The sequence below is a fragment of the Chenopodium album genome, chromosome 16 (assembly GCF_948465745.1).
Source record: "Chenopodium album chromosome 16, dcCheAlbu1.1, whole genome shotgun sequence".
Taxonomy (NCBI): domain Eukaryota; kingdom Viridiplantae; phylum Streptophyta; class Magnoliopsida; order Caryophyllales; family Amaranthaceae; genus Chenopodium; species Chenopodium album.
The window spans coordinates 50427884-50571606 of NC_137849.1; the positions used below are offsets into that span (position 1 = coordinate 50427884).

The window sequence follows — 143723 nt, forward strand, 5'->3', positions numbered from 1 at the left end:
TAACTGGTTGTTAAAAACTCCATACTAATGTTAGTATTTAGGTTTATATGATAATTTATAGATGGAAAAGAATGGGGTGAGTCATTATTGTTTAATCTATCATTAAAATGGAGTTTAATAGTTTCATATGCACTCAAATCAATTGAAATGTATTGTAAATAAATTAATTAAAATGTGTAAATTGCAAACAAAAGAATTAATTATGACTATATTTTATTATTTTTATATTCTCTCTCCTCCAATTCTCTCCACAATTTTTGTTTTTTATAATTTTTTATTCTTCCACTTTCCCCACTACCTCCATATATAATTACTTTCTCCAATATTTAAAAACGGAGGAAGTACATTCTTATTTCTAGTATTTATTCCTTACATAATAATAAATAAAAAAAGTAGAAATATAATTTAAGGACGGAAGGAGTACCATATTAAGAACTTGAAAATTGTTACTTTTCTGTTTTTTTACAAAAAAAAAAAAAAAAAAAAAAAAAAAAAAAAAAAAAAAAATCCTAATTAATTGATTTTGTTACAATCAGGTTGCTCTTTTTGGATGCATATTTAATGGCAAGGCCTTTAGGGAATTGGTCAGCCCTGCAGTTAGTAAGCTTAATTACATTCCCCTCCCCACTTCATAAATAAATATCTAAGGTGATGTTGTTCGAATTCAATTACTCGTGTTTGACATGGGTATATGTACTTAGACCATCATCACTCATGGTATAAAAATTTATACCATCCCTCTCTCTTGACTACTTTTTCACTTTTCCACATCATTTATACCACAATACAATATATTTTCTCTAAAAATCATCCCACCCATCTATAATCAATACTAAAATAAAAATCATTGACATCATCTTTTTCTAAAATTGTACACATGTCACCTTCTCCTTATATTTTTTCCCGGCTAAATTTTTTTTATTTTTCTCTTCCAATTTTCTTTATTTATTTTATTTTTATTTATTTTTAAAAAGCTAAATATTGACTATAAAATACTTTTATCTTAAGTTACATATAGTTAATCTTAAGGAAAATAAATATTAACCCTGTATATATGTGATTACTCCGTCTAATTACAAATTCCACTGAATTTTGTTGTAAACATGAATTTTTTTTTTTTCATTATACAAAGTACTATTTTAAATTTTGTAGTTTGGTGCTAATTAATACAAAGGTTTTACATATTTTGAGTGATAATATGACTTGAAAATGCATGTATACAATTATAAATTCTTTTTATTATATCCGTGCATCGCACGAGAGCAAATCAAGTGGTATAAAAAAAGTTTACCACCACACTTTCTCTCTCCTATTTTTATTAATAATACACTTAATTTAATTATGATTATATTTCATTTTATTATTGGAAATAACTAATTGATGTTTGTAAAGTTAATTAAATAAAATAAGCAATTTAGGTAGTAAAAAGCGAATTCGAAAAAAAATATAAAACTATATCAATATAGGTGTCTATGTGTAGGTCTTGAAAAATTATGAACAATAGTAATTTTTTTTAATAATTTTTTACTTTATAATTTTTTCTTAAAATACAATTGAAAAAAAAAAAAAGATACATGATAACCAGGCCATATAGCGTCACCTGGTTGGTTCATGTTTCACGGGGACCAAAGCAAATATTTACCATGAGATAGTATATAGCATCACTAAACATGGGCACGGGCCGTGCCCGTGCCGCCGCGGGCCGTGCCTGGCCGTGCCGGGGTGGTGCCCGTGCCGTGCCGTGCCGGCTCCGCGGCGTGCCGTGCCGTGCCGTGCCTGGAATTGGCACACCCCAGCCCACGGCACGGCACGGCCCACGTGCCTAGCGGGCCGTGCCGTGCCGGGCCGCGGGCCAAACCGTGCCTACCTTAATTTTTTTTTTTTTTTTTTTAAAAAAAAAAAATAAATGTTAAAAAAAAACCGAATTAAAAACAAAAAAGCATATAATAAAAAAAAAATACTAGTGCGATAATCCGAAAACACAAAAAATTGAAGAATAACTTATTTTATTATATGACGGTAGCCGACTAGCCGGTACGAATATACGATAATTCAATAATACAAAATTACAAAATAAGTAATGATAATTAAAAATCGTACAATAGTGTATGAATATTGAATAACTTCATTTATTATACGGAATACGAAGTTCGATAATACAAAAAGAATACAATAGTGTATAATGTAAATATGTAATCATGTAATTATTATTGGTCGTCTTCGTCTTCGTCTTCGCCTTCGTCTTCATCTTCGTCTTCGTCTCCTAGAGGTTCAAGTTCATCCGCCAATTGAGTGGATTGAGAACTAAAAGAAGTCGACGTTCCTTCATCGTCGTCGTTTTGTGCATAAGTACGATCTTGAGAACGAGTTTCGGCATCCAACCAATCCTTGAAGCAAACACACATTTCAAGTGTTTCGGGTTTTAGTCTTGTTCTTCTATCGTCTAGAACTCTTCCCGACGCACTAAAAGCTCTTTCGAAAGCAACGGAGGAGACTTGGATAGCAAAAATATCACGAGCCATTGCCGACAAAATTGGATGTTTCACGGCTTGTGATTTCCACCAATCGAGGATGTCGAGGCCAAACTTCTCTTCATCGTCCATGCCTTTCATGAAGTCGTAACTTAAGTACATTTGCAACTCCGAAACATCGCTTTGAGTTCTCCTAGATGATGATGATTCTGTACCTGAATACTTAGACATCAAGTTAGCAGCTTGTGCAAATAAACCTTTGGTCCGTTTACTTACATTTTTGGATGTTTGAGAAGGGGCAAATCGAGACACGGTTCCATATTTACTTTCATAAACATTATATAAATTAAAAAACTCATCTGTCACCTTATTCTTAAAAGTTTCAACATCATCTTCAAAATTCATGTTACTATAATAAATATCAATTAATAAAAAGGTGCCATCATATTTTTGTCTAGGATCTAAAATGGAAGCAAAAATATAAATCATAGGAATATCGGTGTAATATTTACGCCATTTATCCTCCATGGATGGAAGATATCCACGATAAACATGTTCTGATCGGTGTTCCGCAAAAAGTTGTGCAAGTAAACATGCATTGCTAAGAAAAGAATGAGCACAAGGATTATATACAGAAGAAAAACAATGTGTCATACCATATAGTAATCGTAAAAACTGCATATATTTTTCACAATTAGCCCAATCATCTTCAAGTAAAGCATTTTGTGGATATTTCATATTATAAAAAAGTGTTAAATGAACCTTGTACTCGATTGCCCGACTCAACATTTCATAAGTGGAGTTCCACCTAGTTGGACAATCCGGTGCTATTTTTATGGTTTTAATCCGTTGTTGCCTGCAAAAACCTTTCCATTCTTGATATCTCATGTTAGAGCTATTAATAGTGCAAATAGCACTCCGTATTTTGTGATAAAATGGACCAATTGCTTGTGTTCCATCCTTCACACACAAGTTAAGAACATGACAAATGCATCTAACATGAAGTGCATCTCCATCTAATATAACATCGTTCAATTGGGATTTGACCAAATTCGCACTATATGTCATAGAAGTTGCATTATCGAAAGTCATAGACATGATTTTATCCCTAAGACTATATGCATCAATGGCTTCCATTAAATGATGTGAAATGTTAAGACCGGTATGAGGGTATTCAAGCATTTTGAAATGAATGATGCGTTTTTGTAACATCCACTCATTATCTAACCAATGACAAGTAACACATAAATAGTGAAGTCCGTACCCACCATCCCATGCATCGGCGGTTAAAGAAACTCTACTAGGAAGATTAGCTAATTTATTTACTAATCTCAATTTGTACTCTAGATAAGTCTTCATGGCAGCAGATCGAACGGTTTTTCGGGAGATTTTTTTGTGTTTTGGTTGTAGTGCTCGGTTAATATAGTTGTTGAAGGCATCATTTTCGGCGAAAAGAAAAGGTTGTTCTGCATGTACAATCATTCTCCCAAGTTCATCCCTATCTCTCTCGTAATTGTAAATGAAACCTTGTGGATGGAATTGAGAAATTTTAGGTTGGGTTGGATCACTAGATGGTCCACCACATTTTTTTGTATGTCTACTAAGGTGTCCCGTCCCTCCCTTGGTATCGGCCGAGAAAATTTTACCACAAGTCCGACACTTGCATTTTTTTCCATCTTTACTTAATTGATAATGTGCCCAAACTTCACTCTTTCTTTTGGTTTGAGCAAAATCCTCTTCGGTACACCACTCTAATATGTTAGGATTTTGGGTGTTGGGCATGTGAGTGGATGGTTCACTCGACCCGGAAGCTTGTGTTTGGCTACCTTGGGAAGGAGGAGAAGGAGGAGGAGGAAAAGGAAATTCATATTGTTGATATTGGGTTTGTTGAAATTGGGTCCAAGGAGCCATATCATCCATTTGTTCTTGCCCTCCCATGTTTTGGGGATGAAAGAAAGGGGTGGAAGTGTTTGGAAAGGGCATGTTAGAAGAGGGAAAGGGCATGTTAGGGGGGGCATAGACATTGAAGTGTTTGGGTTTGGTGATTCTCTACGTGTTGACTTGGCTTTTCTAGAGGAGGAGGAAACGTTCGGGTTTGATGCCATGATTAATTAATAATAATAACACAACTAACAATAACAAAGTAACAATTAACAACAATGAGATCAATGAGAATTAATTAGTAAGTAGTTTTTATATAAATTAAATTTTCAAAAATAATTATAATAATAGTAGATTATCTAAATCAATGAGATCCCAGGTAGGAGAGGTTAGGAGCGACGTTGTCCAGAGCCCAAATCCCGCCTTAGACAGATTTCAACAATCCAAATAACCCATAATTAAAATAGAAAGTAGTTTTTATATAATTAAGTAGTTCCAAGTATACAATAATAATAATAATAATAATAATAATAATAATAATAACAATAACAATAACAATAACAATAACAATAACAATAACAAATTAAAAAAAAGTTGAGTTAGATCTTACAATGACGCTTCAATGCTTTCCCAAATTTATAATTTCTCGAATTTATAATTTCCCGAAATTTTAATTTCCCGAATGTAAATATAACAATTTTTTTTTTTTTTTTTTTTGGTAGTAGACTAATAATATTAAAAATGTAAAATTTATAAGAGAGTAGGAATTTTTTTTTTCTTTTTCACAAAAGAGAGGAAGATTGTATGATTTGTAGGAATTTGAGAATTGAGAATTTGGGAGTAAGAAAATTAGAGAATAAGAGAGAAGAGATGAGTTGATGAATTGTGAAAATTTTGGAGGAAAATATGAGGTATTTATAGGGGATTTGGGTGGGAAATTGGGTAGAAATTGGAGGAAAATATGGCCGTTTATAGCTGTTGGAAAACGGCCATAAACGGCCATATTTCCAACGGCTAGTAAAAGGCACGGGCCGTGCCGTGCCGTGCCGGGCCGTGCCTGGCTTCGTGCCGGGCCGTGCCACGTGTCGTGCCGGCGGGTCGTGCCGGCCGCCGTGCCACGGGCCGTGCCCGTGCCAGAGCTGGAACTTTTGTTCACGGGCACGGCCCACGGCCCACAGGCGTGCCACCGTGCCGTGCCGGGCCGTGCCGGGCCCGTGCCGCCCGCGTGCCGGCACGGCCCGTGCCCACCTTTAACCATCACTATGTAATAGGTAGTGGGGTATAAGTTTGAGGAGAGAAAAGAAAGAAATGAGTTAGTGGGGACTATTAATTAGTAAAAAGTAGAAAGAATAATATTAAACAAAAGAGAGAATTACTATAACATGAAATGTTTCATTTATTTAAACACGACCTTGAATTATGACATAAAAGATCCCAAAGATGACATAAAAGATCCCAACAAAGTTAGACCTTGAAGTATGGGTGTGGAATGCTAAGAGTGTGATGCAGATTAAGACAAACAGAACCACAACCTCGGCGTATAAGTACATGCACATTGATTTCTGTGCTACAACAACAGAAACTAGTTACCTTTATAAATTAAATGACAATTCAGTAAACAACAAATAATTGAATATGAATAAAATTCAGGTGATTCTCTTCGGATCAATTCTTACCCTACTGAAGCTGTCACCATAGTACGAGTATACAACGTAGTAGAAAATGTAGAGAGCAATTCCAACACAATTAACTGGAGTAAGAAGAATGGTGTGCGGATTCGAGTGCACGAACGGCATTGAGTATAGCACCCACATTGAACAACTGATTAATCCAGCCACAATAGGGTGAAACTTATATTCCTTATCATCTTTTTGTAAATATATCCTCCAAATTGTAGGCCTGTTAGTTAATTACATACCTATATCTTAATCAATATCACACTATATGTATGAAGTACAAAGTATTATATTACCGAGTGACAAATTGTATACAAAAATTATAAATTAGATTGATCATGACTTTTAACTATGTAATTAGCACGTACTAGCATTTAAATGGGTGAAATCATACACATCCAAAGACATCTTAGAAAATACAAGCAAAACCAAATTAATCTATATAAAGACATTCATAATTATTCAATATAGTTTTAAGCCGGTACAATTTAATTAATTTACTAATTATCACAATTAAAGTACTAATTACATATGAAAGACAGAGAGAAAGTATAATAAAATATAAATAAAAACATACGCAAGAGAGCAAAACATGAAAAAGGATGTAACATTGCCTGCAAAAGTAATCAATGAATCATTATTAGTTATCACTAGCACTAATTAATTGTGTGAAATAACAACATTAGTTATTAGCACTAATTACTCTGTAATAAGAAGAAAGCACACAAAAGTGTGATTAAGCAACTTATAATTGCACTCTAGTACTCCATATTAATAGATGCATATTAAAACATCCTTCGCCAATTTTTCTGCCGTTTTACTGACAGATACCTAAGCTCCACCATATTTATTTTAATTTAAATTTTTTACTTAATCATTATCAAAAAGTAACTAAAATTAATATAATTACACTTTTTTAAATCAATATTTATTAGCAATGACTCAATTTTAGCATAGCTTATCAAGTTTGTTGACCCTAAAGTTTTGATGATGACTCAACTCATGAGTAATCTAACTTGTTTACAAGTTGGTATGGCTTAAGGTTTCATGAGAAAGCTAGGATTGATGATCTAGAATAGGAAGTAGCAGATTGCAAGTCAGAGGCAAGAATGAAGAATATATTAAAAAAAATCAGAGCTGAGTAACTTTGGAGAAACTAGATGGTTCAAAGTCGGAGAAGATTCTATAAGCATACCAATAATTCCAAGAATTGTAGGAAGATCAAGATTCATCATCATCGTTGCTTAGCTTCAAGAAGCAAAGGAAAGTGAATTTTGAGAGAGAAATTAAAGAGCAGTGGTAGATCTGGAAGATTGTTCGACTAGAATTATTGGTATGATCAGAAAGTGGAATAAGAGTTCCCGCCTTCTCAGATTCTCTCCTCCTTTGCCTAACTCAAAACTATTAAAAAAAACTACAACTGGCTGTAGCCTGTAACTTTTGGTTACCTATAGGACGTAACAACTGACTATGATTATAGGCCCAGATAGATATACTAGGTTAAAATAGCATTATTATCTCTATCCTTTTAAAAACCAGAAGTTGTGTTACTTACTACTTCGTATTTCAATTTTACAGTGTAGTGACGATTATACCCTTGCTTCCTTTTTTTCGTTAATTTTTTTTCCTTGTTAATTGACTTTGGTCTTCAACTTCAGTTGCTTTTTCCCCTTTTACTGCTCCACCGTTTAATTCCGCCTTTTGGTTTCTCTCTCCTTTGAACCAATCTTTCTCACTCCATCTCTCCTTTTTCTTTCTTTCTGCCATATGCTTTCTCCATTGAAGGAACTTCTAAGCTATTCCCTCCATTGAAGCAGCTTGCGAGGTATGTCATAATTTGATTTTTTTTTACTGATCATAACCTACCTCTTTATCGTGAGCTATCTATTTTAAAAGATTAATGCTTATCTAATTATATTTAATTTGGTCAGTTGATGTAAAGATGCTATATTGAATTTGATAGTTGGGTGAAATTGGTATTTAGTAGGATCAATTCATTTGTTTTAATTGCAGAACAAAAAGGTTACAAATTTTTGCCAAAATCTGTAATATTTCGAATGGTTATAGAGTTATTGTTAATATGTAATGATTTGGGAAGTTCATATAATATGAAAGATGAAGGATAAGAGTATAGATATTGGTTTTTTTGGACTATAGTATTGGAAATTGATCAATGGGATTAATTTATTTCATCTCATATTCGATGAAATCTCTTATAATCAAACCACATTTGTAAATTTCTGATTTCTCCACTGCAGACACATACACTACACAGTTTGTGAGAAGGAATGTTGAATTTTGCTTCAACATGAAAGACCTCATCACCAAGCATAGAGATTTCAATTCTGAATAGCAAAAAGTTTTACCAGATCGCTGCCATCTGTTGTATTCATCTGCGGTTCTAAGAACAGTGGCAAAAACACTTTCTCTCGTTACCTCCTTAATACTTTTCTTCCCAGGTTAGATTGCTCTTTTATATTATTTTTGGCAAATATATTCATGTGAGCAGTCATAAGTTTCACTTTTACCTCTTGAAATTATATGGCATTTTTTGGTAAGTTGAAGATTTTCTATTTTATTTTGTGATTGTTCTGCTTAATTGCTGGTTTTGCTCCAGAGTATTATTTGTGTACTGTGTCAACTTGAATACTCCCTCCGTGTTTTTTTAAGTGTTACTGTTTGATCGACACATAGTTTTAGGCAATTTAATTGACTTAAATAAAATAAGAGGTAAGTGGGTAGTTGGAGTAATAAAAAATTGTAAAAGAAAGATAGTGGGGTTAATAGTTTATTGAAAAGTAATGAATGTGAGAGGAAAGATATAATAAAAAAAGTAGTAGTGGGTTTGGGTGGGGACCATGAGAGGAGAGTGATATAATATTTTAATGTAGCTTTTTGCCAAAAAAGGAAGTGTAACACTTAAAAAAACACGGAGGGAGTACTTTGTTCGTAAAGTTGGAATTTTTTTTTTTAAAAAAAGGAAATTGCTAATCGGTTGCTGCTGGCGGAAAAAGTGGACTGAGTCCCCTACTTTTGACAATTGAAACTTGAGTCCCCTGGTTTATAAGACACCAAAACTTTAGTCCCCTCCTTTGTGCTTTACTCCTATATTACATTATCAATTAATTGATGTTAGTAAAGTGTTCAAGCTATACCCTAGAATTTAGACTCAATCAAATTGAGATCTTTGAAGTGATGATGTCTTAATTTTGATTCTTTGAAAATGAAACTTACTAGGAATTTGTTTAAATTATTCTGATTTGACGTGGCGAAGAGATTTAGTTTAATTTCATATTAAGTACTGTTTAATCTATTGATTCTAAACTATTTATAGTATAAATGGTCACTACGTACTAATTTAAAGAGCATCCATCAAATTCTTGAAGGAATGGTGCTACTACCATACATGGAGGGCTACACTGATGTTCATGCTATGTCAGATTATGACTAAAACTCATCTAAGCAATTACCCTGGTTAGGATTCAAGGCTGTGTTTTTATCCTTCAGTTGGGTGATCATCTGAATGAACCTCTAAACAATTGTCATATATATAGCACCAAATGCCGGATACACTTTTCCTCATGAAATCTCGCTATACACTATCTTCTCGTGTTTCCTTGTGTATTTTTCCCCTTTTTGATTGTTTGAACTTTGCAATGATTAACTTGTTAGTAAGTGGTCACCCTCTCTGTTGATAATATGGCACATATAAACAAACAAGAAGAAAAGAATACAAGGGCATTGGGGGGTCTATAAATATGTGTAAAGTTATTAGATGTAAGAATACAAGGGCATATTTATAGTTTACTTTTGAAAAATGCTATGTTATACGAAGTATGATTAATTTGAAATTCATCTGTTTTATATGGTAGATTATGTTGATATTGAAATTATAGCTATTGAATTTTATATAGTTCATATGATAGCTCCAATTTCTGATATTAGCAGACAAGATAATTTTAGGTTATTTCTAAAGTGAGGTTTTTGTTGGGTTTATTTGGGGTTTTTGCTTTGAATGTCCTCTAATCATGTATTCATATTAGTGGTTATTGATAGCTTGGTAATTAGCATTATAAACAGATGAATTCTTTATTAAAAAACAATCTTCTATAGTCAACATTAGTGACACAAACAAGTACTTACTGGAAAAAATCCTCCATCACGTCCATAACGATTAAAACCAGAGCTGCCCCTGAATCCATGCTCTCCTACCAGAGGGTGCCCTGGCTTTTCACCTCCAAAGGATTCGCCAAAGGGTAGATGACGTGGAAAATTCCCTGCCAAAGGGGGTTCTCCCATCCGTGAATGACCCCCGGGGAGTCCAAAAGAAGTCCCTTCTCCCATATGCATATTTCGAGGACCCATATGTTCTCTTCGTAAATGATTAGGCAACATATCTGGATTACGTGGGCCACCAGCCAAATGATCACTTAGCTCACCTCTTTGTACATGATTTGGTGGAATCGGAAACCTGTTCTCGTGCATTGATTTCCCAAATGGTTCAGCAGGAAAATTGTAGGGTCTGGAACCTTCAAAACGTCGTGATTCATTTCCCACATCATCCCCAAAGGCTCCAAATGTACGAGAAGGAAAACCTGGAAAGTCCCTACCTGAACTTCTAGGCGGAAAACCATCCATTTGGGGCCGTCCAAATCCAGGACCAGGAGCTGGTCCAGGAAAATCAGGACGATGCCCCCCTCTCCCCATGTCATCATCAGGAAACCCTGCAGCTCTGCTCCTTTCACCAGCATCATTAAGATGAAATGGAGGCAGAAATATTGAAGGACTAGAACCAACACCAGAATCCCTTTTCAGTCCAGAATCATGATTGAGTCCATGTGGCGCCTTGTCAAAGGGCCTCGGCATTCCATCTCCACCAAACATATGAGAACCATGATCAAGTGGTCTAGATGACGGCAAATGAGTACCATATTTAGATGAAGGCCCAGCTTCAAAATGAGAAGGTCTAGGGAATTTCCTCGAATCGTCTTCAAAGTCCCTGTGAGGAAAGGGTTTCAAATGCTCCTCAGGAAACATCTTACCCCTTTCATCCCTCATACCATGCTCCACAGGAAATTTCATACCTCCAGGCTGGATCCCAGGATGAGCAGGCCCATAAGGAGCTCGATCCATGGACCCATGAGGGAGGGAATCTGGCTTTCTACCATCAAAATAGCCAGGCCTGTGAGCCTGAAACTTTTCATTTACCATCATATATGGAGGACGCTGCTCAGCATTTGCACGTTCTCTACCCCCTACACCAACAAAAGGTTCCCCTGGAAGATTATGAGGTTGTCCAGCTTGGTAAGGTGGCATATTACCTTGATGATAACCCATATTACCAGGTCTAACAAAGGTCCTGATGAGGAAGGGCCCAGATTTCCTCCGGATGCAATTTCATGAGGGTTAAGACCATGAGGATGCTTAGGAATAGATGTCTGGGGAATATCAGCTGCATTGAAAGGCGGTCTAGGGGGAGCTTGTCCAGGTCCTTGAGGCCTTAATTGACCAGGTTGAGAACCCAACTCAGGCTGCTGAGAGATTGAAAGTTGAGGTGTTGACTGAGGCATAGACGCAGCACCAGGTCTGTGTTGGGCAGAAGGCCCATACTGCATTGACTGCATTTGATTTCTTCCCTGGTCAACTGCAGGAAATGAATTAGTGCCATGAACTTGCGAGTTTAAATGTGAATGAGGTATATTGGAGACAGCAGCAGCTGCATCTCCTGCACTTTTGGCTGCATGCTTTAAGTCTTGTACTTCAGCCTTCTTTCGGGCATCTTTATGGCCTTATGTGTATCAGAACCAATATTAGTTGTGTTATTACCATTTGCGAATTCTGATGCATCCTCTGAATCATCTCCCTTCATCCTTTGTTTATTATCACTTCCTAATAAATTGGACCCTGTAGCAGCTAACTTACTTCAATTCTCCTTCCCATTATCATCCAGGGCATTTTCTGATTTTAATTTATTTTCAATCACCTGAACCCCTGCGCCAGACTCCTTGTTAGGATCATTTTGATCACGAGGCTTCTCACCCCCCGTTGCTTTTGGAAATTGTTGAGGATGACCAGCCTTATGTTACTCTGCAGTAGATAGCTGACTGTCTGTTCTCATAGGGTAAGCCTGATTAAGCTGTGGAGGCCTAACCTGACCAGTACCAGCAGCCTGGAGATGTGGTTGTGATCCAGCTCCTTGTGCGGTCACTGGTCTAGCTGCATAGTTTTGAGCAATATTAGGCTGAGCAATATACCCTGGTGCATAATTTTGCTGAGAATGTTGTAGCATTTAATAAGTTGGAATGGTTATTTACAAGGGCTAATTCTGGGGTTTATGTCCTCTAATAATTTGGAATTGATTTCCCTAATATGTTTTTGTGATATCGTTTTTTATTTTTATTGCTGTTAGCATAAGTGGTTTTTACAACTGGTTATTTGATGCAATTTTTTCTCGTTTCTACGCGTCAGCTGAGGAAAGTTGTTTGGCTTTTTTCTGGACATTCTTCTATTTGCTATTGCTGTTGTATCTTTAGACAGGTAGTTCTTCTTTACATTGTTATTGTTATGTCTATAGCTGAGCCAAGTTGCTTTATATTTTGCTTATTTTTCTTAGTAGACCCCTTTTTATTGTTGAGTGAATCATGTGATGAGCTTTTGATAGATTTTGAAAACCTCTTGAAACCTTCGTTAGAATAGCTTTCCTATATTTATAGCAACTGGAGCCTTGCTTAGATTTAAAGCGAACCTCTTGTTGATTCCAATTTGTATCTGGCTTTCAGTTTCTCATATCTGTGTATATGAATACATGCCAATTTTAAAATTTATAAAATGTACATTATTGCATGTAGAAAGTTAGGTATCGAACTTCCCATCTACCTTTGTTTAAATTTACTCATTTCTTCTGTCTCCCAAGCATCTGCATCTGTGTTAAAGTTCCCACGCCTAGCTCTGTGTGCCAGTTTTGGTGGATCTATGAGCTCTATGTAAAGTGGTGGAACTGTGGGTGGAGGGGGGATATTGGATGGTGGATAGAGTCTTGATGCTGAACTTTCTTGCTTAGTGGTTTTAGCATTCTGCGTCTGTTCTTCATCATAACTTCATAAATTGGAATCCTTTTTACAGATGGACTTCTTCTGGTGTAGGGAATGGTTGGTTTCAATTTTTTTGGCATCTTCTAACTCTTCATCAAAAGCTGGGACTTTTCAATGTAATTGTAGGGCAACCCGCTATCTTCTTGCAGCTCATCAGCAAAGGTTTGTCTTTTCTTTGGCATAGTTGGAACTCTTTTTATTGATGGATAGTTTTCTCTGGTATTCTGGCTTCATGATCATCTAGCACGGTCATGAAAATGCTTCAACTAATTGTATATAATAACCATGCAAATCAGTTATATATGAGGTATCAAATTTGTGTCTTGAGCTTTTACCATTGTTTCTGTTCAACGCTTCATCAGGCTGTGCTGCTGCGGAAATTCTGTGCACAATTCCGCTTATGACTTATAGAAGAGGGAATTGTGGTCCTGCTTCTGGTGCTGTTTGATCCGAGTTGTTAGTATCAAGCAAAGTAATGGCAGATGCAGCTGCTACAACTGCTGCAGCATACTCTGTGTCCTCAGCTCACTATTTGTTACTCATTTGGTGTGAAAACTGTCTCCTGAGCCACTTTTGAGGTTTCCTCTCTGCATTTGTTAATAGATTTCATTTTTTAAAACTGCTGATTTTTCATTTTCCTTTACTCAACTGTTCTGCAGTTTGGAAAAGCATAAAACCTTACCTTTAAATGATGAAGTTCTTTGGTCCCTTGTGTTGCCAAGCTCTTCTCTCCCAATAAATTTCGACCTAACAACAGAGATTATTAGTCAAAATGCCTCTAGATAACAATTAGTCATAAAAACTCGAAAATATACACATTTACCCCTGAGGATAGAAATACTGTATTATTGGGAGTAAATGTAGAGGTAACTCACTTGATTGAGAAGATCTTCCATAAATGGATGATATTGTTCAAATATGTGATTTCAAAGAGATTATTTGTACGAGCATTATATGTTGTGAAATGCAGGGGACGGCAGGACACTTTATAATTAAAGATGGGTTACTTGGGAAAACTTGGAAGATGTTCTTAGGCAATACGACTCTTTAAGGTGAATGGTGTTGGGCAAGTAAAGATAAGAATATTCTTTGCTGCAAGAAGATAACCTTTATTCTTTGTTAGACCATCTTCTTACAAGAAATTACATTTCCTTTTATCTTGATGCATGCTCTTCTGTTGTTAAAACATATGAAGTATAAAAAGGACGGATTTAATTACTCCTATTTCTTTGACCCTGTTTTGTTCTGGCGATTATGATTTAAAAAATGCTCCGAAAGTATAAAAAAAGAAAGAAATATTCCGTAAGTAGTTAAGGGGTCTAATAAGTTTTGGCATTGAGCTAAATGCATTGAGGTAGAAAAAAATGATTTAGAGTTTCTGTAACTCTTTGTATCCAGATACTTCTTTCTGATAGTTACCTCCCCCTTTTTTTCTCATGAACAAAAAATGATAAAAAAAAAAACCTATAAATAACTCTTCTTAGTCTCGCTGGATTTGTAACTTCGTTGTTACTCTGAATCGTTGTTGCAGACATACAGGGAAGCGAAAGATGCGAAGAGTAGTGTTCGTACTATAGTGGGACAGCAAAGGGGATGGCGATCAGGTACTACTTAGAACTTGCCCACGTATATCTAACTATTTTTTTGAACTAATTTAAAGATAAATGACTCCTTACTATCGTTAGTTGTAAAAATTAAGTATATGACAAGTTTCATAATTTGCAGTGGGGAACTCGACTGCCTTGTGATTGACATGCCACCAGGTGACATTCAGCTAACTTTGTGTCAGGTTCTTGTTGCCTGTGCTTATTCTAGGTTTAAAGGAAAAAGTGGAGTAAAAATGGAAATATAGTTCTTTTCCCTTGCATTTGCTGATTTTTGTAGCATAATTTTGTCAGGTTGTTCCATTAACAGCAGCAATTATTGTTACACTCCTCAAAAGCTGGCATTTATTGATGTTGCTAAAGGAGTTCACATGTTCTCAAAGCTCAAGGTTTGAATCTTAAGTGCAGAAACCTATTGTACAGTTAATTAATAATTACCTTCTGCTTTTCTGTTTACAACCTGTGACGGGACTATATATGAATATATTTAACGTGAACAATTATATTTATTTACAGTCCTATCACAGCTACTTGCAAGAATGTTCTATCTTCTATCTTCTTCGGAATCAGTATTTAGTCTACTCTCAAAACTGAAAAGTGTGTTTTCAATTTTCCCTTTTCTTTCTAGCTTTAGGGTTTTAATTTTTGGGTTTTGATTTGAAGTAGTACAAAAGTAACGTGAATTAATAATAATAATTGCTACTGTAAATGGAAATTAAGTTGTGTAATTTCTATATATCTGGAGGTTGTGCTTTGGTACTTGCATTGTTATCTTTTCTTATTCAAGTTTGCTACTTATATGATTTTAGGGAACAAAATGTGGTTGTTATGCTCTAGGAATTCCAGTCTTGAGGGTGCTGTCAACAAGATAGTTGAATATGAGAATGATGCTGACATTGATCAGATGCCCATGGTACTCATGCTCTTATCAATACCCATTTTATTTCCTATTAAATGTTCTTTGTTCCAACTTTGTTATGTCCTTTCTCTCCTACTATGTGCATTTTTGGCTGAAAAACGTATAAACTCCATGCACCATTTAGGCAATGTTGCCAATGTTTTTTTTTTTGTTAATTTTTATCATAATTTTCGATTTGTGTCCTTGGTAATTACTTATCTCAAAATTACACTAGAAATGGTTGGGTGGAGCAGAAACCTCCTGTTCCCCTTACCCCTTAACAAACATGGGAATTTGAGAGTTGGGTATTAAACTTTTCAATCCCACCTTCACTCCCTATCAAACATATACCCCGTGATAGGTGTTGGTTGCATGGCTAAATATTTTCACTTTGTCCATTGGTCCATCTCTTAATGGTATTACTGATTGTCATTTTAGGCCTTGGGCTTTGTTCATCCTCAAAATTTACTGCTTATTTTAGTGCAGAGAGAGAGAGAGAGAGAGAGAGAGAGAGAAAGAGAAGCATTATTGAGGAGGTAGTGTGTTAGATAGAGAGAGAGAAAGAAACATTTAGGAGGTAGTGTGAAACTAGATTAGATGAGCAAGATAGAGAAAAACACGAGGATGTAGTGTGTTACATAAGCATGAGAGAGAGAGAGAGAGAAACATGATGAGTTTGTGTGAAACTAGATTAGATGTGTGTGTGTGTGTGTAAGAGAGAGAGAGAGAGATGGGGAGGCAGTGTGAAACTAGATTAGATGAGCAAGAGAGAGAGGGGGGTGGAAGGAAATGGAGTGAAAATTTTAAACAAAAGGTTGGAGTTAGAATTAGAAGTAAAAGAAGGAAATGAGAATGAGTAGAATCTAAATGATGCCTGTCGCACCTTGATGACCATTGTGTTATATCACCTTCCATAAGCTGAGTCCTTTTCTTGCTCTATGGTCTTTTTGCTGTACATAAAAGGATAGATTTGATGTGGTTATAATAGGTGTTTTATTATGGAAGATAGATATCATGTATATTCTTGTTGGCTTTCTTGTTATGCTCAATTCATCAATTGGATATTTGATGTATTGCAATCAAGAAAGGATACGTCAAATATTCTGGTGATCCTAGGAAAGCACAGGTGTTACAAAATAGCTGTTATACAATCATATATAACTGTATTCTGTTTAGGGGTATTATGTATATTAGACATTCATTGGTCAATGTTGTTAAGGAGTGTACTATGGGAAGTTAATTGTGTTGTATGCTTGCTTAGCTTTACTTGGAATTCATATGAATGTTATATCATGTGTCCTTGTAAGTCTTGTTAATATGTCAATCCTTTTTTGCTCCTTAAGCAGGGCGTTCAGTAGAGGGGTGTGTAGAATAGTGAATAAGCTTTGGGTATCAATTTTAAAAGTTGAACCATGAGTGCTTGCCTGTCTATACCCCTATACCCTTAACTATGGCTCTAATTAGATAATTAATGTTATTTGGTGATTATATTTATTTTATGAATAGTGTAGATTATTGCAGATTTGCAAGTGCTGAAAATGTCTCATTTGGGTAAAATTTTGCTTACCTATTCTGCATATGTTTTTTTTTTTTTTTTGTGTGTGTTTTTCAGGAATAATTGGCTATTTTCTGACCCAAAGACTTGTGTAAATCACCTACTAATACCATAATATGAGTAGTTGAGTACTCTTCTATCTTGTGATTTTGAGAGGCGACTCAAATTTCCATCTTAATTGGATGACCGTTTTGTATGAGGATTTTTGGCGATGTCTATTTGGTTTATCAATGCTACAGAACATTTGAGAAAAATGTGTATCCAATTGCTTTCAATTATTTATACTATTTATTTGCTACTTAGAAAATATACTTAACCTGTTTAATTGTCGTTAACGAATGTATTGAACCAGCCCATAATATCATTTATCTTGATGATGTCCGCTGCATTTTGTAATATTGCACTGTGTATGGCTGAATACAGTCAATGCCACTCTTGGTAGATGAATTTTGTTCTTGCCTTTCATTATTACATGTAGATCTGATATCTTGTTTGAGTTTTAATGCTTGATACTCTTAAAAATCTTGAAAAATTAAGAAGAAAATGGTCTATAATTATTCTGTAGAAAACTGGACACTTTTAATTTTTTTTTTTTTTTTTTTTTACACTATTATTTATAATGCTGGTTTATTTCAAAATTCCCTTTACAGTTTATATGAATACCACTTTATCAAACTTTAATACTTGTAGTTCATTTGGCTAGATATATTCATATTATACTTTGAAATTTCCTTTTGTATTTTCTCCATGCTTTAGCTAATTACAAAACGCACCTTATTTTTTTTTCACAATAGCAATAATTTTTAACAATAACTATAGCAATTACTATTACACATTTGCTTATACTACAAATTATCAACACTCGGTTCTACTTTATTGGCTTATCGCGCGCATAAAGAATTTAACATCAATTCTTAAACTAAACCAAAAACCCAACCTAAGCAAATAAATCGAATTAGTAACACATCTATTATAAATTAAAATTAACTACACTCCATTCGTGTTTATTGGGCTATCACGCACGCGATGGCTCAACTAGTTAGGAAAAATTGACAAAAAAATTTTAACTTTCGCCGGTTCGTTCAAAATAATCTCACTTTTGAATTATTTTTATATAATCCGAACTTTGGAGTGTATTCGCTCAAAATGGTACCAAGTGACCGATAACCTATTAAAGAGGTAAATGTATTTTATTTATTTTTTTTTTAGTTTAAGTGACTCATGTCACCACGTGAATGGCTGAAAATTAAAAAAAAAAAAAAAAAAAAAAAAAAAAAAGAAGAACACCCAACCCCATCCTACCACAAACCCACCAGTCCACCACCACCAAAGTTCGGCACACTGGCGTCCCTCCTCCCACCGGCCTAACCTAGACCCCTCCCCAACTGCCGGCTCCACCTTTTCCCGACAACCTTTCCCGACACCCTTTCCTCCAAAACCGGCGCCAACGTGAGGGAATAGGTCACCATGACCCAGCCACCTAACCCGCTCCCATTCCCCGGAATTCACCCATAATTCCTATTTCAACCCCCGAAAATTCAAAAACCACCTTTCTCCCCAAACCGTTTCTTCCGCCAAATCAGACGGTAGATCGATGCCGGTAATTTATAAATGGCCTAGATTAAACACTCCATAAAAACACAAGGAGAACAACATGATACAACTACCCATCTTGCCGTTGTTCCTATGGCGACTTATCCGACGGTTGATAACGACTTTTTCCAAGTTGGGGAAAAGGAAGGGGTGGTTTTCGGGCGTGGGGGCGATTTTGATGGCTGGGTAGTGGTGAGGGAAGGATTCTGGTGGTTTGGGGTGGGGATGCCGGAGAGTTGAAGGATTGCCGGCAAGCCTGGGATCTCCACCACCAGGCTTGCCAGCAGCCCTTCAACTCTACTAACATGATAAATATCATCCAATACTAAATGAAAACTACTCCTCCCACGCTCTTGTGATGAAATTGCGTTAACAACACCAAGGCAATCGCTCTCCACCACCACTCTTGTGAACCCCGCTTCCACTGCAGCTTTTATCCCCAAGAAAACAGCCTTAGCCTCAGCTACATTCGGCATCCAATGATCCTCTGTCATCCTCACAACAGCAAATAAAGGCTTCCCTCTACTGTCTCGGACAACAGCAAATAAAGGCTTCCCTCTACTGTCTCGGACAACAGCACAGGACCCCAACCCCTCGCAAGTGTCCCCATCCACATTGAGTTCTACCCATCCCTCCCTTGGTGGCTTCCAACGTTGCTTAACACCCCGCTCAATACTCGCAAGTATTTCTTCCTTCCCCTTGACATCGCGCAACTGCTTGACTATATACTCCATAGAGCTAGAGTTTCGGATTGCAATGTTCATCATTAAAAATCCACTTGTTTCTTGCGGTCCAAATAGCCTAGCTCACCGTCATCAACAAGGCATGCTCGCTCCTAGGAAGTCTCTCAAAGAAAGCTGAAGCTAAGTCATCAAAGCTTCCATAACTACCCTGCACTTCATCCCTTATACCACTCTCATCCCACAACAATCGAGCTATTATGCAATCCCTCAAGTTGTGGAGTTCAGTCTCCTCCGCTACACTCCACACAACGAACAAGTACTCACCCTTCCTAGCAACCTCTTACTATAGCCCATCATGGTTGGAAAAATCTCTTTACACGCTCTCCAAAAAAATAATTTCACTCTAGAGAGAGTTTGATCATGCCATACCTTGTTCCAAAAACCCGCAGCAAAGTTCGATGGAGAAGCATCATCCGCCCAGCTATCACCAAATATGGCTCTATACCCAGACCGAACCGAATATTCGCCCCTCTTCACGAGGTCCCAACACAAGGTATCATCAAGTAACCGATTGCTCAAAAGAAGGCAACATTGGGCAATGGATTCAAGAGGTATAAGAGCATCCACAATGGCTAGCTACATGTAAAGTTAGCTTTGGGTTGTCACATCATTAATCCCTAAACTATAAAATTTAAGCTACAACCTCTACAATGGTAAGCTACATCATTTTGTAATAAATAAATAAATAAATAATAATAATAATAATAAACAAATACATAAAAAATTATTAAACAAATCAATATATGTGTGTTGGGTGGAGTGAAGCTATGTAGTTTGGCCTAACTACAAGAGGCTATAGCTTTACAATGGTTAGTATATAGCTAGCAATTATTTAGAAATTGTCAACGGGTCTTTATGGACAACCATTAAAGCACTTTATCATGTAATATTGCTATATCATTTTTTTTTTTTATTTTTTTTTTTTTTTTGAAACCTAATATTGCTATATTATTGAAGGCGATAAATCTACCTTTAAAATGAGCAAACGCAATCCATTCTCATTGGCTTCTTTTAATTCTCAATAGAAAAAAAAAAAAGAGGCATTTGGAGACTTACATAATAATGAGTTAATTTTGTGTGCCCTTCTTGTGAGAAGCTAATGAGTTAATTTTGTGTGCCCTTCTTGTGAGAAGCTTGACTTGCATACGGGAGCTCAATTAAGCAATTTTACCCATTTTGTGGGAAGTTGATCACTTGATCATAGAAAGTGCTATGTATCTATTAAGCAAATTTTACTTTCGGAGTAGTTTACATGTCACCCAAACAAGCAGTCATGTTGGAGCATCATAACATGAATGAAAGACTCCAATCTCAAGGGTAAAATAATTCTATTGGATCCTGTCAAAAAAGGAAAAAAAAAAAAATTAAAACTAATGGATGGGTTAAAGATTACAGTAGAAAACTAGTGAATCCAAAGACAAAATTGTCAGTTTTATTACATTAATAGTGCTTAAAATTTCTTTTAAATCTATGGGAACCAAGTTTAATGAAGTGCTCCTCTTCATAAATCTCCAAATAATGCAACAAGCTCTTTCAAAATTATGCATCAGTGAGAGAATGACAAGGAGAGGCCACTGTAAGACATAATAGGGTGACAAATTTCATCTATTTCATTCCAGTATAGCTAAAATTACAGTGAAAAAATTGCATCTTCTGAGACAAAAATTACATAATCTCACAAAGCTTAGCTTCGCCATATCTACCCTAAAAACCTCTCTCACAATTCTAGATGAAGCAATTTTCTCGTATTTGGGACCTATGGGATTCATCAAATGAACAGAAATCCCCTTTGACAGCATTAGAGTCGGCACAATACAAACATGTTTCTGAGACATACTGCATAAATTAGTCGCATTTGATGTTTTTGTAGATCCTTCGTACAAAAAGGTTGGAGCCCAGGAATCCTACAGCCCCTGATATAAAATATAGTAAAAAAAAAATATTAATTTCACAAGAAAATAGCATAACACCTCAAATTCAAGCTAGAAGCATTACAGTGGAATTTAATGACCATCAATCTCAGAGACCCTGCCCTGCCGTGGCAGGAACCTTTATAGAAGCATAAAATGTGATAAATGAGAATAACAATGTATGATTATCAAACAAAACTCGTGTATTTCACAAGTAGAATCCCACGATACATGAGGATCTCCAGGAATTGAGCAAGGATTAATCAACAGAGAAGTCTTTTTAAAGATGCTTACCACAAAGAATTCCTAGCCCAAGGCAGAACATCAAAGTGTAACCAAAATAAAAGCTGATCTGGAAGAAACCCGTCATCTTGGTCTTCACATGATAGTAATAAACTGCATATAGGTAGACATATATGGCAGTAGACGCAGCAGAAAAGAATGAAGTCCATTGCCAGTGGTAGTTTTCAGCATTCAACAAGAAATAAGTTCCCACAATCGTCACACAGACAGTCACAATGACGAGAATCAGAAATACAAGGAGCATGAAACCATAAACATAGTACACCTGCAAGTGTAAAACAACATAAATAAATAAAAAAACAAAGTAAAATAAAAAGAAGCATGATCAGCTGGACAAAAGTACAGGAGCAATTATCAAGACAAATAACTATTGAAAAGAATGGAGCACCTTGTAATTCCAAAAGGATGTGAAAACAAAATACATCTCAATGAAGATGCTCCCAAACGGAAGCAATCCCCCCATAAGAGATATCACTGAAGGAGTCAGATACCATTTCTTCTCAGGGATAGGTCGAGGAATAGTCTTAACCCGACATGGATTGTTTGGAGATCCACTCCAGTTTCTTCCAACAACGGTGCCAAGGAGTGCAAGGGGGAAGGAGATGAAAGCCCAAATAACAAAAACTACAACCATAGTTCCGAAGGGAATAGCAGCCAGAGAACCATAGAATATAGCAATAGTGTTCAAGATGAACCCAATCCCAAAGCACAAAAATGGGAATAGGGAAGCTGTCAAAATCATCGTCTTGATCCAACTTTTGCCTGAAAATTCAGAGAGTACATTCCATCATCATTTTATTAAAACAATTAGCATTAAAAACTGAAAATGATAGGTAGGTTGATAGTTTATTAAGTTACAAGAGAATTATCACTTACCACCATTACGAGAGTACATTCCACCACTCACATACCCTGATATAAATGATGTCAAGGCATAACAAACAATGAATGTTGTGACAATGGCTCCCCTCCTGAAACAAAGATAATAGTACTGATTTTAGAAAGTAATGTGACTAGATGTAGTGATATAAAAGTCTTGTACACAATAACAGAGTACAAATGTCAACACTTCTGATGTAAAAGAAATAGAAGAGTAAGTCATTCAAATTATTAATCTAGTGGTGCAGAACAGATGACATAGAGATCCTTGCAATTATATAATTCAAGCTAAGATGACTCGGATTATCAAGTATCTCATACATACCCTATATACAGCATTCCAATAATTGCCAAATTGATGACAAGGAGAACCAGAGTTGCCAGCTGGGCGCCATTACCAACAACAGCTGAAAGCAGAGCTAAGTTGCGAGGAGAACGGAAAACGTCTCCATGAACAAGTTTCCAACCAGACTCTTCACTAACATCCCTTTCCTGATCATAAAAATCCAACTTCAGCTAATATATATAATATAGTGCAGCAAATGATAGAATGAACAAGAAAAGAGTCTCACCAAGGTTTCCAAGTCATCATCCTCCCTAGCATACTTCGCATAATCATTTCTAAGAGTACGCATCAATATCATAGATACCAACCCAGTCAAGAAGATAACCATCATGAACGAATTGAAAATGGAGAACCAATGGATCTGCCAAAAAATTAAGTAGATAAGACCACTATCCTTAATATGAACACAAGATTACAAGATACTTCTTTTAAACCGAAGAGAGCATCTAACTAGTTGCAAAAGGTATTAAAAAATTAAACATTTAGAACCTCAACCACATGCCACATGAAACTAAGAAAAAATCCCAAAACAACAAAGGCAGGACTTTCAATTCAGCAAGCTAATAGTAAAAACTAAAAAGCATAATCAAACTTCAGTTAGATTAGGTGTGCAAACCTGGTGCTCAAAGAAGGGATAATCCAGGTATACATCAAAACGCTTGGCAAAGGTAACATTTGTAGGAATCCATTTGACAGTGTATGTCATGTCATAGACCTTCCCCTCTTCCACTGGCTTGGCACCGTCCTGAGTGAGATTAACATGAATGATCTACAAAATAGGCATAGCATATTCATAAGTTATTTATAAATGGTAAAATAAAGTCTAAACAGGAAAGTCGTAAAGATGAGATACAAAGGGTAAGTAGAGTCACCTGATTGCCATTATATTTAATGACGAAGTTTTTGTTTGTATACAGAACATGTTTAGCATTCTCAGTGTTTTTATCAAAATGCAATTCTCCCACAAAACCTGTGCCGCAGTAATAAAAGTTAGAGAAATGAAACAAGAATTAAATTTTACATTAATACTGAGTAGGCAGGGAAGAGCAAGTGCATACCCCATAGTGGTAAATCATCTGAAGTTTGTTGAGCAGACAGGATGGTTAGATGGAAAACAAAAAATCAGTCAAGTAATCAAAAGCCACAATTGGTGCATCAATGAGAAACAAGGGAAACATATTTAAAACATAAGCTGCTCCAATGTTGCTTGACATCTGAGTGTCACTAGTAAATGAAAGAAAGTGAGGACTGAGGAGATTTCAAGGGTATAATAAATATATCACATACCGATAAAGAATTCAAACCAGTAAGAATTTTCAATAGCATCTTTGAACTGTTTGGCCTTGGTAGGATCAAGCTCAAGTTCACATATGGTTGTCTTGTCAGTACTTTCTGCCAAATCAAAATAGAAAAACATCATTAAGTAATATCTGAATTCACACCCAAATTCTAGTGTACATTTCACAGAATTCACACAGCCATAGAAAAATGAACAGAACAGCCAATAGCAGACATAATATCTGAATAGGGAACCAGGACTTACTTCCAAACTTGAAATCAATTTGGCTATCAATAAGTTCATTTCCACCGAGAACCTCACCCAAGCCACCCCACCTGTGGCCAGAATACCCAGATGGACGGCAAAATGGAAGGCTGAAGTAGTTATAAGTTTCTTGAGGATTGTTATATGGACCAACTTTGTTCACCCAAAGAGTTACATGTTCACCTGCTTCATACTATATGAATTCAAAATAAGAAACAAAAAAAATGAGTTTTAACTTCAAGGAATCCATCAAGAAAGTAACAGACACCTGCACGCTTACAAGCTGATAAAAACAATGTACGTCATTCACACAACCACATTAATCTCTAGTTCTCTACCATAAATTAAAAATAAAAAAAAATATGAGTAAAAAAAATAAATAAACACTAAAAACCTTGATTGGAGAGGAAGGAAGGGGATGCATCAGTCAGATGAGGATAATAAAGCCGCAGATGGGGAAGGGAGTGTCAAAAAGGAAAGATTTTAAAATCAGAGTCCATTGTGGACAAAGTAAGAAAGATGCCAATGATTTATTTCCAGCAATAGTTTCAGAATCAACCAGTTTACCTAAGAGTCCTAGACTGAGACACTTACAAGAACAACTAGCGCAAATAAGTAGTGCCTCTACTAAACCTTCCAAAATAATGGAAACAGCTAGACACAAAAATTTCAGGCTGAATGGTTTCGTCAAATGAAACCATCAATTAAAATTGGCTACGGTACATCACTGCTAGTTGCCAGGCTCGTATCCTCTAACAACCTCAAGCGTGATAGGGTACATCACTGCTAATTGCCAGGCTCATATCCTCTAACAACCTCAAGCATATCCAATTAGCGATGAAACTATGGTAACTTCTCCAAACCAAACCCGTCCTATTGCCCCAGATTTACTTCAAATTCAAAACATCACAAGCCGGGGTTTACGGCCACAGCAATGACTCGAGATCATCTAACCTATGCTTAATTATGAGATTGTACACCTAAACTGCTCCACAATGCCGAGAACTGTACTAATACTGATACATTGTTGAAATAACAGCCAAAAATTCATAGGATCATGGTAACAAAAATTGAAAGCATCGTAAATTACTAATGAAATCCACTTATTTTGACTCCAGCGGTCCAGCATTGCCTTCTTTTGCTTCAATTATCCCCATATTAACAAGCCTCCAATTAATCTCCTCAATTTCCCACAAAATTGCCGAGAAATTTATACATCGGGAAATGCAAACTAATTTGTTCCCGATTTAATTATAATAATGGGCATCACAAATTTCACATTAATTAATTAAATCAATCCAAAAAACCCCACGATCACAAAATTCAGCTCATTTTTCCCAACCAAATTAATATCAACAAGATCTAAATCAACAGCACAAAAATCAAACAAAAGATCAAATCAAACCCATAATGCGAAACAATGCAACATTAAAGATGAAATAATTAAAACCCAGAAACCCAAGTACCTTGTGATCGGACTCGGATGCAAAAACGGGTGAAGAAGAGAATAAAACAACGGTGAGGATGAGGAGGGAGATAGATCCGACGGTGGAGGAGGGCATGATTGCAGGGGAGAGAGAATGTGACCTCAGCTAACGGTCGGATCTGCTAAAAGACGAGTTGATTTGTGGAGAAGAACAACAACCAACTTTGGAGAAAAAAATTTGATGAATTAATTTTTTTTTATTTTTTGAGAAAATTAATATACATGGTAGGATTACGCAGTAATAGTATCATAGTTTGGGTGTATAATTGTGGATCAGTATTGGGTTGATCTTTGATTAAATCTGGAAAAATATTAAAGGGCTCTATGTTGCTAAATGCTAATTTATGGTGGAGAGGTGCTAAGTACCGAAGTACGTCGAACTTTGGAATTTTAAAAAAATAAATAAATAAAAATATACGGAGTATAATTTAAGGAAATAGTGTTTTTTGGGCTTCTATGTAATGGTAAGAAATATAGCCCAGCCCAATGCAATGGCCTATATCACAAAGACCTTCCAATCATTCAAAGTCACAATGAGAGATTTCCTGGCTATAGTCTACTAGAACAAACGACAAATTAAAGGTTATTTTTTAAGGGGTTAAAGTTACCATTAAAATAGTTGAAGTTACCCTTAGATTGACTGTTTTACAATTAAATTAACATACATCCGTCTTACACAAGATTTATTGATAAATGAAAAGTCTCGGATTTGGACTTTGGGTAAACACTATTGTATACTTGAATTTGGATAGCCTTTATCAAATATATTATAAACTTATACCTCCAAATTAGTAGAACTAAACAATGTATTCATTTGTACTTAGATTTTCATATAATATATGCACAGTTTTAAGTAATTACAATACAATTTAAGCTCCACATAATTTATTTGAAATCATTTTATCAAAACTTTTTTGAAAAGAGATTCAATTAGTTGAGAAATGAAATGTTTACAACTTTTTTCATAAGAAAAAAAAGAGTTGTGCCCAATCAATCAACTTGGTTGCTATTTTATGTCAATCTTGTTTTGCCAACTCAGTTTAACGAAGTTGTAGTATACAGGTATTTAAAACACCTGTATAACACCGCTTTCTTATAACCTTTACAGCGTGAGCATAGAGCTAACATCGTTTATTTGGAGTGATATTGTTTTGTCAATTATATATCGTAAACAAAATACCAAAGTGATCAACTTGAAAATGAAGTGAGAATGTAGAAGAACTCAAACAATAGAGTGATTGAATTCGATGTAATAACCTGATAGGTTGATATCGACAAATTATAATACCAGTTTGAGGGGACCTTAGCTTAAATCAAATTGGGGAAAATTCGGAAGAACCCTAAGGGTCGTAATTGAAATTGAACTAAGAGTATGGAAGGGGTCAACTAATGGAAAGGCATATTCTCTGTAATTTCAACAATTTTAGATACAAGTTTGAAGGTAGCTGAAATTAAATTGGGAAAAAGTTTGAAGAAACCAATTGGATGTAATTGAAAATGAACTGAGAATATAGAAGAACTCTCACAGTGGGGAACTGTATTTTAGAAAATATTTAGAAATTGTTTTAAAAAAAAAGATAATACCCAATTTTGATAATACGATTTTGAGCAGAGCTGAATTGAAATTTGGTAAAACAATGAAGAACTCTAAGAAATTACATAAATGATTAATGATACGTTGATAGAGCATGTTAACGGAGCAACTAACCGTAACAATAAATGGTAATGAGACGTCAACGATTAATTGCGTGGACATGGCCAGCGTAGGCCAATTAGCATGTCATAACAATGAGTCAATGAAAGTACAAAACTGACTCCGACCAAAGTAGGTAAAATTCCAGCAAAACCTAGCAATAAAAAAGATTAACATGAATTTGACGAATAAAATCTTAATCATATTGAATAGGAAAAATTTTGGAATATTACATTGATCATCTCTAACAAATTATAAAAGAGAATAACTTGTTACATCTAAACAAACAACCACTAATGCATGCGGAATATACATCTTTCATAACTCTACCCATTAAACTCTTAAAAAAGAAGTGGGCCACAAGTAGTATCAAACACCGAATAAACCCAATTAACCCATACTAAAATCTCAATCCTAATCCAGGTCAGATACCCAAACCCATAATACTGTAAGAATTAACAATCCAACTCGAACATGAAGGTAGAGAAAGAGAAAGAGAAAGAGAAAGAGAAAGAGAGTGGTACTCATGCCAACCCACATGCTCCCCTTTACACATAATAAAATGACGAAAATTCATACACCATGTGCATGTGCATCCTTCCGCCGCTTCCAAATCTTAATTTTTTTTTGAAACCTCCCAAATCTTAATTATTTATTCCTTCCACTCCGTATTTCTTTTCCTTCTTCTACCAGAAAAGTCATCCCAGAAAACAAAACCAAATTTTTAAAAAAAAATGAAGAAGAAATTCCCGATTATCAAATAATGACACTGAAAACTCTTCCGGTAATCTTCCAACCACCACAACAACAACAACGATCTTCATCATCTTCGATATTATCCCCATTTTCATGGATTTTTCTCAACTGTCGTCGCCGATTCATCTTCCTTACCATTTGTTCACCACTTTTACTTCCTCTTCTCTGCCTATCGTTTCCCGTCATTTGTCTCTGTCAACTGTATTTCTGTCTCTGCCGCCGTCTTCGCCGCCGGCGCCGGAGAGATGACGCCGGATTACGGCGGTGTGAGGAAGGAAGAGGAGGAGAGAGAGTGGAAGTAAACGAAGATGATGAGGAGAGAGAATTAGGGTGGATGTTGTTGCAGAGGTATTTGGAAGATCAATTAGGGCTTGTTGGATCTGTGATTTCTGTTTATGATTGTGGCGATGATGATGATGATATTGATCATCATCAACACATTCCTGATGATACCAGAACACCTTTTCTGAATTAATTTGAAGTTTTTTTTTTTTTTTAGGATTTAATTGGGACTTAATTTTGTGTAAATTTAACTCTTTTTTTTAAAAAAAAAATAATAATTTTTGACATTGGTATACTGTAATAGGAAGGTAGAATTTCATTTTTTGCTTGATTTGGAATGGGTAAAGAAGACTGATAATTGTGCAGTAAATTTGGACTCTTTTAATTTTATTGCTATGTTGTAAATTTGTAAATTGTAATTGGTCAAATGTATTGCATGTCTATTATGATTATTTAATTTTAAAGAATGTGCTCTGCATTAGAGCACTTACAACGGGTGACTCAGTCAAAGCATTCATATTGGTGAATTAGCTCACAATTTCACTCGCTAAATTTTAATTTTTCCACCTTATACTCCACTAACTTCAATCATTATTATGAGTCACACATATATTATTTTCACAATGTACATTACAATTAAAATAATTGTTTTATTAAAATTTTGGGCAAAAAATTAAATGAAAATGCAAAAATTGCTACTTCTCATCTTCTTGTTTGTCACTGAACTCGTGTGTCGAGGCGGTTAGTGACTTGGAAGAAGAAAGGGTCTCACCCCATAAATCACTTTTTACAATGGTAAACTACCTCAAAATAATAGCGAGATTATTATGGAGAGGGTCTTGAGTCACTCATTGTGAACAGTGGCGGAGCCATGTTGGAATATAGGGGTCCCCCAATTTATTTATTTATTGTTTTTAAAAAAAAATTGATTTACTCTAATTTAAACTGATGCAATAAATGAGAATAAATACATTACATATACAACTCACATCGCAAAGTTACACTATGGTCTAGTGGTTGGTGGGCCTTGAATAAGGCTTGCTTCTCTACTACTGAGTAGCTCTCAAGGTTCTATTCTATATCCATGCTTTTTTTTTTGGAATTTTTTTATAGTGATTATTAACGTGTTACGAGTATTCAACTATTTGTAATGAATACACATCTCGGTATTTTTTTTTTATCTCTTCAATGATTGTGCCTACATTCTATATTTTTAAAATTGTTTGGAACTAAGTTTTATATATTATTTTTACAAAATACATTGTAATAATTTATTAGTAAAAAAAAGTTGTGTTTTTTTTTCCGAATGTAACCCAAATCCCTTTGTATATATAATCAATTTGTCTAATGCTTATTACTTTGATAAATCGTATTTATTGATTATTAGGGATTACATAATAACTTAAAATTGGGGTTTTTCGATAACAATTGATTTTTTCGGCTGATTATTTTCTTAATATGCAATGGAACTTTTAACAACTCTTCTTTTACTGTAGAAGAATAATAGTCATGTCTCATATGCAATTTCAAATATATACTCGTATTAAAAGTTTTGTCAAAAAATCTGAAATTTGTCCCCCCGACTTACAAATACTGGCTCCGCCACTGATTGTGAGTGCTCTTAAGACCCATAGGCGCGTTCTGCGCTAGCTTTGGTTTGACCACTACTTAATAAAAGACATTAGTGTGTTGGTAATGTAGTTGTTGGGGTAGCTTTTAGTGGTGGCGCCGTTGAGGTAATTTTATTAAAAGTTATAAATATTAGTTTTTGAAGTTAGAGGTATTTGTTAAAGTATCGCTTGAATTTTAATCTATAATTTTTAATAAAATAATATTGATTTTTATATAAAACAACTATTCAACTGCTACTTTACCAAACACTAATACTTAAATTATCTGTTGACAGCTAATAACTACCTACACAGCTAACAACTATATTTTGCTAAACACGCCCCCTCTCCACAATAGTATCTCTCGGTGTCTCCTATTTTGAGGTAGCTTACCATTGTGAATGGTGATTCATGAGGTGAGGCTCCTCCCCGATAATTTGGCATAAAATATATCGTTCATTTAAAATCGGAATTTTGCTTATGATATGTCATTGTAAAGTTTATTTCAAGAGTTCTTCAATCAAATCGGATTTGAATCAAAGTTAAGAACCACGAAAATCAAATTTGTTTGGTTTTTGACCGCGGTCACGAAGAGAGAAAATTGGGTTTTGGTTTGTGGATTTTGAGTTAGGAAAATGATTTGATTGGGTGTTTGGGATATGAATAGATTGGATTAGGTGAATTAAAATAAAGATGACTTAGGATTTCAAGCAATTCTTAATTTCGATGCGCAATGCGACTAATTGGTGATAAAAGGTCATTTATCCCCGAGTTTGGGTCGGGGAGACACAATTAGGTGTCTACAACTTCCGGCGACCCAACCCCCTAGTTTCCCTTGCTAATTTTGCTTGTGATTGCAGGTCCCAGATTGGCAAAAAGTGGAAGTTCGTTAATCGCCTTTTGTCCGACTCTCCAAGCTACCTAAGAAAGAAATTTATGTCTAATGTTAGTAGTTATAGCTGTAATTCTATGTCCATATCATAGAATCAGAACTATTTATCTACTTAAGCGTTTCAATAAGACAATAATATTAGTCGCCTAGTGTCATGAGTTTGTAAGGTTTTATTTTTTATTTATTTATTTTTTTTAATAGTGTAAGTGTCTCTTTTTAATAAAACTTGTTTCCCATTTGCCAAATTTTTTATAAAAAAATAAAATAAAATAAAAAAAATAATAATAAAAAAAGAGGTGATTTAAGAAGTGGAAAACTAAACGTCGCCCTCGAATATCTAACTAACGCCCGCAGAATGATGTAAAATTACATACTTATCCTTATAATAACAATTATAAAAAATAATTAATTTTACCTCAACTTAACACTTTTACCGTACACAAAAAATTTAACCGTTCTCTCTAGTGGTTAACGACCACCAACGATCTCTTTTTGTTCGTGCCTGCTACCTTTACATACACAGGCAAATTTTAGAGAATTGTTCTCTTCTTGTTTGCTATATTGTTCAATTCGTCGGTCAAAATTACAACGAAAATTACATTATAGAATTGGAATTATACCCAAGAATTAAGATTTATAATAACAATAACTACAACAATAATAGTGGGCACATAGGTCTCCAAAGGTTCAAGCTTTTTCCAGATTGACATACACTATCAAGGGGTGATACAAATCAACATTCAATCCCAGCTTATATATTTACAACACAATGAATTAATCTCAAACAACAACAGATTTTTAATGCTTAATATAATTCAATATCAAACATAATCATAATTAACGCCTAGTCATGATTAATTCGTATATCATGATACTACTAAGATTAACATCATAGATTAATCTCATGATTCACATCATAAATTAATTCGTTACTTTGTCCCTGATATTTCTGAGTCTACCCTTAATTTACATAATAGATTAATTCGTATATTATCATAGATCCCAGTAGACATTATATATATCAAACAACAGTAAAAACCATTTAATTAAAAATCAATTTCCAAAAAAAAAAAAAAGGGGGAACCGCCCATATTTTTCGAACCACCTAGGCTCAAACGCCCAGTTCGTTCGAAAAACCGTATGATTGTTCGAAATTTCTAGGCGTTTCGTCTCAACTGCCCAGAAATTTCGAACAACCATACGGTCGTTCGAACAAACTGGGCGTTTAAGCCTAGATTGGTCGAAATTTTTGGGCGTTTGAACCCGATTTCAGAAAATAAAAAAAAAATAAAATTCTTGTCTCAGGTGACCACCTTTCCTTTGTTCTTCCTCGTTATTTCCGCGGCTAACTGTGTAGATGGAGAAATCGGAGGTAAAAGGAGGTGGTGGTGGGTGGTTAAAAGAGGAGGTGGTGGTGATGGTAGTGGTGGGTGATAAAAGGACGTGGTAGTGGTGTGGAGAGAGAAATGTTTTTAGGAGAGAGAAGAGGGAGTGAGGGTTTTGGGGGGGGGTAAATTTTTTTTTTTTTTTTTTTTTATGTAAGGGTAAATTTGTTAAATGTATTTTACTTTGCGGGCGTTAATTATAGGTTCGAGGGCGATATTTAACAACCCTCGAAGAAAAAGGAGAAGATATGAGATAGGTCAATCCTACCCAGTACATGATTTTCTTTCTCTCTTCCTCCTCATCATCTTCCACTTCCAGAGACATCGAGGAAGAACATTGTCTCTGACTAAGGTAAACGACGACTACCTACCTTCAATTTTAACCCTATCTTAATGCATTCATAAATCAATCACCTTTAATTCCTCTGTTTTTTCTTCTATTTCATACTCTTGAAGATCAATTTCTCACCGTTGATTTTGGCTTGATCTTCTCTCCTCAGCCATGCCCTCCACCGTACGATCCACCTCCATCGTCGTCTTCCTTATCTTGTTCATATTCTCTCTCTTATCTTCACCATCTCTCGCTTCTGAGTCAGATCACAAGGTTGGTACTTCTTCACTGGCACTCCACTTTTCCTTAAAATTGAAATTAAATGATTTCTTGGCTGTGTAGTCATTTTGATTTGATTTTCTGACATGGGTTTTTGATCTTTTGTTTTGATATTTGATTGAGCTCTGATTGTTTGTCTTAAACTGGGTTTTAGCTATAGATCTCAGTTTAGTATGCTGATTTTGTGTTTGTTCTTGTTGATGTATATTGAAATTATGTTCAAGCGTAGGGTTTATGTTAATTTCACAAATAAAGTTGATTGCATTATTGTTTTGTTGAATTCATAGATGCCCATTTTGCTTAATTGGAAAATTGTTGAAACTTTGGTGTTTTTGGAATTGGGGTTAGGTTTCTATAGATAATAAGCTGCTGGGTTCTGGCATGGCATTTATATAGCTTCTTGAGTGATGGGGGATCAAAATGAGTGTTTTTATTTGTGTTTGGGATGAAGAATGAAGAAGCAGGCATTGAGTCCTGGTCACATACTCATAAGTCACAACACCACATCACGACTTTGTTGTAAAAATTGTTGAGCTTATCGTGAATTCGTGATGGTGATTTTAGTCCATCAATTTTCAGAATCCATCCACATTACCCTTGAAAGTAATTCCAAGACTGCAATCACGAATATTATGATGGTGACTGGTCTGCCTTTAATTGGTTTATGTTTGATTCTTTGAACCATGATGAAGATATTGTGTGAGATGGACAGTCTAAGAGTCAAATTACCTTCTAAAGGGTGAAAAATATGTTTTGGGGTGTTGGGACTTGGGAGTGTGTGTTTGAACTTCTTCACCTTTCTGTATTTACAGTGTGCTTGTAAACACTGAAATGGTTAACATCAGTGGAGGAAGTAGAGTGACTTATGGAAGCCAATTTCCTCCCTTCCTTATCATGAATTCATGATTATAACTTGGATAATGATCAACACGAAATAAATCATTAAGACAGCTTAATCATCTTTGAATTTACACTGTGATCTTTTGTACACAGTTAAAAGTAGCAGAAATCATTGAACGTGTCTGATACTGTGGTCATGTTCAAAACTTAAAACCAAAGGGGATGAAATTAAACACCATGAACTTTTTTGTTTGTTAGGGTCAGATCTTCTATGCCTTCCTCAGGTTTTTTTTTCTTCATGTTGTGTCTTCATGTCTTTTCTCTGTGCTTTGTTTTCTGTATCTCATGAGAAATTGATGTGCTTATTTAAAAAATTGTAGTATGAGCCAGATGAGAAGGTAATCCTGTGGGTGAACAAAGTTGGTCCATACAACAATCCGCAAGAAACCTACAACTACTTCAGCCTTCCATTTTGCCATCCAGAGGGCAAGGTTGCCCACAGGTGGGGTGGCCTGGGTGAGGTTCTTGGTGGGAATGAACTTGTTGACAGCGGAATTGATTTGAAATATAGAAGTATGTATACCTCAAGATTTATCTGAATTATGCATGCTAATTCTGATGCTTTTCCCCATATTTTCACCCCTCTTTTCCATGTTTAGATGCCCTCAATCTAGAAATTGCAAGTTCTGACATCTATAACATTTTTTTTCTGGCAGAAAACGTTGATAGTACTTCCATATGTGAACTTGAACTTGACCAGTATAAAGCAGCACGATTCAGAGATGCAATTGAGAATTCATATTGGTTCGAGTTGTTCATAGGTATGTTAATTAGTAAAGTTGTCACTGAAATCGTAGCATTGAATTCTTTCACAGCTATGCATTTAAGTCAAAAGAGGTTTCACATTGGAATTTGACACTCTTGTCTTTGCTATATCTATCTTGTTTGCATATTTTTTATCACTTTTTGGCTTGACCACTTTATGCTGACATTTTGCTTTCTCTTTGTTGGTACCTGGCTGCTCAATGCACCTCAGACGATTTACCTCTGTGGGGTATGTCTGTAACATCTTTATTTCAGCTATAAATGTAAAATGATTCCTTTATTCATATTAGCTTGTTTATTTAATTACTAATTGTGCAGGTTTTGTGGGAGAGCTTCGTTATGATAAAAATGGGGAGAATGCTAAGCACGTACTGTACACACATAGGAACTTCATCATAAAGTATAATGGGAATCATGTAAACTAATATTTTTTTCTTGATCTCTCTTGATTGATGTTTTCTACTTTTCTTTCTTTTCATTTTTAGTTTTTACAAGTCAAGCTTTTTATCAACACCCGTGTGTGCAGATCATCCATGTTAATCTTACCCAAGATGGTGCTAAGGCAGTAGAGGACGGAAAGGTGTATGACATGACATATTCTGTTAAATGGATTCCAACAGATGTCACCTTTGGCAGGCGTTTTGATATCTACTTGGATTACCCCTTTTTTGAGCATCAGGTTCTTTTCCACCTTTTTCTGAACTATATGTTTGGTATACAACAATATCGATGGGATAAAACGAGAATTATCGAAATGATAGTATTTGCTGATCTTAAAAGTAACGAAATTTTAATGTCTTGTAAAATTCAATAATTGGCTTCCCTCCTTAATCCACATAAAAAATGGAAGAAACCACTTTTTCTTAAAACGGATGCTTTGCTTGTTGCAGATTCATTGGTTCTCCATTTTCAATTCCTTCATGATGGTCATTTTCTTGACTGGTTTAGTTTCAATGATATTGATGAGGACTCTTAGAAATGACTATGCAAAGTATGCAAGGGAAGATGATGACCTAGAAAGCTTGGTAAGACTTCTTTTTATATTAGGTGATTTTATGTGCTCTAAGCACTGGGGACTTGGGATCATGCTAAAGCCTAATATACTGTGGATTATCAGGAAAGGGATGTTAGTGAAGAGTCTGGTTGGAAACTTGTTCATGGAGATGTTTTCCGGCCTCCTCGCTATCTAGCTCTGCTTACAGCTGTTATTGGCACTGGAGCTCAAATGGCAACTCTTATTCTCCTTGTCATCCTTTTGGCAATTTTCGGAACATTGTACATTGGGTATGCTCTCTCTCTCTCTCTGTCTCTCTCTTATTTTATAATATATACCGTAAGATATACGGGGAGCCCCCTTCTATCACAGGAGGGGGGATGAGGATTGAACCTCCGTCACTGGGGGGAGGGGGATAGAGGGACTAACCATCCCTCGTCCCTTCACTCCTAGATCCTCCACTGGGTATGTTCTTATGCACATAACTCTACCATATATTAATTCTATACTGCAATGCAAGACTTTGCTGATCATTAAGAACCTATGCTGAATAGGCAAATAGTTGCTACTTGAATGTGTTTATGTGTTAATGTAATTCTTCAGTTAATGTGTCCCTTGCATACGTAGTGAAGACTAGTATGTTTTTAAAAGTGTAATTCCTTCCTGAATACTTTCCTTGGTTTCGTAGTAGTGAATGCCCATATATGAGTACTATATATATATATTCAATCCTATTGATTTAGAAAATAATTTCTGACTGTGTTTTGTCTTACAGGAGGGGAGCTATAGTCACAACTTTCATTGTGTGTTATGCCTTGACATCATTCATATCAGGATATGTCAGTGGTGGAATGTATTCACGTAATGGCGGTATGTTGCAAATCATGCTTGCTTGTCACTATTCTTTTGCTCCTATCAGTTTGTGATTATTCTTAGCTATGCTCTTTTAAGGTTATTGATGATTCCCCTCCTTTCTTGCTTCAGGTAAAAACTGGATAAAGGCAATGATTCTTACTGCTTCCCTTTTCCCGTTTATGTGCTTCGGAATCGGATTCATTTTGAACACAATTGCTATATTCTATGGGTCTCTAGCTGCTATTCCTTTTGGGACTATTGTAGTAGTATTTGTCATTTGGGCTTTCATCTCCTTCCCACTTGCACTTCTTGGGACTGTTGTTGGAAGAAACTGGAATGGTGCACCTAATAATCCATGTCGTGTGAAGACTATTCCTCGACCTATTCCAGAAAAGAAATGGTATCTAACGCCATCAGTAATATCACTAATGGGGGGATTGCTACCCTTTGGAAGTATTTTCATTGAGATGTATTTTGTCTTCACGTCTTTCTGGAATTACAAGGTAACTGTTCCTATTTACTTCATGTAGTTTCTTTAGTAGTTGTTATTTTATTCTTAAATATTCCTAAAATGCTTAGAGGTGTTGATTCTCTCTTTGAAGACTAAAGACTCTAAACCCTGTTCTGACCTCACGTTTGTGGAGGTACCCTGAGGTATTATAGTTTTTGTTATACAACATCCTATGAAAAATGAGTGTATCTTAAGGGTTAGAATGTTGTTTACTATTGGAGGTTATTGAGAATTTTTTTTTTTTTTTTTTTTTCTTTTCTATTTTTTCTGTCATTGTTTTGCTTGAGTGACATTTAAATGGGATCATGCTCTGTCTCTTGGGGAAGGGGTGATATGTTTCAGTATACATGTTTCCCTTTGTGAGTCTTTTGAATTTTCAATTTCAATATTCCTATTGTTTGGTTCATGACCAACAGAATCAAGAATCAGAAAATAATGGAATGACATGAAAACCCTTCAGTTCTTCATTTAGTTTGTTTTATGAGAAAGGTTTCTAAACCCTCTGTTGTAACAGAGGCTCGGTACCTTTATTCCCTCTCTTCATTTTTTTCCCATCCCTGAATGCTGTGTTACTCTCCACTGTGACCCTGCCCAGTAACCCATATTGCTCATTAATTTCTCTCCACCAACATCCATTTCATCCACTTCACCTAAGTAGCACCGAGCCGGATACGGGGACAAAAACGGGGACGGGGACATAAAACGGCAAAATTAAAATTTACAAAAACGGATACGGCATGGATACGACAAAAAATTCAGAAAATTAATTTTTTATAGTTAATTTTTTTGTAATTTTTTTTGTTGGCATTCAAATTTTATAAGGTAATTTATTTACTACCAGCTAGAAAAAAAGAGAAAAAAATAGAGATTAAATTAAATGAGAAAATTACTTTAAAAAAAAGTTCAATGAAAAGAGTCAAAGGCTGACATCTCAGATTTAGACAAATGTAAAAGAGAAGGATTAAAACCAAAGTAAAGGCAAGTACGTGGAGGTATTCCCGCACCTACCCCCAACCCACATAAAGGTATTTACCCCCACCTACTGAAGCACGAAGAAGCCGGGGAAAAAGAGGGAAAAAGTTGTTTCAGTCGACTGAAGGTGAAGACCACCTGGACGGATGACCTGATCTGACTGGTGGTTGTGGGTGTTGAGTCGGCAACTGATGGTGGTTGCTTTAGTTATCTCTTCAAAGAGAGAAGAGAGATGGAGAAAGTGAGAAGATGGAAAGAGACAATAATGAACTTGGGGATGCCAAATATGATCGGATCCGTACCCAAGACGTATCCAAATGTTTAGCGCGCCGTACCCAAAATCAAATGCCGTCCCCAATTTTGTGAAAACGTCTCGGGAACGTATTTTAGGCCTTCCCCTATCCGTCCCCGGTACGGGAAACGCCAATGAGTTGCCGTCCCCGTGCTTCCTAGCACTTCATGTCTTCACCCCTGCCGCATCCAATTTTCAGCGCTCTTTCTTTGTTATAGTCATTGTTTTCCCTCTGCCTTCTATCTACAACCCTTGTTGCTTCTGTTGCAATGCTGCTTCATAGAGGTTTTTTTTAAAATTTTTATTTTTTGTGTGGTCAAGTTTAACCATGTAATGCCATATTTCTACTGTGAATCAGTGTTGTGGGGATGACCAGACAGAAAATTGGGGGAATGTATTAACCAAATAAATTAACCTTATTCCATAAAATAAGAACAGAGGTCTTGACACCTTTCCCTTTCTTAATACCAAGTACTGAACAGCCCCTCAGCTTTTGCCTTTTTTGATTTCAATTATCTCATTCTCATCTTCAAGACTACAAGTAATAATTTACCCTCTATCACAAACAAAAGAGCTCATTCACGCATCTCCACCTAGCCTGTAGTGGTCAGTCTACTGGTCACTTACTAATGCCGGACTGCTACCCCAATCTTATCCTAGCAATCAGCCCGCCATCGTTCTCCACTCTGGCTACCATGCCCGTCTATCCCACTAATTCTACTCATTGTTCCACTCCTCCCATCAACTCCTCTTCAATGTATTTATTACCATCACTACAACAGTGAAATTTGTGGGGGTGAATTAAATCTTACCCTCCCACAGACCAACTCCATGCTCAGCTAAGCTCTCAACAAATGAAACAAAAAGAGTGAGCTAGGCATGTGAGTGAGTGGTAGAAGCTGGAACAGATTCAGCTAACGAACTGCTGGTTCATGATTTACACCTCTCTCTGGCGCTTCTTAACAGTTGACTGCGAGATTAGCACTTTCTTCGGTTGTTCCAGGACGAGCCTGTAATAGATCAACCTAAGGAAGGGTAGTATAGGTATTCTAGTAATATTAGTTCACTAGGTTAATAGTCCTTAGTATAAATAGAGAGGGAAGGACAGGAAATAGGTAGGCAAAAATCAGATGAAACTTGTTGAGAGTTGTGACCTCAAGTCACTTTTGGAGAGTTGTGAGCTAAACTCACTTTTGAAGATTGATAGCCTTAAGCTATTATCCTATCTTTTGTAACCTTTCAACCATATTATCAATCAAAATCCAAGCTTTAATCTTCAATTACTTACATTATTAAATCAGATTATAATCCCAAAAAGTCAGTGCATTACAATTGGTATCAGAGCAGGCGGTCTTGCAGGCTGCCGGTGACCGGAACCACCAGTCCAACCACCGCATACCAAAAAAAAAAAAAATGGTCTTTGAATCTGTTGAAAAGAGTGTAACGCAACTGATGCAGAAATGTATTTGTGATGAGTATGCACACATTTCCAGCAAGAGAGAACAGGGGATTTCGGATCTCAAGGAAGAGCGAAGAGTCCGATGCGAGCTTCAACTTCCGGAGTTCAATGGGAGAAATCTGGAAGACTGGGTCCTTCAACTTGAGGACTCCTTCCATTTTTTCCAGCTGAATGAGGAGACAAAATTGAAGGCAGCCATCATTGGACTTGATGGCAAAGCGTTGCAGTGGTTCGAGCGTGAACACCGATGGCTACCATTTCGTGACTGGCAAGAATTGAAGACTTGGCTGCTTCAAAATTCAGGGAGGTGGCTACCAAATAAAAAGGAAAGGAGTGAGATATCTCTTGAATTATTAGAGAAAGAATCCATTAGGACAGTGGTGGAAGTGGCGGTCGCCCAAGCAATGGCAGCGGAAAGGGAGAGGGCCGAGGAGAAGAAAGGCCATCTGGAATCCAAACCCTCGGCCGAGCAAGGCGTTGCAATTGAGGGCACGTAGAGGAAGGGTGAGGAAGGTTTCACAGACAACCCAACTGAAGTTTCCTTCCAGTCTGACGGTGCTTTGGTGTCGGTGAAGGGCAAGCTGGAGTCGCCGGCGACTCTGGTGGTGGACGGTGGACCTGATGGGCAAGGTGAGTTGAGTGGTGTGTTAATCTGTACTAGTGAATTTGGTTGTGAGGTGAGTGTTTTCGAAGGTGGCCTTGGTGGTGATTTCAAAAGCAAACCCACCAAAGTTTTGTTTGAGAGAAGCGAAGATAACAAAGGCAGGTCTGAAATCGACTGTTCACTACCGATGGTCGCAAGAAAGGGGGGTGATTTCTCAGGTGGATTTGCGGGTGGGGGTCACGATGGAGTGGACGGCCGAGCTCGTGAAAGGTGGGCGGTTTTCTGGACTGTACAAAGGGCAGAGGTCCATGTGTTTGACGGTGGTGGGATAAAATATTTGTTTGAGAAAGGCGGCGCTGACGGTAGTGGGTCCGGTGGTGGCCCAGGTTTCCTAGCCGGAAAAGGAAAACGTGGCTGTATGACCACCATTAGCGGTGGCCTGAAGAGGGACAGAGACGGCGTTGTGAAAGGAGGGGCTGATGCGTGTGAGTCAGGTGGTGGTCTGGGGTTTAGGGTCGCCGGAGAAAAAAGTGGGGGTTTGGCCGGAAGTGGAGCAGGTGGGAGGTCTCAAGAGGAGTGGTTAGACTGCTTACTTGGTGGTTGTCTGGAAAATGCAGACATAGCAGCTTTTGGCAGGAGTTTGACTAAAGTCTTTGGCTTGGAGAGGAAGCCAATAGTGGAAGGTACTAGTAAGGGTAGAATTGGAAATATGAGATGTGATGATGTGGCAAAGGATGAACATCATGCTGAGATTGCTTACTGTGCGTTGGAAATGAATCTATCATTTTTAGAAGGCAAGATTTTATTTGGGCCCATTGCAACATGGCCCAATTTCCGAATTCATAGCCTGAAGCCCAACATTGCCCAGCAATCCTTATTTACATCCAACCTCCCTTGTTTAAAGCCCCTTGCCTTTTATTATTTCCTAAAATAATCAACATTGCCCAGCAGTTTTTATTTGACTTATTTCCACACTTCTTGCTTCAATGCATACACCACTCACTCTACCCAAAATTCAATTATCCCACCTGACAAGCTACAACAATTTTCAGTTTCTTATGCCATGTTAAGAGTACTAACCTTCAACAATGAACAACTCTCACAGCAGCTCACTCTCAGTTTTGGCTCTTTCAAGAGTTGGAACAAGCATCAATGTTGCCGAGGCCGGAAATTCAGTGCAAACTACTATCCACCTTGAGGACAAGGTGGAAGTTTAGGGGGCTGGTATTGTAATAGATCAACCTAAGGAAGGGTAGTATAGGTATTCTAGTAATATTAGTTCACTAGGTTAATAGTCCTTAGTATAAATAGAGAGGGAAGGACAGGAAATAGGTAGGCAAAAATCAGATGAAACTTGTTGAGAGTTGTGACCTCAAGTCACTTTTGGAGAGTTGTGAGCTAAACTCACTTTTGAAGATTGATAGCCTTAAGCTATTAACCTATCTTTTGTAACCTTTCAACCATATTATCAATCAAAATCCAAGCTTTAATCTTCAATTACTTACATTATTAAATCAGATTATAATCCCAAAAAGTCAGTGCATTACAGAGCCAAGCCTGGATCTGGCTGAAAAACAGAATGGAATACTCTAAGATGTGATCCAGGTTGCGGCAGGCTCCAATCTAAAGAAATCCCGCGATTTTCTCCGGTTCTTTTGCTACCGTGGGCTTTACGCAATTAATCGGCTCATATAGATATCCCTTTTAACACGTAAATTTCTGTCAAAGCAATTATAGATGAAATATCTTCCTATCAAGCGCAATCGCCTTGGATATGGGAAATATTGCCTAGTAATATCATTACCAATCTATGTAGTGGTGACAAATTGACTGTTTATTTCGGGTTTAGGTTTGGTTCCGGGTCCATTTGGCGAAGAAGTCTTTTAGGTGTATAGTGTATTGCCAATTAGCTTTTCGTTGAAAATATTTTCATTTATATACATTTTCAGGTTGAGTTGATTTTTAGGATCTTCCAGTATTTGGTTTGGGTCGTTCATAGGTCAATATTGCCAGGTCTACTAAATTTATCATCACAGTGAGCCCTAAGAAAAATAAATCAGCAACCATAGTAATAACCGCTGCAACAGCTGCATCCTTTACTAGATGTTATAGAGAGAGAAAAAGGTTCTAAAGAGTGAGTAGATGTCCCACAAGTCCACAATCATGTCCTAAACCGGTGCTAAGCCCGCCTCCTGTTGGTAGTTTACTTTCTTGATCAATAGGAGAAAATTTTCCAGGGGAAGTACCAATGCTTGAGTACTTGATCTGGGGGTTTGCTTGCCTTCCAAAATGGAGAGATGCTTGATGCATCCTCAAATGGAGAGGTGTTTGTTGGATTGGGCAGTCAAGTTCCAGACTTAGGACCTCTGGCCATTTTTGACCACATAAGACTCGACTGCAGTCAGCTGTGAAAATAAAGTTGAGATAGACCCATAGAGGATAGAGGTAGGGTCTGTCATCACTCATCAGAGTTGGGGGAATCTGAGAGAGTGGGAGAGCTGTGGTGATATGTAAGTGTTGGTGACATGAGGTGATTGTGATGGAGGCTCTAAGACTTAAGGTGCTGTTTGGGTTGTGGGCCCAAAGCCGAGGATGGAAGTGAGAAGAGAGACAAACATGCAGTGTACTTTTCTTTTATTAGATCATTCTACAAAAGTTTCTTTATTTCTTCTCTCTTTTACTTTGCTTTGTTGATTCATATCCCTTAACCTGTGTTAATGTCCGCTTCTATTCTCCATGTTTCTTATTATGGTGCTTTATATAATCTTATGGTAGTGATCACTATGCTGCGGTATATATTTTATGTATGTGCATCCTCTCTTATGGTTACTTGCTATGTCCCTTTCAGGTGTACTATGTTTACGGCTTCATGCTGCTTGTTTTTCTGATCTTGATCATTGTCACTGTTTGTGTGACAATCGTGGGGACATATTTCTTGCTGAATGCTGAGAATTACCATTGGCAGTGGACTTCATTCTTCTCCGCTGCATCCACTGCGATTTATGTCTTCCTGTATTCTATATATTACTATCATGTCAAGACCAAGATGTCAGGCTTCTTTCAGACCAGCTTTTATTTTGGCTACACAATGATGTTCTGTCTTGGCTTGGGAATTCTTTGCGGTAAGTCCATGCAATAATCTGAAACTGTGCATAGTTTGGTACCCTTCTTGTTCCAGTTTAGTATGTAAGTTGCTTACATGGGAAACTATGCCATTCATTGATACCTTCACATCTATTTTATTGGTGGTTCGGTTCAGTTGTCAGTTGCCTGTGAATTGGTCAAGCTGGCTCCTTCCTTACACCAGAACTCTTGGGGTTTGACCATTTGAACACAATCCTGCCAGACAGTAAAATAAGCCAATGAACCAGTTTGCTAAATTATACGCTGTATTGTTTCATTGGTCGGTTCTATAGTTACCTTTTTTCTTTTTTCTATTGCCACTGGAGAAGTAATTACGATTATATGTTTCTAATATCCAAAAGCTTTTGGGGTAGAAAATTGGAGTAACTTTATGGGAATCCCTTAAAAGAAAAAAGAAAGGAACTTGAAATTCAGAAGGAATATGGAATTTGATTATCATAAAATTGTACAAGACATCTAATTTTTAAGCTGCAATGATGCAATTATAGGTTTGTTTGTGCTTTGTCATCTTTTTAATGTTTCTCTTTTGGCCTTGTGCTATATTAACTTGTTTCTCAATGTCAGGAGCGGTTGGCTACCTGGGTTCCAATCTATTCGTACGAAGGATTTACAGGAACATCAAGTGTGATTAGGTTAATCTTTTAATTATTAAACTGTTCACCCTATAAGCCCCTGTTTTGGATGATCGATGAAGGATGGGATTTGTACTCAAGTAGAAAAGATGGTGAGACAGAATTGGGCAGTTGAGAATAGTTTATAGACACTAGAACATTTGTGGGAATGTGCAATTTTGTTGGGAAATCCAAATTTTCACTGTAATTTAGTCCCAATACTGGTCTGAGATGGTGGATCTTCACGTTGTGCTAGTTCTGATATTGATACTTCTCTTTTTCACTTCACTTTAGTTCTATCTTCTAGGGCATAATATCGCGGTTGTTATAACTGAATTATTTTTTTAGTTTTGCCCTTCTAAATACAGCTACTGGTGCCTTCTACTTCCAATTGGCGATAAGTATGGCTGTGGTAAAGTTGTTCAACGGGGTGGAATCATGAAGGGTTCATTATGCTTTGATTCATTTGATTATGTACTTCGTATGTTAAGCTCTGTTTATATAGTATTGCAACATCATATCTGGCATACAAAAGCAACACAACTTTATTCATTGATATCTGGCATACGTGTAGTAAACTTGGGAAAAAAAATTTCGTAACATAGAATTTTTGTAAATGTCAAACTCTGCAAGTACTTATTCTAAGATCTTTTACTTAAATGACTAATTTAGCAAAACTATTTACCCAAATGCCTTTCTAAATTCCTAAAGTAGCTAAATTTGAACTAACTACATTAATTTCCTTTATCCTTTTTTTCTATAGATTGATTTGTGATTTTTATTTGTTTTTTTAATCAATTAAAAAGGTTCTAAATTTTGTTATCATCGTATTAATTTGCACAACAATTGTTTGGAGTACAATGCAACTTGAAATTTGGGGTAAACTAAAATTAAATATACAAAAGAGGTGTTAAATCGCACTAGATCCAATTCGATTCAGATTTTGGTTCGCGTAGACATAATAATTTAACATGATCTTAACTTTAAAAATTGACCCAATTCGATTTCATTGAACTCGATTGGAACTTCCGAGTTGACAATTTCACGTGCAAACAAAACAAAAAAGTGTTATATGGAGGATTTGATGAAAAAAAAAGGAAATTTAAGAGGGTGACTTGGAAAATAGGAATGGTTGATTACATTGTTACTTATGCTTCTAACTTATAAGTCAATATTTTAACCACTTTTGGAATAAAAATATTAAAATAGTCTTAAAATATTAAGATAGTCATTTGGGCAAATAATTTTATTAAATTAGAAATTTTTGTAACATACCCCCTTTTACTTTTGAAAAAATTACATTTGATTTCTTTTTTTCTAGGTATATAAATTGGTATGTGATTCTTTAACTTTTGATCTCTGTCGTATTCAACTATGGGAAAAAGCATATAAATATGGTGTAAAACCCTTTCATCAACGTTCGTCAATTATCTTATTTTAATACAATAAAAAATCTCAAATTCTGAAAGCATCTTATATGGTAAATTGAAAAAGAAAAACAAGTCGAACTAGGTTTGGTTGGAGGATGAATATAGAATTGTTTGTATCTCTCTTTTTTAAAAATTGAAAAATTCTGAAAGAAATCTAACATATAATTAATATAAGACTTGTTGTGTAGAAATGATATTTGTTTAATTAAAAGAGTAATAGGAAAATTAATCTAAATAAAGCCTGACCCGTTTCATCAAGGATCCGGTCGTCCATTTATTAATTGGACGAATCTCCCCCATTTTTGAATTGTTTGAGCACCGATTAATCGCTCTCACTGATCGCTCCCCTCTCTCTCCTCTATACCCGGTGGCCGGTGTATTTCTTCCCTTCTTCGCTCTTTCTCTGAGTTCTCCATTGAAGGGCACGCATCATCGCAAGCGAAATTCGCCAGTTTCTGAGGTACATTGTTTCTTTTAGTACAATTTATCAATTGATTCTTAATCACTGAAATTTGATTCTTAATCAATTTCTCTACCCAGTTGCTTCGCTCTTTCCCTGAGTTCTCCATTCAAGCGCACGCGACATTCGCCAATACCTGTATCCCCCTTTCTGAGGTAAGTTGTTTCAATGCACAGGTTACACTTTTTGTTTATTATTAGTATTATTAAGTTTTTTATTGTTCATTTGCATATTGGAATTACTCTGTTCTTGAATTAAATTTAAACCAAAAATACAAATTGTTGTGTGTAGTAGTTGAAAGTAAGCATAATGAAAGGATTCAATCTAATACTAAAATATATGGTAGCAAAATTACATTGAATGGGTTGAATTTTTGTTAATATTTTCATCCATGGAATGTTAAATTGCATATTGGGATTATTACCCATGGATTGTACTAATTCCAATACTTTAACAGTGTAAAACGACTGTTTTAAGTCTTCTAACTATGTTAACATGTATTTCTATCTTGTTATGTTCAATCTCTCCCATTGAATTCCCCGTTAGTGTCTGTGCCTTGAAGAACTGGCAGTTGAGATGTCTCCCCTTTGTAAGCTGCTAGAAATTGCCATACTCATGCATTCATATATTGCCATTTTCTCTAATAGAAAATCAATAACATTAACCCACAAAGTCTCTGCCAAATTGCTACTTCAAAAATTCAATAACATTAACCCACAAATTCTCTGCAAGATTGCTACCCCAAAAATATGAATTCAACTTTTTCCAAGACTTAATTCAAAAGTACAGTAGCTAACACCAATACACTATGTATGGCGTTAAAAAAATCAATGTTCATAGACTTTTCGGAAACCATAAGAATATTTCCATTATCTCTATTTTTCTTTCTATTCTTTTGACGAAACCCACATCCAATTTGAAGACAGTATATGTCTTCTTGCCTAAGATAAGCAAATATGCACTATAAGACTTCAGTTCAACTAAAACAATGCAAGAATGAAATTGAAGTGTGACATTGCTTTCCTACTTAACAAAAATATGTGGCTAAAAAGAATTTCATATTTTAGTGTAATGAAGCTACACATCTCCCATATGTGCATGTGTGATAGCAACCGCCAACTAAATTATTGAGTCTAATATACTACATTACCAATCATGTCCCACAATTCGGAGAACTCATATAACTAAGATCTCACTCCATTATGACAAATACCATAATTGAGGTACTATCTCACCATTCATTTTGCCATTTGCCTCATTGTGAGGCGATTGAACATGGTATTCTGCAAGGTCAAGTCCAAATCATATAAGGAAAAGAAGTTAACACATTGTGTGGGTAAGGAGGTTGCACAAAATACTGGAAAATTAAACCCCAATAACACTCCTCTTTGGATGAGGAATTTTGATTCAATATTCTGCATCTTTCTGTCATTCAATATCATCCAAGGAAATTTTTATTAAATTGAAAGAAAACATATAAGATATAGCACTAAAAGAATTTATTCTCTAATAATAAAGATTTTGACAGTGATATACATATCAATGTTTAAGCAAAAATTATCCACATGAAAAACACCCACCAATGCTCCTAATTCACCTGCAACCCCAAACCAAAAAAAAGCAGACATCCCAAATATTCAAATACCAATAGGAATGAACCTATTAAATACAAATATGCCATGTAATTTAAGTAATAATAAATGTACATAACAATAGTCTTTTGGTGAATAATTTTAAACATGTTGGTTTATACCTTTAATTCACCTCACGTCTTCGTTTGTAACCAATTAACCATAATTACTTATATAATAAGCAGAGATTTATATTCAAGAAAACAAAAAGTGAATTGAAACAGAAGGCATGGAAAAAAGATACTCAATTGAGAACAAATTATGTTTTTGTATTTTCAATATTTTAGATTTTTCCTATCTAATTGCTATGGAGTATGCATCATAAAATGAAATCTAAACTCTTTTCTTTGAGTACATGATATACCTGAGTCATATCTACTAGCATTATGCAAATAAATACTACAGTATAAATCAAAATCCACAACAAAACCAAACAAAAAAATTACAGAATCCTCCTGCTCATATTTAACCCAAATAAAACCTGCACAAACTTGTATCAAATTTCAGCAAATAATTAATAACTCCATCATAAATCAGGTGAAAAACAGAGGGATACCATTAGGACCAAGAGAAGAGTGAGTAATGTCGCAAAGCTTTTCACAAGGTTCAATAGTTCGATATTCTTACAGACTGCTTATCCGACCTAGAGAGATGGCATTTGAGGTTGATTAAACATTATATAAAATGATTGAAATCTATGAAGGATGTGTCTTTGTTGACCCAATTTCATGTTTTGTAGTTTGTACAGAGTATTAAGTATAAACCTGAACGCCTCAACCTTTTGCAACGTAGCTTCATATTCTTCGATACTCAAACTTATCTTTTGCTTGGTTAAATTCTCACTCTACTCGCTCCCTCTCACCACCAATGACGACATCATTTTGTGGGCACACTTCCTAATCAGAAACCGAATGGTAATTATACAGAATAAGCGGGAAAAAAACGGGATGAGAAAGTACCAATTTCAAACAATAGTTGAATAGTCCACCGATGTAGAACCCTAAATTGGCTATGCGTTCAATTTAACAATGTGAAATCGAACTCACATGTTTTGTTTTTTTGTAAAGAGGGAAAACCTCATAAACCATTCTGTAAAATTTACAAACCCCATTTCTTTTTTAAAAAAAAAATATATGTATATAAATAAAATTACAAACCCTATAGCCATAATTTGCTAAATCATTCGAGAAACAATTCTTAACCTTTCTGCTTCTCTGATGATTTCGGCAAACAAAAAACAACAGCAAAATTGAGTATTAGATCTAACCCTAATGTGGTATCAAAGAACACTTCACAAACAATAAGATCACCAACAAAGCAAACCCGGGAAAAAAAAGGGTACTTTGGATTCACAAAACCTAGGATCCTTGGTGAATTAAAATACAATTTCATAAAGACCGAAAAAGGGGCATAAGTAAAGAAACTGAACAAAAATTACGACAGAGATTTGGAGAAGAACCACCTTGATTGATGTTTTATTTTAGGATAAATGAAGGAAATAGAGAAGTAGGGCTTTAACCGTTGTTAGGAGGTTGCCCAACTGGTGTCGCAGGAGCTAGGGTAACCGCCATGGTCGACCTTCTCTGAGTTCAAAAATTATGATTCATTCCTCTTCATTTTCTTTAATTTATGCCCTAGAGGAGAGAGCATTAGGTGAGCAACATTGATAACTTACCGAGCAATTCCGTTCTTCATCAAAAGAGGAGTGAGAATTAGGAATTGAGTATGGAAGAAGACAGAATTGAGAGAAGTAATTCTAGCAGCAAAAGAGGAACTGAACTGAAATGAAAACTGAACTGAACTGAACTGAAGGTGCCAATGTCATTTAGAGGAAACCTTTAGAGCAATGCCGGTGTACGCATTTGGGCATTACTGGCCTTCGTTTTTTTCGGCGGAGCGGCTTATTATTTGCACAAGGTTCGTGAGCATCGGATTACGCTGGGTGGCTCGGTACGTTATTTGTTTGCTGTATTATCTTGTAAATATTTGTTACCCCATATTCCATTCTATCCTGGATAGAGATATGCTGATAGGTTATGAAGTCCTTGTTAATAGACTCCTTAAATGATGAAAATTGTGGTGGTTTGAGTTTTCATCAATTTGGTTGGCATGCAACTGAGCTTAGCATTTGAATGTCACTGTTTTGATACTTAGCTGAAAAATGTAGGTGGTATTGGGCATCTTATTGCTGCTTTAAGGTATTCGACCCAAAAATAATTCACAAAAAAAGTCTTATGAGACAACATCTATGGCGGCAAAGAGAGTATAGTGTAATTTTTTTAAAAAGTGGATTAAAAATAAAGCTAGTTTAATTATCCTTATTTATAAAGAATTCAATCAAGTTTAATGTTTTAATAAAAAAAAAATTAAATAAGGTTAGGAGCTTAACTGAACTGAACTTATTAGAATTGAACTGAAGTGAAAATAATCATATGAGAACAGGCCCTAAATGAAATATTCAAGCAATATTCAATGAAAAAGTAAATTTATGAAATACTTCATTCGTTTTTTATTACTTGCAACACATGGCCCGAATTTGGTCGGGTTTTGGGCATAGTTTTCGGTCTGACTTAATTTTAAAATTTTTATGGGCGAGCTTGGAAATGCTATTTAAGTTGTTTTTTTTAGGGATGGGTTGATTTTTTTTGCCTTGTCCTGGTCGGTCCGCTCAATAATCACATCTAAATACACGCTTTTTCATATTAGCTAAGAAAAGTGGGTTTCACATGTTTTTAGAATTTAAAATGGAGTTATGAATATAAATAATTGGGCCATGATGTTTAAATAAGGATAATAGCACCATTTTAATTAAAATAACACTCCAATTATAGTGTTTTGCAAGTAATACGACATTTTCATTTTAAGGAATTGTTACAAGTATTATGACATTTTCATTTTAAGGAAATGATGCTAGTTTTAACACGGAGAAAGTAGTTAAAAAAATAAGCTTAACAACTATCAAGTGACATACTTTACGAGATTTAATATTTTTTTTCACAGGATGCTACACGAGATGTCTTGTTGTACTTCCTGCTTGTCGTGCTTTCAGGAGTGCACCTAGTTGTGCTGCACTTTCCACTCTGGCTTAGGAGGTCTCGGATCACTCGGATGGTTCCACCCCATATAATTCCACCCCCATTTCATATGGGGCTAGGCTGCACGGTTACAGCTCTGGTACCTCTAGCCTGCACTGTTGATGGCAGCTTGTCTGACGAGTCAATGACTCGCGATTCACTGTGGGTTACTTTGTTTTTTACGGTGGACTTCTTTTGCCTTCAGATGGTCGTTCTTCCGGCATTTGAGTACATGTTTGTTCACACGTCACTCGCACTACTGCAGACAGTCGTGTTGAGCGTCACTCGAGTACAGGCGTGACGACCTCTTTGGCTTTCGGTCACCGCATTTGGTTGCTGTTGTTTTTTGGGTCTGCATCATTGGCTGACGACATCTGCTCCTGCTCGAGATGGCCAGACGGTTATCGTTGACCTTAGGTTCGGACAGTCTTTACCTCCTGTAGTAGCATCCGACCTTCGACAGCCGCCTCCCCCATCTACCTTGATAGAGCGGTGTCTACAGTTCGCGTCAGAGCACTTCTTGTCTTAATTCTTGAGATTTGTGTATGTGATTATAGTTGCATTAGTAGTTCATTTGTTTGTTATGTCTAGGTGGTAGCATTAGTACTATTTGTTATGATATGGATTGATTTATTGTCTTGTAATTTCTTTTACAATATTTTTTGCATAGAAAGCTTTTTAGGTAAGTTAACATATATGTATATAATTAGTTTGTTGCCCTGCGATACCTGGGTTAATTGAGTTTTTGTCCCAAATGCCAAATATAAACACACTTGAATCTTGATAATCAAATTTTATAAAAGGCAAATGTAGAATACCATTTATAATAGAAGTATACGTTATAGAATTATACTCCGTATGAGATAAAACAACGATGCAATTTCTATAGTTTCATTAGTAAAATACATCTATGTTATTCAATTTAATACCCATGAATTAATGATCACTCAAAAATTGTAAACTTCTCAATTTTGTTCAACTTTTTAAAACAAATTTTATGGTATAATTAAAAATAACATATTTATAAGACAGTTTTTGAAAGTTACTATTATTTTATTTTATAAGATAGATTTTGAAGACTCTGAGTCAGATGACACCCATCTACTCCAAATTATGATCCCTCACCTGCACTTGACACCAACTCTCCTTTCACACCTTACAATACACCTTTTCCCACTCCTCCTCCAACCAACTCACCAAATAATTCTCCCATTCCTCCCCCAGTAAGAAAATCCACCAGAGATCACAGTCTTCCTCTCTGGAGCAAAGATTACATTATGCTCAATAAACCAAGCTTCCACATTTCTAACCTTGCTTTCACCACTATTCAACCTGATTTCAATTGCTTTCCATCATCTTTAACCAAAGAAACTAATCCAATTCACTTTAAGGATGCAGTTAAACACCATCACTGGGTTAAAGCCATGAATTCTGAGGTAGAAGCTCTTGAGCTCAATGATACTTGGGACATCACCTCTTTACCTGCTGGTAAAAGTGTAATTGGGTGTAAATGGCTGTATAAAACAAAATACAATCTGATGGTAGCATTGAAAGACATAAATCAAGGCTTGTCATTCTTGGATGTAAGCAACAGTATGACATTGATTATTCTGAAACCTTTGCTCCAGTTGCCAAAATGACAACTGTGAGAACATTGTTAGCTGTTGCAGCCCTGGAAGGTTGGCATGCTGTACAAATGGATGTCACCCATGCTTTCCTGCATGGTGATCTTTCTGAAGAGGTTTACATGAAAATGCCACAAGGTTACACAGGTCTTGGAAGCAGAATTCAGACTGTTGCAGAAATCTCTCTTGTTCCTAAGGCTGACTCTTCTTTGGTATGCAAGCTTAAGAAATCATTGTATGGGCTCAAGCAGGCTCCAAGACAGTGGTTTCACAAGCTGTCCTGTACCCTACTGCAAATGAGCTTCACTCAATCCAAATCAAATTACAGCCTCTTCACTAAACTACAGAACAATTCTCTTACTCTCATCTTAGTTTATGTAGATGATCTTCTTATTTATGGTGATAGTATGTCAGAAATCAATAATCTCAAATCTTTGCTATCTACAGCTTTTCATATGAAGGATCTAGGTCTTGTTAGATATTTTCTTGGTATTGAGATAGACAGATCAGATGCTGGATTTTTTCTTTCTCAAAAGAAATACACTACTGACATTCTCAAGGAGTTTGGTATGCTGCACACCAAGCCCTTACAGCTCCCTATGGACAGTCATCTCAAGTAAATTGTTGACAAGGGTGATTTCCTTTCTGATCCTGGAATATACCAATGGTTGCTTTGCAGGATCATTTATCTCACTATTACAAGGCCTGATATTGCATTTTCTGTTTAAATATTAGCTCAATTCATGCATCAGCCTACTGCAGTTCATATACAGGCTGCTAAACGCTTGCTTAGATATATGGTTGGTACCATTTCTTAAGGAATTTTACTAGCCTCAAGCTCTGCTGCTACTCTAACAGCCTACTGTGATAGTGATTGGGCTGGTTGTCCAGAAGATCTACAACTGGTTACTGTATCATCTGAACAGGTAGAATATAGGGCCATGGCTTTTACTACTTGTGAAGTCACTTGGCTTACAACTATTCTTTAGGATCAAGGCTTGAAAAATTTGCCACCAATTGTGCTCAAATGTGACAATCAGGCTGCACTTGCTATTGCTGCTAACCCTGTTCTACATGAGCGCACAAAGCATGTAGAAATTGATTGTCATTATGTTCGAGATCAAATTCATCAAGGCACCATCAAGACTGAGAAGATTGCTTCTTCTGATAGATTGCTGATATCCTGACAAAAATTCTTCCTGTTCAGCTGCACAATCAACATGTTCGCAAGCTAGGAGCTTTTTCCTTGCCTCACTCACCAGCTTGAGAGGGGGGGGGGGGTATTAAGGATAGCACACCAAATTATTGGATATTAAATATTCAATGAGCTGTCATTCTGTTATTTTATTTTGTCCTTTAGCTTTCTGTTATTTTGGTGCATGAATGTATTAGATTCTTGCCAGCTAGCTGAGCTGAGCTCCTTGGTTCATGTATAAAGGCAGTGATGCTGTAACCGTTTTCTCTCAGAATATCTCTCTCTCTATTTTCCTCTCCCGATATTTTCTCTAACAATTCCTCTACATTGAATTAATCACATTTGATTTATTTCTGTCATCACCTCCCAACCAAAAAGGGGCTAAAGCTCTTTCGTAAAATAATCCAAGAACAACCTATTTATGATTTTATGTTAGTTAAAAATTAATCTTGTGGTAATTATTTAGCATATATAAATTATAATAATCATAAACTAGTTAATTAATACGTAATAAATATACAACAAATACATTTTACTAAATAAAATTTGCACAATTAGGGGGTTTACTGTTCGTTCTACATATCACCTTGAACTCCAACGAAGCAAGGGGGATGCAGGGCCCTCTCTTAGTCAGAGGATGATCTCATATGGAAGAAAATCTGGGAAGCAAAGGTACCCTCAAAGGTGAAGTCCGTGATTTGACGAGCAATGAAAAGAGGCCTACCTGTTCGTGAGGAGCTGTGTAGACGTGGAATGCAAATTGATCCCATTGGTCTCCGTTGTGGTGAGGAGAGGGAACCTTTAATGCATATGGCTGCCTTGTGCCCTAAAAGTCAGCTAATTTGGAAGATCTCACCACTAAGACTTGATACGGGTCCTTGGGAAAATGTTTCAGTTCGTGAGTGGTGTGGTGATATGGTGAAATCACTCACTGTGGGAAATAGTTGGGAGATTTTTCTGATGTTTTGGTGGAAGATATGGGAGATGCGTAATCTGTGGATTTTTGAGAAAAAGAAGACTGATGTCTCGCTGGTAGTGTCTAAGACTCTTAGTCTCCTTGGCGAATTTGAAGCAGCCACTTTACGTGAGCCTAGTGATCCTCCGCCTGCTAGCAACGACAATCCCTCATATTGGATAGCCCGTCCCCCTAATAAGTTTAAGCTCAACACAGACGCGGCCATATCGAAAGAGGGGAAAGTAGGTTTGGGGATGGTTGTGCGCGATTATCTAGTGGACGTGTTAATGTCTGGGGGTAAGTCCCTAGAGGGTCTAACTGACGTTTGCTATGCAGAATCCCAAGCTATGTATTTTGGCCTCAAATATGCATACGGTGCTGGTCTTAGAAGTTTGGTGGTTTCTTCGGATTGCCTTCAACTCGTCAATATGATGTTGTCAAACAAGAAAGAGAGGACTGCTACCCAACTTGTAGTGGATGATATTCTGAGTATTGCTAGTATTTGTGCTTTTTGCTGTTTTTCTTTTCAGTCAAGATCTTGTAATAAGGTAGCTCACTTTGTAGCTAAACATTCCCTTACTCTAAGTGAGGAGCAGCTATGGATGGAGGACTGCCCATCTGTTTCGTTACCCTTTGTCACCTCTGACAAAGTGGCTATCTTGATATAATATTAATGCTAATATTAACTTAAATAAGTTAAATTTGAACTTATCCTAATTAGCATATTCATTATATGCTTACTAAATTTGGCGTGTTAAAACACTAATAATTAATTCAACTCTAATTCGATCTTAGATACTTCAATCTTGTCTTAACTTTAGTACTCTACATACTCGTCTTACTCGATCCTAGCTACAATATACGAAGTACGATACAATGTAGATTTCTAACCATATCCACATTTAAAGTAGTGTATATTTTATTGTATATAGCTATATACTTCCTCAGTTCTAGTAATATTACAAAAAATAAACTTTTGCACTGTTCATCATTTTTGTTGACCATATAATATGATTTATAGGTTAAGTAAATTATAATCATGTGGTGTATTATTAGATTCATATCATAAAAATACTTTCATAAAATTAACTTTTTACAATTTTTTTATTCATATATAATTAAGATCGATATGCTACCTTCGTTAATTATTATGTGTAACAAAGGAGAGCATCAAAGCGCATAGGTACTATGTATTTTGCATGCATATAGGAGGGTAATCTGAGATTTGGTGGTACATTTTCTCTCTTTTAATGGTACAGTTGAACATTTTTGTGTACTATTATGCACATATAATGTACTATTAAAATATATATTGTTTGAATAGTACTTTATATGTACTATTATGCATGTAGTGGTATTTTTGCCATCATATTTTCCACAACCACTTCTTCTCAAGTTCTCATTACTTACAAAAATGTCCTCCTATTTGCAAGTGAAATATATAGGGCCTATGCGCCAATACTTCTCCGCAGCAAAAGGATATTATTTGTGAGACATAAAATATTTCTTTGTTGCACATCATATAACTAATATAAAGGTACAAGATAGCGACACTTAGCATTTCAATTTTTCCCCAAGTGTCGTGCCACCTTAGATGGATTTCAGAGGAAAATAGTTAGTTTAAAGTTCTATTTTCAATCAATTTTAGATAGAATTTTAGGACAAAATTGTTAGTTTAAAGTTTTATTTTTGATAAAATACCAATATTTTATATGTACAAATTGAATTTTAATTCTATTTAAAAAAAATTAAATTATAACTCTCAATAATTATCATCTAAATTTATCTCTTATATCATAATTTTTTTTGAAGTGAAGTAGTTCAAAATGTATAACATCCATTTATATATAATATATTCTATTTAATTCAAATAATATACATCAGGTTAACCCAATGTGATTAGAACAATTTTTATTTGCTATTTTATGTATTTAGTTGAACATTTTCACTAATATTATTATTAGTCATTACATGTCTACTGCATAGTTTAAATTGTCACATAAGCACATCAATTTCTAAATAATTTTGAACCAATAATTGTATATTTTAAAATTTGACATACATTTTAAAATAAATTAATCTTAAAAATCAATAAATAATGCAATCTGGGCATTGCACAAGACACAAAACTAGTAATAATTAAAGGAGGTAATATAACATATAAAATATGCATTAAAATGTGTAATTTTATCTTACAATATTATTGAAACAGAGAAAATATATCATATAGCGACGCATAAAATGTACACGCAAATAAATACACTAACCTATGAAGTATTCCGTATAAGTTTAATAATCTAGCATAGAATACGATATAATTTATGCGAATCACTGCATAGGGTGGGCCCTCACTTAAAAACCAAACAATTGGTACGTGAAACTCACGCTCAATGGTTGCGAGTAAGAACATCTAACACTTAGATCCTAATTCTTAAATCACAAAATCATTTCACTGTCATTTTCCACCCAAAACGACACCGTTTTAACCCAAAACCCATTCTCACTCCTCACGCGCCAAACCTCACCTCCTTTCTTCTTCTTCCTCCTCTTATCCTCCATTTATTTATTTATTTAATTAATTAATTTATTATTTTGTGAAAATAAAAAAGCAAGTGGACTTCTCACTGTACCCAAAAGCTACTAACTTTGAGATAGAGAGAGAGAAAAAAAAAGACAGAAGAGCACCAAACTATGCAAGACACAGCTGGCGGCGGAGGTGGCGGCGGAGGTGGTGGTGGTGGAGCTAACGAGTTGACTCGGACAAGTGGACTCGCTCGATTCCGTTCAGCACCAGCAACATGGTTAGATGCACTTCTAGAAGATGATGATTCGTTGAAACTTTCAGGCCCACATAATACCCACCAAGGTGGGCTAACCCAACTCCTCACCGCCGGAACTAATACTTCTTCTTCAGCTGCTGGGCCCGGCCCAAATCCGGTGTCTCGGCCCAATACTTCCTACAACATCTCGCCGGCTGATCCGGGGTTCTTTGAAGGAGGTGGTGGGGCCCAGCAGCCGGGGAATTCGGTGGCGTTTCAGAGGATGAATAGTTCTCCGGCGGAGTTCTTGAGTGCGAATATTGATGGGTATTTCTCGAGTTTTGGGATTCCGTCAAATTATGATTTTGGTGGTAGTGGAAGTGGAGGAGGAGGATCTTCTGTTGATGTTTCTGGTTCTGGTAAAAGATTGAGGGAGAATGATTCAGAGCAACACTCCCCTAATTTCTCATCTCATAGGGTAACTTTTAATTTTCTCTCTCTTCTTTTTGGCTTTTGTTAATGGATTCAAGTGGGATTTGTTTATGCAATGACTTTTATTAGGCATTGGATCAAGTGGGTATTTATTTTTTTCTAGTTTTGTGGAATTTTATGATTTTTTTTTTTGGGGGAAATTGACTTTGGATAGAGCTGTTTGTGGAATTTTAGAAAGTAAATTGGTTTGATTGGATGATAAATTTGTTGATAACTTGACTTTGGGAATTGTAGAGAGGGGAGCACAGTGGGCAATTGAGTACAGCAAGTAGCTTGGTGGAGATGGAAATGGAGAAGCTGTTGGAGGATTCAGTACCTTGTAGGGTTCGGGCAAAGCGGGGTTGTGCTACCCATCCTCGTAGTATTGCTGAGAGGGTAAGATATTGATTTCCATCCTTTCAATTGGGTGGTCTGTGAATATATGAAACTCCATAGCAGTTGTTTGATGGTTTAGTATTTCCTTTTTTGCTTATTTGATTGGTTTAGGTTCGAAGGACGAGGATTAGTGATCGTATAAGGAAGCTTCAAGAGCTTGTGCCCAACATGGATAAGGTAGGGTCTTTCTATTCATAGCAACAGTATTATGATTTGTATGTTTTTGTTAAGAAGATTCAGAAAATGCAAACGTTGTTGTTGTTGTTGTTGTTGTTGTTGTTGTTGTTGTTGTTGTTGTTGTTGTTGTTGTTGTATGTTTGATTACCTTGTTTGTAGTCATTTATTTGTGTTTTGGTATCTAATCTCATCGTGGATCATAAGATTGTTGCTTTTATGAGGTTATGTTGGGTAAAGAGGGATGTTGTAACTTGTAACCTGTTGATAATAGTTTCAGGGGTAATAAATTGTCAAAACGCTTTACAAATGAAGTTATTTGATCAATATAACATGTATATATCATGCTTTGACTATTGGTATTAGGTCATTGTCATGCTAGCTTGTGGTGTTCTCAAGTCCTTGTTTATCATAGTTTCATGTGACTGCTACATCCAACTATTTTTTTTTCCGTATGTACAAAAGAAATTAATGGATGATATGAAAAGAAAATTGCCAGCTGCTGATACATTGGAATTTTTTTAATATTTTCTTATTGATCTGTGTTGTCCTATATTCTGTGCAACCCTTTCTTTAAAAATCATCAATTTTATTGTTCGTACTATTCACATTCAAGTTTAATGAAAAATTCTATGCATACTATGTGTGAGAACTTCAGTTCAATGCAAAATTAACAGTAGTTCCGAAATGATATGCTATATATAGTTGAATAGATCTCTGTGTGTCTAAGGACCTCTCTGATTAAACTGCTCAATGGAATTGGTGGCTCAGATTTGGATAATCTGAATCCCATCTTTTTGACAACTATAGCAGCAGTAATATTTGTATACATAGTACTTGATTTGTATTAGAGGAGATAGAGGCTAGCATGCTTTGCACTGGTTGACTGTGGGTTTGCTTTGGCTCTTTGCCCTTTCCTTTTGTCTTCAGTTCCCGAAAGAGAGGGGTCATATGCCTTTGGTATACTTTTTTTTATTGGTTGTTTCTCCCACCTCTGGTTTAGACATCATCTTGCTTTGGGGTTGAAACTTGGGGCTTGGAAGTGACTACAACACGAAAAACTACCGTCTCATTATATATATTAAGCTAATTTTGGGGTACTGGAGATCGACCAGGACAGTTCTTCAATACAGGAATACAGCAGAATGTATTTCAAAATTTTCAATTATCAGACCATGGGTAACATTGCTACCAAGAAAGTGGGTGACAATTTTATTGCATATTTTACTACTTTTCAGTTAGGATTACTGGATTAGCTTTGTAAAAATTGTGTTGGGAAGCATATAATACAACTGTTAAAATAACAGCCATCAGGTATTCCTGCCAGTGGCAGAGTCTAGGAAGGCTCCAACGCATATGCCTTACCCCTACCTTTGATTAGGGGTAAGGCTATATTGATCCATGAAGTAACTTAAATTGCTCAATAATGTAAACAACAAAGCTGTGAAATTTGGCTGAATCTGAAACTGCTTTGAGTTAGAGGAGCTATGATGCTTATCCTTTGGGCTAAAAGCTGCTGTTAGTCAGCACGGTATGAGCTGAGTATGGACAAGGGTATGGTTCTGATTTGTGAAGAAATAAATGGACTTGACAATTGGTCGGAAATGATATTTGCCTTCTTCAAACCCTAGCGAACATTGTGGACCATCCATCAATCTCTCTATTCAGCCAAAATACTAAATTTGTTCTGGTAACAAAACATTATATCTTAAATGCCATCAACCAACAAGAATGGAGTGACAGTTGAGGTCATTAGTTTCTTACAGAGGGATTCCTCTGATACAGTTTACTTGTAACTGAGGGGCAATTGCAGATTTGCAGTAGATTGGGTCTTTAACAGAAAAAGGTATACGGTAGAAGGTTAGAGAAGAGAATTGAAGAAGATAAGATGAAAAATACAAATAGAGAGGGTGGGGAACCAATCAAGAATAGAAAGGAGAACTGTTATTCATTGGAGATTGCTCAAATTGTTGATTAAAGGGATTGCTCTTCATTATCTGGCAAAGGAAGATATTTATAGATTTGAAGATCTGTAAGCACTCATGTTAAGCTTCACTATCATATTTATGTAGGGATAAGGTCTTGCATTTGTAGGGAAAGGTTTTGCTGTATGTTTTTCTTTTGCTTCTCTATTTTTGGTTGAGATAGGCTTGATAGGTTATGAAGTCCTTAAATGATATAAATTGTGGTGATTCGAGTTTTCATTAAGTCGGTTGGCAGGAAGAGAACTTAGCAGTTGAATGTTAATGTTTTGATACTTAGCTGAAAAATGTAAGTGTATTGGGCATCTGATTGCTGCTTTAAGGTTTTTTATGTATTGCAGTTTGCAGATTAAATCTCGAGGAACATGGTCATTGGTTAAAAACTTGTGAACTGATCAGGATTTTATGATTTTGCATCAGTGTGTTGGAAACTGTGCCCTGTTAGCACTCCTTAATTCATCCTTTCACAAAAGTACAAAAAAGCTGCTGTCTTTACCGAATGCCTTGTCCAACCTCCAAAATTCTTGTGCTAGACTTTTTATGCCTTGTGTGGTAGTATTTGCTTGTGAAAGTGAAGGTTGGTTCTGTCTACCATTGGTAATCAAGGTTTCCACTGATATGGCTGATAGCCTGTTACTATAGTCATATGGGCAGATTTTCTTTTTATATCATTTGATTTTCTTCTTCATGTGTGACACAACTCTTTGTCATGTATATTTAGTGGTGTGATTGACAATCACATGGAATCCAAATAGACTTCTCTGATGTAACTTTTTCTTTAGCCATACCTACTTCTCTCAAACAAACAATCAAACAAAAGAATTTCTAGATTGATGTCGGTATCTGCTGGTTATCTCATCACCCTGTCTTGGAAAAAAGCTAGTTATCATCAGATTTTAATCTGATTACTAGTACGAGCGTTGCTTTTGCTTGAACAGGTGCTACCTCAGGAAGCTACAATTGCCACATCAATAGTTTCTTTCTGTGATAGTTGATGCTTGCATGACTTTTTGTCATCCATTCCTGTTAACCAATGTAAATTTATCTGGTAGTTTATTTTTTATAGGTCAACTTGTGAGGAACAACTTTCCTTTTTATGGAAACCACCTTTAACCAAATTTTTTGGTACACAAACCTACCTTTTGCCTGTATTCGGTGGAAAAGTTGATTGTTTCAAATTATTTGGCATTGATCATGAGGATAAGGCACATGCTTCATATATATTTGTCTTTTTCTCTCATTTTGCTTTCTAAGGACTCCACACTAAGAGCACTTGTGGAGTTGTCGGATTCGATCTCCTGACCTTTGAACTGTGTGGGATGTTCTAGCTACCTCAGATCCCCTGTGCCTCAACTTCCAAAAGTATAATGTAAAGTAGTTCCAAACAAAATATAGAATTTTATGTTCCTCTCAAAGTAATCTTTTTCAAGGATATTATCTGACAAACACTCTTTTGCTATTTAATTAACATCCTCTTGTTCTCTTTATATTCTACTCCCTGTGCTCTTAATTTATCTCGTCACTTGGGTTTGCACAAGTATTGCATATTTGCAGAGCTTTTGTGAGGGGTATGGGAAGTAAAAGTAGTATTATCATAATCTAAAAATAGGGATGGAAAAGTAGTATTATATTACATAAAATTGGGGCAAGTGGATACATGAAGGGGAAGAAAAATAATAAAGGTGTGTCCTTTCCATATTAGGAATTAATGCAATTATTAAGAAATGGCTGGGAGGAGAGAGTGAGAGGGAGAGAGAACATAGCCCTACTGGTTTCTGACTGGCTGAAGGAGTTCATAGATGATTCGAGTAATCGAGTTTTGCTCAATCTGTTTAATAGTGGTACAAGTGTATAATCCAATAGATGTAATAAGGCTACAGATTTTGTAGTTCCTCTCTCTAGTGACTAAATGAAAAAGGATTGAATGAATTGCAACATATGATCACTGTGATTTTGGGATAACAAAGTGGATTGATCAACTACCACTAAAGATATCTTCAAGTAAACTGATATAAGGTCCAGTGATTCTACTACAATGAGCCATATCAACACATATCCAGTAATACAAGTAAACTGATATAAGGTCCAGTGTTTCTACTACAATGAGCCATATCAACACATATCCAGTAATATTGGTTAAACTAGACCTATCTTGTGCATTGGCTATGTTCTTCTATGCCCATTTGTATTCTTTTTCGCTGTCTTTCTTCAAAGAAGATGAAGGATGAATAATTTAATTGATCACCGTGTGTTCTTTCTTGTGTATGCATGGTCAATGTTCCTCTCAATATCAAACTTTCTAGCATTATATGATTCGATCAATTTTGATCTTTCTGAAGCTCCTTTTAGGGTTTCATTCCCCCTCATCTGATACGCTCTATCTTCTTGGCAGCAAACAAATACTGCAGACATGCTAGAAGAGGCTGTGGAATATGTGAAGAATCTGCAAAAGCAAATACTGGTATGTTTATTATTGTCATTTTCCTCTGTACTTTGGCAGACTGGAGAAAAGGCATGACTGCGAATCTACAAACTATATCCATCATCCTGGCTTCTATTTCCTGATTTGTCGGAATCAAAATATTCTCCTTTAGATCTTACATCTGCAAAATTATTGAGTTTCCCAAATCAAAGCCATAAATTTGTTCATCCTCTTTATTGCTGGTTTGACTGACCAACGACTTCTACGTCTGCAGGACCTTACAGAGCAGCAGAAGAAATGCAAATGCATTGCCAAAAGCTGACTTTGAAAGAAGATCATTGAGCAGCTTCGTTTTTGTTAGTGTACACTAAGTTATGATGTCCCACCAAGGTTTCTGATGCTATAATTCATTGGTGCTACATATTTGCAAGAAATTAAGCTCGGTGCACAGTATGTTGCATTGTGAAACATGTAGAATTTGCTCAAGGGAAACCGAGCCTCATAACAAGTGTCGAATTTCATTGGCGAAGCCCCCCACAGTTTTTATGGTGGCGACCCCTTCTCATGTTGTATAATTTGCTTGGTGAGGTTGTACTTGTTAGTATGTTGTACACTATGATTCTAGCTTAGTATTGTAGGAGCTTCATAGATTATTCAAGTTTGGTGTTTTTGTTACTGTAATGTCTGCACTGCACATATGTAGAAGCTCCCAAATGGGGATTAGATAGAAACATTGTAAAACATTGCCATGATGCGTTCGGTTATTATGCACCTGAAGATAATCTAATAATCTTTTGGCTCATCAAGGCCAATGTAATTTATTAAATGATTGGTAAAGTTTTTTGAATCAAGATTTTGTAAATCACATGGCACATTCGATCTTACTTGGCTACAGCCACTAACCCACTGTACTACATGTATCAGTCAATGGTTAGCAATGTGTTGCAAATTCTTAGTTATTTTCGAGTGCACCTAGCCACCTAAACTAGGTTTATTCGTGACTCCGTGAGCAATTTCTGGTGGACATTGGGAATAAACTGGCCCTATAGGCTATAGAGGCAAACTATATGGAATTATACCTAATAATGTAAGCCTGGCCATAGGCCTTAGCCCTTATCCGATTATCAGGTCAGGCGTAAATTGTGCAATTGGCACAAATACTATATTGTGCATATGACAGTACACACGAATTTCACTTCTAGTCCAATTTTTTGAAGTACACCACTCTTTAGAATTTTTTTTTTTTTTTTTTTTTTTAATAAAATAGTCAACTACCCATTCATCAATCACAACTACTACTTCGTAATTTTTGCTCATCTCAAAAGCCTCACGTCATTAAAGTATTTTCTTATATAGAGTAGTGTTATTAATTTTTAAATCAACTTTATACCGACACATTGGCCATCTATACTAATATATTAAAAGACGTTTTTTAAAACGTCAATGTATCACATGATCTTTTCTTTACCATTACTCAAAATGGAATATTTTAAAATTGTTGAGACATGACTATTTAAAGACAGTGTAAATACTAAGTAATGCATAAGGTCAAAGCAATGCAAATACAAAGTACGAGTAGTACTTAAACTTGGAGAGAGTATTGAAATCATAGTCCGTAATCCTGTGTCATCCACTATTACGTACTGGTAGTGTATTACGGAGTAGTAAACCCTCAGAAATTAGGCCTCCAAACATTAATCAAACAAAACATGAGTCATCTCACAACCCCATGCTATAATTAGAAAGTTTCTTCCAAGCTTCCTTTTTTTTTTTTGTCACAGGAATGTTTGACCAACTTCTCCTACTCTGTTCCTCTGTTTTATCCTTCTTCAAACTTTCATGTATATTTTTATGTCAAATTCCAATTCCATTCACCAAATCCCAAAATTCCATTAATCCCAAGTTCAAAATTTATAATTCTCAAACTTCATTACATAAAATCCCCAGATTTTATCTATGTGTTTCTCTATGTTCCGATCAAAATCTAAGAACTCTGACATCATTCAACCCAGAAAATCTGCCCAGAATTTCACCTCTTCTGATATTAATTCTCCCTCAAGTAGAAGCAGAAGCCAGAGTAAAAGCAGAAGCAATGAATTCAACTCAAAATCATCCTCAATTTCAAGCAGAAATTCGTTATCTAGTCTCAAAGATTCACTCCCAGAAAATCCTCATATTTATGATCTTTCTGAAATTCGATCTGCTACTAAGAATTTTCTGCTAAAACCCTTTTCATCTTCATCTTCTTCAACCTCTTGGAAGTGTTTAATTAATAAGAAACAATCAGTTGTTACCCAGCGCAAACTTCGGCGACCCATTGATAATTCGGAGCTCCGACGAAAACTCTCTCTCCTCTGTAAGTCTCATCATGCTAGCTTGGTTAAGCTTAATGGAGCTTCTGTTAGTGGGAATTGTATTTATCTTGTTTATGAGTTTATTTCTGGTGCTAGTTTGAATGATTGTTTGAGAAACCCTAGAAACCCTAATTTTACTGTTTTGTCGAATTGGATTTCCCGGGTTCAAATTATTGCTGCGATTGCTGATGGGTTGGATTATATGCATAATTCTGCTGGATTTAAAAGTGGGTTTGTTCATAATCATATTAAAAGTAGCTCAATTGTTGTATCTGAGGAACCTGCTTTAGTTGCTAAGATTTGCCATTTTGGGACTGCCCAATTGTGTGGGGAGGTTCCTGAGGCCATCATGGAGGAAGATGATGAGACTTTGGATTTCCAGGTTCTTAAACGGGTGGGTAGTGCGGTGGGGAAGTTTGTGGGGACGAGAGGGTATATGTCGCCTGAGTTTCAGACAACGGGGATTCCCACGTTGAAGTCGGATGTTTTTGCTTTCGGGGTGGTGCTATTAGAGATATTATCTGGGGAAGAGCCTATGAAGGTTCATGTTGATTCAGACAAGGGCATTTTTCGGAAGGTTTCATTGATTGAAACAGCAAGAGAGGCGGTGGGGGATGGAGCTGGGAAATTGAGGCAGTGGATTGATAGGAGGTTGAGAGATTCGTATCCGGTTGAGGTGGCAGAGGGGTTGGTTCGGGTGGCATTAGGGTGTTTGCAAGAGGATCCTGACAGAAGGCCAGATATGGGTCAAGTTGCCGGTTGGATATCTAAGTATTACTTGGAGTCTAAGACCTGGGCTCAGGGTATTGGTCTTCCTGATGGAATCACTGTTTCATTTGCTCCCCGATGATACTTGAGGATTAATGTGACACTGAATTGAAATGTCCTGTTTTATAAAGAGGAGAGTCTTTGATCTCATATATAAGAAATATCAGTTTGGCCTGAAGACAATTATAGGGTATATATGTATAGGTCATTTGTATTGTATGAACTCTTGTGAATTAGTGTGGAGAATAGTGTAGTGCATAATGATAATAGCAAGGTGAAACAATTTCTCTCAAGCTGGAAATCCTCATGACATTGTGAAGTGCCTCAAGGATCAATTCATACTCTTTAATGGTGTGGAGTCATCACCGAGACAGGATTGTGTATCTCTACTCTCTAGGTTATGGCAATTGCTCTAGATTGTCCTTCCCAAGAAAGCTCATCCCCACATGGACAAGGTGACATCAAAGATAATGATTACTTATGAAGCTTTTATGATTGTTCGGATATTGTTGTTGCATTGGATTTTTTTTGACATAACTTTCAAGCAAGATATTGTTTCTTGGCAACTGTGATCACAATGTGGCTAATGTGGAGAGCATTAACCTTGTGTGTCCCATGTGAAGTGCAAATCTGATAAGTGTTATCTTGTGTACATGATGATCTCAAGTCATGCACATCGTGAATGCAATATAAGGTCTTGAATCTGTTCAAACTGACTAAAGAACATACTTTCCCTTGATCACATCATTTTTGTTGGAGTTCTTACTGCTGCTTGTCATGGGAGCGTAGTGGAAGAGGGTTTGAGGTGCGAATTGAACACTTTATCTCTTTGTTTATTTTCTGTTTTGCTTTGAATATATGTTGTAGCATCAATTTTTTACGCAAGACCTTCTTATGGACCTTATCCATCCATGCTCCTCAAAATGCTAAATAAAAGAGTTGAATGGAGTAACAAAGTCAATACGAATATTGTCTTATGAAATAAATTGAAGTTATTATGCCGTTGCATTTCTGGTTTGTTTAGAAGTACAGCATTAAATTGTAGTTGCATTATAAACTGAGGGTCAAACTAGAAATAGCTTGTGTGAGACTACATGCATTCAAAGTGCTTAAGGGTCGTGAGGGTTTGGATTATGTTGATATTGTAGTGCGTATGTGTACCTTATCCTGCCCTTCTTATTATACTAGTAATTTATGGTTGAAAAAAAAATGACTCCCAAACTCCCAGGCCAAGAAAGGACTCTTATCACTTAAGCTTTCTCAAATCCTACTATTGCTGATTTTGTAATAAACCTACATTTCTGTAATTCAAAAGGTAATTTTTGGTTTTGTTCTACAAGATCATGAGTACTGTGGTTGGCAGCTGAGATCGCGGATTAGAACAGGTCCTTTAATAGTTTAATGTCCCCATCGTCCGGTAGGTTAGTCCACAAAGAACTTAGTTGGTATTGACTTCATACAAGAGCTTATTGCGTCCTGGACTCTCTTTGGATTCTGCTGTTTCTTATCCAGCCCCTTTTTAAAGAATTTTCTGATCTCTATGTTGCTTACAAAGGCAAATGCGTAATATTTTGTGCATAAATTTGACCATCTCCTAAATATATTATTATATTTGTCCTTTTATGAAGGATTTTCTTATAACCATAGGAAGCTGTTGTGGATGATAACCTGATACCTTATCGATCTGGAGTTTGGTAATTAACTGATTTCTTTAACCCCATTACAGGAAAAACGTAAGCATTTGAAGTTCCAACTGAGTAGGGCATCACATCAAATGAAAAGCACTTAACCTATGTTGCTGACCTCCTCCGTTACTCAGAGTTCCTTACGACTTCAAGCTTCTGAAATAAGGCTATAGTTATCCGATTGAAGTTCAAACCATACCGGTGAGATTTTATCTGATTACTAGATTGTTCACTTAAGGAGTGTGGTTTAAGTTGGGGCGAGACATGGTAAGGGGTAACTGGATCATTCACGATGTCAAGATGTTTGGAGTCTGGTTTTTGTTGGTTTAAGATCCTCTCTGGCAATTGAATCGAAATTTTTTCAGGACATAAAAAGAGTGTGTTGGTAGTACAAATTTTCTTACATTATACTAGTACTGTACAATTTTTTATTTCTAGCAGTTTTTAGGAATTCTTATCTGAAGCTAAATGTACAGACTGACATCTTATATTTCATACTATAATAAGATGCTCTTTTGATATGAACTGCTTCATTCATTTTTGTCATTTTTAGAAATGTCAGTTGATAGCAGAAGATGTAAGATTGCTACTTGTACTTCAATTTAAATTTCAATCCTGAAAAGTTGTACTGCATTACAATCCCAACAACAAGTGTTATTCTACACAAACTACTACATTAAGCTTGTTAGATTTTACAAATCAAACAACATCATACATTCCTGATCCTTGGATTAAACCATCTACAAAGTAATGACAAAAATATATGGACATCCTCGAAGTCACGGCTACCAGAAAGTTACTAGACTAACTTTAGCTAATACTATGCATACTTCATTCATCAGCAAAGGAAATTCAGCAAGTGTTTGCGCGAAGGTGCTGGCTAAGATAAACAAGATGCCAAGTGAGACCCATTAAAGTTGCGATATTCAAGAAAGATGACAATGAGTTGAGTTTCTTCAGTCGGTCATTAATTTTTGCTAGCTTGGTCTTGGCTTTATCCTGTTCAGACCTTGAGGTTTTTGATGGTGCAGTCGTTGTCGTGCCAATCGTGGTTGTAGTCGTGGCAGTGGTGGTTGGAGTGGCACCAGCAGAATCACTTACCACAGTGTCTATCACTCTGGTAGGCGTACTAACGCGGTCTCTTCCCCTCCCTTCCTCTTTATCTAGCTTCATCCTTTCAAACATCGCCTGCACAAACATCTCATATACATCAAATTCACATTACACCAGACAAATACTCGAAACGAAGAAACCAAGTAAGATTAACAAGTGTTACCTTGGTAGCACGAGGCTCCAAGAACAGCAAATTACCCAAAACAAACAGCAAAGAAGACATAAGATTATAAGCCTGAAGCATATGAGCCTTATTCTTAAACATGTTACCCTGATGCCCTAGCAAATGTCCAAGCAATGCCAACCCAATACTCCCAACCATTGCCTTAAAATAAACAGGATAAATCTTACTTTGAACCATCCCAAATTGTTGTCTTGGCAAAACTCCTGCTAATACATGACTATTTATAAATGTCACCCATATTGCCATTCCATATGCAGTTGCAATCCCTAGTAACTCACTCACACCCATCAATGTACCCATTGTTTCCTTCACTAAAACATACCCAACTCCATTAACATACCTTACTACATCAAACACCACTTCCTTCCCTCGCTTCGCGATATCGATAAACTCTTCTTTCCCCTTCTTGCTTTGCTCCTTAATCTTCTCCCCTGTTTCTTCCACCATTTCCCCTGTTTTCCCCTTCACTCTCTCTGCTTTTTCTCTCACATTTTCCCCTGTTTCTCTCATTTTCTCCCCTGTTTCCCTCACTTTCTCCCCTGCTTTATCTCTCACTCTCTCAGCAGTCTCCCCAGCACTTCTTGCCTTCGCTTTCACATCATCTCTAACACCCTCCGCGGTCTCCTCAGCTTTACGCCCTGCCTTCGAGGCGAAACCCTTGGCTTTATCCACCACATCATCCACAACTTCCTCCACCGCCTCCTCGGCCTCGGCAGCCTTCTCCTTTGTCTTACCCCAAACCCCAGCAATCTTATGCTTACAGTTCCCAAAAGCATCACATATAAGCTCCCTGGGCCGAGCCCCGTGCGGCCCGGTCTGGCCCGTTACCACATCATGGGCCTTCCCCTTCACATCTTGGGCCACTCCCGCCACCGATGCCGCTGCCCTGGATACCTGCTCATCAACCGGGCCCGGGCCCGGGTCTTTGGCATGTTCTTGGGGTGATTTGATTAAAACCTTTGTGTTTCCGTCGCTGACGTCGTCGCCGTACTCAACAACAACCGCTCTGTGGCCACCTTTAACGATGACTTGATCACCTTTTCCGTCATTGTTATGTGGGTTTGGAGAGAATAATCCAGAAACTACAATTGAAGTTGCGATCAAACTTATGGCAATCAAATTCATCATTTTTGCAGGGTTTTTTTTTTCACTCTTTTTTTTTCTCTGTTTCAGTGTTACTGTTAATGTTTACAAAAGCGGTTGGCTTAATCCGGGTTTTTAATTGGGTTTCAGAGTTACGCTTTGTCGGGTAAGATTTACTGAATGACGCGTGGCATTCTGGGGTCTTAGGAAGTGCCACGTACTAAAGTACGTGTCAGTTTTTCTCTTTTACTTTTTTTTTTTTTTTTTTTTTGGTATATCGTATCAATCCTTTCACAAAAAAAAAATAAAAAAATAGGATAGCCATTTTGAGGATGGGGCTTTCTTTGGGAATTTTCATTGGAGTTAGTGTTGGGTTGTTGTTTCAAAATGTGACCCAATTATATTTCTACAAAAGAGCCCACTTTTGTCCCCATTTTTGCTTAGTAAAGATCCGGATAATACAACTTGGATTATTTTGCATTATTTTGACTAGACATGCTTGATAATGTATAGTCAATTTTAACTGTTAATTTTTCTAAAATATGCTTGTAAATGTGATGAAAATATTTTGAAAACATGCAAGAGGTCAAATCAAACATCTTATATACTACGAAGTACTTTATAGTAAGAATAATAAGATGGATAAAGTAGAGGTAATTAGAATGATGGAGTAATATGGAGTTGAGGGAGTACTTGGTTTGATCTGATACATTGATAGATAGTGAAATAGATTATCTAATCATTAGAAGAATTACAACTAGATTTGAAGCGATCTAATTAACTTTGTGGTAAGTAAAGTATTGTTCTAAATGAGAGGTAAATATGCAATAAGTATGCTTCAAGATTAGCTTGAGATTTTCCTTTGGATTCATAAACCATAAGAAACGGGCATAGAAAACAAAGATTCTGTACATAAAGGTGGTTTAGGTAAGAATACATAATAATGGAGATTTTATTTACATGTCTTACTCAATCCTTTTCTTTAGGTTTAAGAGTCCTTAACCTATAAGTAACATAGAGGGTGTTACTTTAAGATCGTTAATTGTTAGTTTAAGCAAGCTCATAGGTTGAATGATCTTAATGGCCTTGATTTATTATATAATTAAACAACATCATATATCAAATCAAATCAAATTCAACACCACCTTTATGATAACGCACAATAAAATTTTGTTAGAAAACTTATAAAAAACACGAAGGAAAAAGTTTCCTAACGCCCATAATATTGCATAGCGAAAATTGTTGAAAAAAAGTAGAACTTCTTGGATCCATAAATAACGTCCAACATTATTAACCGAGGTTTAGATCTACCACAGTAATTGTGTGCAAATTGTACACTTCTAAACGACTAAACCCAAAATATTTATGCCTCTTTTGATTTGAAGCCTTAGCTATTACTTAGACTAATTTTTGAGTTCCATGAGAGACGAACTTAATAAGAAAATGATATTTAATGGAGAAACCAGAATAGAACAGTTCACCTAAGTATTCCAAATAACTAATCAAATGGCTAGTGCTATTATTAGGCTATTGATGACTCATAACCTAAACTAGTTATCATGGACAAAAAATACCTAAAAGATCTAAATCAGAACATCCTAAAGAATATCTAAAATTATTTTAAGGGCAACCCTTATTTAATAGTCACATTTCCTTCCCTACTATATAATATGACTATATGGGTAATTGATTCAACAATTCAAGTAAATGTTAGGACACTAATTATTGAACAAATACAATATACTCCTTTTGCCCTTAATTATTCCTTAATATATGTACTATCTCTGTTACAAAAGTTATTTCCTTGTTGCACATAATAAGAAACAGATTTATGGAGGTATTCGTTAGATTTTATTATACTTTTCTACTAAGGGTGCGTTCTATTCACTTGATTTTTACTTATCTGAACTTATCTGAATTTATTAGAACTTATTTTAGTTATAAATTAAATTGGGTAGCCTTGATTAACCCTTATCACAACTTATCTGAACTTATTTTTCCTGGACTTATCTTATCTGAACTTATTAACCCTTATCTGAACATATTAACCCTGAAATAAGTGGAAATAAGGTGAATAGAACAGGGCCTGAGTATTAGTTGAGTGAAATAAACGAGAGTGAAAAATGATCTGATGAGATTTAAAGTAAGGTTTTAAGAGTGAAATTATGGTCTTTATATACATTTAATAATAATAATAATAATATCCATGATTAAAAATAAAATAAAAAAATAAAAATAAAAAATAAAAAATGAAAAAAGCATCTCAATGCTATACCTAACACTTCATTGTTTTTCCATTTATCACTCTATTATTCTCATGTGATAAGATCCATATCATATGTGCTAAATTAGTAATTTATATATACCTAATTACCTCTAAATATCAAGGTTATTCCAAATCATAATAGCTAGAATTGCCCATATCGAGTGATGTTAACTTACACTTAACTCGTTACATATTTTATTTTCATAGCTTTTATATGAGAGTGGTCAGAATGTGGGTCCCTTTTGTTGCTACTTCCTGTTGTAAGATCTCATTCATGCATAATTCTCTATATAGTGGTCCATAAAACTCATGAGAATCGGCCACTTCTAGTTAATGAGGTGGGAACTTTATTGTCAATTTTGTCATTGATACTTTTGAAAGTTGGATCCAAGGGTTTATTGTTATGGTTAACAATTGGGTAGTCATCCCCTATTTCGATAAACGTAGGTAAATAGGAAAAAAATGAGTTGGTGAACGTACTGTTAAGCATTCAAGCGGGTTTATGTAAAAGAAAAGATAACGAGGAAAAGACGTATTTGAAATTGAAAATGATGTTAGTAACTTAATTGCATGAAGTTTTTAAATGGAAGGTTTTAATTTTGACATTGAGTAGAGGCCAGGGATTTGGATATCAATCATATTAGTCAATTAGTAGTGACTTAGGGCCTATTATCTTCAGCTTAATTTCAATTCAGTTCACTTCAATACAGTTCCTAATTTTCTTCACTCATAAACACTTCAGTTCACCTCCAATCATTTTAGTTCAGTTCAATAAATCAGAACGGACCCTAAGATATGGAATAAGAGGCTTTATTGAATGAGACATTTGGCAAATGATTTGAAGTTTAAGAAATAGTTTGTTTATAGTTAATGATTTGATTAATTAATATCATACTATCATTATGGGCCTGTTCACTTCAGAGCAACTCCAATCAGTTCAGTTCAGTTCAGTTCAGAACAACTCCAATCAGTTCAGTAAATGTGAACAATCCTTAGCATAGAATATATACTCTTGTAACATCAATATTTAGACTTTAAACATTAAATTTGACAAGTTTTTTGAAAAATAAATTGGTGTAATATTATTGTAATCTACTCGCATATTAAAGTGTAAAAATCGATTTTTAGAGTGAGTACATCAAACCCCCCTCCCCCCCTTCCCCTCTCTCTTGATGGGTTGGCCCCTTTCACAGTTGCACACATCTTTAGAATATGGTTTAGGTGGACCTTAGCAAATTGACATTTTAACATGGGGTGGACCATCTATACTCAATACTCTATTACTCCCCCATATTTGTACACAACTTCTGTGCTTGGAAGCACTAGACATATACCATACTTGATGCTACAAGTAAGAGGCTATGTGGACTAGAAGAGGAGGGACCGCTCTAATTGAATAATTGTGAATTGTGATCCTTATGTAGACATCAAACGTCGTTTTTAGGGAAACAGGTAAACTAATATTACACGACAATAAACATAAGGGATTATAGTAATAACAAAATATAGGCAAGATTGAATATTAATTTCAAGTTACCAACTATTTAGTTAATTATATTTTAATTTAAAAAGTGATAACCACCATCTAATATATGAGATTAAATTCTATCTACGTATATTAACAAAAATAAATTAAGAAAATACACCCGAGATTAGTCAATATGAAGTGACAAGTCTACCTTTTTAATTTTGGGTGGATGCGTCATTTTATTTCTTGTACATAGAGCATATTGAAATTGTAATGATTCACATCATTAAATCACAAACACCCCAATTGATTTTTGAAAGGAAATGGAAGGTCTTATGGTCTTACGGAAACTCAAAACCAAAAAGAAACAAGTGGGACATGAATGAAAAGCAATAGAAAAGGCAATGTCACATTCTCCTACCATTTTGCATGTCGTTCCAAAAACCTATAGCCCACTCAGACCTTCACTGTCCTAGATGAGAAATGATAACTTAATACTTTACAAATACCTTATTTACATTTACAATCTTCCTCCATTCTTTTAACTTGACCTACTCATGTCATGTGTGAGATAAAAAAAGTACTTTTATTTGTATAATTAGGGCACAATCTACTCATATCATGTCCTATAATCAAACATTTTAAATTAATTTAAAAGGTAAGGAATTCTCACCCTATTTATAGTAGCTAAAAGGATTCAAACTTAAATTACAAAGTGAATCACGAACTACCCTTACTCAGTGTAATCACTATGATGATTAATCACATTCTGTGCTGGTGTACCTTGCATAAAACAATCCTCAATAAACGAGTATCATATGTAATACGAATATACGAGTGTTAGTTTCACAAATACTCATACTATCAACCGTTACGTTAACAACTAAATCACCTCTACCCTCTACCTTAATAACTACCTATGACTCAACCGCTAAAAGCAGCTCACTATCACTAGTTTTGACAAACAAGACATACGAGTGTCATATGTAATATGGAGTACACTAAGGGCCTGTTGTGTTCCACTTAATTTCAGTTTATTTCACTTCAGTTTCTTCTTTCATAAATAATTTTTTTCAATTCTATTCACCTTAGTTCAATTCAACTCCAATCAATTCAGTTGAGTTTAATTATTTTCAGTAAATCAGAACAGACCCTAATATTGTATACCAATATACGAGTGTTGCAATTTTAATGAAAGGGATGAAATACACATAACCAAACTACTCCACCATGGTTCAGGGGGAAAGGGGTAGAAAAGATGTCACTGTCGGTAAATGTACGGACAGAAGGCCAGGGGAATGAGCTCTCCCCAAAGAAATACAGGACTAGAGTGGGACCCACGTCCATACCTGATGGGACCCACTAAATTGATACTGCTCCGTCAGAGATGGAGGGCGCTACATGGGGCCCACCTCCTTCTCTTCCTCCTCTCCTACTCTCAGTCCCTAGCCTACTACTACAACAGTATCTTTATTTGTTTTTTTCTTCCCACTTTTCATTTCAGTGACCTATTTTTCCTAAATTATTTAATTTAAATCAAAATCTCCTAAAAAATCTGGGTCACCATTGTCTCCAAAAGTGGAAAAAGGAGAGGATGAAGCAAGGTTGTTTTGTTTGTTTGTTTGCATTTTTTTCAGAGTGATTATTTTTTGGAATTTTAACCAACAAAAAATTTGAAAGAAGAGAAAAAAGTGGCTGATTTTTTGTTAACCTCTCATAATCTTTCTTGTTATTAGCCTTTTTTTTCTCTGTTTTTATTTTTTACTTGCTTTTCTTTCTGGGAACTGAACCTTCATTTTGTTCTTCTTCACTTCAGGTATTGATTCTCTATTTCTCTCTCCTTTATTTTTTTTTTTCTGGGTTTAAGTTTTTTATTTTTATTTTGGTTTTGTTTTAAGTAAATCTAGGGTTCTGTTTCTTTTGTAATCTTGAATTTTGTGTTGTTTATTTTGTTGGGTTTCTAGTGATTGAACTTTTGTTTGGAGTTTTGTTGTTTGACATACGTAAAAAAGGCCTAATCTTTCTTTCTGGGTTTTATGTTTTTTTTTTGAAGAATTACTGTTTTTGGCATTATTTGGTGTTCATTGTTCATTTAAGGTTATATTTTTGTTGGGTTTTTGAAAGTTTGTATCCAGCTGTGTGCTAGACTATGGGTTGATGATTTATGTTTCATTTTCTGAGGGTTTTGAAGGATTATGATTGCTTTGATTTTGATATTTAATGCGGATGTTCATGTTGGGTTATGTGCATTTTTGTTAAAAAATCTGGTCAGAGATTGCATTTTGTTCTCCGGCTAATTTGTGCAAAGTTGGAGGATCTTGTTTGATCTTATGTTACTAAAGACTTGGGTACTTATGTTGGCCATTGGCAATGTGCCTAAGTGTTAGACTCGGCTATATAATGAAAAAAGTTCATGATTTTGGTATAAAAATTAAGAGTACAAGTAACATTGGTGGGATCTCACCCCCATTGAAATGTCATTTTTTGTGAAAGTAATAATTTGTTGGGTTAATTTGTTGTGTTATTTTGTTCACTTATCCCATATAAGCTTAATTTTTGTGTCAGATTAGTGAATTATTTCTTCTGGCATTTTTGTAGGGGTGAAATTTCTGAGAAACACTTATTGCGGGTGGTTAAGTGAATTGGAAGCTGTTGTTGAAGCTGAATACTGATAAGTATGGAGAAGTGTAAAGTTGATGGTTATGTCTCTTTTAGTGGTTACATTAGTCATGGACTCGCTTCCTCGACTGGTGAGAACAAAACAATTGTACAGAATCCTAGAGATGCTGAGGTTTCTACTGTTTCGTCTGAAAGGTTTCACTCAGCACAGCAGACTTCTGTCAGGAGCGATCTGAGCTCAGAAACTGGACAAACCTCTAATGGAAAGAGGAAAGATCCAGATTATTCATCTGTGACGGCAGAAGTCTGTCATGAAAGTCATACCAACAAGGGGCCTGACCATAATAAGCTACTCAAAACTGATTCAGCATCATCTAAAGAAAGTGGTGAAGTGGTTCAGCTAAGTTCAGTTGATTCTACTGATCCAAAACCATGTCAGTCCTCCAATGAAGATTTGGTTGAGAGGAAACCATGTCTAACTCAATCACATGAATCAAAAATTGTTTTTCGAGAGCATGAGTCATCTGTTGTAACTACAAAATCAGATTCTACAGCTATTAGTTTGCAAAGCTCACGTCATTGTAACTTTGATCTGAATGAAGGTATGGAGGAAAATGGAGCAGAATTCCACAAAATTCCACCATTATCAGTGGTAGCAAAGGTTGGGGTTCCTATGGGCTTGCCTCAGAAACCGTTGCAGTTTGGTGGAGAGCTTGGATGGAAGAGATCAGGAATTATCAGTGCTTTCCGTCCCACTTCTGTAAAGAATCCTGAAAGAGGCAGTATAACCAATAGCAATAGAGGGTTCGACCTCAATGTTGCTGCAACAATGGATTCAGAATCTCCTGGTGATGAGACTTCAATGGACTTCACTTCAAAGAAGCCTGAAAGATTTCTCCTTGACCTGAATTGCCAAAGTGCAAGTGATGTAAATCATAAATCTAGTGCATCAAGTTTTGATCTAAATGACAATCCTGTGATCGAGGATACACGGAATTACATTCATCATAATCAACACAGTGAAAACCAGCTGCTGCTCAGAAAAAGTGTTGCAGCTGACACAGCTACTTGTTTCAGAGGAAATGCCAGTCAATCCAATTTTGAATTGAGAAGACCTTCATACTGGGTTGATCTTAGTTCTATGCGAGGCTTTAGTCACGTTCAACCCCACCCTTTTCTTGTGGCTGCCCCTTCAGCTGAGCAAGTGCAGATGATGATACCTTCTGGACTTTATATCGGAAAAGTTAACAATTTACCCCCTACATTATATCCTCCTAGTCTCCCACCACACCTTAACAATCAGCATGGTGCCGCTGCACTTCCCCAAATATCGGGTTCTGTTCTTGCAACCTACCCTGGGGCTATCCAATTCCTGGAAAGTCCTCAAGGACTGAATCCTCACGCTTTAACAAACATGAGACCGACTTTCTTTCCCAATGGTAGTATACCTCTTATGGAAAATGGAAGCAGGGGAATTGGCAACCCGGAGCTTTTGATTCCGTTGAAGAATGGATTTTTCGAGGCAAGAGAAAGGCCAGTTGAACAGGTAGCTTTGCCAGCTTCTCAAATTAATTATAGACAGATGGCCTCCTGGAACTAGGATCAAGTTTGAAAATCTTATTTATCTGATCTAACAGTTCTAGTAATGCATTGTACATAAGTGGAGTAGCAACTAGATTCTAGACTGTTGTAGATTGCTTACGGGAAGTCTGACAACAGATATAACTGGGATTTACTACACGATTGGGTCCTCGTCAGTTCATCTCTTACACTTGCTTCAGATTGGCAGATAGGCGTTCATATATGTTATGTATTTGATTCTCAGAGACGGTGAAGTCACAGTTATTGAAGTTGACTTAACCATAGAACTGCAAGTGTTTGAATCTTGTTCTGACATTGAGGTTAGTTCTGTACAGATTACTAGTTTGCTGAAGGTTTGCATTCTTCAATTTGATCTAGCAATGTTTTGGGATTTATTTGATGTTTGTAAGCCTTTGCTATCCATGTTTCCTAGACTTTTCTTGTGCCTATTATGATACATTCTTTGCTTATTGCTCTCAAATGTTTGCTTTGCAATTAGTCGGACATCAATAGCATGTCTTTCTGAGTCATCGCTTTTTAAGTTTTTATCACATGAAACCTACTTCATGTATGTTCATTGTTTGTGTTTTTTTGTTGTGAATAGTTGATGTTGAAGCTCACAATTTATAGCTGTAAGATGCCCCTTTTGATATGCTTTGATAGAATGAAAATCCTCATACAAAGTTGAGTGATTAAGCATTAGCTGCTATTTAGGGGAAAAAAAAAAAAAAAAAAAAAAGCTAAATTGAGAAACTACGACTACTACTCTTTGAGACCATCGAGTTTTCATTGAGCTTTTGCCTTAGTGAAAATTTCAAAATGGTGACTTCTGATTGAGACTATAGGCATACAGTTATGTCCAAGGAAGTAATAGCAACCTTCAAGAACCCCCATAGAATCGGCTTCATCCACTACATTCATCGATCAATGATCTGTCAGTAGTCGGCCACCTTCCCCATTCTCCCCAATGCCTTAGAAATTTCAGAATCATCAAATGAACTGAAGGTTTGTTAATTGTATCCTTGGCTCCTCAGTGGCTCAGTATAAGCATGATTTTCAGACGCGTTATACTCTGCATTTCTTGTTACCTTTGGGAGAACACTTCCAAAGGTTGGTTGATAACACACTGTAAATCCCAATTAACTAAACTAATATTTGGTATGAAAATTTTCTTTAATCCTAATGATGCTTTCTGTTGTTTTGGCTATCTGCCTTGCAAAAACACCAACATAATGTGTTGAAGCTATTTGCGGATTACTTGAGTAATGTTACGATTAAAAATCTAACATGTTAGGTGCCTAACACGTTTGACAAAAGTTCCCTTGAAACAGGTATTTTAAAGAATTGACTGATCAAATACTACCTCCGTTTTTTATTAGTTGACACGTTTTGACTTCAGCACTATTCACATATCTTCCTTTGACCATGTTTTGTGATTTATATATAAGGAAAAATATAGTCAAGTGGGATCTTGTTAGATCCGTCATAATGTATGTTTTCAAATTATCAACTTTTTATAATTTTTGCTTATCGGTAATTAAAGATATTAATGCTTTAATTTGTACATTAGCAAACGTGACTAAAGAAACGTGCCAACTAAAAAGAAACGGAGGAAGTATAAAATACACAGCTTTTTGATTGAATTGATTACAGTACTTTAACAACTAAAATTTACCAAGATTGACAAGGGGTGGAATACCAATTTTCGCAATGTACTTTATAAACTATGGGACACCATCCTTTTTTAGAAAAAAAAAAAAAAAAAATTAATAAAAAAGGCTTGTGAAACATGGACCTTGGGCTCAACTTGCAGTTTGTCCTTTTTCTTTGGGCCCAGTAAAATTACCAACAAATTTTTAGTGGCCAGGTAAGGAGAAGCATTATACTGTACTAGAATCTCACACGTATCAATCGGATTCAATCTAACAAACAAGACCTCGTGTGAGGGGGGAGGTTAGGGAATCCCAATCCAAAGAGTCGTTAGTGTGAATGTAATGAGATAACAATGCTAATGTTTTAAAATTTAATACGAAGTATTTATTTATATGATTAATTGATAAAATGGAGGGAAAATAGGGGAATACGTGTAGTCATTTCAATTCATCAAGTATTAAAGAATATTTAATGAATTGCAAATAGTGATTTAGGTATTTTCTGAATTATTGAAATTGTTGCAAAAAGGTTGTAACATTATCATTTATTTTATATTTGACAAGGTTGACCCACCTAAACCATTTAAAGTGACATTAAAATAAAAGTAGCTAACACTATTTAGATCAAATCAAACAATAAGGAAACATCAGTAGAAAAGTAGAAAGTATAGCATATTTATTTCACCATAAATTCATTATATTTTTTAAGTCCGTAAAACAATAGATGAAGGGCCTATTTACTTCAGCTTAATTTCAAATCAGTTCAATTCAGTTCAGTTTAGCTCCAATTAGTTCAGTTCAGTTCAACTCAGCTCAGTTCAATAAATGTAAACAGGCTTGAAATCATAGGAATCAACAGTATTATAGGCAAATATGTTCATATTATATATCGTACACTAGCTAGTTACTGATTTTATGAATTTAATAGTAACATACATTTCTGAGATTGGAAAGTTTTGTTTACTAAATCTCAAGAGTAAATTATTCCAACTTCCTCCTACAATAAGCAAAAGACAGTGGAAGTCTCAGTTCTTTTCGTACTTTCCTGGTCATATTTCACACTTTATATTATTTTCATAAAGCTGTTATAAAGCAGTTACATGCTGCACTACAATTCATCCACTTCCTTCTCTTTTTATTTCATTTTTAATATTTATTAATTTTGTTTATAGGAATTGTAATAAGTATGCTTTAGAATGAAGAAATGAAAATGATGGGTGTAATTCACTAGTTTTTGCATGTTATATTACGGGATGTAACATGTACTTTGGACCATCTAGCTAGGCTGGTTTTCACTACAATTTCACTTTCCTTTATCTCAAATTTACAAATAATTTAATTTTTATATTTTTAGAAGGGATTTATTTGCATAGCCATATGTCTTATTATGTTATAGATGTACCCATCTACCAAGTAACTGGTTTCCTATGATAGAATTAGTAATTAGATAGATAGATGATTAAACAATGATGATAATATCCCATTTCGATCCCTTTGTTTACAAGACCGAATCCTTATGATGTACGTAACTCTCCAAGGCGTATCATCATCACCTCCATTGGCAAAGTTGGGAGAGGACAGAGGAGGTCGTTGGGAAACCTAGTATTGTGTATCGCCTATTAATCTAATTATTAATCTAACTATTTACAGACTTAATCTTATTGCATTATCTCTTTTAGAGAATTATATCGACCATGAGTAATAATAAGAAAAAGCTAAAATATAATTTACATCATAATAATTTATTAAACAACTTAGGGACAAATAGAGAAATTTATAGAGTACCCCTTTTGTAAATCTATATTAGTAGGCAATTAGGCAGGATGTAGAACTACTTAATTACCACTTAAAAATAAATGCAAAAAGGTGAGCAATATTCTACTCTTATGGTGTGAATGTGATACTTGACAAACATCCATCTTTGACGACAGAGGTCAGACCGTCAGATCTACACGATCACACACCAAACTTCAAACATTTTTTTTTTAAAGTTTATTTTATTACATTATTTTTTTATATTTATATATATATATATATATATATATATATATATATATATATATATATATATATATATATATATATATATCTTTTCGGAGGGTTGAATAAATAAAGATGAATATTGATTATTGAATAATAAAAGGAGGTAGGGAATATCAGCGCAGACCATGGCATTAGCATCGGTAACGCAAGGATCTTCGCTAGCTTTTCAGTGAATCTTTGTTTTATTTTATTTTATTTTATAGCACTTTCATAATTTATTACTTGAAGGCTAGACCATACATGTCAACAAACTTGGTAAAAGTTTTTGGATAGGACATAAATTTCTTGTCTATAACATTGTCTTTACAACGGTGTCTAGGCAAAAACAAGCTAAATTTGAAATCATTAGACTAGACCATGCATGAATAATTACGATACATACACCCTTAAAAAAAAATTAATAATAATAAATTAAATGGTGTTCTCATAAAGTTGGCCATTATACAACACATTATCCACCTAAAAACGCTCTCATGGAAAACGCTCTCAACCAAAATTCCTCCCCTCAAGAACAAGATCTAATCCATCGTTCCACAAAGAAAACAAAACGCAAAATCACACATTTAATTTTCAATAAGGAATCCAATGCTGGAATTAATCCTTCTACTGATTTGGAGGATAATTCAAACAACCACCATTTCCCGCCCTTGATGTTTTCAAAGAACCCTCCTGGAAAACCCCTACAGAACTCGTTCAAAGAAATGGTTCTCTCTGACAATATCATGGCAAACTTTGCTGCTGCCCTGCATACTGTGGAAGAAGATGAAGTTTCTGATGATGACGAGCCCCCTGACCATGTTATTGATGATCCAGTAATCCTTTTTTCCAAGGAGGAAAAGCGTAGAATGAGGAAACCTTGGCAGCATACCCTCATAATCAAGATGTTCAACAGCAAGATAGGGTATATGTCTCTGATGAAACGTTTAAAAAAGAAATGGGAGTTAAATGGTGGTCTGGTATTAACAGATATAGGCCATGACTATTTTATAGCAAGGTTCTCAAATCTTGGGGATTATAATCATGTCTTAACTCAAGGCCCTTGGATGTTGGATGATAATTATCTGACCATCAGAAAATGGATACCCAATTTCATACCAGATGATGCTCCTTTGCGCTTTCTCACTGCCTGGGTTAGAATTCCACATCTAGCTGTGGAGTATTTTGACAAGGAATGCTTGCAAAAAATTGGGGAGAAGATAGGGAAAGTAATCAGAATAGATAATAACACTGCCTTGGCACAGCGTGGGCAATTCACTCGTCTAAGTGTGGAATTGGATTTATCCAAACCAATACTTTCAAAATTCTGGCTGCGTGGTAAAACTTGGAGGATTCAATACGAAGGTCTCCGTATGATATGCTTTAATTGTGGCAAGATTGGTCACCAGGGTGAAGCATGTCCACTCCATAAGGCTGCAAATATGGATGAGGATGAGATGCACATCACAATGCAGCTAGCAACAAACAGGAAAATACACCAATTCCTACTCATGACAGGAGTGACTATGGAGATTGGATGATGGTCAAGAAACCTCCACCCCGGAGGCGTGCAGTTAGACAAGAAAAGAGTCAAGCTAGCCCTGGCATGGTGGTGCAAAAAGTCAATTCTGTTGTGGTTCAAAATCAAAAAGTCAACAATCAAGAAGTCAATGGTCAACTTGGGAAGTCAACAGGATCTCGTTTTGCAGCTTTGGAGGATCAAAATTTGGAAATTTCGGATGCTCTGGTGAACAATTCTGGTGTTTTGAATAAGGAATCACTGAATTCAAGGGATGTTAATGAAGAAGTTATCAATTTGGGGGAAGATTCTCAAAAAGATAATTTTCTTGTCAAAAATATTCCTTTTAATTTGGGAAAAGATAATCACAAAACAAGATCTTCTAGCCAATCTTTAGGAGGTTCAAAACAAAGACAGGAAATTAGGAAACAAAATCCTAACAATTCAAAAACTATCCTAACAGATAGAACCAATTCATCCCAATCTTTGACTCCTAATAACCCGCATTCTAAGGCAACAGCTGGAAAAGAAAATTCGAATATTGTCTTTCAAGCAACTGAAAACGCTACACCTTTGATGCCCACAGTTGACCTTAGCAAGCAATCACAAGCCACACATGTCTCAGCCACGCCTAACCTTGATGCTGCCCCTTTCGAAGCCAACCATACTGAACATTCCCCCGGAGAAAATAATTTGTGCAAGTCACTTGATGGAGGACCCATACTTGGGAGTGGCAGACCCCCTGACTCACCAGTTGGAGATGGAGATACATTCATGGTCGGTGTCGAGGCAAATGACACCGGAACTAATGGTGACACTCAAGTTACCATTTGAAGTCAAACAAGCCTTGCGTTATTTTTCTAATGCATATCAATCCAACTTTCCTAATTCCCCGGATCTTATGAATAGTTCACACAATCTTAATGTTGATTCCTATCTCATCACGTGTATGGTATGGAATGTGCAAGGGGCTGGAAGTCGTGAGTTTACTTCTGTAATCAAAGAATTAATTCGAATTCATAAACCGTTGGTCCTGACTCTTGTTGAAACTCACATGGGTGGTGATCGAGCACAACAACTTGCTGCTATTTTGGGGTATGATGGTCACACTCGTGTGGATGCTGCAGGCTTTAGTGGTGGAATTTGGGTTTATTGGAAACCCGAATTAGTTACTATTGATCCAATTGTGAAAAACAGTCAATACATCACAATGACAATCACAAAAAGAGGAGAAGTACCCTGGTATTTCTCAGCTATTTATGCAAGTCCCGACCCCTCCAAGAGACAAGAGTTATGGCGTGATTTAGCTAATTTTGCACGTAACAACAATAAATCTTGGTTGCTCGTTGGGGATTTCAATGAGACTCGTTATGATTGGGAGCGTAGTTCTAGCAGTGCTAGTACTTCCAGACGTAGCCGCCAATTCAATCATTGGGTTCAAGAGAATCAACTCCTAGAGGTTGAGTTTTCAGGGCCTTCTCATACATGGGCTAGAGGGAATTTTGTGGACACTCGGAAAAGTGCTAGATTAGACAGAGCACTCTGTATAAGTGAATGGGGCATACAATTTGACAAAGCTCGAGTAAAACATCTTCCAGCTCTCCACTCGGATCATTGTCCCCTACTTATTTCTCCGAATGGATTTGCACCTTTGACCTCGATGGATCGCCCCTTTCGCTTCCAGGCAGCATGGATGACACACGAAAAATTCACTGATTTTCTCTCAGAAAAGTGGGACTCCTCGGCTCCTTTAATTCCTTTGCTTCATTCTCTTTCGATTGACCTTCAAGACTGGAATCAGAATGTATTTCATAATATTTTTCGTGAGAAAAGGACTTTGATGGCTAGAATTCAAGGAATTCAATCGAAACTTGCTCATGAAAGGAACTCGGGACTGCTCAAATTGGAGGCAAAGTTGCGCAGGGATCTTGATTTGGTACTTCAACAGGAAGAACTCCTATGGTACCAAAAAGCACGTGTGAACTGGTTGCAACATGGTGATCAGAACACTTCGTTCTTTCACCTTAGCACTGTGGTCAGAAGATGGAGAAACAAAATAGTGGCTATTAAGAATGATGATGATCTTTGGATACACGACAAGGATGAGGTAAAAAATTTAGTAGCCAATTATTTTGCTAAATTGTTTACTGATGATGGGGAGGAGGGAGAGTATAATATTCCTTCGGGGGTGTGTACTGATATTTCGAATGAGGATTGGATGAAGTTGAGCAGGCCTTATACAAAGAGTGACATCGAATTTGTAGTGAAAAATATGGGATCACTTAAAGCTCCGGGGCCGGATGGTTTTCAAGCCCTCTTTTACCAGAAAAATTGGGATTTGGTAGCACCAAACATGACTGATTTAGCCTTAGCAGCACTAGCAGGGAAGGGGTTGCCTCACACTCTAAATGAAACATTTTTTGTCCTTCTACCAAAAAAGGACAACCCGGAACTACCCTCCCAATTTCGTCCTATCGGACTATGCAATGTCACATATAAAATCATCACCAAAGCCATTGTGAACCGCATCAAATTAATTCTTCCAAAAATTATTGCACAATCACAATCGAGCTTTGTTCCGGGAAGGCAAATCACGGACAATATTGTTATAGTTCAAGAAGTCATCCACACCATGAAAAGGAAAAAAGGGGGCAAAGGTTACATGACTGTCAAGATAGACTTTGAAAAGGCGTATGATCGTCTTAAATGGGCTTTTATTCGGGACACCCTTGTAGAAATGAATTTTCCTTTGATCATGATTGAGGTGATTATGGAGTGTGTCACATCCCTTTCTATGAGAATACTTTGGAATGGAGAAAAAACTGATTCTTTTTTTCCGTCTAGAGGCATTCGTCAAGGCGATCCTCTCTCTCCCTATCTCTTTGTTCTTTGTATGGAGAGACTTAATCAAGTCATAGAGGCTGCTATTGTTGCGGGACATTGGAAACCGATTTATGCAAGTCGGGGTGACCCATGCTTTCCAATTTGTTCTTTGCAGACGATCTAATCCTCTTTGCCGAAGCTTCTTTAGAGCAAGCTAATGTCATCACAGACTGCCTCACTAGATTTGGTAAAGCCTTGGGTCAGAAGGTAAGTTTGCAAAAGTCTAGAGTTTATTTCTCTAGAAATGTCTGCCAAGAACAGCAAGTTGCAATTTCTGATGCGTTGGGGATGGAGGTCACTTCTGATTTGGGTTTGTATTTGGGCATGCCAACTTTAACTAGTCGAGTAACAAGGGAAACCTATGCTCATCTCTGTGAAAAGGTGGATAGAAGATTAACGGGATGGAAATCTAAATACCTCTCGTTGGCTGGCCGAATCACATTAGCCAAGTCTACGCTCACCACTCTTGCTAACTATTCGATGCAAACAGCTAAGTTACCCCGTACAATCTGTGATGAAATAGATAAAAAAGCTAGACGTTTTGTATGGGGTGGGAATGAAGAAAAAAGCAAGATTCACCTCCTTTCATGGGAGACCCTCTAACTCCCTAGAAATAAAGGTGGCATTGGTTTACGTTCTGCTAGACAATCCAATTCGGCCTTTTTAACCAAGTTGGGTTGGAGAGTTATCAAGGAACCCACAGCCCTTTGGTCTAGAGTTCTTCGCTCAAAGTATTGCAAGGGTCGATGTGATCTTGACATGTTCACTCCTACCAATAACATGTCTAATGTTTGGCGAGGTATCACGGACAATGCTTGTTGGTTGAAGAAAGGCTCGAGCGTAGCTATTGGTAATGGCCGCACCACATCTTTTTGGGATCACTGCTGGGCAACAACCACTCCCTTGCGCGAAATCTGCACATCTACTATCCCATCTTCCATTGATAAAGCATCAGTTGCTGACATGTGGGACAGTGAGGTGGGGTGGAAATGGGATCTTTTCTCTAGTCTTATACCAGCCTATGAGATTAAATGCATTGCTTCTCACGTTTTGGTAGAAGATACTGCAGCATGTGACATTATATATTAGAGAGGGGCAAAGAATGGTGGCTTCTCTGTCAAGTATGCGCTGCAATTAATGAAAGATCATGAGAATATCCCTTCAAACTCAAAGTGGAGTTTAGCATGGAAAACACCAGTCCCTCAGAGAATTCGCACCTTTCTTTGGTTATGCTTCCATGACCGTGTGCTTTGCAATGCCAACAAACTCAAAAGGCATCTTACAGAAGACCCTTCTTGCCATAGATGCAATCAACACACTGATGAAACACTCTTACATCTGTTAAGGGACTGCCCTGTAGCTCGAAAAATATGGGAAAATGTAGGTGGTACAGCTTATTACCAATCCTTTTTCACTGGTGACCTGAGCACTTGGCTAATACGTAATCTGGAAGCTGATGGTTTGATCTTTTCTGAGAAATGGCCTACAACATTTGCAACTACCCTTTGGTGGATTTGGAGGTGGAGGAAGAATGCTATGTTTGGTAATTTGGAAGCAATTCCTGCTGACATCCGTACTTTCTTGCACTCTAAAACTGATGAAACTTGGAAAGCTATTTCTGGAGAACAAGATTCAAGGCTGCCAGGTTCCAGCACTCGAGGTTTGAAGTCAGCAGCACTCATCAAATGGATAGCTCCCCCAGTTGGCTGGTTTGCTCTAAATACTGATGGAGCAGCGAAGGGAGCTCCAGGCCTGGCAGGAGGAGGTGGAGTCATCAGGGATAGCACAGGCAAATATGTGCGTGGCTTTGCAGCCAACTATGGGATCTGCACAGCCTTCAAAGCTGAACTTCGTGCTGCGGAGATGGGACTTAAGATGGCATGTATTTTGGGTATCTCGAAGCTAGTTCTACAGATGGATAATCAAACCTGCATTTAAGCTTTAAAAAATCCCGAGCACATGGGAGGTGAATGTGTGCACATTCTTAACAATTGTCGTAGTCTAATTAGTTTTCTTGGTTGTAATTTTAACATTATGTTCTGTTTTAGGGAGGGTAATAGGGTGGCTGATGGTTTAGCCAATTTGGGGGTCCATCTTGAAGAAGGGATAGTTTATTTTGATACTCCTCCGATCGAAATAAACGCTCTTCTAAGGGAGGATGTCATAGGTGTGGCTATGCCACGTTTCATTTTGTAACTCGTTTTGTTGTTTTGAATAAATGGGCTTGGCCCTCATTTGCACCAAAAAAAAAAAAAAAAAAAAAAAAATAAAGTTGGCCATTATAATCCTGTCAAAAAAAAAAAAAAAAAAAAGAAAAAAGGCCATTATAATGCTATATAGGTTGAATTAGCATTTATTTGCATGTGAAATATATTGAGTATGATGCTCTCCAGGCTCTAGCCATTCAATAACCAATAAGACAACGAGGCAACGAAATTAATAAGGATTGCAAACACATGTGGTTCTTCTCTTGATGGGTTTATTCCCTTACTTTCCATTTTAGTCTCCTTACTTCATCATTTCTACTTTAGACTAGCTTTATTAATCAATGGATATAGATCAACGTTTAATCCATGACTAAGCTAGAGAAGAACATCTCTAACACGAATCTCAACACTCCCCTCCGTTCTTTTTTTATTATTATTTTCAATTCTAACGACTTTATTTGTCTCATAAAGAAAAATTTCAAACCAAAAAATCTAAAAATTAATAGGCTTTATTTCCATGCACTAATGCGTTTCGCTACTTAGCCTATTGTTTAGAGTCAATGAAAATCTACATGTGAATGGTCACGCTTTGGATAATATTTAGGAGATGATTAAACCGACTTTATAAGCATAATATAGGATTGGATTTACATGTATACTTCAGAGTTAATGTCAACTAAATTTGGCATCGAACCTCTCATTTCTTATTAACGGGTGTACTTATCTCAAACCCATATAATCCCATCCACCTTTTAGAGTCATTGTTTCTTAAAGTGTCTCAAAACTATTACTCCATAGTACGAATAGTAAGAAAACTAAGCTTTACCTACCTGATAAATTTGTTTTGTTATACTCCAAATCAAACTATATATTCGTGCATCATCATCATATTTCATATTCTGCAAGTCCCTAGATAATAAGGTTCAATATAATTCTATATTCCAGCTTCGTACCTATAAACCAGTTCCATTTGACAGACTGTACAATTTCTTGCATGCTTTGTCTCTTTTGTTATTGGAGACAACATTTTAGATTTAATTATACAACTTAAATTGTTTTGCATGATAAATGCTACTCCAAATCAAACTATATATTTGTATTGTTTTGCATGGTCATGTGTATTCCAAATTATAGCGCTTAAACAACTTCACAAACGTCTTTGAACATTTGTTTTTGGTGGGCCTATGCTACATCCACACTTTAGGTCAAATAAGCTCTTATATGAGGGGTCGTGATAAAGTATATAAACCGATCTTGGGCTTAGACTATCAATTTTTATTTTTTGTTTTTTGTTTGAGTGAAGTGTGTACTTATATGTTTATAAGCTAGTTGCGAGTTTAGACAATACTTTGTTGTCAGAAACAGACCAAACCATTTCCCCTGGTCTCTTAGCCAGCCTATGCCTTGTTTGCTACCTAGTCCTCTTTTTTAATCAACATCTCATTATTGCACATTTGCATTGGCGTGTTGCGGCATTGCAATATGCTACTAGTAGTGAAAAATACGTAGTAATTGATTTCCGTCAACAATTTTTTACATTACATTTTCAATACATAGTAATGTAGTACTCCGTATCAACTTAAATCACTTAACTATAGCTTTTATTGTTACCTTTTATAACATGTTCCTCTGCGCTAAGGGCATTCCCAATGCGTAAGGGACTTTCAATTTTAAGATCCATTACATAATGCATGTGTTTTCATATTAAGAAATACTAATAAATTTATCATAAACAAAAATACGGATATGTTCTCATCTTCAGCTTAGTTCAGTTCAATTCAGTTTTTAATTTCCTTCTCTCATAAGCAATTCAGTTTAATTCATTTCACTTCAGTAAATCAGAACAGGCCCTACTACTCCAATACGGAGTAATATAATTAGAATTTCCAACATGAATCGTTTTAGCAAAACGGTTACAAGCAAATATATTCGAATCAAGATGGAAATTGGTATTCTAGATCAAAAGGGTCTTGTGATATAGACTTAACTTGGACACCCACATGCATATCCTAGAAGATTTCTAGGACCACCCTCTTTATATTAATATTATTATTGGGTGGAAAATTAAACTCCCCTCTGTCTTTTAGCATATTCCTTATCTGCTTGCTTTGCGTCGCCGTTGATTCTTGTGGATATCCATATTCTTTGCCCGTTTACACAATTTTGGCCCGGAATGAAAGGGTTTTATAATTGGATATATACGAAGTACGTAGTATACACTTGGAATAGTTGAAGCTTAAGTTAAACCGACAAGATTAATTAGATGCCTAACACTTTAGTTATTGATATCTTATTAACTTAAAGCAAGATATTAATACACGTAATATAATCATAGACTCATAGTCAACAATCAATAGGAGAATGGTCCAACAGGAAGGTAAAAAGTATTAGGAGCAAACCCATTACTCTAAATGTTTAGTACAAAATTCAAAGTTTATAAATTTTAACATTTAAAACTTAAAAATCAAAATTAATATAGTGATCAAACATTTTAATCTTGTTCTACTTAGCTTGTAAATAAATTCGATGTTAACTTTTCATTAAAAGTAATACGAGTTTATTTTATATCTATCTAGGTCAGATAATTATTAAATTCATTTAACGTATGCATTTATAAAACCCTCGTAATTAAGAGGAGCCTAACTCATTTGACGTAAGACATTGGAAATCCATCCCAAACAGATATTAATAAACAATAATGATAGATTTGGATGAGAGCACAAATGTCAATTTATGAGACTGCGTTATCATGGGATTACTCGAGAATTGTTGATGATGTACGTATTAGCTTAGGTTTTGGTCCAAACGGTCATCAAATTGTTATATTAGTATTAATTAATATTATTATGATTCATACTAGTGAATGCTAATGCTTGACACATCAGCACTTTAGGAGTGATAATATTCATAGATATTCTTGTTGTATTATTAAAACATGAAAAAGATAAAGATAAAAAGAAAAGGGAAGGAGAAGTTTCCCGGAGTTTCCTTCACCATAAGCAACCAAAGTATAAGAAACATCAATGTTATGCAGAGAAAGTGGCTATTAATAGAAACATACTTACACAGTAATTACTTAGCAACTACGTCTCTATAATTTTTTACCCCATAATAAGGATGTGCATTTTCATCCGCTTTATCTATTTTCACCTATCTGAATATATCTATTATTATTGTACTTATTGATCATTAGTTTAGTCATTGTAATATATGAAAATAAGATGAATAGAATAATTGAACTAGAAAGTATATTATTGTTAAAATTATTCATATACAAAAATATCTGAAATCGAACGTGTACGTTTGTTTTACATTCAAATTTTAATTTCTTCACTTTTTCTTAGAAGATTCAATTTAATGCTACCATAGAATATAACTATCAGTTTCTACTTTCCATTTGAAGCCACAGTGAAACACAAAATAAATGCATATTAAAATTATAAAAAGCAAAAAGGTTGTTGGAAAAAAAAAGTAAGGGGAGCCTTCATCCAACCTGTTTCACGATAAAGCAAAATTAAAGTTTGGTTCATTTATTTAATTTGAAAAAATTTATACCCTTTACATATCCTTGTTTGTCAATAAAATTAAGCAAATTGAAATTATACAATCAAAATGTTGAACTTTTTGGCTAAAAGTCTTGACAAATCTACACCGATAGCATATGGATTTAGTATATCTTCCTTTAACCAACTTTGGTCCTTTGGAAAGTAACTTAAAATGTCTCCTTCGATCTTCATGCTAGACCATGGATTCGTATATTCAAACCAGCATCTTACTATTTGAATTATTCAAACTAGCATACTTCATAGTTAGGGCCTATTTTGATTTATTAAACTGAATTAAATCGAACTGATTGAAGCTGAACTAAACTAAATATTTTATGAGAGAAGGAAATTATGAACTAAACTGAACTAAAAATAAGCTGAAGAGAACAGACTCTTAGTAAGATCTTTGATGAAAATGATAAGACTGAAGCTCAAACTCATTCATATAAATAAAGACTTGTGAAATTACGTGTTATAAAAAAGAATGAAACAATCCTTTCTTTTTTTTTTGTTATACACTATATAACATAAAACTATATACTACAAAGCGTTGGCGATATTTAACCTAACCAGATACATCAATAGGTAGTGGGTCGAGTTGAAAATTTTAAATCAGACTTTTATCTAAAAACAAAGGGAAAAAATGGGTATTTTTCAAGAGTACTCGGTAATCACTATAGTAGTGAGTAAATGTTTTTACAGTGTACTTGTACTAAAGAACAATTGAAGATTACAGTGTGCAATTTCTTTCCTGATTGATGAACAAGAACAAGAACAAGAACAAGAACAAGTAATTGTGACACACAAATTCCAGCAAGTTAAAAGCTCTCTTCTAATTTTGCTCCACCAAACAATTAAAATCACAACCTACTCATTTCATAATGACAAACACCACATTCTCTCTCTTTGTCAATCAAACACATTGATATTTGATACACCCCCACTTTCACCAAACGACACCTTAACCTCTTCTCTGCTCTTCTTTCTCTCTCCTCTTCTTCTACTCTCATGTGTTCATGTTCCTTACTCTCAACTTTCTCTCTCCTCTGTTTCTTTCACTAAAACATTCAACTGATTCTTCTGATTTACCTTTAAAATAGCTTGAACCATTCTACCAGGCCACCATGGCTAGGGTAGTGGTGGAGGTGCTAGATGCATCCGACCTCATGCCGAAAGACGGCCAAGGCTCCGCAAGTCCGTATGTGGAGGTTGAGTTTGAAGAGCAAAGACAAAAGACACAAACCAAGTACAAAGACTTGAACCCCGTGTGGAACGAGAAGCTCGTTTTCGAGGTTTCCGACCCACAAAACCTCGCCGACAGAACCATTGAGGTTACTGTCTATAACGATAAGAAATCCGGACACGGCCATCATAAGAACTTCTTAGGCCGTGTCCGGATTTCTGGGGTTTCCGTTGCGACAACGGAAACCCAAGCCTCTGTTCAGAGGTATCCCCTTGATAAGAGAGGGATGTTCTCTCATATCAAAGGGGATATTGCTTTAAAGATGTTCTTGGTCAATGCCAATGACCCATCTTTTCAATTTTTTCCACCTCCTAACAAGGAAGATAGGAGAGAGAATGAAGGCGAGGTTCCGCCATTGGAAGAAATAAATCCAAATAATGTTACCTCTAATTTTGGAATTAATTATGAACAAGTGGGGGAGAGAGATTTCGGAAATGAAAACCACCACCATCATAATCATCATGATCACCATTATCAAAAGCAGACTAAAAAGCAAGAAAAAGAGAAACCTGAAGTTAGAACTTTTTACTCAGTTCCAACTAAATCTCACAACAACTCTTCACAACAGCAACAACAAGGCCCGCCCCCTCAGTCTAACCACCAACCTCAGCAATCGTATCCGAAGACGGAAGTTCGGGCGGATTTCATGAAAGCCGCCCCACAGCCTGCTATGATGATGCAGGTTCCGGGGAAGAAGCCGGATTATGAGCTGGTGGAGACTCGGCCGCCCGTAGCGGCGCATATGGGATACAGAAAAGGGGATAACATTGGAAGCACCTACGATCTGGTTGAGCAAATGCATTACTTGTATGCAAGTGTTGTTAAGGCGAGAGATCTTCCTGTGATGGACATTACAGGGAGTTTAGACCCTTATGTTGAAGTCAAGCTTGGAAACTATAAAGGGGTAACTAAGCATCTTGAGAAGAATCAAAATCCTGTTTGGAATCAGATTTTTGCCTTTTCTAAGGAGAGATTGCAGTCCAATCTGTTAGAAGTTATTGTTAAGGATAAGGATTTTGGGAAGGATGATTTTGTAGGGAGGGTTATGTTTGATCTGACTGAAGTTCCTCTTCGAGTCCCGCCTGATTCGCCGTTGGCTCCGCAGTGGTATAAGCTTGAGGATAAGAAGGGTCAGAGAGGGCACAAAGGAGAGATTATGCTTGCAGTGTGGATGGGAACGCAGGCTGATGAGGCGTTCCCTGAAGCATGGCATTCTGATGCACATTCCATCAGTCATCATAATCTTGCACACACTAGATCAAAGGTGTACTTTTCGCCGAAATTGTATTACTTGCGCGTGCTTGTGATTGAAGCTCAGGATTTGGTGCCATCAGACAGGGGTCGTGCGCCTGTGACTCAGGTCAGAGTCCAGCTTGGGAACCAGATGAGGGCAACAAGGCCTTCGCCGATGCAGACATTGAATCCGATTTGGAATGATGAGCTGATGTTTGTGGCTTCAGAGCCATTTGACGAATTTATGATATTGTCAGTGGAGGATAAAGTTGGGCCTGGAAGGGATGAGATCCTAGGGAAGATGATCATCCCGGTTAGGGAGCTTCCGCATAGGTTGGAAACAGCTAAGCCTCCTGATCCGCGGTGGTTCAACCTCATGAGGCATTCACACGGCGATGAGGATGGAGAGAAGAAGGAGAAGATGAAGTTTGCTAGCAAAATTCACCTGCGCCTCTGCTTGGAGGCAGGGTACCATGTGTTGGATGAATCGACCCACTTTAGCAGTGATCTCCAGCCCTCGTCCAAGCATCTGAGGAAGGCTCCTATTGGAATTTTAGAGCTTGGGATACTGAGTGCTAAGAATCTCTTACCCATGAAAGGGAAAGAGGGGAGGCTTACTGATCCTTACTGTGTTGCCAAGTATGGTAACAAATGGATTCGAACACGAACCCTTCTTGACACTCTTGCTCCTAAGTGGAACGAGCAGTACACATGGGAGGTCTTTGATCCCTGCACTGTGATCACTGTCGGAGTATTTGACAATAATCATGTCAGTGGGAATGATGCTAAGGAGCAGAGGATAGGAAAGGTTAGAATCAGGCTATCAACACTAGAAACTGATCGGATTTACTCACATTTTTACCCTTTACTAGTGCTTACTCCTGGAGGATTGAAGAAGCATGGTGAGCTTCAGTTAGCAGTCAGATTTACCTGCACTGCTTGGGTGAACATGGTTGCACAATACGGAAGACCACTTCTGCCCAAAATGCATTATGCACAGCCGATTCCTGTCAAACACATAGATTGGTTGAGGCACCAAGCTATGCAAATGGTGGCTGCTCGGTTAGCTCGAGCAGAACCACCCCTACGGCGAGAGGTTGTAGAATACATGCTTGATGTGGACATCCATATGTTCAGCCTGAGAAGAAGCAAGGCAAATTTCTTCAGAATCATGTCAGTATTATCAGGAATCTCAGCTGTTTGCAGATGGTTTAACGACGTTTGCACTTGGAGAAACCCGATTACAACATGCCTTGTTCACATCCTGTTCTTGATATTGGTCTGTTACCCGGAACTCATACTGCCCACAATCTTCCTTTACTTGTTTGTGATAGGAGTATGGAACTACCGCTTTAGGCCCAGGACTCCACCCCATATGGATGCTCGGATTTCACATGCAGAGCATGTCCACCCTGATGAGCTTGATGAGGAGTTTGATACATTCCCAACATCCCGACCCAACGAAGTAGTCAGGATGCGGTATGACCGTCTTCGGAGTGTGGCCGGTCGTGTTCAGGCTGTGGTTGGTGATCTAGCAACCCAAGGAGAGAGAGCTCAAGCATTGCTGAGCTGGAGGGATCCAAGGGCAACTGCAATATTCATCTTCTTGTCTCTGGTATGGGCTGTTTTTCTGTATGTGACTCCCTTCCAGGTGATTGCAGTGCTGGTGGGGCTATTCATGTTACGGCATCCACGGTTCAGGTCCAAGATGCCTTCAGTGCCAGTCAACTTCTTCAAGAGATTACCTGCAAAATCTGACATGCTTCTATAACACAGCAGATTGGGTCAATAAGTTTTCCAAGGTTCAGTTCATGGAGAAAGAACTCACTTCTCCAAGAATCGCTTCGCTTATTTCCTTTTATATTCTTGTAATGTAAAGAACCTAGCGATTCTTTTCTTTCTGTTATTATTCCATATTTTGTACAATTTTAGTCATAAATTGATGAATAACGTCAAATTTTGGCAATCAATGAGTAAATTTGGCAAGATAATCTAAATGCAACTGGATATGTCAATAAGTAGTCAAGCAAGCCAAAAATGCCAATATATTAGTCCACTCTGAGTCTCTGAGTGCGGAAAATTTTATAACATCAAATGCCAGAAAAATGAGTTACCAATACAATGTAGCAAAATTCGGGTCACTGTGTCCTGTGACAGCCACTCTAGTTTGCAAAATAAATAAAATGTGTTAACCAGACATCACCTTTCTTAACCAAAGTTGAGAAAGACAAGCTACAGCGATTAAAAAACTTAGAAAAATACCGGCAACAAGAGATTTATCAACAATATTCCACTGCAACGTGCTAGCTCTTGCCTTGTTAGACTCTTCCTTTAGAGTAGGTTCCTGAAAAACTGTATTCTTGGAGCTCTCAAGTATAACGCTGTTTCGCTTCCTCAGTCCAAAATTTTGATCACCTGATCCCTGCTTGCCATTGATGGGAAACGCAGCCGCTTCTGAAGTATCAACACACTGCACTGTACTACAGCATGAATCTGGATCTTTAGAGCACGCACAAGGTTCACCGCCAACATCACATGAAGAAACTCTACTACAGCTCAATTTATCCTTATTTAAAGTTCTGTCTTGAGCATTGTAACTGAGAACCTCGATCACTTCACCGAAAACTGACCATCTTCCGACAGAAGTGATCCTTACAGTAGCTGAAGCACCCAGAAGGCTTTCTGGAGCATTGACCAATACTTGTATGTATCCTTTGGTGTGTCCCACCTAATAAAGGAAAGTCCCAAATCATGAAATGAAGCAACTATAAGATCACCATGGTAAACATTAAGCAATTACCAGATATAAAAGGGAAAATAAGCTAAATGCCTGATTTCGTGAGAAAGATACATGAATAAAGCTCTATATCAACAAAACCCAAACCCAAACCCAAACCCAATTTGGTAAAAAAAAGAAAAATTAAATGGACAACTAGCAGCAATGACAGGTATCCCAGACTCCCTGTCAGCAAAGCAATAGAGGTATAGAACAAAAGAAAAGCAACAATCTTGTTGCTATATTACCAAGTGAGTTCCATCCGCAGCTACATCAGTTACCCATATTCTCTCAATCAGCCCTTCCATTCCGTTATATGGAGTGAAAGATTCAAATACAGCAGTTAATTCACGACTCCGCTTCTTTACTATAGCACTTGGAACTTTCTTCATCCTCGCAGCAGGAGTACCTAAATTAAGAATAACACATCAAAACCCAAAATTTATGTGATATGAGTCCAGAACTTTGTTCAAATTTCACATAATAAGGAGAATCCTGAGTTGGAGGTTCCACAATTTCACATTATCACATATCTCAGTTAAATTCTCAAAATAAATAATATGACTCTCCATATGATATTTTCTTTATTACTATGAATAAAATAAAATGATTTATGTCTACAAAATACCCTACTCACTAGTCTCAGAACTGTTAACTACAAGTATGTCCTATATGCATTGAGATGACAGCTTATGATCCCTCATTTGGAGACGTGAAGTGGGAGAAATAAGTAGTGATCCAAATTCTTTGAAAACTTGATTATGTGGATCCATAATGGTCTTGGTCAACACCACCACTCTCAATCTACTTAGAAAGAGATTATTTAGGACTTACCCACACGTAACCTTAGAAATATAGCTTTTGATTTTGAAGTTCTGAGATCCCAACTCCAATCATCTGCAAACTTAGTATTGACCAATCTCAAGCCTGTATATTAGATTAGGAGTCTTATTTTTTTGGCTTTTATATTAGCTTTTGATTTCGGTGTTCTGAGATCCCATCTACAATCTTAACCTTTCAAGGTTCATTGTTAAGTCAAGTGAAATATAACTAATTAATCTAAAACCCAGCTTAAATTTCCATGTGAATGAAGCTTATTTATTGCTGTGTTAGTGTGTAACTTGGATTACCACAACTTTTTTTTAAAGAATCCAAAAGAATTGTGAGACTTGAACACCTACCCAGCATTAGATGCAATCTCTCATTTTGAGGTTGTAAGTGCATTCAAGCACTTCCCTACCTACACCCCAAAACACAAGTTCAAAGTATTCTCTCAGCATCATCCACCACTAATTCACCCAGATTAGACCCAAGTGTGCATCAAAGTAATTTTCAGTGTTGCTAATCCAAACTGCCCCCAAAGTATCCAGATTAACAGTATGGCCAGCCTTCTTTTAACCTCAGAGTTGATGAATCAGGACAACCTACCATACAGCATTAGCTTTACCCTAAGATTTTGAACATTTATGGACTAAGCCCTACTTTCTCATACTTAGCCAAATCATGAAGATTCATGTATGAAGGGGCTTGAGTCTCATGGAAAACTCACATGCTTTAGTGGTCTTATTTAACACATGCACAATAGCATGGTGAGAGACTTGAAAGACACTGTATATTGACGGCAAGTTCTAAGACTTTAAGCTATAACTACACAGCAATAAAGATCAGCATACCAGGTCGAGGGTAGAATTGTGAAATATGAACTTGAGCAAGCTTATAGTCCTTGATAAGCTGAACAGTCTGAGCAAAGTCATCATCAGTTTCACCTGTAGAAAAAAAAGGACCGATTTTTAGGTAAAGAAAGTACCAATTGGTTAAAATGGCAATTAGCAAAAAAGACTCATCCAATTATATAATCAAGAATTTCATCACACCAAGCTGTGAAATGGATGTGTGCCAAAGTTCCAGATATACTGCATGCCCTGAAAGCCTGAGATACCAAATGCTATACTTCATAATACACACAAGTATCACAAATAGTCTAGACATTTCCTTTCCCTGACCTCCACCCCAAATTAAGTAAGAATGATTCATCTTCAGTCCCCATACATGAGCACTAAAATATTAAATGCAATTTAATTTTATAGAATATGATAATAAGAAGAGAGAGACTTTAACAACTCCTTCAATTAATATTTTTATTGGTTTCTATTCTATAGATCCAATTACCATAACCCCCCCCCCCCCCCCCCCCCTCTCTTGAAATAATAAGGCTAGAAAAAATCCAATAGTTACCAGGAAAACCACATATAATATCAGTTGCAATCTGCATCCCAGGTACCAGTTTGGTCAATGTATCCACCACAGTTCTGAACTCTTCTACAGAGTATTCTCGATTCATAGCCTGAAACAATGTCATGACAACATTTTAAAAAAATAAAATAAAAATTCCAGCATCAGCATAATAGAGCACACTAAACTCAAAGCATAAGACCTTTGCTATTATATTCTGTTATAGATAAATTTACAAGAATAAAAAGGAAAATTTGACACAACTTAGAGAAAAATAGCCTAACAAGAAATACGTTCACATACAGTTAAGACCGCATTGCTCCCAGATTGAACAGGAACGTGAAGAAAGGAGTACACAGAAGGATGACACAATACTTCAGCTATTTCTTTCAGGTGTTCAAGAATATAAGGTGGATTAGTCATCCCGACACGAAGCATTGTACTTCCAGTGGAGGGGAGCTCCGCAATCATCGCATTCAAAAGAATAGGAAGATTAACTCCAATGTCACGGCCTAAAAAGTTCCAATGTTATAATTTTAGCACAAAATCAAGATGTAGAACCTTAGAGGCTAAGGAATTGAAAGTTGCACAGATACTTGAGCAATCTATTTCAAGACTTAGAGAGTAATTTGAGAAAAAGGATATCAATATGTACCATATGCTCCAGTATCTTCACTGCTTAACCATATCTCCCTAACTCCCTCAGCTATGACAGTTTTTACACGATGAACCTGAAGCATTGCAGAATGTCAGACCTCAGGACATTACCAACGTCAAACCAAGCAGCTATCACAAAAAGTCCAAGGTACTTACAAGGCTGTCCACTGTATAGCTTCCTAAATGACCACGTGCATGCTTTGTCTTGCAATAAGTACAAGCACCTAAACAGCCGACGTTAATAGGAAGAATCTCAACAAATTTGTTCTTCCTCACCTGTATAAAGAATTGTAGCAAACCATCTTCAGTTGCTAAAAGGGCAGTATTTCTCATCAACTTAACTTATGTTGTTTGGTATAAGCAATGACACAACTGTGAGAGCTGCAGAAAACAATGACAAAATTACCTTTGGGAGATCAAGAGCAGGCAATGTTTTCCTATTTAAAAGCCGCACCTCATGGCCTTTCAAGGTCTCTTCAACAACTTCCACAACACGATCAATTTGTTGCACACCAACTATACTAACTCCTTCAAGCTCCTTTATGTTCCGGCTTCCTTGTGGCACACACCCTGCCACAACCAAAGGTTTTTTCGCATCTTTACCTTTTGAAATTATAGTATCCATGGCAGATTGACTAGGTGATTTAACAGTGCACCTGAAATTAATCCAAAATCACAATATGTAATCTGAATGACAAGTATAAACCATCAATATTCAAGTATCTCTGTTTTTTTAATCAACAAAAGGAGTCTGTAGTGATCCAAACTATATCAAAGAGTAAGAAGGTATCCTCACGTATTAATCAGCCACAAGTCAGCTTCCTCAGGATTGTCGGTTAAGGTATACCCATAGGCTGACAGCTGACCGGCCATGTACTCACTGTCACTCTGATACATCAAGATATGTCCATAAGCAATTGTAAGTTGCAGAAACTACATTAGCAAGTTCCAGTAGCTCAAGGTTATCAGTCTTTAAGCATGATGAAACCTGTACCCTGTTAAAAGTAAAAACAGTAACTCCATACTAAGAACACATACTCCTACTCATTTGATCAGGCACAAAACTTCAAGTGCAAGACATCCTCACACGTGAAGAAAAAATGAAGGGGAGTCATGAAAAATAAAAAATGTTCAGCTCTCCCTATACACCACTTTGTCATCTTTAACTGCAAAAAGGATGGCACTTCATGTTGTCTAAAGATATCCGAAGCTGCGATACATCCACTTTCACTCCAAATAATATAAGCAAACGGTTCCCTTTCTTCTTGATAGTAGTTCTTTCCTAATGTCATGAATGGCTACTCCAAACAGTAACTTAAGCTGGAGAATGGCTGGAGTGTTGCGCAAATCTAAGATGGGAGACAGTTTGGGCAATGGACTTGTAGTCACTTAATCCCTGAATGTAATTTAATAAAGAATGACTGGTACTTTCAATTAGAGCTCAATTTTAGGTGTCATAGTCATCACTCGTCGGATTAAGGCTTTAAACTTATTGTCAGGAATCAGGATGCCTTGGAGGCTACTAACTTGCTATTCACAATAGTCCCAAAACATCCAATGTTGAGTATTGGCCCTTTTTCAAACTCAGTAGGGTGCGTTAATTTCATTCTGGAAGGACTATAAGAAAATGAAGGATCTCTCGGATTATAGGGTTCCTCGTAATTTTTCAGGATTTAAAGGCACCCTATGGGTCAGAACTTCAATTACAGAAATCCTTGTGACAAGGAAGTAGAAGGATTTACCTAGAGATAATTCAGATACTCCTCCATTGTTAATGAGGGGATTGAGGGATATCTCTTCATTTTTTTCACCTTAAAAATCTTTAATCTGAACTTGCCCAAAACTTACTTTGATTCTGCAATGAATTTGGTATCCTTGTTTGAAATTAATTTTCATAATACTTGTTTTGGGTAAGGAGAAATGAACAAACCCGCAGACATAACCACCTCCAAATCATAAACCCTTAACTATTCAGAATTCTCCTACATTTACCTCAAGGTTAAAGCCCTTACCTAGGTTAAGGATTAGAATAGATAATGATAGTTTCCATTTTAGGTAAGAAGGCATTATAAATTCCATATTCCCGTAGCAAGGGCAAGTCCATATGTGTTTCACTCCAAAACAATTGTTTGACATAGGTAATGAATTTTGGTTCACCTAGACACTGTTCTGAACAAACAGTCAGTATTTGGTTTTGAGATATTCATGGAGAAGATGTTGCCCCTATGCTGTTATAACATTTTTTTTTTTGTCCTTTACTGTCAAATATGTGTCTATACATGTATATTTCTAAGCATGCATAAAAAGGGCTTTTGGGAGAATTCAATAACTCCTACATACAGATATATCATATATGGTCATTTTATTACATCCATAATTATAAATTACTGTACTAGTTTAATTCTTCTCTTATATGAAAAACCACTCTAGAAACCTGGAAGCACTGAAAACTTATGAGAAAGAAATTTCACTCATTAATATATCAATCTCCTGCATATCCAATTAGGAACACTTCCACATTCCCACAAGCATAGGACTTCAACTCACAAACAAATCAACTAAACCATATATTCCACAAGTCCACAACCCCCCCCCCCCCCCCAAACAAAGATAAGGACTAATCAAACTATGCAACACTTCCTGGTAATGGCCACCCCCGAATCCAAAGACATGAAAGGTTATATTCAAGAAAGTTGATTACAACTACATTCATCTAACCCTCAATATTATCGAAACAAAGCAGATTGAACACACAAACGAGCTCAGGAAGTAATACAAACATACTGTAAGCACCTATATACAGCATAAACAAGGTTCACTAACAACAAAACTGAAATTAAGAGCAGACTATACCATATTAGCAAGCAACAATACTTCCAACAGCTACAGGTTTCTAATAATCAAAGAAACAATAAAATCACCATGACAAAGCAGAAATTGAGAATTTCAATACTATTACTGACCTGATTATGAGAACACCCAAAAGTTTTGATATAAATTATCTGCAAAAAAGACATGGAATTTACATTAATGAATGTAAACAAAAACAAAGATAATAATAATAGAAATTACAAAAAAAAAAAAAAAAAAAAAAAACAAAGTGGGAGTGAAAAAAAAGACCTGGGTTCCAGGAATTTTAATGGATTGAAGAGGGTGTTGAAGAAAAGATGATTTAGACTTGATGGGTTTTTTCTTAGGGTTTAACCCAACTGAAGAAAGGGGCAATCGAAACCCAGGAGCAACGCCTCCATCTCCGACCAATAAATCTTCGATGTCTTCCATTTTTCAATGCAACGGAGGCGAGTCGAGGAGAGAGAAAGAGAGCAGAGGTTTTGGTGCTTCAATGGAGGTTTTGTTGTTGAGCTCTCTTTGGTTTTACTGGACCAAACTTAAAATTGCAGGATTCCACTTCCACTTTTGTTTATTCTTTCACCATTATTTTTTTTTTCAAATAAAAAAATAAAAAAACTTTTCAATATTACTCCATCCAATTTTATTTAAGTGCTCTAATTTGATTTTCACATTACAACTATTAACTATTATCTCCGTTTTTTAAGTTGACACGTTTTGATTTTAAAATATTAATTTTTTATAATTGTTTTTTATTAACGTGACTAAAGAAACAGAGGAATTTTAAGACAAATCATAATTAATGGTGAGTATAATATTATGATTTATCTTTCTCTTTAGATTTTTTTTTGTGTGTGTGTGTTTAGAAAGCTACAAGGGTGAGTGGATGAGAATTGATCTCAAGATTTCTTAAAATCGAAATGAGAGCTCTAATTACTTGAGTTATCCCTCACTCCCTTTTCTCTAGATTATCAACATGGCATGTCATATTGTTATCGATGTGACGGTTTACATTGAGAAAATGTAAAATAGACCGTATATGTGAAATTGGAACATATTCTAGCAGTATTGAGGGAAAAGTGCTCTCAATTATACAAGGTATACTATTAGCATTTGGGCCATTTTCATATTGTATTGATTAATGAGTACCAAGTCGGTCCATTATTAATATTGCTCCGATGAGAGATTTCGTGGACCAGCAAAACCGTAAGCTAATACAACTCTAGTCTTCTCATTTGTTGATAGCTCTTACTCGATGGCTCGATGCAACTTCATTTGTGTTGGACAAATATTGAATAATTTGATGATCACTAACTTTTGATGATAGAATTCATTCAAACAAAATTTGCAATGAAACATTAGATATATAACATTCAAGTACTCCGTATTACCGAAATTTATATACTATGCTAAAACAGGGTACACTAGCTCCATGGCTGACACGTGTCCCTGTTTTAGTTTAGTTTATTTTTGGTTAAAAATTGTTACGTGTATATTTGTCAAAAATCCTATTCATATATATTATTGCATATTTTTACATAAGAATATTATATTATACTACGTAATAATTAATTTTATAGAGTACTACATAATCTTTTCCAAAGATAACACATGTCTCTATTTTAGTTCATTATAGTTTTTATTTTAGGCTAATAATTGTTATGGTGTATTTTTTTCAAAAATCTTTTTCATAAATATTATTGCATATTTTTACATAAGAAAATATTAGTAAAGTACTTATTTTATGGAGTACTATATAATCTTTCTCAATTGTAAATAAACATGTATAAAATCTTTGTCAATTAAATATTATATCTTTAACAAAAAAAACATATATTTTGTTTGTATTAGTTTAATATAGTTCCTTTCATAAGCTCTTTATATCATATGTGTAGGATATTTTATACTTGAATTAACTTAAATTTTTTAAAAAATTCTTTTACGCATTATATTAAGATTACATTCTATTTAAATTAAGAAACTAGCTTAGTTCCCAATATACTATGATTTAGGGCCTACTCAATTCAGCTTAATTTCAGTTCAGTTCAGTTCAGTTCAGTTCAATTTAGTTCAATTCCAATCTGTTGAGCTCCTAATTTCCTTCTCTCATAAAATATTTATTATAGCTCAGTTCAGTTTAGTTCAGTTCAACTCCAATCAGTTCAGTTCAGTAAATGCGAACAAGCCTTTATTTAATAAATATAAATACTATTATAATTAAATTTTAATAAATCAATTGACACAAAATTATGACTCTCATTTTTAAAGTTATGACATTGATCTTAGATTAAACATTAATATACCCTACTAATTAGATTTGTCACGAATATTGTTTCTATAAGCCTACCTGAGTCAAAAGTACTAACTGTTGAAATATTCTCAAATATAGACATTACTATACAATTGTTAGGCACAATTAAAATTAATCATTGGTCTAATAAGAAAACATAAGCACATAACTTACAATGATTTGTTAAGAAATCCTAATAACTTTTTTTTTTTAACAAATATATAAATCCTATTGATAACTATTTATTATTATATAATAATCTTTATAGCCAATAAAAACTTCTATCCTACATATTTTAGTCAACTTTATATTACAATTTAGTAAAAAAAACTAGGTCAAAGGATGTTAACTAATTTTACTTTTGAGGACAACGACGGTTATGGGGTAGAAATTATGTTAAGGGATAATAATGGAAGTAGTTCTTCCAACAAAAGGTAGAGATTGAGTATGAGAGAATTTTTTAGCTGCAATATTATTGATGTCAAGAAAGTTATTTGAGCAATTTTTAGCTAATGTCTACACTATGATTGAGGCTAATATATTTAACTACATTCGAACACATTAGAAACAATTGAGGTCAAAATTGTATAAGAATTTTGCTGATGCAGTTTTGAGAGGAGACATTGATCCTTAATCTATAGGATTATAATTGTCTTATCTTCGTCATTTACTGATAGTGCTAGATATATGATGCAAAATTTTTAGGATGCCATGGCTATATACATACAGGTTGTATGGATATCTAGATCTATTTATCACATTTACATGCAATCCAAAGTGGCCAGAAATCACTAGATTTGTTGAAAAGATAGGACTTAGAAGTGAACCGAGCAAATATAATTTTAGTTCAATAAAAATAATTTCATTTAAACAACTATAAGGTGAAGTGAACCGGGCTTAGAAGTTACTCTATCAATATAATAGGGGTTAGTTTGTTAGTGTCATATGGGTTAATTACTCCGTTTTTTACAAGCGGTCATACAGCGTGACTAGCCACACAGAAAATACGTTGTAGATTTTGTATATGTCGTCATAGGTGATATGTAAGAATGATATGCATTTTTTTTGCATCTCTTATATGCATCTCTTTAAAAAAAAAAAGATAGATAATCAAACAATTGACAAGCGTAAACATCATTCCAAGATTAAAATTTTAGAAGAAAAAAAAATTATACTTCGTACTAAGCTTTTAATTTTAGACAGGTAATTTTTTGTTACAGAAGGTGCAATAGGTGTGTGATGATCAAGTGAATTTATCATGTAATAAAATTAAGGTAGTAAGTAGGGATGAGATCAAAAATCCCATTTTAAAAAGTTTCATGTTAAACTTAAAGTGTTTTTTAGAGGCCAAAGAGGAGAAAAAAAAGATACGAAATTATTTGTGATATATGAAATACAATATATAATGATCATATTGTTATTATAGTGGTAAAATTTTCCAAAAATATTTTGAGTTAGAGAACGGAGATAGTCATTTAAAAGGCAAATTTCTATATGTGGTTGGCTACACCGTGTGGCAGGAGTTACATGAGTTACTTAATCAAGGGTTACTTGAGGGGTTTAGTTAGAAGTTACTTGAGGGGTCGGTCAAGGGTTAGTTAAATACTCGGTCATGAGTTATTTAAGAGGTTACTCGAGGGGTTACTCGGTCATGAGTTACCCGAGTTACTCGGTCAGGGTTTACTTGAGGGGTTCGGTCAGAGGTTACTTGAGGGGTTCGATCAGGGGTTAGTTACTCGGTCATGGGTTACTTAAGAGGTTACTCAGTCAGAGATTATTAGAGGGGTTACTTAGTCATGAGTTATTCAAGTTACTTGGTCAGGGGTTTACTCGAGGGGTTCGGTCAGGAGTTACGAGTTACTCGGTCAGGGGTTATTTAAGGGGTTACTCGGTCAGAAGTAACTCGAGTAACCCCTGACCGAGTAACTCGAGTAACCTGGACTACACGGTGTGACTAGCCACACAAAAAAATCCTCCCATTTAAAAATGAGGTGGCCAGTGGCGCAAGTAGAAATGAGGGAAAAAATATGACTTAATGTGGGTATTGATTGTTAGTTCATTGAGTTGAATCATTTTTCAAATCTTTCCATACAATTTAAAATAAAAAAGGTTGTTTTCAAATAGTACTTCGTACATCATTATTTTGAGGGTTAAAAATATATGATTAAGTCATATTTATAAGTAAATTCATTATTACTCATTAAATATTTTTATTTTAAAATTTTTGTGAAATGAATATAAATATCAAGATTTATAAGCCGTGTATCGCACGGGTGCTATACTAGTTTCACACTACGTTTAAAATAAGAAAGTTGAAATAAATGACAACCCTCGTTCAAACACTATCAACTTGATAGCTACTTCAGGGTGGAGGGAGTGTTACAATGTTACATTTATAGTGTGCCATATATTATGAGGCAAGGAGAATGAATGATGACATTATTTTATTCATCATATATCATATGCATTGAAATACTCCATATATATAGTACTAGTTATACGCCATTGGTCGAGTTTTGTGTCTCTAGATGGTCAGATATGCTCAAGGAGTAGTAATACCTGCAATAAATATAAGAGTAACTTAGTTAATTAATATAGACAATATCTAATTCAGTTGTTCAAACAAAGATAATTTAACGAATCAAGAAAAATGAAAAGAGAGGAGAGAGAAAAAATTTTACTTCCACATTTGAAATGACGAGGGACAGGACGACCACACCGTTGTACAACCCTAATAGCATAATTGACATCAATAAGAGGTGCAATTTTGGGAGTAATCTCTCTACACACATACTCAACATGAGTAACCCTTAACCTTTGGCAACAAAAAGCACTTGGTGGAACCCTAAACACCACTAGCTTACATGCCTTTATCAAAATATTCTTTTCTAAAGAGCATTGTGCAGGGGTTACGGCCCCTACTTGCTTAACATTATAATCAACAACTAACACAACTACTAATCCTATTATTAACAAAATTAAGTTTCTATTTGTGGAATCTTTTCTCTTGATCATCCCCATCTTAAAAGAAATTATATACTTCCTCCGTTACGCATTATGTGCAACAATTACCAAAAAGTCAAAAACGGATGTTACACATTATGTGCAACAAAGTAAATATTTCCTTTTTAGGTAATTTTTTTAGTGAAATTACATTTCTGCCCTCACTTTACTCTCACTAAATGCAATCAAATTTTCTAATTAGATTTAATTAAATTATAACACAACTTATTATCCTTAATCATTCCCACCAAAATTAATTCATCCCCACCTAACCAAAACGAATTCAATCATCAAAACCCATATGCATCCCACATTCATCAAACCTTAACCTTTTCCGCAAAATTCCAGAACTCCTTCTTCCTCCCTCTTCTCACCGTTTTGCTTTCACTTTTCATCTTCTCCACCCTTTTCGTTTCTCACTCTTCACTTTTTATTTCTCACTATTTAATTTTCCTTTGTCACTCTTCAAATAAAGTACTCGTTCCTCCTTGTTCTTACTCAGATCTGAAATTGAGTCCCTAAAAATGGCTGATCTGACCCCTATGTACGATGCCTTTTTCGAAAGTGTAGACGACCATGAAACGAAGGTCCTGGCAAAACTTTTGCGGTCATTGGAGGATAAATCTTCTTCACCCAAGCGCTTTTACGAATCATAGGAAGCTAAGAAGGTGTTGTCTGAAAAATCTTTCGAAGCTCTTGGTACGGTCCTTAAATCAATTGAGGACGAACAAAATGGTGTCGATGATATGACTAATGCTGAATACCGTGATTGGATGAAGACTTTGCCTAGGCCAAAACCTAAGGCTAAGAAAATGAAAAGGGTTTCTTGTGAGGTGATGAGGAGATTAAGGGGAAAAGGGGCGAAAATTTCAGATGAAGATGATACTTCAGAGGTGGGTGAAAAACCAGATCAAAACCCGGAGGAAGAAGAGTTGTACGGTTACACCATGTCCAACCCTCCACCGAAGATGATATTTCCTTCTGAAGAGGCCAAACTCGGCTCCAAGAGGGTCCGATTTGGGGTAGTCGTTGAGGAGGACAAATTTGATCCTTGTTACCTTGAATTTATAAAAGATCGCGACCGCAAATTTCATCCTTCCAACTGATTGTGTGACAGCGTAACGATTTCTTAACCTTAATCTTCCTTTTATTTTATTGTGCATTGTTTAATTACTGAAATTGGTCTATGTTGGAGTTATTTGGTAACTAAAATCTATGATCTTGCTTTCAATTTATAATCTGCCCACTTTTCTTTTTTCTTTTTTTTTTTTTTTTTTTTTTTTTGTGTTGGATTGCATATTTGATTGAAATTCCCTTTCCTGCTTGCCATGAATTTATAATGTGGTAAAAGTTGCTTGTTGTTGGATTGCATATTTGATTCAAAATTCCCTTTTCTGCTTGCTGTGAATTTATAATTTGGTAAAAGTTTTGGATTGAATATTTGATTGCATTACCCTTTTCTGTTTGGTTGCATATTTGAATGCATATCCCTTTGTTGTCTGATTGAATATCCCTTTTCTATTTGAATGCATATTTGCAATCACCCAAACCTAGGTTGTATCCCATAGGTGATGTCATAAGTTGGAGTTGTTATGAATTGACCCTAAACTAATGTGGCTAGTTTTCAAAAGTTAATGTCATATTTGATTGCATATTTGCAATACCCAAACCTAAAATGTATTCAAAATTTCATGTCATAAGTTGGAGTTGTTATGAATTAACCCTAAACTAATGTGGGTAATTTTCTCTGATTCATTCTTGTCATAATTTGGAGTTCATGTCAAACGTTCATGTCATAGCTTCATATTCATCATTATGTAAGATTTTCATTGTAATTGTGACTAAGCATCACTTTATGTAATGAGTAAGAAAAACTATAGAATTCTATTTTATGGCCAATTTGATATGTCCTTGTTGGAGTATGAAAAATTATAGAATTATGACTAATCAGTTCTATTTTTTGGCCCTAGTTGTTTTATCCCTGTTGGAGTAATTTGGTGACTGATTGTAGTTTAGTCTCTCAGCTTATGTTTGAAGTTTATTCTAATTAAGACTAAGCATCAAATATTCAGTATTGCTTCTGTTTATATTTATTGCAGATCTTGGCTATTGTTGTTTTGGTTGGTTGCTTGTTACATGTTGGTGGCTTCTTGTTGTTGGTTGCCTGTTGTTGTTGGTTACCTGGTGTTGTTCTTGGTGGCCTGATGTTGTTGGTTGGCTGTTATTGTTTGTTGGCTGGTATTGTTTGTTGGCTAATGTTATTTTTGGCTGGTATTGTTTGTTGGATGATATTGTTTGTTGGCTGGTATTGTTGGCTGTTATTCTTTGTTCGCCGGTATTGTTGGCTTTTATTGTTGGTTGGCTACTGTTATTGTTGGTTGGTATTGTTTGTTTTTTGTTGGGTGATATTGTTTGTTGGTTGGTATTGTTCCCCACCTGACCTGTTTTGGTTGCCTAACCTCTGGCTTGCTGGTTTCTTGTTGCTGATGTTGTTGGTACCCTGTTGTTGTTGGTTGTGTTTTGAGTCCCTAGTTGTTATTGGTATTGATACTTGATTGGCAGCCTTTTGTTTTTATTTTGGATGTTGGTTGCTGTTGGTTTTAAATCATGGCCTACTGTTGATTGCTTATTGTGGTGTCCTGGTAATAACACCCTTCTGCTGGCTTAGTATCTACATTGTTGTGGTTTCTAGTTAATTGCTTACTTGTTGGCACTTGTTATTGGTATTGGTACTTGATTGGCAGCCTTTTGTTTGAGGTTGTTGTTGGTTTGCATGGTGGCCTGTTGTTGATTGTTGTTCTGGTGGCCTGTTAATATTATTGGTGGCCTGTTGTTGGTTTCTTGTATCTATTGGTTGCCTGTTTTTGTTGGTTGTAGTCTGAGTCCCTAGTTATTTGAAGGGTTTGCTGATAGGTGAATGATGACTTTATGTTACATTTGGGTTGTGATCTCAATGATCATTGTTGAGAGATCATTTATTATGCATCATGTTCCACTGACATTGAGTCTTTATACAAGCTATCTAAGAGTCCCCCCCCCCCCCCCCCCCCCATTAAATCTAGGTTTGCATTGTGTGTTTCATATGATGAAAGGACTCATATGATCAAAATACACCATTTTGGATTTACTCCATCAATGTTTTAAGCCATTGGTGTTGAGGTAACCAAAGTTAGTTTGTATGTTGTGATTTACATGTAATATGTAATACCCCGTATTTTTATACGTATTTTATTTAAAATAAGTATTTGTGAAGTATTTAAATAATTTGAAATGTTTTATTTATAGTATTTTAATTATTTATTTTAATAAGTTCAGAAATATTTTATAAAAGGAAAATTTATTTAATTAATTATTTTATTTAAGTTGGGGTTTAATTTAAGAAAATTTTATTTTAGTAAAGTTTTATTAGGAAAGGGATTAGGAAAGATTAAAAAGGAAAAGTTTAAGAAGAAGGGTTTCTAGAGAAGGGGTATAAATATTCAACACTTGAGGCAAATCAAATTTTGCCCAGAGTGGAGAAAACCTAAGGTAAACTTTCTCTCCCTTCTCCTTATTTTTCTTTTTCTTTCTTTTTCCCCTTCCCCTTTCTTTTGGCCTCACCACCGCCAGTCACCACCACCACCGGTGGACCGCCGGCCATCAGCAGCACCAGCCACCAGCAGCAGGAAGCCACCGGCGCTGGCATCAGCCGGCAGTGGCTGTCGGCTGGCCGGTTTTTTCGAACAAAAAAAAAATTAAATCTTTTGTTTTTAAAAAACCAATTTAATCCTAGATTTAATTATTAATTATGAGATTTGTGATTAGATTATGATGTTTGATTATGAGTATCATGTGATTTAATTTTTAGATTTTAATTTTAATTAAAAGCCCTAATTTTGAAACCCTAGATTCATAAATTATTAATTATTGAAGGATTATAATATAGGATGGTTTAAACCTTTGATTTAAGTGTTTTAAGGCCTAATTACAGCGAGTTTTCATTGAAATATAATGCTGGATTTTTTGGTAGTACATTAAAAATCAAGTTTCTTTAAGGAATTTTAATTACCCATTAATTGGGATTAAAGTATGATGTTTTAAATATAATTTCAGCTTATTTTAATTAAATTATGAGAGGTTTAATAATATTATATATTGCTGGAAATTTGTGTAGAGAGGATCTTAATGATCTTCTATGATTTTAAATTGTGGGAGACTTCAAAGTGAGTGATTTCTATTAGTCGTGGCGATTTTAAGATCGTATACAAGGTACGTTCGCGTACTTAGCATAATTTTATTGATGTAGTAGCATGCTAAATGTGTTTAATTGATTACAAGCAGTATCATGCTAGATTTGGAATGGAAATTGTGATTTGGTTGTTATTGGTGATTGAATTATGAAGCATGATTTATTTGTGATGGATTAATGGTTGAAAAATTATAGTTTGGAATATTGTATATGAACCACACTTTTATTTATGGCATGATAGAGAGCATGTTTAATTAAACTAAATGTTTAATTTAGCTTGGAATATTAAAAGAGAATTTTATTATGGTTCATATAATTTTTATTGATGCTTTAAGCATGAGAAAGGAGCTATGTAAGTGTCTATGTACACGAGGAATAAATTGTATGTTGGTGCTTTAGTGTGCACTTAAGGTGTTTTTAACACCGAGGGGTAGGATTTTTGACGCATTAAGCATTTAAGGTGTCTTTGATACCAGGGTAGATTTAAAAAGGGTTCAACATTAAATATTGTGTGGTCACTAATTATTCAGGAATTAAATTGGTATGTTTGATTGTTTGAATAATTATTGTTGATTGAATGATTATGGTTTGAGATTCATCACCAAGTTTAACAATATGTAAATAACGTAAAGTGAAAGAGATTACGCATCAAAACTCTTGGAACGTATATACCTTGAGTATGAACATATGGGGGAGTTATGGGATTTTATATTTAACCATAGCTTCTACTGGAGTACAGGACGCTGTACATTCCTTTTTATTATTATTACGCGCAGGAATTCCGCCACTTACGAGTGGTTATTGATGCTGGCACGGTTAGCTCCCGTGTCAGTAACCTCATTTATTGGGGGAGGTTAGTTGGGAAACCCGTTCGATGCGTAATCAACGCTAAACAAATTATGTAGTTGTCTAGTTGAAAGGTTTTGTTCGATGTTGTATGCTTGAAAAACAAGTGCAACAAGGTAAGTTGTGTGTTGATAGGTAAATGCATGTTAGTGTGTTGAATACACTTATGTACTCAGCTTTGCTGATTGTGTGTGTTTTGTGTGTTTATTGGCCTTGTCTTTACCTTGGACCTATGATGACCCATTTTTAATGGAGAGTAGTGAAAACAAGTAGAGAGAAACTTTTCAGGTGATGAAGCATATTCATGATGGGCATGAGTGAAGAGCAAATCATGCTAGTTTCCATAAGTTTATAATGTGTTTAATGCTTTAATTATTTATGATATTATTATTCATGAGACTAATGCAAAGTTTTGAAGTTGGTTTGGTTTTAATAAGGGTCTACAGTGGTTCCAAGTTGTAGGTTGATTTTTATTTTACTTTGTTTTACTTTGGTTTGACTTTACTTTCGTGAGTTGACTTTTTAAGTTGAGTCGTTTTGAATTATTTTAAAGGAAAGTCTTCCGCTGTGTGTCTTTGATAGTTGCCTTAGCCGTTTTCACGGTGGAGGTAATATATCTTAGATGTTCCTATTTAAAGTTTTAAACAGGGCGAAACAGGTATTTTAAAAGAAAGGAATTTCTAGGGTGTTACATAATCCTTCTGATGGAATTGTTCATAAATGTAATTTTTTTTTTCAATTTCAGACACACATTGCAATAACAATATTGATTCATTCTTATGATCTGATACACCATAGTTGCCTTACAAAAGGGACCTTTTTCTAACTGCCACAGTGAAAAAAAATAAAATAAAAAGGAAAAAAAAACCTGATCAAAAGTTACACATAACCATCAATGTATTTGAGTCCCTCACATATGGTTATGTGTGGCGGTCTGATTGTAGGCCCTACTACACTAAGAACTTTCATTTCAAAAGACACACAAACTTGCACCTAATTTGCATCAACTTCCATGTCACATTCATTGACTTGTTGTTGGTTTGAAGGCCTAAACCTGTCATTCAGGTACTTCACAGCAGATTGCACCAATTCATAAGGCACTTCTAGGCTCTCCGGAAGAATCCCTTGTCTGTCCAATATTCTTTTCTTCATATGCTGCAATATGTAATTGTTCCCACTATCTTTCTTCAGAATCTCTATCATACAACTCTGCAATGACAGCCAAATGTATTTGTTTGCAGTAGCATCAAATGTATCGAATGCCTCTTCTACTTTCTCAATTAGCTCATCCACATTGTTTGGAAAGTGTTCATATTGAATGGATTGAATTGTGTTGAAAAGCCCCAAATCTAAAACATTCAGGTCAGGGGATTGGGGGGGTTGATATACAATTGTGATGTTGAACCCTTGTTGTGTTGTTGCTGCGAGAAACTCCTCATCTTGGGAGATTTTGTGTGGCCTTGCATTGTCCCATTGTATACAAATATTTTTATCCATGAATGATGGCCACTTTGCAATGATAGCTGGTATGACTTTGTTAAGAAGCATTTCTCTGATTGCATCCTTGTTGACATTTTGGATTGCTTTTGTGACAAGAGTCCCTGCTTGCCTATTCTTACTTGATTTCTTGGCTAGTTCCTTTATCACAAATGGGAAAATCCCATACTTTCCATCATGAATGACAACACCATTTCGGTCACGAATTGGGTGTCCAATGACTGCCTTAAACATGACCTTAATCCTAAACCTTTTGGATTGTTGAAATCTGTATGGATCTTCTTCTTTAGGTAACAAGTAGAACTTTCTTGTTTTTGGGCTCAAATAGAACCACTTCTCATCAATGTGAATGACATTATGCATGTCCGCAAATGTTGTATCTTCAGTAGGTGTAGCAAGGGTAAGATGGCTTAATACCCATTGTAGCCTAGCCACCTTGTGGTTATCACTAAGAGCTGGATGATTAGTGCTAGTGTGCACTCTGAGTTTCCCTCTTTTTTTCAGTCCGTGAATTGTGACATGGGATACCTTTAAGGCTGCAGCATATTTTCTTTCTGTTGTTCTCAATCTCAGTGGAACTGATTGAAGCCATTCATTAGAGTACTATCTTGGTTTAAGACCAGTTTTCCCCAAATTTTTTGTTCTGACATCTATCAGCTCACCCTTCTGTCTTTATTTCATTACATTTGCATATAATCTGCTTATAGTGCATATGTGAACACCATGCTTGGCTGCTAATTTTGTTTGTGCCCCTCTTGGTAAAGAGTCTTCTTGTAAAGTTGATAAAATGTCATTAACAATCTTCCTTTTAGCATCCAATGTAAGCTGTTTTCTGCTACTGATTTTTGCCTCATGTTCTGCTTCTGTTCTGTTGTTGTTATGCTGCAAATCCCCTTCTTCCATCAATATTTGATCCAAAACAAAAAACTGATCATAATCTTCATCTTCCATTTCTTTAGACACCTTTTTTTGCAGTTGATGAAGAAAAAACGGAGAGAAGTGGTGAAGCTTTGTCCCGTCAAATGATGCTGCTGGAACTACCCTAACTCATGATTATTATGCTAATTTTGTATTTTATGAAAACTGATTGTATTAAATGCTAATTTGGTAGACTGTTAATGATGGTTGTAATTTATGAAGAGAGAGAGGATCTCCTTGAATGTACTGCTGAATATATATGCTGCCTTATGTAAGCGAAATTGACTGTTGGAGCCAAAATTTCAAATTTGGATGAAAATTTTAAAATTTCCCCAAATTTAAAGTTTCCTCCCTTTTTGTAATTTCAGTTTTTTGCTCCAATTTCAACGGTCCCACTAGCTTTTGTTACAAACTAATCACATGGGCTTGTTTTCTCTCTCATCAACTAATCTCCACTTAAGAAATTTCTTCTTGGAGTTTGTGCAAGCAACTTTATTGCACATAATACATAACAGAGGAAGTATATGGTTTTTCTTTTTGTTTTGATATAATGAAAGAAACTCTCGTTGATCTTGTTTGTGCTTTGAGGATGTATTATTTATAGAATTATAGAGTTTGCCTTCAAAAAAAAAAAGTTTATATAGAGGTTGATGAAATAGTTACTTGGTATCTCTCAAAAAAAAAAAATAGTTACTTGGTACGGTCATGTCATTTTCATTGAATTTAATTGAGCATAATTGTAGTGCATTTTGGATTGTAATCAACTACAAAGTGTACTATTTTTATCCCTTAAAATTTTTCCATTTTTTTTAACGTCGTTAAAAAATTGTCCTATACCTGTCCATGATCAGTAGCATTCCGTCAAAACGTTAATTGTAAAACATAAGATAAAGTAAAAAATACTCGTAGTTTGGTTGTAAGTTACCAACCAATTGAGAACGGAGGGAGTACTTTCTTCGTTAACAAACTATGCACGATTGCAAGTCTTGTTTATGAATGTACATTTTAGCTAGTTTGAGAGCTCATAATAAAATAAACATACTATATAGAGGCTTGGATAATATTGTGTAGATAGATTAGAGCAGATGTGCAATTGTGGAGATAGAAAGGAAAAAAACAATAATAAAAGAGGTATGAGGCAAACTCAAAAAGTGTTAAATGGGACAAGGCCATACCATTCACAAGGAGATAGTCCATTTTATAAGTTTAAGTAGGTTTCATCATAAAATCATGTAGTAATAAGGGGAGTAACACAATTAGCCTTTTAAATACACAACTTTCTATTGTCTTTAATGTATAATACACGTCTCGATATTCTCCTTTACTTTTAAATTTGTGGAATAACATTTTCCATTCACATGGGACCGAGTTGGTACGACTGGTCGACCGGTACCCAATAGTCCATGCCTAATACTCTAAAGTCTAAAGTAATAATGCTAAGGCTTGATTTCCAATTTTTTGACCACATGCACCCCTTGTGACACAGGCGCCGATTTTATCGTAATGATCCAAGTTCGTCGTCCAAAATCATCATGCTATGTAAGTATGCAACCCTTTTATATGTTCGTATTGGCACTCGAAATCGGGTTTAGTGGAGTATTGCGTTTTCAGTCAACAAGTCAACCAAGTAAACGATTACTTTATTCCACCGAAATTTTAAAGATATTAACAATCAAAATTGTTAAAATTCTACAGAAATTGATGAAGGTTTGTCTACAAGAGGTGTATTTTGAAGGATGAAGTGAGGTAAAAAATTAGAGATCAAAATATGCCTTTTGATTACAATTACAAATTATTGACTCAGTTATTACAATGACAGAACTATACAGCATAATTACTTCCCAACAAAAAAAATTAATTACCTACACTTTCCAATTTTCCTTCAGTGACTGACTGAAGTCACTTGAGATGCAAAAAATAAAATAAAATACAATATTGATATTTACAAGGGGAAGAAAAATGGAACAAAATCCCGTCATCTTCAAAAAATAACTGACGCCTCTTCAATCTTCAGATTCTGTACAATTTTTCTTCTCCAATTATCCATCTTGTTAATTGGCTAGGGTCTCCAGCTAGAGATCTACACATAGCGGAAATGCCAAGATCAGCAGCAACTTGGTCATACTCCCTTAAGGCGGCCTCCATTTCAGCTTCGATCGCAGCAACATCAACATTCTCAATCATGCTTCCATGTAAGACATCAGCATAATGCTGCTCCATCTCCAGATCATTTTCAAAGGGTTCCATGCCAGGACCCTGCAGACACCAGAGAGTTGTCATTGACAGACGTCCAAATAGTTTGAACTCTAGTAAGGAACATTTCACTATATAACCACATAGGTAAATAAAAATCACTGGGCATACACTCCCCCCACACGCGAAGTTATAGTGCTCTAAATTTAAAGACTTGTAATTTAACCTCCTGTATGAAACATTTGGCTAGAAGTAACTAGTTTTATGTTTTAAAGTATGTCCAGATTAATAAATCAGCTAATGCTAAGCTGCAAGAAAAGGAAGCCGAAGTCATTCTTATACATCCTTGTACTATCATGCAATCTTGTCAAACATAATTACTGTGTAAGGAACAAATAATATTTTCTGATGAAAATTTAATAACAGCTTATCCAGATAGATATTACTGAGTCAACAAAGGAGAAGTTAAAGACTGATGGTGTTTCAGCATGAGAAAAATCCGTAAATCATAGTTATATGGTACCTCACAGAGCTGGGCATAGTGCTTGTATATATCGCTGTTTTCATCAAGATCACCAAGCAAAGTACCACCATACCAGCCATTGTTTTCATCCATAGATGACATCGCAAGATACCTAAGCAAAGAGAAAGGGAAAAAGTCTTTTGTTAGCAAGACTGCAAGATATTAACAATCAGCTGCAAAGGCCATACTTTTTTCATCTGTAACAAAGTACTACTTGCTTTCATCTAAGGCCATATTATGTTATCCAGATCAACAAGTGTCTGTAGCCAATGATGCTCATAGTTCATGAATAAAAAATCCAGCGTGTGCATGTCAAATGTCAAAAATATGTGTAGATTTGACAATCAACTAATAATACCTATTTGTCAATCCTATTTCAAAATTTAAATCAGCACACAAAAACATTACAAACCTTTGGAAGATACTCTCTTCATTGCAATCATCAACTTGAGAAAGCATATTGAGATCACAGATACCATTAGACATGCTATCATTTTCTGAGACACCATTTGTGTTTGTGCTTGAGGCCACCTTTGGAGTAGAACCATTTTGTTCGTCTTTCCTTAAGCCAAATATCCAGTTTGGGCTCTTGAGTTGTATCTCTCTGCACAAAAGGTATAAATTCAATTCGGGAATCAGACATGCATTGGGTCAACGAAGCAGCTAATGCATTAATTGCATAAGATCAACTTTTGTTCTCCGAAAAAGAGTATTTCACAAATTGAACATGCACCATCATCTGAGGACAGAATGAGTGGGGAAGTTTGAAATTAAGAAGATTTATCTTTTCAACCAGAAGGCAAAGCATAACATCTTCAGCAAATTGCTTTCTCACAATGAAGAACAGAAAATGTAGAAAGCTTACATTGCATCAGGTGCCACTCCAGAAGTTCCTGCAATGCCAGCAGGCTTTTGACCTGGTTCACAGCAGAGCCTCACATCTTTTATCAAACTGCATGTCCTCTCAATGAGCTTATCAAAAGAGGTCAATTTGATCCTTGAGAAGTCTTCTCTACAAGCAGGCACAGGTTCCAAAGAAGCCTTTTGTCCTAAGGGAATGGCATCAGTTGGAGAACTGCTGAAGCTGCAAAAAGCACATCAAGATCATACTGGATAAAGGCATTTCTCAGTCAGAAAAATACAATACAGCAGGTAATCCAAGTATAATTAAAAATATTTATAGCCCAAACGAAAGCAAGCATACACAAGTTAATAAGCATAACTACTTCAATATTCTGCAGCCGATTCAATAGATTAATTTCAGGGACAGGAGGAATGGATGAAAAGGTGACATGTTACCGCTTATCTGAGATGATATCATCTCCAACACCTACAACATGAAGATAATAATCAGAATCCAGCTCCCAAAGAGCAGGCTTTCCTTCTTTTGGTCTGAAGTAACCCAAGAATCTGATGGTCAAAATGTAAAAGAAATAACAAGTTAGAATTTAACTATTTAGCTAACTGCCTTTACAACACTCTCGCATACAAAGAAATAGAAAGGAAAAAAAAGAATAAAGAGCTATCAATTCCTCAACCAACTAAAAATCATAAGCAGATAATCTAGTGTACCAAAAACCAAGGCCTTGTTCTTATTAACTTATGAAAATATGTTTCAAGCCTTATAAGTAAGGATTGGGCTAAGTTCTAATAAGAGCTAGTAAACTCAATTCGCAGCTAAAGATAACTTCAAATAAAATCAAATTTGTTGTAGATGATAAAGTCCGGTTATTCAGGTGAAATTTACAGGCCCTAAGGCATCAAATTTCCAGACTGCAACAGAGGATAATGAGGGGGAAAGAGAAATAGAGTACAGATATACCAACAAAATCAAGGCAATTCATGATTTTTTCTTTCTGCCAGTCATGTTCATCCTCTTCCTCGCACATTGAAGTTCATGACAGTGTTTCAAAATGCGTGCCTACGCGCAAAGCGTTAGGGGTCATGCACTTTTTGTGGTCTAGGCGAGGAAATTTGATGAGGCACACCAAGGTGCAGCTTAAGGTGCATTGAGGCACACAACAGTTTTTTCAAATAATTTATAATTATATGAGCCTCATTGAGGCACGTCTAAGGCACAGGAAACTCTGAAATGCCTCGGTGTACCTTGAGCCTTTTATACATTGGTTCATAACAAGAATGTGATGAAAATATAGAGAGGATATGAATCGAAAAACAGAAAAGTTATGAACTCTCAATCTATCAGGGTGGGCGGCTTAGGACTAGCCAAAGGAAGTATCGAAACAATTCATGTAGCAATCAAGGGCAATGTTACTCGAATCTTCAGTTCACCTCAAGTACCCAAAATTATGTACACTTTGATACACAACAGTCCAACATGAGTTTGAACATGATGTATCTTTCATATTGGACTAAATTACGCAAAATTTTCACAAAATAGCTAAGTCAGACACTTGGACACATACCGGTGTCCAACACGAGTACTCGACTTATACAAAGGATGAAATCAGCAAACCTTCAGCAACCAGTCCCAACTCCCAAGCCACCAACTCTGATAGACTATCACGCATGGCAGTAAAAGTATCCCCACGATTGTGTAAATAAATAAAAAATGAAGAGTCTAATGTTGAGAAAGAGAGTTTACAGATTTATTGCATCCTGCTTTTCTCCATCAGTATAAGCATTGCTGTAATATCTCTTGATAGACTTCAGAAACTCCCGCGATTGAGTTGTAGCTTTCCATTTCCCCTGCTTATCTGGAAACACCTAACATCATAGAATTTCGTATTAACCATGAGAGGGAAAAGGATCTATGATTATAAGAAGACCAATGAACCAAGTTCAAAAGATGCATACTGTATTGTGAGCAGCAGAACCACCATATTGCTGTGCAAGAGCATCACCCATACTCCAGTACATGTCCATGAGCGCTGTAGCAATGCTACTATCTGGATCCACTTTTGACTCAACTGACATTTGCATCGCCTGGAGCTGACGACCCAATGCTTCTAAACCATAAGCATATTGGGCTACATTTGTGCGGTCTAAACAATCAATGCAGTTAGTCCGAAGGACTCCACTCTGATAACGTGGTTCAATGCCATTATAAAAATCTTTCTTGACAAGCTTGCCAGCATCAGAATCTCGCTCTCTATTTGAAGAAGTAATCAATTCATTGGTGCTTGCAGTCCTTGCAAGGGATCCTGAATTGGCTCTAAGATCATTTAAAGAAGCATCCCTAGAGCTGATAACAAATGATGCCACATGAGGATAATTCCAAATTACTAGACAGGATGTGCGAGGATTTTATAACAGAGGCTTAGTGATATTAGTAACTGTATGTTGTGTTAGAAAAATAAACTGCATTCCAACGACTTCATTTTGTTTTTCGGGGAGAAGGGGGGGAGGGGGATACAGTCCCTCTTCTCAAAACAAAGACAAGAAGATACATTTAACAAGAATCCTGAAGAGGAAACATAAATCCAAACATCACGTTCATTTACACTCAAAAGCTTTAAATATTAAAACAATTATCCACATTTTATAACATGGAAACCTGTCTGACCTATCAACCTACCATGGATCTTGATTCACCACTCAATAACCTATAATCTTGATGCTCCGTATTTAATTGGCAGTTTGGCACAAATCATTACAGCCCCCATTTTCTAATTATCCGAAAGCATTAACTTAAAACCAAATTCCTGTCTTAGAATATGATCAGTTCAATTAATTTAAGTAAATATTTGCTTATGTCATAATTGATCAGATGAGACCATACCAAATCAGACCATATCTCTTTGTTTGCATGCACTTGTCACTAGATATCTTTAATACCATGATCAAAGAAAAAAATATGAAAAGCATGCTGTGAAAGCAGACATTAATACAAATCTAATGACATCTCAATAGAGAATATAATTTGTTTATTAAAGATCAATGTAGAGAAAAGGTTAATGTTTAGTCAAATCGGAAAATTAGGATCACATCATAGCCTAAATACAACACTAAAGACTTTTATAACCAAACCCTTTAACTAACTAGTAAGTGTTTGTAATTAAATAATACCGAATCCATGCTACACAATCATTAACGTATTTTCGTAGATATTGTTAGACCAAATTCTACATAAGCAACAATAAACGGTAATTGCACAAAGGTAAGAGCAAAACAATCAAGTCCTCACACCCGCAGAATGCTTTCATAGATGCTGAACAGATACAGTATGTACCTGAGAGTACCAGTTCTGCTTAATGGAGTAGCTCTTTTTTTCACAACAGGTGCTTTTCCACTGAAGTAAAATCCAGTCCTATCAAGTGTTTGACTAGCTACACTAGCTAAAACTCCCAAAACATTAGCAGTCTTCCTGTTTGGCACCATAAAAAAGATAGAACAGTGAGCCATCAGCAGGACTGATTTTCTTTAACTTTTCTTTCTTTTTACACAAACATATCATTCTTACGTCTTTGCAAATTTATGGAAGTCCCAGTGAATAAAAGTAAGATACTTTTCTTCAGAAAATATCTCATTTAGATATGTAACTGCATTTGCAAACTCACGTCGAAGCATCATTTCTCTGGGTCTTTTCTCAACAGTCTGCGATGAAAACTTATGTGAGCTTCAAGAAAGAAAGAATTTCTCAGTTGAGCAGCAATAAGGCAAAATCTACAGGAAAGGCAGGAGGGAAAATTCTAGAGGATGGAAGACTTGTTTGTCATAAATATACAAGCAGGAAAAATGAAAATTTAGAATGCAAACCAGCTAACTGTAAGCCCTAAAATACAGTACACATCACAAAAGGATGTGCTCTATAAAATCATCAGAAAAGCAATTTAAGGACAAGGGGAGGGAAATTAGTGTGAGATGAGGAACTGCGGAAGGTGTAGCATAGTGGTGAGGTAATAAAAGAATGATTCAAGGGTAAATGCCACTGTTAAGATCAGGAACTTTATGCTTTTCCAAGCACTCCCTATTTGCTCTGGCTAGTTACCCAAGTTGGTTTTTACTCCTAAATTTAACTATTCAGAGCTGGCATCTGTGAGGTACATAGCTGAAAACATGACAGTTCCCCCCTTAGCACTAGCCTATGAAAAATTGATAATCTTGTTGTTTGAAATGCTCTAGAAAGGATGGGAAGGGAAGATTACAAAAAGGATGGGAAACTACATTAAACAGTAATTCTTTAGTGATTACAGTAAATCGTCTGCAGCTTGTGCAGCCACTACACCCTTACAACCTCACTCTAACTTTTTCTTAACCCTCACTATATAATTGCATAGAGGTCCAAAAAGAAAAAGTCCATCAGACCATCACTAAGGATACTTGTTGAAGAATGAAGAGAAGAAATTTATATTGACACTATAAGAAACCTTAATTAGGTTAAGCACGATTATAGGATTTCCATATCTCTCAACAAGGTCTTCAAAATGCAATCTGGTCGCCTCATAAGTAGGATCATATCTCTGCACTGAGATCAAAGAGATGAGCTAGGCATTGTTATGCAAACAAAAAAAAAAAACACCAATAAGTTATATAACAAGCACGACAAAGGCTTTACAAATTATATCTGGCTTTGGACTGAATCTTGAAGCCTCTTGAGACCAGAAAAGAGGAATAGAACCCCGCATCTGCACAACAGAACTCATTTTCCCCTTACATGAACCAGCATCTTCATCAAGCACAATTTGTTCTGTTTCAACATCATTTGCTACCCTTCCCCTATCATTTACTCCCCTTTTTAAGTACCTAAAAAATATATATATATGTATCAGGATAGCTCACATAAATCTCATAATTCTCTAGATCTTAATGAGAAACAGAATTTCAGATAAAAGTGGAAACACTTAGGTAGTTGAGAACTCCCACATAGATACACATATAAAAAGTTCTTTTGTTTTCTTCCATAATATCTTTCTATTATACTGAAGGAGAAAATGCAATAGATAATCACAAATGCATGAGACCTGTGACTAAGTAGCAGCAACCTGTAATAGACATGCTCACATTTGCACATTCATTACCCTCCCCACGCAGCCCTGCCCAAGCAAAAACACATGCAAGCAAACACTGTCTCAGCCACCTTCTTGCACACAATTCCCACAGGAAAAACAAAGCATAAAGCTTATGCAGATCAAATTTCAGCTTTCACTGAAACAGGACAAAGTTCACATGGATGTACACACAGCAGCAAATGCAAACAAAAAAAAAAAAATGGAACCAGACAGCATAACACTACCGAAAAGATGGATTTTTGGTTTATCTCAATAAAAAGATCAATTCGAACTGATTATAATTGGAGAAAGAAAAGAATCAGGTAGTGTATAACATCATAAAGTAAAGCAAAATGCAATTAGAGTATACCTAGTCCCTGCAAAATGACGAGACCGTCTAGACACCAAAGCAATACTGAAATCACGTCCAAAAATTGACATCCTCATCTGCCAAGAAAGTTTTTTATAAAGATCAGGTGTATATAACATGACGAGATGTTATCTTGCAGGTAGGCAATAGTGATGATAACTAAACTATCAGAAATCTAACAACCACTCAACTAAATTACTACATTCAACAAATGACTACTATAAATATAGTTCTGCAAGATAGAGCATATTCATAACAGCATTTACACTAAAGAGGGAGAAAAATAGAAGCAACCAAAACCAATTTCCTTATTCAAATGAAAACCACCACTTAAAATATGCAATAGATCTTAAGTCTCTTTGCCAAAAAATAAATTGACATGAAACCAAACCTTGCATAAGAACAAAATATACCATAATTCCCTCACCGGTAATAATGTCATTTCCTAGACTACTGAATAACTAAGGGCACATTTAGTATGACTGTATGAGCTTTTGAAGGGCGGTAAACAGATTCAATAAAGCAATCCCACCATATATCGTTTGGTTTAAGGGATGAAGTAACAGTTAACGTTCCTTGGGAGTAACCTTTTGTACGGTTGTACCCATACTAAACCCATTCCAACCCTTTTGTAAGCCATTAATACGTTGTTACCCTCCTCCATTCTTTATTCCAAATATCATGGCTCTTCAATTGCAATCTCCCTCCTCCTTCCCCTTTCCTTTCCTCTTCAATCTCTCACTCAAATAAATCGATAAAGTCAATCAATTTGTTCCTTGATCTCAGATGTAAAAAACTCTTCAAACGAATGGAAAATTTCCGGGTTCACTTTTAACAAGCTCCCATGAGAGATAATAAAAATGTAAAAGTTCTATATAGAACACAACCTCAATTGTAAAAGACTAATTTGTATTAAAGATTTATTGTTCTTTAATTTGAAGTTTGACCCCAAAAACTGCAAGTACTAGAACAATATTTCCAATATGAAGCTTTGTTGATCCCTCAGACCTTACATTCATACTTTTGGGATTGAACTTCAATTTTCTTCTCATTCAATAATTGTTTTCTGGTTATACAGATGTTTTCTATGCTCTCAAGATTGGTGACTTTTGGGTAAAATTTTGTATCGATAAAGTTTCAGCACATTTTGGTGTTAATTTAGATAATCCATCAAATTTGTAAAGAAAATTACAGTCACGGTATTTGATTTATTTACAGATTTATGATAGTTTCCAGATCTTCCTATAAACACAACAATATGTGATTTCAATCCAAATATGTTTGAAAAAATTGAGACAATATATCTTGCAAATATAAAGAAAACAATTAATAAAACCAAATATAAATAAAAAACAGAGTAAATAAAATTAAAACAAGTACTTCGTACTCTATAAGTAATTCTACCCCATTAGCAGAACCAAACAGTCCATAGAAGCAATAGTTATTGACAGCTTTTCCCCTCTTATCTAATTCGATTTCAGTCTATTTCTATATTATTGAACCAACACAGCCAAACTGCGAGTACTTGAGATATTCCAAGGTGTTTGCTACTATATCAGGCACACATCCTATAATACTGTAGTACATGTAAATTATTTCCAAAAAGCCCTTATGAAAGAATTAATGGTCCAAGACCATTCCTAAAAGTATATTCCATGCTATAGTCGCAATTACTAATGTCAACAAGAAGTAAATACTGAGAAGCAATTTCATCGAGGACACATTAAGAAGAGACCCTTTTCAAATATCTTAGCTTGAAGATTTAATCACTACTCATCACTAGCCTTGGTGTATTATAAGATACCAACATCCAATGACACACAAATGGCTTTTTCTAAAATAATGTAGAGACACATAAGAAAGTAAGAGTTACATACTTGCTTAAAGTGCCCATGAACCAATGCAACAGTCCAAATATTATTTTTGCATCTTGTACGAACAGCTTCAGTCAAGTATGAATTCCACACAAATCTGCTGTCATAATGAATTCCAACCGAATCCTTGAACTGCACATTTCTTTGCAAGCTTTGCATAATTGGGTATGTATAGCTGTAAAAGAAATCCTTTGTCAAGTCAACACTTGACAGAAGCTTCTTGTACCTGCAATCAAACAGTCACAGAATTGAAAACCCAACAAAATTTCAAAGATGTAGCATGAGAATTCTAACTCTCTAAGGCATTGAATTTACCTCAACTCTGTCTTAGAATATGCAACATCAGTCTGAACAGACGCATGAGGAATTGTAATCATCTGACTTTCATCAATAGCAAAAACAGCATGCCCACATATACATCCAATTTGCCGGCGCTTGGTGACCAAAATCAAATAATAAGACTCCATAAATTTTATACAACCAGCAACACCATAGACCTTTGCAACAAAAGTCAAGCCTCCAGTAGCCCGATTACCCTCTGCAATCCTCTGCAACAAGTTCTTCACCTCCTGTGGTGAATACACCACTGGATCTTCACTGATGTTCAATTCTGATGGCTCGCAACGATCAATCTTCAATACTCGGAAGAATCTCTTGTTACGATCACTCCCAATAAGATAAAACCTCTGCACGAAACAAATTCAAAAAACCTGAATTAACTAAAGATCAGGGCTTAAGTGAATTAAAATAATCAGATGTGACAATTTCAGTACCGCTCGAGTTTCATAAAGTTTGAATTTCTCAAGCAAGTAAGAGTTTGGATCAACTTCAGAGTCAACAGATGCATGAACTTGACCCGAAGATTGAGAGGAAAGTGTAGGATTGGGAATCGAATTGTTTTCCGGCTTAGTAGCCATTTGTGAAGCCCTGAAATAGAATCCAAAATCAGCCAAACAGTAAAGGAGAGCATAAAAGGAATGTTTGAATACATCAAAAATAAGGGTATGTTCTTGAATTTATACTGTTACTATACATAAAAAATAATACTGTAGTAATACATAAATTCTTCTATCTATACACGATAATGTTTGTAAGGAAACAAATTCTCTAGATAACTAACAATTACTAAAATAAAGTGCATGATAATCTCCCCCTCCCTTCCAACTCTCATCATTGTTATAGTGACACTAGGAGTGTAACCTCAAACCAGGCTCGATATCAAGCTCCGCTCCACCAATACCAAAATCTCAAAATATTGTGAAATCTCTGAGCTTAAGCTATCCCCAATAGCCACACCAATAATTGACTTGCGAATTGAGATGAAACCGAAGCAATTCCACAAAAAAAAGAAATTTCACATTCCAATTGAACAATCCCCGAACCTAGCAGAATAAAAGGAAGCATGTGCATAAACATAACAAAACCCAGAATAACAACGATTATCTATACTTTTCTTCAAATTGCTGACAAATCTACAGCAGAGAGCTGAATTTTGATTCCCCCAAATTGTATAATTGTCATATCGAGAAACCCTAATTTTCGAATTACTCCATAAACAATGCAACATTAAAACCCTAATCCTACAAAAGTCACTCATCTTAGCCCAAATTGACCAACAATTCTCACCAATTAACCCAATAATTCCCAGAAATCAACAACAACTGAATTACAAAATTAAAGTAACAGGCAAATTAAACAAAATGATCAACAAATTAAAACATAAAATTGCAATTGCACCATAAATTTTGATTTCAGAATTACAAACAAACTGACCTTGTACAATGACGGAGAGATCGTCTGGCGGGAGAGAAATTCGATGATCAAATCAGAAAAAACAAATTGAAGCAAATGAAGAGAGAGAAAATCAGCAATCAAATCAAATTGAGCAATGATGAATTAGTAGGAACTGGGTTCACTATTGTTGGTAGAATCATCAAGCTTGCTGCTTGCCATTAACCAACCAGGATTTCATTTCATTTTTCTTTTAAGTTTTATTTGTTTTTCAAGACGGTAAGTTCTTTACTTTTTTTGTATTTGTTGTATGGTAGGTTTTTTTAGTTGGGTGTAAAAGGGGAAATATCTAACCCAATTAATTCTCCATCTAAAATTAAATTTGTATATCCATCAATCCAAAATTATGGATATTAGAATTGATTAAATATGCAAACTATATACTAGTAAATAAATCTTTCGTATATTGAAATAATAAATGGATTAGTTTTACTATGTATAATAGTACACAGTTGAGTTATATAATTGCACAATATATATAATCTTGATGTGTTTTGCATGTTGATTTCATACATTTTAGATCAAATTATACATTTCTAGTAGAAATTGTGTCATTGACATGTCTTCAAACGTAACAAAGAAAGGAAAAAATTAACTCAGAGCGAGCAAGTGAGTCATTATTGTACTAAATTTAGTTATAATACAACAGAGACTTAATCCATATATTTCATATTCTGTAATGATATGCATATTTGACCAATAAATAAAACTACAAGGTAATGTGATTGATGGTTGATATGAACTACAATAGTTTGTAAGATCGAATAATCAATAATAGTCTTAATGAAATTGACAAATTAAACAAGTATTTCAACTATTCTCCTATATATATTTTAGAGTTCCAAATAAAATACATTTTGTTTGAGTTTATGACATCGAATGCTCTTAGCCACCAACATACAAGGTTACAACATAAATTGATCAAAGCTACAATCAACTTAAATATGCATGAGAAAAAAATTCAATTAATCAATAATTTTATCATTAATCTTATTTAATTAATAATTTTATAATTTTATTTACAAAGGTCTATCATCCATTTTCTTTCTCTTAAATAATTCGGGCCCACGTGTAGTGATACCAAGATTTGGATATCCATTTAACAAGTGGTGGTGGTAGTGCACAAGAAACATATGAGATGATAATGTTGTTGCCACACTTTTCTTGCTCTCTCACAAGCTTGCCTTCTCAACACAATCATCATAATGAACTATTCCATCATATCTGTTGGAGTTTTTACAATTCTAGTAATGCAAATCGGAGGTTTACCAAGTGAGTGTGCAAGGAGTTGAAGTGAGTGTGCAAGGAGTTGATGATGGAGTGGTGTGTCAAGCAAGTTAGTGAGTTGCGCGAGACCGAGCTAGCAATGGAGCTAGCGAGAGATCGCTATAGATGGCATGGCAAGTAGACTACGCAAGGTCGAGCTAGCGTTAGAGCTATAGCTCACATGGCATATGAGCAACTGCAAGTCCGAGCTATAGCTCGGATGGTAGCTCGTATGGTCGCTTTGCTTATGGCAGGTGCGAGCTATAGCTCGCGTGCTAGCTCGCTGCGCTTGTTGCTTGCGGTAGGTGCGAGCTATAGCTCGCGTGCTAGCTCACTACGTTTATTGCTTGCGGCAGGGCCGAGCGATAGCTCGCTCATATGAGAGCGAGAGCTCGGCCGCTTGTGGGCTTATCGTGGAGGCCATGTTTGCTTCATTTATATCCTTTCTTTGTACATATATATATATATACCCTCCTAAACCCTCAAATTGATATATACACAGTTTTGTTATCTCTGGAACCCTAAACACATAAACACAAACCTACCCTTTGAGATCTGAACAGTTCTTGAGTAATTCCACGCTTCGGGTTCGGGTACACGAATTACGAAGGAGAGTTGCGTTAAACTTGGGGGGCGTGCGTCATCAGGAAACCTGTACCGGTGGTGGCGTATTTCGCTTCTAAGGCAGTGGATTATGTTCCATGGCGCAACTGTGAGTTTGAGATCTTCGATCAAATATTTTTCCTTTTCATCTTATCTATTTTGTCATTGGAATCAACAGGTATTTTACCAACAATTTAGAAGCGAAATAGTATTAATTATTATACTGTTGATTCCTGGATTATTCAATTATATATATCGTTTGATCGGGATGGAAATTATCATTTGGTTCGGGATCGTCGTATGAAATTCATCCACATTATTCGAAGTTCAAGAACCCTATTTTATGGGGATTTTTTCTTAATCGGCAGTTTGTGAAATCTGTTTACGTAGTTGATTTGACTTTCTTAAGAAATTAAGTTCGATCAAGCAATTTAATTAAACCAATCTATTAATGTCCCTGGAGATCAAGGTGGGTCTTGGTTTATCAAAAAAATATTAATCTTATTGTGATTGTGGGACAAGGAATTAAAGGAACGTTAATCCTTTATCTTCCAAGGCTTGTAGACTAGTTGCCTTATTATTTAATTCCTAGCAAAAGGATTTTTAATGGATGGGTAAATGTCAGAGAATGAGTACAACTAATGTACAAAGATCAAAATTCTCTATAATGTAAAGATGGAGTACCAGAGTGGTATTATGGTGGCGAGTAGTTAATTTAAGTCAACTGAGATAAAGCACATCAGATAAAGTGGTCGGCCATGGGAGCATGATTCAGGTTCATTGATTGTCTATGCCGTCTATCGACGAGTATGTGGCAGCGAGATCGATTAAGCCTCGTAGCTGTACAAGCATTGTACAACAATGAAAGTCACAACTCGAAGGAGTCGATCATGCTCGACATACCAGGGAAGTTCCTTCTCAGCTCGTATATTAATGTTTATCAATTTCTAACTTTACATAATATTGGTGTCTATTATTATGTGCCCCTGTTTTATATGCATAAGTTTATTATTATGAGCTATTACAATGCAATGTGGGGATGAGATGAGTTAGTTCTTGAGACTAACTAGTAAGTTAGTTGTACTCTTGTTGATGAGTGGCATTGAGGAGGAAGGTCTCCGAAAGTGACGTTTATCTGTGGCCTTTTGCTTGTTGGTTTGCAAATAATTTACCTCTGCTAATGTATGTTTGTCCAATGATAATTTACTTATGCTCATGGACTTTAATGTGTTTTGTCCTAGTAGATTAGGGATGATATGTGTTCTATCTTACGATAGCGTGTTGTTGACCTTATTCCTAATCATGGACAATGTTTTGTTTAGCACGGAGTATGTGATAAGCTTGTAAGTGTCCCTTTTTTAGATTAAAAGGGGATTTAGAATTATTGTTTCTTTTAATTCTTGTGATCTTAATTAGCTTTATTCACGAACTTGAAATGTATTTAATTTGCTAGAGGTCTAGCAATTATTTTCTTGTTGATGGTCTAGATGAGACCAGGTTGATTTCCGTGCTTATTAGCATAATTAAAAAGGCTTGACGTAGCAAAGCCAGAATGGTCGTGCAAGTTTAAAGTGTAAGTGCCCCACATGAGGTAAGGATGGAAATTAACCTTCCATATGTCTTTAAGATCTATTAATATTCTGTGAATGTTAGGACTGTGGGGGTTGCAGATATGTTTCAGTTGTATTTTTGTTTAAGTAAGTAGTTCACCCAAGAATTTGGTTGATACTCCCTTATTTGTCACCCGATGCATGATTATTCTCATGTGGTATCTGTGATGTGGGGGTTTCCAATAATGAAGAATTGATTTCTATATATGTTTCACGTAAAGCAAGAAGGCTTGTGGGACTGTGGGTGATATGTATACTGAATATCTGCTACGTTTATCATGCATGACCTTGATATGCTAAATCCTGTGAAATATCTCGAGTATATGTTTTCTTCTGACATGACATGTTAGTTATGCTCGTTCATATATTTTGTTCTTGCTTCCTAAGCTTTTTTCTGCCAGAAAAATTGATGAGTTCATCAGCTAAGGTGTATTTGATTAAAGCTTGAACTAGTTTTGTATCATCTTGGTTTTACTTTCTTGATCGAAAGTTGTATGTAGATGGTTTGTCGTGTGGTATGTTTTCATGTAGTGGTGGATGATTTAATCCTGAAACCATATGAATACACCTTGATTAACTAGTTGTTGAAAGAAGCATGTTAATGCGAGTGTGAGCTCCTTTGAGTCTTATATGCTTGAGAATAGTATTTCTTTCCTTGCTATTATAAATCCATCAGTTACAAGTATCTTTCAAGGTGAGTTGAAAGGTGGTTGATTGGATATAAGCTGAAGGTAAGGTATTGTGATATCAGGTTTTATTCTGTAAGTTTGGTGCTGACCCACATTTATGACTCACCTGGTTTGTTCTAAGTTGTCTGTTTTGCAGTATGGTTGCTTAAGCTTCCTAGCATGATTGATTGTAAATAAAGGGTGTGTATTTAAAACGCATGCACAGGTGACAACTTAGAAGATGAGGTATTTTTGCTCATGATGTTATATCCTTTGTGATATGTATGGTGAGTGGGGGTTAGATTTGAGTACCCTAACTTGTTATGTTAAGTTTTTCTTGGCATGTGTGTTGAATTTCTTGATGCATGTGTGATGTTACTATGGTTCGCATTGATCGAGTTCATATGCTAGAATGATCATAAGTTGTTAACTTCACATGCATGTTGTTTATTGAGATAAAGATGTATATGTGTCTCAAAGCCAAGAAACAAGTACAAGATAATGAGATAAGCAGAATGGTTCTAGGCAGTAAGCCAATGAACTAATAAAGGTACGCATTAATCTCATTTTTGTGATGTAGAGAAAGTGTTTTGGTAAATTATATTTATCATGCTAAAGCCATTTTTTATGATTTGGCCTTGATGTTTGATTCAAATGTGCCAATGTTTTGCAATCTAAATGATGAACAAATTATTCTTGACGTGTAGTGGTTTTGTTGTGAACTATATTGTTCATTCTGGTTGCCAAGAGAGAATTACTCAATTATTGTTTTGAGTTTCAATTAGTACAGGGATGAAGGTTAAAGTGAGAAAGTTTCTCAAGTACCTGTCCAATAAGTTCTAAAAGGGCAATGATTGAATGAACAACGGGGTGGTGCTCTGTTTCGAGCGAGATGCAAAACAAATTGTTGTACACTATCCATTATGAAGCAAAGGTTCATAAGATTGGATGACGTGTGTCAAGAAGATGATTGTTGCAAAAATTAATCTCTGGAAGTTTGTCCAGTGTGGGGGTAAGTTAATCCTCATGTATGTTCTCTACATTATTTTTTCACAAGTGTCTATGTATGTTGTTAGGAACTACGGACGTAGTGATAGAGTTAGACAGATCTTGTGGAGGTGATACTCATGTTAGAGTATGTGAAGCAAAGAAGAATCAAGCAAGTCCTTATACAAGGATGAAGCACAGGTAAGTGCTTGTTTGTCTAAGGGAATATAGTTAAGATCCTGTGTGGTATTTTAAATTATTCCAGAGACGAAAATTTAAAAGATGAGTCTACGTTTGGAAGTGATCTGGCTTGATAACCCTCTAATTTCTATGGTTATGAGATGCTTTGGTAGACTTGTTGCTTGATGTTTACAGGTTGAGCTTTAAGTGCTCTTAATATGTCCATAACCCAGGTTGGGTGGTCAGTTGAGACGGCTCACATGGACACACCGAAGTGTTTTGATTTGTTGAACTTTTGTTCTGAATGGGTCTAGAGCCTTGTTTTGGTTGACTCATTGTTGGATTTATACCATTTATGTTTATTGAATCTATAACTCTTTTTAGTGGTTTGTTGACCAGGTAGATTCAGTAAGGTTGAGCGTGGCTCTTAATGTCGTTTGTCCAGTTATTCTTTGAGTAGGGATTGATAATGGTTCTTAAGTGGATTTAAGACCATTAGCCCAGTGGCTCTTAGAGTAGGATTGATAATGACACCGAAGGTGGAAGGCTGAGCATTGCTTGCTCTTAATACTACTAGCCCAGTTGCTTGAGAGTAGGGAACGATAGTGATCCTTAAATGACTTAGAATCACTAGCCCAGTTACTACTCAAGTAGGGAATGATAGTGGTACCGAATGACTGAGGTTGGGAGTATCCCTTAATGCATCTAGCCTAAGAGCTCGTTGAGCAGTGGATTGATAGATGCACCGTCGAGTTGATAGGGTTGAACTTTACGTTCTTAATGTTCTTATTCCATTGCATAGAAAATTTTGGGTTTGCAAGGTGCTTGAATGTGTTTTAAACCTGCATGGAAATACCCTAGACGTGCTGGGAATGTGTATTTTATACATAGACGGAACACCTACGTGAGTACGAGGGGTGGCCTCCTTCAAGGGAAAATGTGGTGTAGTTTTCCTGAAGTACTCATGAGAGCCCAAGGTGTTGGCCAAGATTGGCGGAATTACTCAAGTTCAAAAGGTGAAGTATGTGATACATGTTCCTTCCTCGCTCCTGGGAGTTCAAACCTTTGGATACTCACCAGAAGAGTGTTGAATACCTGTGTCACTAAGGCGTTAGTTCAAACCTTATGGATACTAGTGCTTAAGTACCTAACCTTTCATTTTACTGTTCAGATTTCATGATCTCATGTCCGTTTTGCATTAGTGGGGGATTGTTGGAGTTTTTACAATTCTAGTAATGCAAATCGGAGGTTTACCAAGTGAGTGTGCAAGGAGTTGAAGTGAGTGTGCAAGGAGTTGATGATGGAGTGGTGTGTCAAGCAAGTTAGTGAGTTGCGCGAGACCGAGCTAGCAATAGAGCTAGCGAGAGAGCTATAGATGGCATGGCAAGTAGACTACGCAAGGTCGAGCTAGCGTTAGAGCTATAGCTCACATGGCATATGAGCTACTGCAAGTCCGAGCTATAGCTCGGATGGTAGCTCGTATGGTCGCTCTGCTGGTCGCTCTGCTTATGGCAGGTGCGAGCTATAGCTCGCGTGCTAGTTCGCTGCGCTTGTTGCTTGCGGTAGGTGCGAGCTATAGCTCGCGTGCTAGCTCACTACGTTTATTGCTTGCGGCAGGGCCGAGCGATAGCTCGCTCATACGAGAGCGAGAGCTCGGCCGCTTGTGGGCTTATCGTGGAGGCCATGTTTGCTTCATTTATATCCTTTCTTTGTACATATATATATATATATATACCCTCCTAAACCCTCAAATTGAGATATACACAGTTTTGTTATCTCTGGAACCCTAAACACATAAACACAAACCTACCCTTTGAGATCTGAACAGTTCTTGAGTAATTCCACGCTTCGGGTTCGGGTACACGAATTACGAAGGAGAGTTGCGTTAAACTTGGGGGGCGTGCGTCATCAGGAAACCTGTACCGGTGGTGGCGTATTTCGCTTCTAAGGCAGTGGATTATGTTCCATGGCGCAACTGTGAGTTTGAGATCTTCGATCAAATATTTTTCCTTTTCATCTTATCTATTTTGTCATTGGAATCAACAGGTATTTTACCAACAATATCAAACCGGTCTTCAAAGAATCATATGTAGTTGGTCCGATTATACAACCTAGCAGATTCACGCCTTGTGCTACTAAATCCAGTGCTTTCTCTTCGGTAAGTATTTACATACTATACTACTATACTCACTCCGAGAAACATCATTTAGAGACGGAGGGAATATTATTGTATATGATAAAGGATGATTATTGATTGATTAGCTATATGCAGATATTTAAGAAGTGTGAGGCATGTCGAGGCCAAGGTGCCATAGAGTGTCCTGGATGCAAGGTATACTTATCTATTTAACTTTATTAGACACCGTAACTATTATTCTTTATTAGTTGTATTTGTACAATCAATACCTTTATTTTGCTAGTGAGTAAGTCCTTAATAAGGTGAATTCACTTCACTCCATATCAATATATATGATATTTCACCACAAATTATTGTCGGCCATTAAAAATTAACTTCTCAATTTGAGAATTAATTAACAAATTCATTTTGAGATGACATTTTTGTACATGTTAAGCATGTACAGAATTATACCTATATATACCAAAATTAAACTTTTTAATTAATACAATTACACTCTACGTACGTATCACCTCCTAACTCCAAGTATGCCAAATAATCAATCATGATGAAGTGAATTTGAACATATACAGTACATAAGGCAATCACATATGAAGTACAGAGTATATTTTTGTGACATTGGCAAAATATAGAGTTTTACATAGTACAATAATCAAACAAATTAAGAACTAATTAATTAATAATAGGGGCATTAGAATCCCTCACACAACCACTTCGTCTAGGGGCATTGGAAGCCTTCACACTTAAGCTATTACAATTAACAAGTGAGAACATAATAATTCAAAATAGTAGGAATTTGGAAGACATTAGTTTAGTACGTAGTTATTTTATAATTTAAAGATTCCTCTTGTTATAATTAATTAGTTATAATTATTATGTGTTGATCTTGTTTATTACTCAGGGGACTGGAAGGAACAAAAAGAACGGCAACATGGAAGTGAGTTAATCATTAATCTCATTTTTAATTAATGTCGGTGATTAAATTAGTAAAGTATTAATGTTGGTTGATTACTCCCACTAATTACTACAGAGTATTAGCTCATTTAGCTGGAGCGTATTAATTAATTAATCAGCGTTGCTTTTCGCATTTTGTAGGTGTTTTGAATGTCAAGGATTTGGATTAAAGAGCTGCCCTCAGTGTGGTAAAGGAGGTCTTACGCCAGAACAAAGAGGGGAGAGATAGCTTATTCCATCTATATAACCTTTATCTTGCTTCTAAGCATGTACATAAGCTCGAGTGAACACACAAGCACTCCTGTACTAAACTAAATGCTCATATGATCATATCATATCATTTTCTTTCCATGTTATCTGATTACTTGACTAACTTCTTTGTATTCATATTAGCAAGAGTGAGTATATATAAATATTGGTTCGCTTCATCTTACTTATATCATCATAAATTGTTTCAATGTAATCTAAAATTAAGTTTTGAATATCGATGCTACAATCAATTAACAACTCATTAGAATGGTCTTATGGTTGGTTTTGTTAGTATCTATTTACTGAAATTTTGAGTAACACAAGAATAAAAAATGATTGAAGAATAAAGTGAACAAATATTTAAGTAGGGCCAAAAAGTGATAATACACTAATTCCTTATCCATAAATCAGTGCAAATAATATCTGGTAGAAAATGATTCAAGACTCCTTAATAAACTCACATAATTGAAGCTTTGTAGGTTAGTAGTTTGCAAGGCAATTCACCTAAACATTATTATTTTAAATTATTTAGTCAATTTTCTAATATTAGATTCCTTAAACATTATTATTTTAAATTATTTAGTGTCTCTTTCATATTGTCCCCTTCTTGACCTTAAATCAAAATGGCCTATTCAAAGAATTGAACCTATCATCTTCCCCCAACAACTAGCACCTTATAAGCACATATAAATATCCACTTTTAATATCCTAGTCAAATTAATCATAATTTTATTAACCATCTAAAATATTTGGAATACAATGTTTTGGTTTCGAACAATCTAAAACAAATGATGAAAACGAAATTCGATATCAGATTTTAAGTAACACCCTCAATACTAGTAAATTGTAATTAAACGGTACATAAAATATCCAAACAAGTAGACCTCATATACTCCGTATGGGGTATGACCATATATCTTACATTAGTTGATGGGAAATTTTTGTAGTTTGTACAAAAGGATTCTTTTTCTTTTGTCGATTTATAAATAAGGGATATTAATCATTCTTTTTGGGCATCTCATATATCTACCCTTTTTGAATGCAAAAATAAAAACAAGAGGTCATTCTTTTGCCAAGAAGAAGCGGCCCACTTTGAAATTCTTATCCTCTACCCACTAAATTACAATAAGATAGCCCATTCTATTTATCCAATTCACCCATTTTCGGAAAGCATATATGTTATAAATAATCTACACTTTCCAAATCAAAACCAAGACATAACACACACACAAATTAAAAAAAAAAAAAAAAACACACACACAACACCAAGAGAAAAAAAAAACTATACTTTCCTAGACCTAAAGGATGATGAGACATGGTAATGGAGGATTGAAGGGAATACAAAGAGTAGGCTTCTTATCGTCGTCGTCGTCGCCGCCATCTTCTCGTCGTATGATTAATTTTCCGGTGAAGTGTTTATCGGACTTTAATGATTATGCTGTTTTGGGTTTATCTCCTTTTGCTTCCAAGACTGATGTTAAGTTTGCTTACAAAAGATTGGCTTTAAAGGTTTGATTTTTAAGAATCCCCTGTTTTTCCTCTGTTTTTTTATGTTTCATTTTGTTGGTTCTTTCTTTGAAAATGGTGGTGATTATTGTTGTTGTTTTTGCAGTATCATCCAGATGTAGTCAAAGGAGATCATATTGCTGAAAAGAATAAAATGTTTCGAGACATTAAAACTGCATATGAGGTATCAGTTTATTAATATTATTACAATTTATACATCCTCTGTTTTTTTTTCCTCGATAATTTTCTTAGTTGATTGATTATATTTGTAATTATTCATTTGGGTAAAACTTGAATGAATATGATTGTGGATAATAAGATTGTGTTTGCTAAAAAAAATGATCAATTGAATGGTGTTGTGTTTGTATATCAATTAATTTGTTTTAGGTACAAATTTATGATAGCCATTAATTAAAAAAGAGGAAAAAAAAATAAAAAAAAAAAAGCAAAGGTTGCCATTGCTTTTGATGGAAAAAGGTCACCATTATAATTTATTACAAGAAGGTCACCTTTAATTTCAGAATGGGCAATCAATCAATCATTGTTTAGTACACGGTAACGTATAGTGGACTTTTTTTTTTTTTTTTTTTTTTAGTGTAGGGTACCAATTTAGTTTTTTTTGCTCTGGTAAAAAAAAATAATAATAATAAAAATAAAAAAATATAAATAAAAAAAAAAAAAAAGTTTGTTTGCACATTTGACTATTTGTATTTTTGGGTGGGTTTCAACATAGCAAAGTGAATTAATATGTTAAATGTACACATGGTGCAACGTTACATTGAACACCACGAGGTCCACGATGCATAGGAGTGCATGATAAAATTTGTAATTATTTTACTGTAATATTTTGATAGAGATTGGATAGAAAATATTACGTAGTAAATTGAAATTAAACAAATAATGCAAAATTTGAGTACGGGAAATATGTTGATGAGATATTTTATTAAATTGAGAGTACTCAGAGTACACCTAACACTGTTTCACTTTAATCAATTACTTCATTTCTAATATGGTAAATAATCAATGAAACAAATTTATAGCATGTTCAAAGCGTTTTGTGATAATTGTGATAATTAATTAATTTATATCCAGCATTTTTTTTTTTTAATTGTGATAATTTTTAACAAAGTGTTTTGTGTTCTTTTGTCATAATAATATTTTATTTTTTAATTAAATAGTATATGTTTTAAAAATATTTTTAATATATTTTCCATAAATATTTTAATTATATAGTATATTTTTCTTAAATATTTTAATATGTATATTTGTATATACACATATGTATAATAATAAAAAATAATCAAAAATTACTTAATCCGTAGTTAAAAATCACTAATTAATAAGTTCGGTTCAGTTCAGTTCAACTGAGTTCAGTCAATGAGAACAAGCCCTTAGGCCTTTTATATTAATTGAAAATTCTAAACTGTATTAATGAGATGTTTGAACAAATTAAGTGAAACAAGTCAATTAATCCAATGAAACATTGATGCATTTCATGAAGATATTGGAATAAAATTTAATTATACACATGCCATTTGACCCATAACCACTTATCACATTGAATTATATGTTGATAATTTAAACTACGTTAATTTGTATAAACTATAAACTATTTTGTATAATAACATAATCATTTCTATTATATCTCTATTACTTTGTTGTTTTAAGTATAAAACACAAGAGAACATATTATATATTTAATTTGAATAGTGACATATTGAATAATCGAATTTGATGCATTGATTTATAATCATAAAGATAACAAATTTATGCAAAAAATTGTGCTATTTGTATACGAAAAGTGACATCTAAAAGACTAAACTATCACATAAAAAAGGTAGTATGAGGTATGACCTTATCTTATGAGATTTTGATAAGTAAACGCCAAGTTGAATGATTATACCTTCTACATCTCTATCAACTTAAATGGGCCCCATTATTGGCCCCATTCATCTTCTGATTAAACTTTTATTGGTCCAAAACCCGAATTGTATTGAGATTTCTTCTTTTGTTTTACTTTTTGGATGTTTCTCTTCTTTTGTTGCTTTGTATTTTTGGGCTGTCTATTTATAGACCTTATCTCTCGATTTTAAATACTTTCTCCATATTATTTTTATTACGGTTATTTTAACGACTGTCTACAAGCACTTGTATGTTAATCTTAGAACTCAATCTATTTGACTGTAGCGCTAATTGTCTTAAGTGGTTAGCTAGTTTAATTACACTAAATATAATTATTGTTGAATGAGATAAGCATTTAATTTAAATAAAGCCATTTTCGCTTATAAATCTGTTCTTAATAATACAGACATTGATGAGAAAGTTTGAAGAGGAAGAACAGATGCAGACAATGCAAGACTGTGGTGATTATGATGAATGGGATGAGTGGATGGGGTTCGAAGGAGGGATGCCTGCTACTTATCATTCTTGCTAATTAAATTTCTTGCATGATGCATGCTAAATATTACTCTTTGTTTCAATTGCTACTACTAAATACTAATTACTGTATCAATGTATATAGTTGTACATTACTTTCATTTCCTAATCAATAACAAACAATAAAGCTCAAAACATGAGAAGAAAAAAAAAAAGACGTGATAAAAGTTGTAAAGATCGTTTATTTGACGTCGCTTCTTGTGAATGGTAAACTATTGAAATATGATAAACATACTTAATCATATGAGTCTTGTTTAATTCATCTCAATAAAAACTGTAAAAGTATTAAAGTGTTAAATTTTTGGATAGTACGACTAATAGAAGTAATACATAGGAGACTCAACCCATGTAAACGGTGTGAGCTTGCCAAAATTGGTTAAAAAATCATTGTGAAAATCAGTCTCAAATACCCTCTTTGCTAAATTGTAAACACAATAATCTCTGCCACCAGGTCCAACTCCCCTGCTCTCAACTCCTCCCCAATTATTGATATAGTATATGCAATTAGGCTTAAATCCATGACATTGAGCAAGAGAAGGCGATACCTCGACAGAAAATGAAGAATTTGAACCAATGAAAATTGATCTGTTTCCCAAACTCAACACTTCCTTGAACGTTGAATTCTCATAATCCAACGCAAATACTCGAAATCTTGTAATTAGGGGGAATCTGCGATAAAAATCTACATATTGAACCACCTGACAGATAGCCAACAATTGGCCAAGCGATTCTGCCAAGTAATAATAATACTTGCCCCCCTCCGCTGCGTGATTAAGTAGCTTATGCGTCACTTGAAAATGAGAATTACCTAGTAAAAATCAATATCTATTAGTAAAAACTGGTACGACTTCTACAAAAGATATTCAAATTTTAAAATGAGAATTTCGTAAATACATACCTTGGACTGTCTTGAATCTCACAATCAAACCAGCTTCATTAGCGCCATAAAACTGAATGTTTGGTTCTTTCCGATAACACGAGCAGCCAACCATACGCAGATAACAACCTTTTCTTGTCATACTGAATGTTTAGAGAACTACTCGTTGGAAGCTCAATGTGGCAAACCTTGTGCTTAGATAGGCTGTACAAACGACGGATTGTCGTCGACTCGGCTATTTCTGGTAGCATTAGCAATGGAAGTGTATGCTCCTCTGAGCATGATGTTTTGACACAAGCTCGAAAGTTTGCATCCTTTGCAGCTCATCTCCAATGTGTACAAATATTTTGTAGTCTCACAAAGTCTTCGTAGAATTCTACATGCTCCGTAACTTTAGTCACAATCTCTTTTGGCATATTACCCCAATCTCTCATGTTTGATGAATACTACGTTTATATTTGCAATAGTTAGTTTTTATGAAATACCATCACACAATCAATAAAAAAAAACAAAAAATTGAAAGCAAGATAATATAATGTTCGCGTCACCTAAATACCATGTATCTTATTTGAGCTATTAGCCTTGAAAACATAGTATACAATTTCCTTTGTTCTTTTAAGTATGTTCTACACTTCTACTCCATTCTTTTTGAAATATGTTTGATAAGGGTAAAAACAGGAGTAGTGGTAGCAAGGAAGTTCGATTGAGTTGTACCAAACATGATTACTATTGATTCTTAGTTTGAGGAATTTCAGAGTTTGCTAAATGTTACTCCCTCCGTTTCATAACGATGTTTTTGTTTGGAATGTTTGACTTTTTTAAAAAAAGAGAAAATCTTCTAAATTTCTGTTTATCTATAAGAACAAATATAGTCATGTGGGATCTAGTTTGATTCGTCTTGATGAATAGATTATTAATGTCTAACTTTTATAATTTTTGCTAGTGTGAGATTAAAGTTATTTGCGGTTAAAAATGGATAAAAATTTGCATCGATTTACGAAACAAAAAATCATTTTGAAACGGAGGGAGTACGAATTCATTGTTTGGAAATTATGATGTTTCAATTTATGTACCCCGTCTCCAAAATTTCGATTCTAATGGGTAATTTTCAATGGGTATTACAAAAATTAAATAAGTACTCGTAGTAAAATTACATTGAATAGATAAATTTACATGAAAAAGCAATATTATGCAACACATACCAACCAGATTTTGACTCAATAAAAAAAATCGCTCTAAATTCTTCACGCTTATATTTGTGTCAAATTCAAGCAACGAAATTCCTCGTTATAATCTTTATTTGTTGAGTAATTATAATTAATAGTTCAATTATTCACATTGGGGAACCCTATATTGACTATACTGAAAATAAAATTGAAAAATAGTACTCCACTCTGTACAAGATTATGATTTTGATATTCGATGATTTATTATAGAAAAAATAAAAATAAAAAATTACCTGGGAAAGTGGTTCAATGGAGGAGAAAAAGCTCAGAAGCCACTTTAATGGAAAACTCGGAGTACGATTCAATGGAATAGAATAGGGGTGCAGCGACGCAGCGAAACCGGACTCGTTATAAGATACCCCGTATTAGTCATATTACTGTTCCCAAATAATTTATTAAGGGTAGTTTTGACTTTTGAGATATATCAGTAATTAGTTATATATTTATCATGCTAAACATACCTAAACTATACTCCGTACCTTCTATTGTCTAACTTTCCAAAAAAAAAAAATATTTAAAGGCTAATCTCCTACTTCTTCTTCCTAGGACATATTACTATCCTCAAGATATGAATCAAATCTCGTTTATATCATTTGTCTTTGCAATCCACTCTTTTACGTACAAAAAAAAAGTAGATACGTAACGACTTTATAAATCAACTAGGCCAAAATCTATATATGGTGTACTAAACCAATCTTATTAGACTTTTGTTTCA

At 35.7% G+C, this 143723-nt stretch overlaps 12 protein-coding genes and 2 long non-coding RNA genes across 17 annotated transcripts; 10 read left to right on the top strand and 4 right to left on the bottom strand.

Moving 5' to 3' along the window:
* Positions 1–7703: 7703 nt before the first annotated feature.
* On the top strand, positions 7704–17635 carry LOC145585855 (uncharacterized). 2 transcript variants are annotated; one of them, XR_014100742.1, is made up of 9 exons: positions 7704–7853; positions 8287–8487; positions 13151–13281; positions 13482–13697; positions 14651–14723; positions 14845–14908; positions 15018–15112; positions 15533–15636; positions 17234–17635. It is a non-coding gene; the product is annotated as an uncharacterized LOC145585855 (long non-coding RNA). The 2 variants fall into 2 exon arrangements; XR_014100740.1 differs by having other exon boundaries at positions 14845–14882.
* A 3236-nt stretch (positions 17636–20871) lies between these two features.
* LOC145586921 (transmembrane 9 superfamily member 1-like) lies at positions 20872–26354 on the bottom strand. Its single transcript, XM_081643894.1, has 12 exons — positions 25960–26354; positions 24494–24686; positions 24238–24342; positions 24009–24026; positions 23823–23920; positions 23567–23719; positions 23177–23311; positions 22930–23096; positions 22602–22696; positions 22114–22487; positions 21717–21990; positions 20872–21425 (listed from the first exon to the last, which is right to left on the bottom strand). Exons 1-12 carry the CDS (start codon positions 26053–26055, stop codon positions 21358–21360), a joined length of 1776 nt encoding a protein of 591 aa, XP_081500020.1. The 5' UTR covers positions 26056–26354; the 3' UTR covers positions 20872–21357.
* Positions 26355–32811: 6457 nt separating this feature from the next.
* Positions 32812–44698, top strand: LOC145586922 (transmembrane 9 superfamily member 1-like). 2 transcript variants are annotated; one of them, XM_081643896.1, is made up of 13 exons: positions 32812–32949; positions 33098–33201; positions 34428–34620; positions 34764–34868; positions 35084–35101; positions 35191–35288; positions 35399–35551; positions 35763–35897; positions 35990–36156; positions 36642–36736; positions 36851–37224; positions 43408–43681; positions 44268–44698. In XM_081643896.1, exons 2-13 carry the CDS (start codon positions 33100–33102, stop codon positions 44333–44335), a joined length of 1782 nt encoding a protein of 593 aa, XP_081500022.1. In that variant the 5' UTR covers positions 32812–32949; positions 33098–33099; the 3' UTR covers positions 44336–44698. The 2 variants fall into 2 exon arrangements, with proteins under 2 accessions (XP_081500022.1, XP_081500021.1); XM_081643895.1 differs by having other exon boundaries at positions 32815–32949; positions 33054–33201.
* Positions 44699–44717: 19 nt separating this feature from the next.
* On the top strand, positions 44718–51635 carry LOC145584522 (uncharacterized). The gene is made up of 4 exons (XM_081641347.1): positions 44718–44726; positions 46004–46204; positions 46285–46359; positions 50836–51635. Exons 1-4 carry the CDS (start codon positions 44718–44720, stop codon positions 51208–51210), a joined length of 660 nt encoding a protein of 219 aa, XP_081497473.1. The 3' UTR covers positions 51211–51635.
* A 2802-nt stretch (positions 51636–54437) lies between these two features.
* Positions 54438–55352, top strand: LOC145584523 (uncharacterized). Its single transcript, XM_081641349.1, has one exon. The coding sequence runs from the start codon at positions 54438–54440 to the stop codon at positions 55350–55352; it is 915 nt and encodes a 304-aa protein (XP_081497475.1).
* Positions 55353–57353: 2001 nt separating this feature from the next.
* Positions 57354–63714, top strand: LOC145586923 (transcription factor bHLH81-like). Its single transcript, XM_081643897.1, has 5 exons — positions 57354–57921; positions 58170–58310; positions 58422–58487; positions 62859–62927; positions 63163–63714. The coding sequence occupies exons 1-5, from the start codon at positions 57376–57378 to the stop codon at positions 63208–63210; spliced, it is 870 nt and encodes a 289-aa protein (XP_081500023.1). The 5' UTR covers positions 57354–57375; the 3' UTR covers positions 63211–63714.
* A 965-nt stretch (positions 63715–64679) lies between these two features.
* LOC145586925 (lysM domain receptor-like kinase 3) lies at positions 64680–68216 on the top strand. Its single transcript, XM_081643898.1, has 2 exons — positions 64680–66815; positions 67737–68216. The coding sequence occupies exon 1, from the start codon at positions 64845–64847 to the stop codon at positions 66090–66092; it is 1248 nt and encodes a 415-aa protein (XP_081500024.1). The 5' UTR covers positions 64680–64844; the 3' UTR covers positions 66093–66815; positions 67737–68216.
* Positions 68217–68321: 105 nt separating this feature from the next.
* Positions 68322–70120, bottom strand: LOC145584524 (uncharacterized). The gene is made up of 2 exons (XM_081641350.1): positions 68972–70120; positions 68322–68883 (listed from the first exon to the last, which is right to left on the bottom strand). Exons 1-2 carry the CDS (start codon positions 70118–70120, stop codon positions 68548–68550), a joined length of 1485 nt encoding a protein of 494 aa, XP_081497476.1. The 3' UTR covers positions 68322–68547.
* A 5196-nt stretch (positions 70121–75316) lies between these two features.
* On the top strand, positions 75317–78508 carry LOC145585856 (uncharacterized). The gene is made up of 2 exons (XM_081642567.1): positions 75317–75625; positions 76408–78508. The coding sequence occupies exon 2, from the start codon at positions 76487–76489 to the stop codon at positions 78026–78028; it is 1542 nt and encodes a 513-aa protein (XP_081498693.1). The 5' UTR covers positions 75317–75625; positions 76408–76486; the 3' UTR covers positions 78029–78508.
* A 14226-nt stretch (positions 78509–92734) lies between these two features.
* On the top strand, positions 92735–96276 carry LOC145586926 (multiple C2 domain and transmembrane region protein 6-like). The gene has a single exon (XM_081643899.1). The coding sequence runs from the start codon at positions 92959–92961 to the stop codon at positions 96079–96081; it is 3123 nt and encodes a 1040-aa protein (XP_081500025.1). The 5' UTR covers positions 92735–92958; the 3' UTR covers positions 96082–96276.
* A 43-nt stretch (positions 96277–96319) lies between these two features.
* LOC145586927 (uncharacterized) lies at positions 96320–103382 on the bottom strand. Of its 2 annotated transcripts, none has more exons than XM_081643900.1 (11): positions 103096–103382; positions 102939–102977; positions 100772–100863; positions 100382–100631; positions 100132–100251; positions 99974–100049; positions 99622–99830; positions 99322–99430; positions 98760–98852; positions 97335–97495; positions 96320–97038 (listed from the first exon to the last, which is right to left on the bottom strand). In XM_081643900.1, the coding sequence occupies exons 1-11, from the start codon at positions 103255–103257 to the stop codon at positions 96499–96501; spliced, it is 1851 nt and encodes a 616-aa protein (XP_081500026.1). In that variant the 5' UTR covers positions 103258–103382; the 3' UTR covers positions 96320–96498. The 2 variants fall into 2 exon arrangements, with proteins under 2 accessions (XP_081500026.1, XP_081500027.1); XM_081643901.1 differs by having other exon boundaries at positions 100772–100970; positions 103096–103193.
* A 4822-nt stretch (positions 103383–108204) lies between these two features.
* On the top strand, positions 108205–115988 carry LOC145586928 (uncharacterized). Its single transcript, XR_014101044.1, has 2 exons — positions 108205–109236; positions 115649–115988. It is a non-coding gene; the product is annotated as an uncharacterized LOC145586928 (long non-coding RNA).
* Positions 115989–117327: 1339 nt separating this feature from the next.
* Positions 117328–128537, bottom strand: LOC145586929 (phosphatidylinositol-3-phosphatase SAC1-like). The gene is made up of 16 exons (XM_081643903.1): positions 128292–128537; positions 127292–127445; positions 126834–127204; positions 126522–126744; positions 124645–124721; positions 123842–124029; positions 123654–123751; positions 122747–122880; positions 122516–122650; positions 121141–121528; positions 120929–121050; positions 119623–119733; positions 119189–119407; positions 118736–118927; positions 118324–118435; positions 117328–117863 (listed from the first exon to the last, which is right to left on the bottom strand). Exons 2-16 carry the CDS (start codon positions 127433–127435, stop codon positions 117618–117620), a joined length of 2760 nt encoding a protein of 919 aa, XP_081500029.1. The 5' UTR covers positions 127436–127445; positions 128292–128537; the 3' UTR covers positions 117328–117617.
* Positions 128538–137984: 9447 nt separating this feature from the next.
* LOC145585857 (chaperone protein dnaJ 20, chloroplastic-like) lies at positions 137985–141080 on the top strand. The gene is made up of 3 exons (XM_081642568.1): positions 137985–138472; positions 138576–138653; positions 140778–141080. Exons 1-3 carry the CDS (start codon positions 138269–138271, stop codon positions 140901–140903), a joined length of 408 nt encoding a protein of 135 aa, XP_081498694.1. The 5' UTR covers positions 137985–138268; the 3' UTR covers positions 140904–141080.
* Positions 141081–143723: the final 2643 nt, after the last annotated feature.

Excerpts from the sequence above, each read along its gene's own strand:
- LOC145586921 (XM_081643894.1), bottom strand. The coding sequence starts at position 26,055 with ATGCCCTCCTCCACCGTCGGATCTATCTCCCTCCTCATCCTCACCGTT. Across the intron at positions 23,720-23,822 it reads TTAAATATAATGGCAATCAG|ATCATTCATGTTAATCTCAC; the intron begins GTGACTCTACTT and ends CCTATTTTGTAG. Across the intron at positions 23,097-23,176 it reads ATGATGACTTGGAAACCTTG|GAAAGGGATGTTAGTGAAGA; the intron begins GTGAGACTCTTT and ends TTTTATGATCAG.
- LOC145586922 (XM_081643896.1), top strand. The coding sequence starts at position 33,100 with ATGCCCTCCACCGTACGATCCACCTCCATCGTCGTCTTCCTTATCTTG. Across the intron at positions 34,621-34,763 it reads AATTGATTTGAAATATAGAA|AAAACGTTGATAGTACTTCC; the intron begins GTATGTATACCT and ends TTTTTCTGGCAG. Across the intron at positions 35,898-35,989 it reads ATGATGACCTAGAAAGCTTG|GAAAGGGATGTTAGTGAAGA; the intron begins GTAAGACTTCTT and ends GTGGATTATCAG.
- LOC145584522 (XM_081641347.1), top strand. Across the intron at positions 46,205-46,284 it reads GAAATTCGCCAGTTTCTGAG|TTGCTTCGCTCTTTCCCTGA; the intron begins GTACATTGTTTC and ends TTCTCTACCCAG. Across the intron at positions 46,360-50,835 it reads CCTGTATCCCCCTTTCTGAG|GATGCTACACGAGATGTCTT; the intron begins GTAAGTTGTTTC and ends TTTTTTTCACAG.
- LOC145584523 (XM_081641349.1), top strand. The coding sequence starts at position 54,438 with ATGAAAAGAGGCCTACCTGTTCGTGAGGAGCTGTGTAGACGTGGAATG.
- LOC145586923 (XM_081643897.1), top strand. The coding sequence starts at position 57,376 with ATGCAAGACACAGCTGGCGGCGGAGGTGGCGGCGGAGGTGGTGGTGGT. Across the intron at positions 57,922-58,169 it reads CTAATTTCTCATCTCATAGG|AGAGGGGAGCACAGTGGGCA; the intron begins GTAACTTTTAAT and ends TGGGAATTGTAG. Across the intron at positions 58,488-62,858 it reads TTGTGCCCAACATGGATAAG|CAAACAAATACTGCAGACAT; the intron begins GTAGGGTCTTTC and ends TCTTCTTGGCAG.
- LOC145586925 (XM_081643898.1), top strand. The coding sequence starts at position 64,845 with ATGTGTTTCTCTATGTTCCGATCAAAATCTAAGAACTCTGACATCATT.
- LOC145584524 (XM_081641350.1), bottom strand. The coding sequence starts at position 70,120 with ATGATGAATTTGATTGCCATAAGTTTGATCGCAACTTCAATTGTAGTT. Across the intron at positions 68,884-68,971 it reads TGGAGCCTCGTGCTACCAAG|GCGATGTTTGAAAGGATGAA; the intron begins GTAACACTTGTT and ends ATGTTTGTGCAG.
- LOC145585856 (XM_081642567.1), top strand. The coding sequence starts at position 76,487 with ATGGAGAAGTGTAAAGTTGATGGTTATGTCTCTTTTAGTGGTTACATT.
- LOC145586926 (XM_081643899.1), top strand. The coding sequence starts at position 92,959 with ATGGCTAGGGTAGTGGTGGAGGTGCTAGATGCATCCGACCTCATGCCG.
- LOC145586927 (XM_081643900.1), bottom strand. The coding sequence starts at position 103,257 with ATGGAAGACATCGAAGATTTATTGGTCGGAGATGGAGGCGTTGCTCCT. Across the intron at positions 100,252-100,381 it reads CTGCTCTTGATCTCCCAAAG|GTGAGGAAGAACAAATTTGT; the intron begins GTAATTTTGTCA and ends TTCTTTATACAG. Across the intron at positions 100,050-100,131 it reads GCTATACAGTGGACAGCCTT|GTTCATCGTGTAAAAACTGT; the intron begins GTAAGTACCTTG and ends GCAATGCTTCAG.
- LOC145586929 (XM_081643903.1), bottom strand. The coding sequence starts at position 127,435 with ATGGCTACTAAGCCGGAAAACAATTCGATTCCCAATCCTACACTTTCC. Across the intron at positions 118,928-119,188 it reads GGAGTGGCACCTGATGCAAT|AGAGATACAACTCAAGAGCC; the intron begins GTAAGCTTTCTA and ends CCTTTTGTGCAG. Across the intron at positions 118,436-118,735 it reads GAAGAGAGTATCTTCCAAAG|GTATCTTGCGATGTCATCTA; the intron begins GTTTGTAATGTT and ends CTCTTTGCTTAG.
- LOC145585857 (XM_081642568.1), top strand. The coding sequence starts at position 138,269 with ATGATGAGACATGGTAATGGAGGATTGAAGGGAATACAAAGAGTAGGC. Across the intron at positions 138,473-138,575 it reads ACAAAAGATTGGCTTTAAAG|TATCATCCAGATGTAGTCAA; the intron begins GTTTGATTTTTA and ends TTGTTTTTGCAG. Across the intron at positions 138,654-140,777 it reads ACATTAAAACTGCATATGAG|ACATTGATGAGAAAGTTTGA; the intron begins GTATCAGTTTAT and ends TTAATAATACAG.